The sequence below is a fragment of the Brachionichthys hirsutus genome, chromosome 8 (assembly GCF_040956055.1).
Source record: "Brachionichthys hirsutus isolate HB-005 chromosome 8, CSIRO-AGI_Bhir_v1, whole genome shotgun sequence".
Lineage (NCBI taxonomy): Eukaryota > Metazoa > Chordata > Actinopteri > Lophiiformes > Brachionichthyidae > Brachionichthys > Brachionichthys hirsutus.
The window spans coordinates 15,968,222-16,112,400 of record NC_090904.1 but is presented as its reverse complement, the minus strand read 5'-3'; the positions used below and the strand labels follow the sequence as shown (position 1 = coordinate 16,112,400).

Genomic DNA, 144,179 nt, shown 5'->3' with positions numbered 1-144,179 from the left:
CTGCTGCCTGGTTATAACAACCCTCTGCTGCCTGGTTATAACTCCCCTCTGCTGCCTGGTTATAACTCCTCTGCTGCCTGGTTATAACTCCTCTGCTGCCTGGTTATAACTCCTCTGCTGCCTGGTTATAACTCCTCGGCTGCCTGGTTATAACTCCCCTCTGCTGCCTGGTTATAACTCCTCTGCTGCCTGGTTATAACTCCTCTGCTGCCTGGTTATAACTCCTCGGCTGCCTGGTTATAACTCCCCTCTGCTGCCTGGTTATAACTCCTCTGCTGCCTGGTTATAACTCCTCTGCTGCCTGGTTATAACAACCCTCTGCTGCCTGGTTATAACTCCCCTCTGCTGCCTGGTTATAACTCCTCGGCTGCCTGGTTATGACTCCCCTCTGCTGCCTGGTTATAACTCCTCTGCTGCCTGGTTATAACTCTCCTCTGCTGCCTGGTTATAACTCCCCTCTGCTGCCTGTGATACGTACCGGTGCTGTCCTTCAACATAGTATTATAGTCAGGAGCCACGCGGAGTGATACGTACCGGTGCTGTCCTTCAACATAGTATTATAGTCAGGAGCCTCGCGGAGTGATACGTACCGGTGCTGTCCTTCACCATAGTATTATAGTCAGGAGCCTCACGGAGTGATACGTATCGGTGCTGTCCTTCACCATAGTATTATAGTCAGGAGCCTCGTGGAGTGATACGTACCGATGCTGTCCTTCAACATAGTATGAGAGTCAGGAGCCTCGCGGAGTGATACGTACCGGTGCTGTCCTTCAACATAGTATGAGAGTCAGGAGCCTCGCGGAGTGATACGTACCGGTGCTGTCCTTCACCATAGTATTATAGTCAGGAGCCTCGTGGAGTGATACGTACCGATGCTGTCCTTCAACATAGTATGAGAGTCAGGAGCCTCGCGGAGTGATACGTACCGGTGCTGTCCTTCAACATAGTATTATAGTCAGGAGCCTCGCGGAGTGATACGTACCGGTGCTGTCCTTCACCATAGTATTATAGTCAGGAGCCTCGCGGAGTGATACGTACCGGTGCTGTCCTTCACCATAGTATTATGGCGTGCTGACGAAGCGTAGTTTCAACTCGAGGCTGTCGGTCCCGCAGCAGAACACGAGAATAGAGCAGCAGCGAGAGAATCCAGCGTTAATGAATCAGTGGAGGAAGAGGAGGAAGCAAGAAGAAGACCTGCAGCAACTCGGCTCCTGCGATCGGCGACTCCGTGCGCGCCGATCTCACCGATACGGTCTAAACCGGAGTGAAGCTAGCTAATGCGCTAACGGGCTAACTAGCAAGCTAGTTTATCATCATCATCATCCCGGGTGGATTAACCAAAGAACTCCAACTATGCACCTCAAAACAAATTAAAGAAGGTCTATAATTGAGTTTGATTAATACTATTGGATAATGATTTCATGTTATCAGACTTGTCTCTGACATTTGAGCCATTTGTATTCCAAGAAGATAAAGATTCCAAACCGAAACTCTAATTAAGATTCGGGGGGAACGGAAGGTAACTGCATAAACTTTTTGATGAAGCTCTGATGATGATGATGAATATATTTATTAGATAGAATGTTAGAGTACAAGTACAGTCACACAGTAGCATGTATTACAGTACAAGTACAGTCAAACAGTAGCATGTACTACAGTACAAGTACAGTCACACAGTAGCATGTATTACAGTACAAGTACAGTCACACAGTAGCATGTATTACAGTACAAGTACAGTCAAACAGTAGCATGTATTACAGTACAAGTACAGTCACGCAGTAGCATGTATTACAGTACAAGTACAGTCACACAGTAGCATGTATTACAGTACAAATACAGTCACACAGTAGCATGTATTACAGTACAAGTACAGTCACACAGTAGCATGTATTACAGTACAAGTACAGTCAAACAGTAGCATGTATTACAGTACAAGTACAGTCACACAGTAGCATGTATTACAGTACAAGTACAGTCACACAGTAGCATGTATTACAGTACAAGTACAGTCACACAGTAGCATGTATTACAGTACAAGTACAGTCACACAGTAGCATGTATTACAGTACAAGTACAGTCACACAGTAGCATGTATTACAGTACAAGTACAGTCAAACATCCTGTCTAAGAGGAGCATTTCTAAAAAGCCCTTGCGGTCTTGTTTCCGTTGAAAGTCCTTCGTACATAAATCATCGACAATTAACAATACCAATAAAAATAAAACCAATATTCAATAACTCAATTGATGCAAAGTAACATTAGAAAAACAAAAATAAAATGATTTTACACCGCCGATGCAAAATGACAATGAATGACAATAAATAAATTACATAAATTACAATAAATTACTAAGGCAATTAATATGTGCAACGTAGGTGGACAAAAAGGGGGGGGGGGTTGATCTGGAGAGAGTCGTGATGACTATCTCCGTTTCTGTCCCCCTGAAAGGTGTATTTTTAGGGCCGTTTTGAAGGAGGCCAAAGAGGTGCATGTTTTGAGGGCAGGAGTCAAACAGTTCCACCCTTGGGGGGCAGTATTGTAAAAAGATGATTTACCCGTGTTAGTCCTGTAGGAGGGGGTAATCAGGTTGACGTTCATCTTGTCTCTCAGGTATTTGAAGTACCTCACCAAGAAGTACCTGAAGAAGAACAACCTCAGGGACTGGTTGCGGGTTGTGGCCAACACCAAGGAGAGCTACGAGCTGCGCTACTTCCAGATCAACCAGGATGAAGAGGAGGAGGAGGAAGATTAAGCATGACACCACTTCTAATAAAGTTTCAGAAGAGGGAACTGAAGCTTGTGTTTTAGTCCTTGACTTTTGTTCTCTGGACATCAAACACAAAGCCGGTAGTCATGTACATGCCGGAGCTAGCATACCTTTATATTGTTATCAAGAATGACTGAATGTCGAAGGTTGATCATGTGTAGAGGTGGGATGTGGTCCTGAAGGAAAGAAACCGATAACACCAGCGTGATTCCAGGTTCCAGGGGTGGATTTTATGGGATTAGTGGTAGCGCTGGTTCCTTCTGCGCCGTCTGTTTTCCTCCAGGTTCTCCCGTTTCCTTACACCTCCAAAAAATGCAATTTGTGCGTATTGATCACTCCAGGTGAGTGTCTGTCTGTCTGTAGCCCGACAATGCGCTGGCGACGTGTCCGGGGTGTGCCCCTCTTGTAGTCAGCTGGAATAGGCTCCAGCACAAATGTGACCCGCAAGGTGTATAAAGCTGCTGCTGACAGATGATTGAGGTCGTTTGTCTACGAGGAGGTGGACGGACGGCGTCACATGAGGGACATTATTAGGGACTGGACGGCGTCACACGAGGGACATTATTAGGGACTGGACGGCGTCACATGAGGGACATTATTAGGGACTGGACGGCGTCACATGAGGGACATTATTAGGGACTGGACGGCGTCACACGAGGGACATTATTAGGGACTGGACGGCGTCACACGAGGGACATTATTAGGGACTGGACGGCGTCACATGAGGGACATTATTAGGGACTGGACGGCGTCACACGAGGGACATTATTAGGGACTGGACGGCGTCACACGAGGGACATTAGTAGGGACTGGACGGCGTCACATGAGGGACATTATTAGGGACTGGACGGCATCACATGAGGGACATTATTAGGGACTGGACGGCGTCACATGAGGGACATTATTAGGGACTGGACGGCGTCACATGAGGGACATTATTAGGGACTGGACGGCGTCGCATGAGGGACATTATTAGGGGCTGGACGGCGTCGCATGAGGGACATTATTAGGGACTGGACGGCGTCGCATGAGGGACATTATTAGGGACTGGACGGCGTCGCATGAGGGACATTATTAGGGACTGGACGGCGTCACATGAGGGACATTATTAGGGACTGGACGGCGTCACATGAGGGACATTATTAGGGACTGGACGGCGTCACATGAGGGACATTATTAGGGGCTGGACGGCATCACATGAGGGACATTATTAGGGACTGGACGGCGTCACATGAGGGACATTATTAGGGGCTGGACGGCGTCACATGAGGGACATTATTAGGGACTGGACGGCGTCACATGAGGGACATTATTAGGGACTGGACGGCGTCACATGAGGGACATTATTAGGGACTGGACGGCGTCACATGAGGGACATTATTAGGGACTGGACGGCGTCACATGAGGGACATTATTAGGGACTGGACGGCGTCACATGAGGGACATTATTAGGGACTGGACGGCGTCACATGAGGGACATTATTAGGGGCTGGGCGGCGTCACATGAGGGACATTATTAGGGACTGGACGGCGTCACATGAGGGACATTATTAGGGGCTGGACGGCGTCACATGAGGGACATTATTAGGGACTGGACGGCGTCACATGAGGGACATTATTAGGGACTGGACGGCGTCACATGAGGGACATTATTAGGGACTGGACGGCGTCACATGAGGGACATTATTAGGGACTGGACGGCGTCACATGAGGGACATTATTAGGGATGGACGGCATCACATGAGGGACATTATTAGGGATGGACGGCATCACATGAGGGACATTATTAGGGATGGACGGCATCACATGAGGGACATTATTAGGGATGGACGGCATCACATGAGGGACATTATTAGGGATGGACGGCATCACATGAGGGACATTATTAGGGATGGACGGCGTCACATGAGGGACATTATTAGGGATGAACGGCATCACATGAGGGACATTATTAGGGATGGACGGCATCACATGAGGGACATTATTAGGGATGGACGGCATCACATGAGGGACATTATTAGGGATGGATGGCATCACATGAGGGACATTATTAGGGATGGACGGCATCACATGAGGGACATTATTAGGGATGGACGGCATCACATGAGGGACATTATTAGGGATGGACGGCATCACATGAGGGACATTATTAGGGATGGACGGCATCACATGAGGGACATTATTAGGGATGGACGGCATCACATGAGGGACATTATTAGGGATGGACGGCATCACATGAGGGACATTATTAGGGATGGACGGCATCACATGAGGGACATTATTAGGGATGGACGGCATCACATGAGGGACATTATTAGGGATGGACGGCGTCACATGAGGGACATTATTAGGGACTGGACGGCGTCACATGAGGGACATTATTAGGGACTGGACGGCATCACATGAGGGACATTATTAGGGACTGGACGGCGTCACATGAGGGACATTATTAGGGACTGGACGGCATCACATGAGGGACATTATTAGGGACTGGACGGCGTCACATGAGGGACATTATTAGGGACTGGACGGTCACACGAAGCTTCTTTAAAGGACTAAAGACGAGTGACGAGGTGATCCCTGACTTGATAAACCAGACAAATCTGAAAACACAAGGAAATTAATACAAATGAATAGAATGAATAACTTGTTATTCTTAACTTGTTATTCTTAACTTGCTATTCTTAACTTGTTCTTCATTCTCCAACGCTTCCTCGGTGAGGAATCGCTTTAAGGGCAGTGACAAAGGTTAAGAATTATAATCACATTTAAGAGTCCAGTTTGTACAATGTTTAGGGTGTGAAGTACTTATACCTTCATACCTTTGACTGAATTCGATTCGACAAATTTGTCTGCTTGAAATCACTGACGACTACTACTGTACACAAACCAGCGGTCTCCACTTCACCCTGTCCTTTGCATCGTCCTCCCCAACACCAGCCACTCTCATGTCCTCCCTCACTACGTCCATGTATCTTCTCCTGGGTCGTCCTCTAGTCCTGTTCCCTGCAGTTCCATCCTCAGCATCCTTCTACCGATATAGTCCCTGTCTCTCCTCTGGACATGTCCAAACCATCAAAGTCTGGTCTCTCTGACCTTGTCTCCAAAACGTCTAACCTTCACTGTCCCTCTTATTGTCTCATTACTAATCCTGTCCAACCTGGTCTCTACCAAGGAGAACCTCAGCATCTTCATCTCCTCCACTTCTAGCTCCGCCTCCTGTCTTTTCCTCAGAGACAGCCGTCCATCATGGCTGTCCTCACCACTGTCTCTAAGCCGTCCATCATGGCTGTCCTCACCACTGTCTCTAAGCCGTTCATCATGGCTGTCCTCACCACTGTCTCTGAGCCGTCCATCATGGCTGTCCTCACCACTGTCTCTAAGCCGTCCATCATGGCTGTCCTCACCACTGTCTCTGAGCCGTCCATCATGGCTGTCCTCACCACTGTCTCTAAGCCGTCCATCATGGCTGTCCTCACCACTGTCTCTGAGCCGTCCATCATGGCTGTCCTCACCACTGTCTCTGAGCCGTCCATCATGGCTGTCCTCACCACTGTCTCTCAGCCGTCCATCATGGCTGTCCTCACCACTGTCTCTCAGCCGTCCATCATGGCTGTCCTCACCACTGTCTCTAAGCCGTCCATCATGGCTGTCCTCACCACTGTCTCTAAGCCGTCCATCATGGCTGTCCTCACCACTGTCTTGTAGACCTGTCCCTTCGTCCTATCACAGAGCACACCTGATACTGTCCTCCCCCCGTTCCAGCCTGCCTGCACACGATTCTTCACCTCCTTTCCACATTCTCTCCATCACTCTGCTCTGTTGACCCGAGGTACCTGAAGTCCTCTCCCTTCTTTACGTCTCTTCCTTGTAGCTCTACTGTTCCTCCATTCATCTATCCATCCATCTTCAACCGCTTCATCCGGGGGGGTCGCTCCAGTCTGTTTGAAACTAAAGTTGAGTAAAAATAATAACTTTAAATATCGGAGAGCTAATGTATCTATATTAAATAATGAAAGCGTTCAACAAGAAATTAAAAGAGGTATAACAGAGTATATTGAATTTAATGATAATGACACAGTATCTCCATCCATATTATGGGAGGGAGCCAAGAGCGTCCTGAGGGGAAATATTCGAATATATTGGAAAACAAAATTAGAAAGTTGGAAAAAGAATACCAAAGACTACAAAATAATGTTATATTAAATGAGTTGAAAGTAAGTAGGCAAAAATTAAATGATTTATTAACCTATAAAGCAGAAAGGCAGCTTCGATTCACAAATCAAAAGTACTATGAACAGGGCAATGGAGCATTTCAACTGCGAAAACTACAATCAAGTAGAGTGGTTCACAAAATCAAGTGTCCAAGCACAGGGGACATTTTACTTCAACCCGAGAATATCGCAAAATCATTTGCTACTTACTACCAGGAATTATATACAGAAGAAAGCTGTCCAAATAAAAAAGAAAATACTGAGAAACGTCTCAACTCTATAGAGCTCACCAAACTGACTGAAGAGGAAGCTGATCTCTCAACGGGTCCAATCACTAGAGAAGAAATAAAAAATAGCATTTTAAAACTTAAAAATAATAAAGCTCCAGGAGTGGATGGTCTTCCAGGAGAATACTACAAAATGTTTGAGAAGGAATTTACGCCACTTTTGGATAAAGTTTATAATTATGCTTTGGCAGAGGGTGATCCTCCTCAGTCATGGTCTGAAGCTATTATTAGTGTTATTCACAAAGAAGGCAAGGACCCAACTCTATGTATGTCTTACCGCCCCATCAGCCTCCTCTGTGTTGATCTCAAAATACTTACTGCCATCATTGCAAACAGAATACAAAAAGTTATAAGAACGCTTGTTAAGCCTGATCAAACAGGTTTTATTACTAACAGACAGGGATCTGATAATGTTCGAAGGGCATTAAACCTTCAAACAGAGGCGCAGGGAAGGAGCCCCCCATCAATGCTTCTTAGTTTGGACGCTGAGAAGGCGTTTGATCGGGTGGACTGGGGATTCCTCCAACAGACACTGAGACATATGGGTTTCAACAATAATTTTATTAAGTGGGTTCAAACCTTTTATAAAAACCCAAAATCACGAGTGAGGGTAAATGGCTATTGCTCAAATTTCTTTCCACTGGGACGCGTACTAGACAGGGGGAAGTTCTGTCTCCCTCATTATTTGCTCTGAGTGTAGAACCAGAGCCGACTCTAGGCATAGGCGAACTAGGCGGTTGCCTAGGGCGCCACCAGCTGGAGGGGGCGATACTCCAAGTTTTTTAAGTTACTGGATAAATTGATGTTAAAATTTATTTGGCAGAACAAAAGACCAAGAATACGCCTGAAAGTTTTAATGTCTAGCAAGGAAAATGGGGGCCTAAGATTACCTAATCTTAAACTGTATTATTGGGCAGCCCAAATAAAAGCAATAGCATCATGGATTATTTGTGACCCAGAAACACGGTGGGTGTCTATGGAGAAGAATTCATTGTCGGGGATTCCCCTTTCCAGTCTTCCATTTCTGAGCCCGCAATCTCAGAAAAAAATAAACATATCAAATTTATGGGTTAAACAAACATTACAGATATGGAACAAGACTCAAAAACAGCTGAAGGGGAAGGCTGTCTTATCCCGAGCGATGGCTATAAATAGAAACATTGAGTTTCTCCCTTCTTTATCAGAGGGCGGATTTGGGAGACGGGCTGAGAGGGGGCTCATCACAGTGAATCAATTGTTTGAAGGAAATGTATTTAAAACTTTTGCCCAACTAGGAAGTAAATTTAATTTGCCATCAAGTGATTTGTACATGTACCTGCAGATAAGAAGCTATATCACAAAACATTCTGACTGGGAAGAGATTTTAAGAGAACCAACAAACATAGAGAAACATTTTATAAATCTGGTTGAAAAGGGTGGAGTAATGAAATAAAAGTGTCATTGATTTACCAACAGCTGCTGATTGATATCATGGACAATACTCAACATATTAAACAACAATGGGAATTGGAGTTAAATGTCACATTAGACGAGGTTTGGCAAAGTATTTGTTCTGGCTGTCACAGGGGGGTGGGTAGTCAGGTTTGGAAAGAATTTGATTGGAAGATGAAAATGAGATTCTTCACAACACCTTTAAAATCTTTCCTCATCAAATGTAGCACAAGCGACAAATGCTGGAGAAACTGGACCTGTGGGAGACAAACACACGTCTTTTGGGACTGTCCCATTATTCTTAACTTCTGGAAAAATGTTCAATTTACATTGAGAACAGTGTTTAAAATCAATCTTTCAATGGACCCTTTGGTTTCTTGCTGGACATTTTCCCAGACAGTTTCTCCCAGGATCAAACATTTACACTCCGTCTCTTGCTAATGACTGCAAGGAAAACTACAACAATCTGCTGGATGAAACCGGAACCACCTACAAAAGATAAGACAAGTTTACTCTATGGAACGATTGGCTGCACAATTACAGGTACAAACACCTGTCTGTGAAAGAAAATGGGATCTAATCAAGAACTTTCTCAATAATGTCACAAACCAGCCTTCACTTTGAGTTATTGCCATGGCAACTCATTGATGTTGTGTAGCCCGGTCTCAGAACACTGTTTGTAGTAGCTTTTTTTATTATTATTATTATTATTATTGTTATTATTTGTACTTGTTTCGTTGTGTTTGTTTTTTCTGTGAATAAAGTTCAAAAAAAAGAAAAAGAAAATGGACACCAGAACTCTTCTCCTCCGTTCCTCTTCATCTTCTTCCTCGAGGATTGTATTCAACAACCCGTTAAACTCTGCAGCTTCCTCTCCCGGACACTTCCACACCTGCACAGGTATGTCTCTGGTCCAGCTGCCTTCCCATTCTTCATCCTCTTCATCACCTTTCTAGCTTCACTCATGCTGATCTTCATCACTTCCTGGTCCACAACAGGTTCCTCGACTCCCCTTTGATCTCTCTCATCTTCCTCATTCATTTATTCCTCTAAATACTTCTTCCATCTTCATAAACACTACTGGCCTCTGTCAACACCTTCATCTCTACTCTTCATCACTCTGACACGCTGAACATCCTTCCTGTCTCTACTCTTCATCACTCTGACACGCTGAACATCCTTCCTGTCTCTACTCTTCATCACTAACATGCTGAACATCCTTCCTGTCTCTCCTCTTCATCACTCTAACACGCTGAACATCCTTCCTGTCTCTACTCTTCATCACTCTAACATGCTGAACATCCTTCCTGTCTCTACTCTTCATCACTCTAACATGCTGAACATCCTTCCTGTCTCTACTCTTCATCACTAACATGCTGAACATCCTTCCTGTCTCTACTCTTCATCACTCTAACATGCTGAACATCCTTCCTGTCTCTCCTCTTCATCACTCTAACATGCTGAACATCCTTCCTGTCTCTACTCTTCATCACTCTAACATGCTGAACATCCTTCCTGTCTCTACTCTTCATCACTCTAACATGCTGAACATCCTTCCTGTCTCTACTCTTCATCACTCTGACATGCTGGACATCCTTCCTGTCTCTACTCTTCATCACTAACATGCTGAACATCCTTCCTGTTTCTACTCTTCATCACTAACATGCTGAACATCCTTCCTGTCTCTACTCTTCATCACTAACATGCTGAACATCCTTCCTGTCTCTACTCTTCATCACTCTAACATGCTGAACATCCTTCCTGTCTCTACTCTTCATCACTCTAACATGCTGAACATCCTTCCTGTCTCTACTCTTCATCACTCTAACATGCTGAACATCCTTCCTGTCTCTACTCTTCATCACTCTGACATGCTGAACATCCTTCCTGTCTCTACTCTTCATCACTCTAACATGCTGAACATCCTTCCTGTCTCTACTCTTCATCACTCTAACATGCTGAACATCCTTCCTGTCTCTACTCTTCATCACTCTGACATGCTGGACATCCTTCCTGTCTCTACTCTTCATCACTAACATGCTGAACATCCTTCCTGTTTCTACTCTTCATCACTAACATGCTGAACATCCTTCCTGTTTCTACTCTTCATCACTAACATGCTGAACATCCTTCCTGTCTCTACTCTTCATCACTCTAACATGCTGAACATCCTTCCTGTCTCTACTCTTCATCACTAACATGCTGAACATCCTTCCTGTCTCTACTCTTCATCACTAACATGCTGAACATCCTTCCTGTCTCTACTCTTCATCACTCTAACATGCTGAACATCCTTCCTGTCTCTACTCTTCATCACTAACATGCTGAACATCCTTCCTGTCTCTACTCTTCATCACTAACATGCTGAACATCCTTCCTGTCTCTACTCTTCATCACTAACATGCTGAACATCCTTCCTGTCTCTCCTCTTCATCACTAACATGCTGAACATCCTTCCTGTCTCTACTCTTCATCACTAACATGCTGAACATCCTTCCTGTTTCTACTCTTCATCACTAACATGCTGAACATCCTTCCTGTTTCTACTCTTCATCACTAACATGCTGAACATCCTTCCTGTCTCTACTCTTCATCACTAACATGCTGAACATCCTTCCTGTCTCTACTCTTCATCACTCTAACATGCTGAACATCCTTCCTGTCTCTACTCTTCATCACTCTAACATGCTGAACATCCTTCCTGTCTCTACTCTTCATCACTCTAACATGCTGAACATCCTTCCTGTCTCTACTCTTCATCACTCTGACATGCTGAACATCCTTCCTGTCTCTACTCTTCATCACTCTAACATGCTGAACATCCTTCCTGTCTCTACTCTTCATCACTCTAACATGCTGAACATCCTTCCTGTCTCTACTCTTCATCACTAACATGCTGAACATCCTTCCTGTCTCTACTCTTCATCACTCTAACATGCTGAACATCCTTCCTGTCTCTACTCTTCATCACTAACATGCTGAACATCCTTCCTGTCTCTACTCTTCATCACTCTAACATGCTGAACATCCTTCCTGTCTCTACTCTTCATCACTCTAACATGCTGAACATCCTTCCTGTCTCTACTCTTCATCACTCTAACATGCTGAACATCCTTCCTGTCTCTACTCTTCATCACTCTAACATGCTGAACATCCTTCCTGTCTCTACTCTTCATCACTAACATGCTGAACATCCTTCCTGTCTCTACTCTTCATCACTCTAACATGCTGAACATCCTTCCTGTCTCTACTCTTCATCACTCTAACATGCTGAACATCCTTCCTGTCTCTACTCTTCATCACTCTAACATGCTGAACATCCTTCCTGTCTCTACTCTTCATCACTCTGACATGCTGAACATCCTTCCTGTCTCTACTCTTCATCACTCTAACATGCTGAACATCCTTCCTGTCTCTACTCTTCATCACTCTAACATGCTGAACATCCTTCCTGTCTCTACTCTTCATCACTAACATGCTGAACATCCTTCCTGTCTCTACTCTTCATCACTCTAACATGCTGAACATCCTTCCTGTCTCTACTCTTCATCACTCTAACATGCTGAACATCCTTCCTGTCTCTACTCTTCATCACTCTAACATGCTGAACATCCTTCCTGTCTCTACTCTTCATCACTCTGACATGCTGAACATCCTTCCTGTCTCTACTCTTCATCACTCTAACATGCTGAACATCCTTCCTGTCTCTACTCTTCATCACTCTAACATGCTGAACATCCTTCCTGTCTCTTCCTGTCTAGACCTTTGACCTCTACCTTTACCTTGTGTCTCGTCTCCCTGTTCTCTGTTTACTCTCTTCTGTCCCACTTCTTCTTATCTAACCTCTTTTCCTGTCTACAATTCTGCACTTTCTGGTTCCACCAGCAGGTCTCCTTATCTCCTTTCCTTTCAGAGGACACACCCAGTCCTCTCCTACCTGTCTCCCTGATCACCTGAGCTGTTGTAGTCCTGTCTTCTGGAAGCCTGTCTTGTCCACCCAGAGTCTGTCTCACCTCTTCATTCTTCAGCCTCCACCACTTTGTCCTCTGCTCTGCCTTCATCCTCTTCTTCTTCCTCACCACCAGCCTATGCTGGCTGGCTACACTCTCTCCTACCACGACCTTAAGGTCACCGACCTCCTTTAAACTGCTCCTCTAACTCACCTCCTACCTGTGGAGCGTAAGAACTTCTCCTTCTCCTCTAACTCACCTCCTACCTGTGGAGCGTAAGAACTTCTCCTTCTCCTCTAGAACACTCTTCACCAACTCCTCCTTCAGGATAACTCCTCCTCCATCCCTCTTTCCTCTCCTCCGTTATAAACAACTTGAATCCTGTTCCTCAGCTTCTAGCCTTGCCTCCTTTCCTCCTGGTCTCCTGGACACACATCAACCTTCCTCCTCCTCCTCATCATGTCCACCAGCTCTCTAGCGTTTCCCGTCATCGTCCCGACATTCAGAGTCCCTCCTCAGTCCTAAACTCTTCCATTCCCTTTTCTCTCGCTGCTGAGGCACTCGTCTTCCTCCTCTTCTCTGTCTCTGTCTTTGACCCACATGGATATTACTATTTTATGAACAGATCACGATTCAAACCCCGCTATGAAGTGCACTGAAGACACTTAATTCTCGATGTATTTTGGTCCATTAGGTGAACTCGAGTTCTCTGTGGTAAACTTGATGTTGCAGCCATGCAGGGCTAGTCTGTTAGCAGGCAGTCTTCACATTTACGTTTATTTTTTGTATGGAAAGTTGTTTAAATGTGGCAGATGAATTTAAAGCAAAGCTCTGAACTGACATTAACGTTCCATCTTCCTGCTTCTGCAGCGAGACTTTTTGTCTCTGTATCCTCTAATCTTCAAAAAGGGAAACTGCGTCTGGACGTTTTATTGTCTTCATTTATTATATTTGCTAAACTACTAGTTAAAATGGTAACTATGCCAGCGTGACTAACTACTTGTGGGTGAAATTATGGGATGTATTGTCATGGCAACAGACCCGACGTCACTATTTGGGCATGTGTGTTCCATTTTTGTCTTTCTTATTTTTCAGACTGGAAGACATGGCTAGTGATCAGAGAAATATATCTATCTATTTATTATCAGAAAGCCCCAGGTTACCTCCAAAAACATTTTAAAATGTAAAGCGCGCCGTTGCTTTTGGTGCAGAAAGCAAAGCGACCGGGTTCCGGTGTCTGGAGGGTTAACTTCAGCATCCTCGGTCCGGAAGGGCTCTGAGATGAAGATGCCGGGGTCGCTGAGTAATGAAGACGAGGGACAAGACGGCATGGATTTTGAAGACGATATGCCAGGTGAGGGGAACGGGGGGGGGGGGGGGGGGGTCTTTAAGATGATTTTTGCGCCGTTACGCGGGGAAAAGGGCTTGTCCTGCGTCCCAGCGAGCGGAGAGGAGGTGGGCTGGGGGGGGGGCGCAGCAAGCAGAGTCACGCTATTATACTGTCGACCTGCTCTATGAAGGCTCAGAGGGGCGTCGGGACGCGCGTAACATCCCGCTTGTGTCGGGGACACAATGGAAGCCCTGCTGCAGGCTGAATGCGTGCGGGTTCACATTGTGTCCAGGCACGCACGGTGCGCCTCCTGGAGCAGTTTAAGACCAAGACAGTTTATTGCGTGCTGTCCTGTCTGTGTGCGTCCTCCACCGGGCTGCACGCGCACCGCGCCGCGCGTTGGAGGGTGAGGACGCTGCTTTTCTAAGCCGGTGAAAGCCACGTGTCGGCTCCGGTAAACATGTCCGTTGTGGGCTCATCCTTTCAGCTCTGGGTCGAGCACTGGGTGAAACTGTAATTGTAATGGAGGCGAGCCGGACTCAGACCAGGATTACGCACCCTGCAGCCCGAGGCAGCTCACGGGGAGCCTGTCCATCTCACACACCCTAAAACAACTGATTTAGACCCGTCTTGTGATTGACTGCAGGTAAACTGGTCTCTAGTAGTACTACTAGTGCTGGGTGGGGGAATACCACCTACCTGTCTGCTAATTGGGAGGTTTGGGAGGCTTTTAGAAATCTCATGTTATTGACGTAGCATTGTTGGATCAGAGTACTAGCGGTACTCAGCATGATGCTTCATAGTTTCCTGTGTACGTCGGATATATTGCGTGTGTGTCCTGGGACGCAGTAGAGGCTTCAGCTGGATACGTGCACTGATACCTGTCCTTAATAACAGTCAATGTGTGCAAAGAGATGCGATTGATTATGGCAGAGTGAAAATGTGTGACTTGTAATCAAATCAAAACACATTCATATGGTGGCCAAAAGAAGGTCATGTCTGACTTGATTACATTTTTTGTTTTTATGTTGTTGGCAGTAATTATTGACAAGGGAGGGGGGGGGGGGGGGGGGGGGCTTAATGCTGACCGTTATATCACATGACCGGCCATCTTTAAGATGTGTGTTAGTGGATCTGTGATTTTCACAAACACTTCACTTCTTTATGTCTGTACTGTCTTTTACAAATTCTGCCATATTAGTGACAACTTCCTGTTCACATTATTGTGGGAATATATGGGATGAAAAAAATCTGCTAATAAAATTGTACAGCAGCTAAAATGCAGGAATGAAATATGTAAAATAGTGTATCATAAAATAAACTAATGTGAAAATGTGACATCTAAAATGTCCAATTGATGGAAATGTAGAAATATGTTATCCATGATGCGACCATAACCATAATGAGCTGCACAAAACCAGTTGTAATGCAACTAATGAGGAGAAAATGAAACGCCATTGTCAACAGGTTACAACCTCAATAATCAGGGTTCAAAGTGATGGGAAGGTCAGCAGAACGAATACTCAGATTCCTTCAGGGCACAAAGACTCTTCTATGCAACAACTAAGAAGCCAGTCCTGGGGGGCGTCATACCTTTAAATGCCATCCTGTCAGTCTTTTTTTGTTGTGGCACATAAAGTGTCCTAATTCCCTTTGTTCCACTGCAACTGATTACACTGCCACTTTACTCCATTGTGTTTTCTGTTTTAATTGTTTTCTTCCCTAAATTGAAAGATTATCATCAAATAGTCCTCTCCCAGTTGGAGAGGACTATTTCTGGATCCCTCACTGCAAAAGTTGACACCATTTTTCCTGCTGCACACGCACAAGGCTTGCTCTTGAAGCATTTTTTTTTCTGATGTGTGTTTTGCACAATAGGAGTTGGTTTTATATTAGCTTTATGTTGCACGCATTGTGTCACATATCATCCACTATTGATATCATCTTAATGATACTAGGCATTCACTTTGATGAATGTGTTGGCTAAGAGTGTATTAAGGTCTTTGTCTCAATGCATTTAAGGCCTTTCTTAATCAGTGAAGACAGGAAAACCTGTGACCATTTTCATCATTCAGGTCAAACAATGCAGGGCAACATTAGGTGGGCATTTTCACACAGGGGCAACACGGAAATAGCTAATGTGCTTTCCAGTAAAGTTCTTCCTTCCTCTCTCGGGAGTCACTCCTAAATCTCCCGTCTAATGGACCGGTTGGGGGCCGAGCCCTTTCGGGATTGTCAGTACAGCGTCTGCACCATCTGCACACAATTCAGCTGTAGCTTTGGTCCTCTGTCCATCAGAATGTGGTGCTAAACATTCCTGTCCAGCACCTGGGACAGCCTGGTACTCATCGGCTTACCTTTAGGGACTTCACAGGTCAGTTATCCCAGGTCAACCAAGAAAACAATTTTATTGTGATCACACTTTCTGTCCACCAATGAGACACATTACTGTGAGACATTTGTCTGGTAATTGTGCAGAGCGCCAGGCAGTAGTGGTAGTGCTTTGAGCAAAATACTAAAGAAGAGTGGAAGAGTTCACTCAGTACTACCAATAATTAAAGGAATAGTCAGGGCCCTCTCTCTTCCTGTAGTCTTGTGCTCTCTCTCCCTCTGTTTGTCCCTCTCTCTCTTTCAGGTCCTTCTGTCCGTGGTGCTGCAGAACATGGACCTGTGTCCCTCAACGCTGATGTCCATATCGCTAGCATTAGCAATTTTAGCTTTATATAGCAGCTCATTAGTCAGTATCTTGTTCAGCAGCCGAGATGTTATATTTTGTTTTTGTCTGCTCTCTGTCTCTCTATCACTCTCTCTCTCTCCCTCCCTCTGTTTGTTTTTCACTCTACTCCTACCTGTCTCTCTGTCTTTCTACCGCTATCTCTCTCTCTCTCTCTCTCTCTCTCTCTCTCTCAACCCAGCCAGTCAGACAGATGGCCGTCCACCATGAGCCTAGGTTCTGTCCAAGGTTTCTGCCTGTTAAAGTTCTTGCTCTTGTGGGACAAGTTCTGTCTTTCCCTGCTAATCCTGTAAAGTTCATTGAGATAACTTTCTGTAATGATCTGGCGCTATAGAAATAAAATTGCATTAAATGCAATAAAGATCCATCTTCAGGTAACTTTCAACGTTTTTATATACAAACAGTGGTATTTTCTGAACGAGAACAGGATTTTTGAAGAACGATTTTTGAAGAACGCTAAATCAGTGTATTCACGCAGACTCCAGCAGCAGTTCTCTGCCAACGACCCTGCAGCAGTTTGGAGGGGGGGGGGGCATTACCAACGACAAGCCCAAAGCCCCCCGAGCTCTGAACGACCTGCCGCTTGCTCAGCGTTTAAATATGCACTACTGCTGCTTCAAGTCCTCCACCATTGTTCCTGTCCCCAAGAAGCCAAGGATCACAGGACTTAATGACTACAGACCGATAGCGCTGACATCTGGAGTCAGGAAGTCTTTTGAGCGCCTGGTTCTCCACCAGCTGAAGACCCTCACCGCCCCCCTCCTGGACCCGCTGCAGTTCGCCTACCGAGCCAACAGGTCTGTAGACGACGCAGTCAATCTGGCCCTCCACTTCATCCTGCAGCATCTGGACTCCCCAGGAACCTACGCCAGGATCCTGTTTGTGGACTTCAGCTCAGCTTTCAACACCATCCTCCGGGGACTGCTCCAGGACAAACTGCTCCAGCTCGACGTGCCCGACTCCCTCTGCTGGTGGATCACCGACTTCCTGACGGAGCGGAGGCAGCATGTGCGGCTGGGGTCTACGGTCTCGGACACCCTGACTATCAGCACCGGATCCCCCCAGGGCTGTGTACTTTCCCCCTGGCTCTTCTCCCTGTACACCAACTGCTGCACCTCCAGCCTTCAGTCCGTCAAACTGATTAAGTTTGCAGACGACACCACCCTCATCGGGCTCATCTCTGACGGTGATGAGTCGGCCTACAGGAGGGAGGTGGACCGGCTGGTGTCCTGGTGTAGCAGCAACAACCTGGAGCTGAACAGCCAGAAAACAGTGGAGATGATTGTCGACTTCAGGAAAGTCACAGTCCCACCGTCCCCCCTCGCCCTCACAGACTCCCCTACCCCCATCTCCATCGTGGACTCTTTCCGCTTCCTGGGCACCACCATCACCCGGGACCTCAAGTGGGAGCCGACCATCAGCTCCCACATCAAGAAGGCTCAGCAGAGGATGTACTTCCTGCGGCAGCTGAGGAAACTCAAGCTGCTACCCAGATGTTGGTGCAGTTCTACACCTCCATCGTGGAGTCTGTCCTCACCTCCTCCATCACCGTGTGGTACGCTGGCGCCACCACCAGGGACAGACACAGACTGCAGCGCATTGTACGTGCTGTGGAGAAGGTGATCGGCTGCAAACTGCCATAGCTCCAGGACCTGTATGTCTCCAGGACTCGGAGGCGTGCAGGTCGGATCACAGCCGACCCTTCCCACCCTGGACATGGATTCTTTGACCCTCTCCCCTCAGGCAGGAGGCTACGGTCCATCCGGACCAGAACCTCCCGCCACAAGAACAGCTTCTTCCCCTCGGCTGTAAGACTCATGAACAATCAATAATTCTGTCTCTTGAACATTCATAACTTATAACTTGCACTGTTCTATTTGCACTGCGTGATTACACTAGTTTTCTGCTGCTAATACACATCTGTGTATCTACTCCTGCTGCTGCTGTTTTGTGATGTGTCTGTACTTGTATGTTTTTTGTATATTAGTCATTACTGTTACATGTAGCACGACTTCACCGAGAAACATTCCTAGTCTGTGAACCCTCACTGACAATAAACACCTTCTGATTCTGATTCTGATTCTGAAATGAGACAATAAGAGGGACAGTGGAGGTTAGACATTTTGGAGACAAGGTCAGAGAGGACATATTTTGATGGTTTGGACATGTCCAGAGGAGTGACAGGGACTATATCGGTAGAAGTATTGTTGAGGATGGAACTGCCAGGGAACAGGACTAGAGGTCGACCCAGGAGAAGAGACATGGACGTAGTGAGGGAGGACATGAGAGTGGCTGGTGTTGGGGAGGACGATGCAAAGGACAGGACTAGAGGACGACCCAGGAGAAGAGACATGGACGTAGTGAGGGAGGACATGAGAGTGGCTGGTGTTGGGGAGGACGATGCAAAGGACAGGTTGAAGTGGAGAACATTGATTTGCTGTGGCGACTCCTCACGGGACAAGAAGAAAGTACAGTAGAATTCCACTAAACATTGGTCAATAATCAATATATTGAGAGGAACACATTTTGACGCTCCATTGACTGCAATATATCAGTTTCAAACTGATCCAGAATCCAGGATCTCTTCTGGATCATCACCAAAATGGAATAATCTGTTTCTGGTAACATTTCCTGAATTTCTTTTACCAAGATCCATCCAGAAGTTTTTGAGTTATCTTTTCTAACAGATGGACGGTTGGACAGACAAACAAACGCCAGCGATCACATGACCGCCTCCTCGCCGGAGGTCATAACATCGAGTCAATCGACTTGTGACGAGTAGCTGATTCTGAATGAACTCGTTATCAAGATGAACATGTAGTCAATGAAATGTCAACGCAACAGCACAGACCTGATCGTTCGATTTGGAACATTTTAGTGGAACCTGAGCTTCCCTTGCAGTCCCAGAAAAATCTGCTTGTTTTGTAAACTGTACAATCATATAAACGCACCTCCCCATTTTAGATGGTAGAACCAGTCCAAGTTTCTCTGACGAATGCTCTGAAAAAAGTATTAATCGTCACAATTGTCCGTCCATCCATCCATCCATCCATGCATCTGTGCATCCATCCATCCATCTGTCCGTCCATCCATCCATCTGTCCATCCATACATCCATCCGTCCATCCATCCGTGCATCTGGGCATCCATCCATCCATCTGTCCGTCCATCCATCCATCCATCCATCCATGCATCCGTGCATCCATCCGCCCATCCATCCATCCATGCATCCGTGCATCCATCCAAGCATGCATCCGTCTGTCCGTGATGATGATGATGATGAATATATTTATTAGATAGAATGTTAGAGTACAAGTACAGTCACACTTCTTCATGTTTGTCTTGATGTTATCATTAAACCTCTTCTTTTGGCCTCCCGGGGCCCGTTTCCCTTCAACGAGCTGGGAATAGAGGACTTGTTTTGGGAGACGAGAGTCAGGCATGCGGATAACATGGCCAGTCCATCTGAGCTGGTGTTTGGCAACGATGGCAGTGATGGTGGGAATATCAGCCTCCTCCAGGACGCTGGTGTTGGTGCGCCGATCCTCCCAGCTAAGCCTGAGGATTTTTCGGAGGCATCTCTGATGGTACGTCTCAAGTGCCTTTAAGTGCCTGCTGTATGTAGTCCAGGTTTCTGATCCATACAGGAGGGTGGGAAGTACCACGGCTTTATAAACCGATATTTTGGTCTTTGCTTGGAGGTCGCGGTTCTCAAAGACTCTCTTTCTTAGCTTTGAGAAAGCTCCACTGGCACAACTGAGGCGATGGTGTACCTCGTCATCAATGACAGCCTTTGAAGATAAAAGGCTACCAAGGTATGGGAAGTGGTCCACATGCTCCAGTCTGATGTTGTCAATGGAGATGCTTGGGGGTAGGACAGGCATACTGCTGTCTGGTTGTGGTTGGTGGAGAATTTGTGTCTTTTTTATGTTGATGGCTAGACCAAGCTGTTTGTATGCCTTCGCAAAGGCAGATAGCATGCACTGTAGGTCCTCTTCTGAGAGGGCAACGAGGGCGTTGTCGTCCGCATACTGCAGCTCCATGATGAACGTGGTGGTGGTTGGACCTTTAGCCCTGAATCGGTTGATGTTGAGGAGTTGACCGTCGGTTCTATACATAATTTCGACTCCCCGTGGCAGATGCAGCTTATGAGATGGAGTATAGCAGCAACAAAGATGGAGAATAATGATGGAGCGATGACACAGCCCTGTTTGACTCCAGTGTCAACCCGGAAGGGTTCCGATTCGTCTCCACCGCCACTGAGTACCGTGGCTGACATATTGTCATGCAGCAGTCTCAGTACCCGGATGTATTTGTCAGGGCAGCCAATCTTTACCAGAACCAGCCAAAGGGCCTGACGGTTTACCGAGTCAAAGGCTTTGGTGAGGTCTATGAAGGCCATGTATAGTGGTTGATTTTGTTCCCGGCATTTTTCTTGCAGTTGTCGAGCGATGAAAATCATGTCTGTGGTTCCTCTGCTTGGGCGAAATCCACTTTGAGACTCAGGAAGGATGCTTTCTGACAGGGGGGTGAGTCTGTCGGCCAAGACCCGAGCAAGGGCTTTCCCTATGGTGGACAGGAGAGAAATGCCACGGTAATTCCCGCAGTCTGCCTTGTCTCCCGTCTTGAATATGGAGACAATTAAGGCATCCCTAAGCTGGGCAGGGATTTTCTCTTCTTGCCATGTGTTGAGAAGCAGGGCATGGATGTTTTTAAGAAGATCGGGCCCGCCTTTCTTCAGGACTTCTGCTGGGATGCCGTCTGGCCCAGCAGCCTTGTTGTTCCTCATCTTCCTAATAGCATCCTGCACCTCATCCAGGCTAGGTGGTTCTTCCATGCTTTCAACTATGGGCTGTTGAGGGAGTTTGTTAAGGGCCTCCATCTCAGGAATCGTGTCCCTGCTTAAGAGATCCTCATAATGCTCTCTCCACCTTTTAGAAATTGCCTCCTTGTCCTTCAGCAGCATAAGCCCATCTTTGGAGCGAAGGGGGGTCAGGCAGCGGTAGCTGGGGCCATATACCGCTCGCGTGGCATCGAAGAAACCTCTCGTATCTCCAGAGTCAGCAAGTTGCTGAATCTCCAGAGCCTTCGTTGTCCACCACTGGTTCTTCAGTTTCCTGACTAGCTTTTGGACAGATGCCTTCGCTTTAGCATGGGCTGCTCTTTTAACCTTGCAGTGGATGCTATTCTGCCAGGTTATGAACGTTTGCCGCTTGATGTCAATGAGCTGTTGAATTTGTGTGTCGTTCTCATCATACCAGTCTTGATGTCTCCGCTTTTTGTGACCGAGGATGTTTTTACAGGAGTTCGTGATGGCAGTGGAAAGCGTGCACCAGTGTGTTTCAGTATCCTCCGGATTCTGTTTGGGCAAGGCAGCGCCAAGAGCGTCCTGCAGCCGTTGTCGGTAGGCGGTGTCATCCAGCCGCTCAAGGTTAAGCTTCGGCCGGCTCTGCCTTTTCTGCACCCTCCTTTTCCGCATTAAGCGGATAGACATGATGGAGCGAATAAGGCGGTGGTCAGTCCAGCAGTCGTCTGCACCGGTCATTGCTCTGGTGTTGATGACATCACGGCGGTCTTTGGAGCGGACAATGACATCGTCGATCAGATGCCACAGTTTGGAGCGAGGATGCATCCATGATGTTTTGAACTTTGTTTTCTGACGGAAAAGTGTGTTGGTGATGGCCAGGTTGTGCTCTAAGCACTTGGTTAGCAGTAGTAAGCCGTTGGAGTTGGTGTTTCCAACCCCTTTTCTCCCCAGCGTACCCCTCCATAGATGGCGGTTTCGACCCACTCTGGCGTTAAAATATCCAAGCAGGATTAACTTGTCCTCCTTGGGCACTTCTGATAGGATTTTGTCCAGGTCAGCGTAGAAGGCCTCCTTTACTTCGTCCTGTGCATCAAGCGTTGGGGCGTAGGCACTAATAACAGTGGCCATCTGACTGCTTGCAAGCATCAGACGTCCGGTCATCAGGCGCTCGCTGATGCCCACAGGGAGTTCATGGAGGTGGTTGATGAGGCAGTTCTTGATAGCAAAACCCACACCATGGATTCATGGCTCATTAGCAGGCTTTCCTTTCCAAAAGAAAGTATATCCGCCTTTCTCCTCCTTCAGCTGCCCTTCATCAGCCAGTCGGGTCTCGGAGAGTGCTGCGATGTCGATCTGGAACTTCCTTAGCTCTCTGGAGATGATGGCAGTTCGCCTTTCAGGTCGATCACTGGCTTGGTTGTCCATGAGGGTCCGAACATTCCAGGTTCCAATATGTGATTTCTTTTCTTGTTTTCGACCGTGTGGTGGTGATCCCTCTGGATGCGGTATTCCAGACAGGACTTCGTGAGGCAGGCTATGTTTGGGGTACCTTTTCTAACCCCCTCCCCTACTGGGGTGAGCAGAGTGGATCCTGATTAGGGCTGCTCAGTCATGGGTGCAGCTGCCGAGAAGCTCTTCCTGCCTCAGTCCAAGAACTTAGCGACTGAATCTAACACCCACCGCCTGTGTGCCAGGTTGTGACTAGGAACTCCCAGACTTCACTCTCCTGTCCCCGTTACCACTTCCTGATCGCCACAGGACTTTGTTTTGTCCAGGATGTCAAATTGATGGGTTCCCTTTGGGAGGACACCTGCGCGTGAGGTTTTTTAGCATGGGGAGACTAATGTGCCTGCAGCCACCACATGGTCCTTGGCAGAAAGTGGCCTAGATCCAATGGCATGGAAACCATGACGACTGGAGACCACCCTCTGTTGCAGCTTTCATCCACCTTCGGTGCCGTTGTGATTCACAGTATCATCCTCCACCACTTCCGCCGTTGAGGTCTTTGGATCGCACTTTGTCTGGAACCTCCCCCTCGACCTTACCGCCTTGGGTGACCCTACCAGGAGCTGAAGCTCCCGACGGCATCGCTCTTAGGTTCATTGGAACGCGCAAGGTTCTCCACCACGACAAGGTGGCGATCATGGAGAACAGTCACACAGTAGCATGTATTACAGTACAAGTACAGTCACACAGTAGCATGTATTACAGTACAAGTACAGTCACACAGTAGCATGTATTACAGTACAAATAAAGTCAAACATCCTGTCTAAGAGGAGCATTTCAAAAAAGCCCTTGCGGTCTTGTTTCCGTTGAAAGTCCTTCGTACATAAATCATCCACAATTAACAATACCAATTTCACAATACAAATAAAAATAAAACCAATATTTAATTACTCAATTGATGCAAAATAACAATAGAAAAATAAATATAATTTTACACCACAGATGCAAGCTAACAATAAATTTAAAATAAATTACACCACAGATGCAAAATGACAATGAATGACAATAAATTGCATAAATTACAATAAATTATAAAGACACTTAATATGTGCAACATAGGTGGACAAAAGGGAGGGGGGGGGGGGGGTTGATCCGGAGAGAGTCGTGATGACTATCTCCGTTTCTGTCCCCCTGAAAGGTGAATTTTTAGGGCCGTTTTGAAGGAGGCCAAAGAGGTGCATGTTTTGAGGGCGGGAGTCAAACCGTTCCACCCTTAGGGGGCAGTATTGTAAAAAGATGATTTACCCATGTTAGTCCTATAGGAGGGGGTAATCAGGTTGTTGTTTGAGCTCCCTCTAGTGTTGTGGCTGTGGGTGTCACTAAATCTGGGGAGGTGTTCCGTCAGGTATGCAGGGATTGAGGGGACTGAGGGCAGAGCTGCATTGACTATTTCAAATGCCAATCCCATTTTGAGTTGTTTAACCCTGTCTTCTACCCTGAGCCATTTTAGGCTAGCAAAATGTCCAGGAAGAAGGTGGGTCATGGGCCCCAGATTGAGGAGTAGCCGAATCAGTTTGTTTTGGGAAGTTTGGAGCCTGGTTTTCAGGGACACTTTGATGTTTGAATACCAGGAGGTGCTAGCATAGTCAAAGAGGGGCTGAACGAGGCTCCAGCAAGAGTCCGGAGATCACTTTTGTTGACAAAAGTAGACATTCTGCCCAAAAATCTTGGTCAACAGCTGGGCTCCAAAACGTCAGAGACAACATCAGGGGGTATAGAAAGGGGTAAGGCAGAGGGGGGCACACCTGGGACGCCAGGTGTTGCTGCTGAACCCTCTTGAGGTGTCGTGGGCCTGTTCAGTGAAACACCTATGATGGAGGGTGCTCACCTGATGACCCCAATGAAACCCTTAGCCCCTTCTATCCAGCCCTGTGGTGACTATAATCCCTACCCATTTATCAAGGTAAAAAGGATTGTAACATCCAGTCCCATTCCGGTATGCAGTCAGACAAGTTTGGCTCAGGGATGAGGATGCCCCTGCCGTGCAGAGTCCAGTGCACTTTGGGTAATAACACCATATCCTGTGTTTGTAAAACTGACTTTTTTGATCACCTTAGTTGCCATACTATCACCAGACAGGTATTTGTCAAGAACACAGCCCAAATAGGTAATCTCTTCTTTGCTGGAGATTACTGTATTATCGACTGTGACCTTGAAATCATCAACATTTATCTCACGTAGAGAGTGTTTAGACCCAAAAAGAATCGATTCGGTTTTACCAAGATGTAGTGACAGTTTGTTATCCGTAAGCCAAGTACGGATTCTGGTGACCTCAGAGCTGAGAGCTTCCTCAACCTGCACTTTGTCCTCTCCCGAAATCAGGAGTGCTGAGTCATCAGCAAACAGGAACAATTTGCAGTTACAGGCAGCACTCATGTCGTTAATGTATAGGAGGAACAGTAACGGCCCTAGAATGCTTCCATCCAACCATCCATCCAACCATCCGTCCATCCATCCATCCATCTGTCCATCCATCATCCGTCCGTCCGTCCATCCATCATCCATGCATCCGTCTGTCCATACATGCATCCATCCATCATCCATCCGTCCATCCATCCATCCATACGTACATCCCTCCGTCTGTCCATCCGTCCGTCCGTCCATCCATCATCCATGCATCCATCTGTCCGTCCATCCATCCATCCATCCATCGTCATGATTCATTTCTGGTGGTCACAGATTCTCAATCTAGTGATTTCACGATCAATATAACGATTCAGACTCACTGCAAGCTGAACTCACATTGTACTTGATGTGGTCGACATGGCACACATGAACTCATGAATATGTATTTGTGTCCAGATGAAGATGACGAAGGTGAGAGCAACTCTCTTTCCCTCACGCCCCTTGACTGCTTCTTCCCTGACAACAAGCCCCTCAAACATCAAAAGAAAGAGGGCAAAATGGCCAAAGTTCAGAAGAGGAAAAAGGAGGTAAGGTCCTTCACTCAACACTTAGCTCAAGCATTATTGTAGTATTTCACAAACATCTGTGTTTGGATGCCAGGTGGCCCCTGTGATCTAAATGAGAGGTGGAGGTGTTAGCTAACAGTCCCACCGTGGAGACATCATCAGTTCTGCTGAGTCAGCAGCTGGCAGAGAACCCCGGGGGGGGGGGGGGTCCTGGGCTGACTACTTTTTTTAATGTTTTGGTTTAATCGTTTAATCACAGTAAAACGTGTGAACGGGGGAGCGATCAGGCCGCCCAAAGGGGCAACATGTCTGTGAGCTCCGGGTTCGAGCGGCTGACGCGCTAGCACGACATCAAGCTGGCACCGACTGTCAGCAGCTAAATGGAGTGCAGTCCGGCAGTGGGAGGAAATGGGTACAGCAGCATGAAGTCAGCCTCCCGTATGTTATGTCCTGATTTATCCCTGCAACATTTATGCTGGAGACTGCGTTCTAAAGAATTACCACACTGAGAAACACATCCTCCTAAATTATTTATTCTGGGTGAGTTAATATGCAACACTCACACAAAGGATTTCAGAGCTGGTTTCTCCTGACAGGGACTCTTAAGAGTATTCCTGTGAAGAACCCGGAACTAAGGGACCGCTCTCGTTTGATCTAACTTGCTACTTGCACTGGGGGGCATCCTATCAAGGATCAGCGTCTATGTGTGTGGCTTTGTATTGTAATCAGAGTTGTGTGATATGGTGTGATTATGGTGCGTTTTGGGTGTGTGCATGTTTGTTTAAGGTGAATGCTGTCATGGTTGCTTGCTCTTAATCATGTTTCCGTGCTCACCTATTTCCTGTTTCTGCCGAGATTATATGGACCAGTGTTTCCCAACCTTTTTTGAGCCGCGGCACATTTTTTTCATTTACAAAATCCTGCGTCACACCACCAACCAAAATGACACAAAATGACACTCTAACAGTACATATTAGATTAGATGACCTTTATTATAGTACATATAGTTAATAATATAGTTTTTTATGTATTTATACTCGGGGTGAAACCTGGGGCTGTTTGGATGAACACAAAATGGATATCCTGCAGTAATGGTAGAAAGACACACACGAAGCTCTTCCTCAGCAGCTCTCAGTCTCTCTGTTTTTAGTTTTTATTGCCGTCGAGCTTGAGAAGCTCAGCTCACACAGATATGTGGTTGAAAATGGGAGCAATGTCAGAATAGCTTTGTTGGCTAGAACGGGGAACTCCTTGGCAACAGATAACCAGAAACTGTCCAAAGGAAGATCAGCAAAGTTTAGCTTTAAACCACCATCTTGTTTCAGTTCAGAGTTCCTCTTGCTCCTTTGAAGTCAGGTCCTTTCCAGCACCGGATGCTGAGCTGTATGGTTTCCTAACCCAGTCAAGCATTCTGTGGAGGCTGAATAGAAATAAAATGACAACTTCTCCAAGAGTTTTCAAATGTGGGCCAATCACCTGGCACATTGCAGCAGCGTTCCCATCATGCATTTCCTCAGTGAGTGGGAACATCTCAAAGTTCCCACGCTGCACCTGTTGTTTCCAGAGCTGCACCTTTAAACGGAATCCGTTCATTTGATCAGTGTGTTCAGTTCAGTTCAGTTCAGTTCAGAGCTTTATTGTCCCTCAAGGGGAAATTTGTTTTGCAGCAGAGGACAACAACAACAACAACAACAGTAACACAATCACAATGCACAGGACGACATGGAACATGTAAAGTAAAACAGTAAAAACAACCTTAAAAAAGATAAATAAATCTGTCCTCTCTCTGGGATGGAGGCCCTAATGAATAAAGTGCTGCTGAGCAGAGCAGACCAGTGAAGGTTAGTGCAGGTTAAGAACATTTATTGCACTTGGGACAAATGAAAATTTAAATCTATTGCTCTTTATCCTGGGGAGCTTGTATCTCCGCCCAGAGCGTAGAAGAACAAACTCCTCCAAGAGAGGGTGATCCGAGCTGGACAGAATCGACCGTGCCTTCAGCGACACCTGCCGGTCAAAGATCTCAGCCAAGGAAAGCTGCTGTGAGCCGATGGCTTCACTCGCTACCTTCACAATGCTGGACAAACTGTTTTTGTTTTGCACTGAGAGATTTCCATACCAGGAAATTATACAGAAGGTTAAAATGGACTCGATAAAAGATTTATAAAATAAGACCATCAAAGTTTTGTCCACATTAAAAGTGTTCAGTCTGCGCAGAAAGTGGAGTCTCTGCAGACCCTTTTTGCAGATTGCAGCAGAGTTTTGGTCGTGCTTCAGCTCATAATCAATCACCGTTCCCGGTACTTGTATGACTCGACTGCCTCGACCAGAGAGCCCTCGATTGCAGTTGGTACAGTTGAGTTTGATGTTTTCCTGAAGTCGATAGCCATGTCTTTAGTTTTGTTCATGTTCAGCTTGAGGAGGTTGTCGCACCGCTCCACAAAGTCGTCCACGACCGGCCCATGCTCGACTTCACCATCCTGGAGCAGACTGTTAAAACAGTGTCGTCTGCAAACTTTAAAAGATGCCTATCTTTATGGTTGCTCCGGCAGTCATTTGTGTATAAAATAAATAATAATGGGGACAGGACACACCCCTGGGGCGAGCCTGTGGACGGCAGCCGCTTCTGGGATAGAGCACCATTAGCCTAACTGACTGGGGTCTACATGTTAAAGTCCAGTACCCATTTTACGAAACCTGCATCTAGATTAAAAATGAAAATCAACCGCGCCTCTTCGTCCTTGCGCCGTTTCAAGGTGCGTTCAAGTGCAAAAGAAAAATCTGAAAAATTGCATTCAAACTCCACGAAGCAGCAAAGTCGCGGAAGATGAACCGCATTATATCGAGGGACTACTGTACATATAAATAGAAATAAAAGCAAAAAATGTTAATAGAAATACAAATATATAAAACACGATTACAAAATTTTAAATACATGTGGAAATACAGTAAATACAATTAAAGCCACAAGCGGCGTCAAAGGCCCTCGTGGGCCGACGGGCCGATGAGCTGACGCGACGAGACACGCCGCTTTTGGCCTGAGTGCTTTATCAGTGTTTTTATTTGAGCTGCATTAGTTTCACTTTTAAAGCGTCCAGGTAGGAAAGGTCAATAAGTGTTTAAAATTTGGTTTTGATCGGAGTGTGTGTGTACAAACGGGATAAATTTTTGGTGTTCAAAAAATCTCAAAATTCTACCTCAAGTACCACACGCGGCACGGAAACCATAAAATGTATAAAAATAATTTGGATATCTTTTGATGCCCCAAGTCTCTAGATGGTGTACACTGAATTTCAGCTCATTTGGTGAAACCCCCTAGGAGGAGTTCTTTCAAATGCACCATCAGCGGCCATAATAATAATTTTTTTTTGGCCTGACTTGACGCATGTCTGTACCGAATTTCGTGGCTGTCCGATAAGGTTGGCGTCGGACCCCTCCCCATAGGCGCAATGCATTTTGATTTTTGTAGGTGGCGCTGTCGTGCCAGTTTTTCATGCCCAACTGTGAAACACATAAAAGTAATTTTTCACCAGATCTGAATTTGGTTCAAAATTCGGTGCGTTTTCGAGTATGTTCAGGGGTCAAATTGCTGTTAAAGTGCAGAACAAAGAAGAAAGAAAAAGAAAGAATTTATTTTTTTCAACTCAAAAACAATATAGTTTTTTTTCTGAGTACGCGATTACTATATAAAATACAGTCAGAATGCTCTCGACGAGCGCTATGCGTCTGTGGGTGGTGGGGGTTGCTGAGGAGAACTTTTTGCTCATCATTTTTAGCTAGCTAGAGCTCTGGACACCCAGGGGGCAGAGCAGGAGCAGCGGGACTCCCGTGGGCTAAGAGCTAACTCTTTGTGGAACACAGGAGCTCTTCGTGTTTTTGCAGTTGTGCATTTTTGTCCTGTTGAACACGGTTTTAAATCGTATGGAAATAAGATGTGTGAAGTTTGAACATTGACTGTGGCATTCTTTACAGAGCTATTGTGGGGAGCATCTAATTTGATTACTGATCACCCCCCAGAGGTAGAGGCACCCTCTTTTTTCTGATGGCAGTGCCCTCATTAGTGCTTAGTGATGTGCATGTAGCATCGAGGCTGTTGCACAGTACCAGCTTTCCTTTGCACTGGTTTCGCTTCTTTGCATTTCCCTCCTCCATGCCCATCCCCCACCCACAATCTTCAATTTACTCTCGCTCCCTACCACTCTTCCTTCTTTTTATGCATAAATGACATTTGTCTAGACGGGTGCACCAGCTCTGCAACCACAGGGCCCGTTATGCAAACGTGTCTGATTGGATGGCGTGATTCCATTGGCTGCAATTTGATAGAGTAAGTGTGGGAAGACAGATGGATCTATGGGTGAATAGATAGAAGGAAAGAATGAGATAGAGATGGAGGGAACTGTAGAGAGAAAGAACGAAAATGGGGGGTGAGATGTGAAAGAGAAAAAGTGAGCGAAAAGGGAGGCGTGTGGTGGGGGTGGGTGAGCTATGAGAGTGAAAACAAGCAGGAGAGAGAGCTGGAGCCAGACACTGCTCAAATCTGGTTGCCATGGCAACACAGCCAGGCTGCTGGTAGGGTTCGCCGGTGCTGCGGCAACGTGAGCCTTTCCACTGCGCTACCTCTTCATGGAGCCACACAGGCCTGCTGCGCAACAGGCAGCCAGCAGGGCGCAGAGCTGCGTGCACTAAATATCCGCTTAGCACACGCACGCACACACGCACACGCACACGCACACGCACACGCACACGCACACGCACACGCACACGCACCAGAAATCTTGAACATATGCACCGCTCCTGATCATAAAAATGACACCTGTTTACTTATTTTTGCATAATTCCTTCCACATGGTGTTAAACAGGCAGGATTCAGCACAGATCATCTTTGAATGCTGATTGGATGAGGTCCTCTGCTTCTAGATTTTCAATTGTTGTCAAAGCCTCTAGTAATGGGGAGCATGATTCTGCTGGGACTTTCTTATCAGCTCACCTCTCATCTCGTCATCACAGGCAGAGTTAAGTAAAGCAGTGACACTTTAGAATTACGTGATTAACTTTTTGCAAATTCCATCAAGAAGAAGCTTTCATCAAAAGCGCCTCACACACTGATGGCACATTTCGGGTAATCTCTGTGAAAACTCTTTCCCAGCTAAAATGAAAGCTCTGCTAATTTGCCCCCAGACAGACATGAGCTGCGGCTCAGTTCTGTAACTTGATGTCAGCTTTAGTTACTCCCAGCCATGTATCAAGTAGCTTCCTGCTGCTGATTATTAACAAAGCACCATTGTCCACTCCTTCATCCATAATCTTTCTGTGTTCTTGCCAAATGCTGCAGGGAGGACTCCAGGCAAGGATTGACAGTGACTTGGAGGAGACATCTGAGGTGGAGGAGGAACGAGGACGTCCAGAAATAGGCTTGGAGAGTGAAAATAGCACTTATAGCCCAATCAAGAAGAAGAAGAAACCCAAGGAGAAGAAAGAGAAGAAGCACAGAAGGAAGAAAAGAGATGAGGAGGAGGAGGATGACGATGATGATGGGAACATGAAAGTTAGTGTAGCTCCATTAGCCCGACACAGATCACGCCTTGAGCTCGATTCTGCATTTTCAATGTCCCATGGAGTCATATTAACGTGATCAGCTCTTGATATAATAATGTAATAATAACTCCTGCTACAATAAGCCAAACTACAAAGAGTAACCTTTTGGAAAGCTACCGAGGCAGGAAGGATATAGGAGCAACATAATGACCAAATTCATGACTTGTGATTACATTAATTGATTCTTTATTGCCCACATTGTGACAGGCTAGTACCGGCCGGTATTGTATCTTGTATGGACTACAAATACCATGAAAAGTTAAAGGAATGTGATAAAGACGGGTTTCATGGCTTGAGAGGAAAGTGCAGTATATCTAAAAATATTCTAAAGGTTTATAGATGGAATACATGATTAGTCCGACTTCCTTAAAATCATTCCTTATTGTACCCTTTAATTGTCCAAATGTCGAGGTAAGCTGAGCAGGTCACAGAGACATGTTCCCCCTCTGCAGGAGATGAATCGGAATCCCGTCTCACAGTTAAGGATTGAACTCTTCTCTGTTTCCCAGGAACCCAAGTCGTCCAGCCAGTTGATGCACGAGTGGGGTCTGGAGGATGTTCAGTATGGCTTCACTGAGGATGACTATAAAACCATCACTAACTACAAAGCTTTCAGCCAGTTCCTCAGGCAAGCTTCTAATTTCATTCCCTGTTCTGTTTGGGTGTGATGAGCAAAACGCTGTTCTTCTTTTAACGTTTGGAATGGAATGGAAAGCTTTTACTGTCAGTGTCATCACATTACAAGTACAGTGCAACAATGAAACGAGAGTCGCTGAGTGAGCATCGGCTGCAGCAAATAAAGAGTCAGCCTCACCTGGGCCCGTCTGGCTTGGCTAAGCCTGTGTTAGCATGAGCTCGCGCGGCATCCCCTGCGAGTCGTCATTGCTGACTGGATGACAGGAAGGATCTGAGACCCTCGAGCTTTCACAGGCGAGGGTGCCAGACCTCAAGCTGTCGTCTGACAAATCCCAAACATGACATGCACACAGCAAGGCAAGGAGAGGCCAGGGCGTTCCACCAGGTCTGAGAGAAGAAGAAAATATATCAACAAGAATGAAGTAGGGCTGAACAAAGCTGTTGTCTCCTCTCCCCTCGGTTTTTCTCAGGCCTCTCATTGCCAAGAAGAACCCCAAGATTCCCATGTCAAAGATGATGACAGTGTTAGGGGCCAAGTGGCGAGAGTTCAGCGCCAACAATCCATTCAAAGGCGCATCTGCCACCGCTGTGGCCGCCGCCGTGGCAGCCGCCGTGGAAACCGTTACTGTGGCTCAGCCAACATCTGTCAGCAGCAGCCAGCCGAACTCTCAGCTGCCAATCAAAAAAGCCAAAACCAAAGAGGGAAAGGGTAAGGCCCAGCGTTCAATGATGGAACATGTGCATGTACTTTGTGGTTGGTGCGTCTAATGACTCTCTGTGACTCAGGACAAGGCGTTAGAAAGAGAAGCAAGACTGGGAAAGAGGTAAAGAAGAAGCCCAAGCCGAAGAAAACCAAATCAAAGTCGGGCCAAAGTGGGAAGAAGAAGAAAGCGTCCTCGGTTAGTCCTGTTTGTCTCATTCAAGTTTATTCATCCTTTCACTGTCCACCGCTCTATGTTATGTTTGGTTGTGTTTCCAGAGTGAAGATGACTTCCTGGAGGAGTCAGACTTTGATGACATCAGCATCCACAGTGCCTCTGTGCTTTCAGATACAAGCAAGAAAAAATCCAGACGTGCGAGAAAAAAAAGGAAAAGTATGCCCGTACTTCTTAAATGTTCTCTGTCGTAAGAATCACGATGTTATTTACGTCTTGAATGTGGTTATATTGAGGAAATTCAAATCAATTTTGATTTGTAAATGTTTTTTATAGATGAAAATTCACTCTTTATTCCTTATAATTTATGACTCAGTCCTATGCTGATGCAAAGTCAAGTGAAGATTTGTCTGCCAAACTGGAGTCCAGAAAACCAGCCCACCAAAGTTATTTTAAGCAAAAACTGCAACTGAAAACAACCCAGAAATAAAGCAATAATCCACGTCTCCAGGAGACCAGCCTCAGATGGGTTGCACACTTTAATATCACTTTTAGCTAAATGTATTAATGATAATAATGGTGTGAATAAAATATTGTATTTTAAATTTGCAAATGTAAATTTGCAGTCCTTCATTGATTTGCTGCAATATATTTAAGGTATAGATATGCTTTAAGTACGTTATACCATTAATAGCTGTGTATATGTGAATTAATGCATGTCTGCCTCTTTACGATCTCCAGAGGAAGATGGGGACGGTTATGAGACAGACCACCAGGATTATTGTGAGGTTTGCCAGCAGGGTGGAGAGATCATCCTGTGTGACACCTGTCCAAGAGCGTACCACCTTGTCTGTCTGGAACCAGAGCTGGAGAAGGCCCCTGAGGGCAAATGGAGCTGTCCACACTGTGTAAGTAGACATATAGTATACATATACATTGTTGTCTCGCCGCCCCCCCCCCCCCCCCCGTGCAGTATGGTGTTTCCTTCAAGCTCGGGTCCTCTACCAGAGACCTTGGAGCTTGAGGGTTCTCTACAGGATCTTAGCTGTCCCTAGGACTGCGCTCTTCTGGACGGAGATGTCGGATGTTGTTCCTGGCATCTGTTGGAGCCATGCGCCCAGCTTGGGGGTTACTGCCTCTAGTGCCCGGATCAATACTGACACCACTGTTGCCTTCACTCCCCACATTTTCTCCAGCTCTTCCATCAGCCCTTGGTATTTCTCGAGCTTTTTGTGTTCTTTCTTCCTGATGTTGGGTCTTGCGACCCCACTCGGAGATGCTGGGCCGCCCAGACGTTGTCCTCCTCTGGAGTTGACCTTGGGGTTTACTCCTGAAGCCTTTCCATCCCATACATCCGACTGAGAAGGAGCGCCAGGAGTCTTGTCCATTGGTGTGAGAAGTCATTGCACTGGGCAGCTACCACCTACTTCAAACTGGGCTGCCCCCAGCCAGTGAGGTGCTGTGCCATCATTGTTCACCTACTCGACTGGGTGCATAGTGCTTAGGGGACCCTCCTGACAAGTGAACAAGAAATTGCACCATGTGCCCTGGACTCTGCTGATCTTCAGCCATCATCCACGAGGAGCTAGCTCAGCTTAACATCGACGTCGCCTATCTCCAGGAAACTCGGCTGGGCGAGAAAATCAGACTAAAAAAATCAGACTAAGAAAAAAAAAAGAAAACCAGATTACACTTAATTTGGCAAAGTTTGTCTCAGGATGAGCCCAGACAGCACATTGTAGGTTTTGCAGTGAGGAACTCACTCTCCGCATGAAGATGTCAGCAGACTTCATCTCTGCTTGGACTCTTACCTCCACCCCAGAAGCCAAGGATCAATTCTACGACACTCTGGATGCAGCAGTGTCCAGAATTCCAAGATCTGTGTGCCTATCCTTGCTCGGCAACTTCAATGGCCGCATTGGGAATGTCTGGCAAGCATGGCCTATCTGCCTCGACCACTTTGGCATTGGTAGGATGACTGAGAACGGGCAAAGATTGCTTGTACTTTGTTGTCACCCCACCCTGTGCACCACCAACAGCTACTTCAAGTGTAAGGAGCTGCAGAGAGTGTCTTGGAGAAACCAGAGCTCTCACTCCTGTCACCAGTAAGACCTCATCATCACCAGGAGAGTGGTCCTCAGTAGCGTCCTTCACACAAGAAGCTACCACAGTGCCGATTGTGATACGGAGCACTCGCTAGTTGCCAGCAAGGTCAGGCTGAAGTCCAGAAAGAACCACCACTCCAAAATGTAGGGCAACCAGCAACCCCAGCGACGTGGATGCAAAGTGGTCTCACCTCCGTGATGCTATCTACAACTCAGGCATCGCCGCATTCGGGAAGAAAGAACAAAATAATCCTGACTGGTTTGAGGCACACTGGGACAAAATTCAGCCAGCCACAGAGGCCGAGAGGAAAGCGCTGCTGGCTCACAAGCAGAACTCTTGCACGAAAACACACAACCCGCCCGCCGGTGGGCCAAGGAGTACTGGCAGAACCTGTGTGCCAACATCCAGCTAGCTGTCGACTGCGGTCACGCAAAGTGGATGTGTGAGGAGATTAAAATAGCTCTTCTCAAAGCAAAGAATGGGGAGGACATTACTGACCAAAGCAAGCAGCTGCAGCATTGGGTCGAGCACTACCCCAAGCTGTACTCGACCTGGAACATCATCACAGACGCTGCCCTCGACGCCTTGCCTGGTCAACCAGTCATGGAGGAGTTTGAGCACGGGAAGCAAACCATTCTTTACCAACTCCATGAACTCCTATGCCACAGTGGACATTATCCTCTCCCTCCATCAGCTGTAGGAGAAGGGTTGAGAGCAGCAGCAGCCATTGTTCCTCACTTTTGTGGCCTTTGACTTGGTGGGCCAAAGCTGGCACTTCCACATTGGTTGCTGCCCAAATTCCTCGCGATCATCGTTGCTTTCCACCAGGACATGCAGAGCAAGGTCTGCTTCAATGGGGCCACCTTTGATGCCTTCCCAGTCAGCAGTGGAATCAGGCTTTTCCGAAGTCGAGCCCTTCGAGGAAACAAATTAGAACCTGGCAACTACCGCCCTGTTTCCATCCTTTGTTCCATCTCAAAGGTTATGGAGAGAATAATCCAGGAGCAAATCAACCGCTACCTCGCCGAGCATAGCCTGCTCTTTGAATTCCAATCGGGCTTCAGAACATCCCACTCCACTGACACGTGCCTCATATATCTGACCGACTACGTCAAGCGTGAAGTAGACTCGGGCAAATACTGCGGCATGGTTATGCTGGACCTCCAGAAGGCCTTTGACACCGTTAACCATTCAATCCTATTGAATAAACTAGGGGCGATTGGTTTTGATAGCACATCAGTAAACTGGATGAAATCAAGATTCAAGATTCAAGAGTTTTATTATCACTATGCTAACATAACAAAATCGTGTGAAGGCCCACGGCTTCAGGCACACATAGGGACATAAAACAAAAACCAAAATCTCTCCGAAAACAACGATATATATACACAGAGAGAATGCGACTGAGAATCCAGCAAATAGTGCAAAACAGCAACAGCAGCACAGCGGGACAGGCACAGAGCACAGAGCATTCCGAGTCCCAGATCGCTACAAGGGAACGACTGCTTTCACAGCCCGGGGGAAGAAGCTGTTCCTGAGCCTCGTAGTGCTGCTTCTTATTGTCCTGAACCGCTTCCCTGATGGGAGCGGGACAAACAGTTTGTGGCCCGGGTGGGTGGGGTCTGTGGCGATGCGTCTGGCCCTCCTCTGGACTCTGGAGGTGTAAACAGAGTCCAAATCAGGCAGACGGTGACCCACAATCCCCTGAGCTGTCCTCACCACCCGGGATAGGTCCTTCCTGTCCTGCGCCGTGCAGCTGCCGTACCACACAGTCGTACTGAGACACAGGATGCTCTCTATCGTGGCCCGGTAGAAGTCTTCAAGCAGAACAGAGGAGAGTCCAGCCCGCTTCAGCTTCCTGAGGAAGAAGAGCCGTTGCTGGGCCTTCTTCACCAGGTGTCTGGTGTTGAGTGTCCAGGAGAGGTCAGAGGAAATGTGGATGCCCAGGAATTTAATGTTCTCTACACGCTCCACTGCTTCCCCTCGTATGCACAGGGGGGCGTGTTCAGTCTTCCTGGACCTCCTGTAGTCCACTATGACCTCCTTGGTCTTGCTGGTGTTCAGAACAAGGCTGTTGCTCGAGCACCACAGCATCAGGTTCTGGACCTCCTCTCTGTAGTGGGTCTCATCGTTGTTGGAGATGTGACCAACCACAGTGGTGTCGTCAGCAAACTTCACAACCATGTTTGTGGAGTGGACGGCAGAGCAGTCGTGGGTGAGTCGTACCTCCTCCTCATACCTTGAGGGACGAGAGCAAATGGTGGACATAAACGGAACCTTGTCCTCGTCCCTCCTGGTGAGCTGTGGGGTTCCTCAAGGCAGCATTCTAGGGCCGTTACTGTTCCTCCTATACATTAACGACATGAATGCTGCCTGTAACTGCAAATTGTTCCTGTTTGCTGATGACTCAGCACTCCTGATTTTGGGAGAGGACAAAGTGCAGGTTGAGGAAGCTCTCAGCTCTGAGGTCACCAGAATCCGTACTTGGCTTACGGATAACAAACTGTCACTACATCTTGGAAAAACAGAATCTGTCCTTTTTGGGTCAAGACACTCTCTAAGTGAGATAAATGTTAATGATTTCAAGGTCACAGTCGATAATACAGTAATCTCCAGCAAAGAAGAGATTACCTATTTGGGCTGTGTTCTTGACAAATACCTGTCTGGCGATAGTATGGCAACTAAGGTGATCAAAAAAGTCAATCAAAGAACAAGATTTTTGGGCAGAATGTCTGCTTTTGTCAACAAAAGTGCTCTCCGGACTCTTGCTGGAGCCTCGTTCAGCCCCTCTTTGACTATGCTAGCACCTCCTGGTATTCCAACATCAAATTGTTCCTGAAAACCAGGCTCCAAACTTCCCAAAATAAACTCATTTGGCTACTCCTCAATCTGGGGCCCATGACCCACCTTCTTCCGAGCCATTTTGCGAGCCTAAAATGACAGGGTTAAACAAATCAAAATGGGATTGGCTTTTAAAATAGTCAATGCAGCTCTGCCCTCAGGCCCCTCAATCCCTGCATACCTGACTAAACACCGTCAAAGATTTAGTGACACCCACAGCCACAAGGGCTTTTTTGAAACGCTCCTCTTAGACAGGATGTTTGACTGTATTTGTACTGTAATACATGCTACTGTTTGACTGTACCTGTACTCTAACATTCTATCTAATAAATATATTCTTCATCATCATCACAGGGGATGTGGTTGTACCTACCCTTCCTGCTTGCAGTCTGTCGGTGAGGAAGTTGTGGATGAAGTGGATCAGATGGGGAGAGGTCTTGAGTTGGTGTAGTTTCTGGATCAGCAAGTGTTTCTGTAGGGTGTTGAAGGCGGAACTAAAGTCCACAAAGAGGATCCTGGCAGAGTTACCTGGGGAATCCAGGTGTTGTAGGAGAAGGTGTAGCAGGCAGGCCACAGCATCCTCTGTGCCCCTCTTTGCCCTGTAGGCAAATTGAAGGGGGTCCAGGTGTGGGGTGACAAATGGAAGTATGATGTTCACCAGCAGTTTCTCCAGGCACTTCATTATTATGGATGTTAGGGCTATGGGGCGGTAGTGATTTAATTCTGTGGGTCTGGGTTGTTTTGGTACCGGGATTATGATAGCAGTTTTCCATAGTGTGGGTATTGTAGCAGTCCAGTAAGATTGGCAGAAGAGGGAGTGCAGTATTGGAGAGAGCTCCATAGCACAGATCTTGAGCACCCTGCCTGGGATGCCATCAGGTCCTGAAGCTTTGCAGGGCTTGCAGCAGCTCAGTTGGTGTCGTACCTCCTCCTCTGTAAAGGGGACTGGTTCTTCAGGGTCTGGTGGTGGGAGGGCTCTCAGCAAACGCTGACACTCGAATGAGAAGTTATGATTATCAAAACGGGTGTAAAATGTGTTCAGATCTATGAAGAAATTTTCCGGATCGCTAAATGTGCATGTAGATTTGGGTTTCCATCCTGTCAGAGTTTTCACCTTCTTGAAGGCTTCCTTGGTGTTCATACTGCTAAATTCTGTTTCAAGTTTGTTTTTGTAGTCCAGTTTTGTTCTAAAGACCTGATTTTTTATGTTCCTATTTGTTGCCTTAAGGCTGGTCCAGTCCTTGTGCATGAAGGATTTGTGTTTTTCTTTTAAGCTTTAAGCTAGGCGTTAATGGAGTGCAGTTAGCTTCTTAAGCCAGTAGGGGTGAATCATGTCATGTCCTGGAGCTGTCCTATGTTGGACACTTGTCTGGATATCTGCTGTTGTGATGACTACTGGGTCTTGTTCTGGGTTGTTGCTGTGCTCTGACTAAGTATCCCAGCCATTGGCCATTAGTGCTGTGCGATCCTTCTTTTTACCAGATACTCTTCCAGTACTGTTCAGTCTCAGCCCTGGGTGGGTCTGCTGTGATCTTGCTACCCTGCCACTGAGAGTAGACCTTAGCTGGATTTGTTGGAGAACATCATGCTGATTCTCCTGGCATCTGCTTCTCTTGTGTACCTCTTTAGGCGGGTAGCTAGGGCTGTGGACAGCTTGCTGTATTTCTTGGGCAGTTCTTTCCTTAGATTCACATCTCTGCTCAGTTCTGTAAGGAGGCTAACTTTGCTCTGTGCTGCCATGATTTTTGCCTTGAGCCTCCTTTTTCATGGAGGTCCCTGTTCCTTCCGGCTGCTCATCTTGTAGCCAAACGTCTCTAGAATTACTGATGCTACTGCTAATCAGCTGATTGGTCTCTTTGTTACTTAGCCTTGGCAAGCAGGAGGTAGCTGAGTTCCCCAGGACTTCATGATCTTCTCTCTCTCCCTATCTGTTCTGTTCTTTGGTCACACACATATGTGTACAGTATATATGTGTGTGTGTGTGTGTGTTTATATATAAATATATATAAATACTATATTTATATATATAATACCAAATTATTATGATTTTGATTTTTTGCATTTCCATTGCAACAACTTGGTGCAGGATTTGGCACCAAATGAAAGAATCTTCCCTGTCACACCTCGAGGCGGGGCGGGATCACCACCTCACAGTCCTCCTGCAATTAGCTTCATTCCCATCACCTGTGCTCCTGCCACCACCTGCACCTCATCAGTCTGGACACTATTTCTACCCAGCTCAGTCCTCTGCTCCCCGCCAGATTGTCAGTGATGCATCCTACTTTCCAGCACTTGAACCAGACCTCCCGTGCACCGACCCTGCCTGTTTCCCGGACCCTGCCTCTTCGCCTGCCCCTTGTGTTCCGTCTGCCTGGCCTGCCTTACCACCCGGTGTCTGACCCTCGCTTGTCCCTTGGACCTGTCTCTACGCCTGCCCCCCCCCCCTGTCTGCCTGACCTGCCTTACCACCCGGTGTCTGACCCTCGCCTGTCCCTTGGACCTGTCTCTACGCCTGCCCCCCCCCCCCCCCCCCTGTCTGCCTGACCTGCATTACCACCAAAAATAAACATTGTCCACTCCGTTCTTCTGCGAATCATGCAGGAGCCACAGGTAGAGCTTGGACGTGCAGAGTGCACGCAGTATCTTGTGAACGCCCCCCCACTGTGACATCACAGGCGAAAAGAGGCGCTACCAGACATGTTTCAATACTCGATTACAGACTACACAGACTACGCAGGATTGACTGATGGTTTATTTAGCAGTTTTTGGGTTGGTAATGACCCGAAACCACCAAATACGAGTGTAGAAACATGGGAAAAGTGATTTCTTTCATAATATGTTTCCTTTAAGAAGAAGAGTCTCTGTTGTAGCTTCTTGGTGATGTGCTGAGTGTTCAGGCGAGATCCTCACTGTTTGAAGGTCTTCACCCTCTCCACCTGATGTGTCTCTCCTTCTCAGCTCGAGAATCATCTAACTCGTACTAACTAGCTAACATGCTAGTTAGCACTTTAAGCATATTTAAGTCTATCTTTCCTATATTTGTTGATGTCTACCTGAGTCAAATAATCATCATCTTTTCTTCTACAATGAAAAATATGAGATGTCTAAAGAGTATTTAACTCTGCGAAACCGTGTGTCCCCAGGAAAAAGACGGTATCCAGTGGGAGGCCAAAGATGATGAGGAGGAGGAAGACGCAGTAGGCGAGGAAGAGGATGACCACATGGAGTTCTGCAGAGTGTGTAAAGATGGAGGAGAACTGCTGTGCTGTGACACTTGCCCGTCCTCCTACCACATCCACTGCCTCAATCCTCCTCTCCCAGAGATCCCTAACGGGGAATGGCTGTGTCCTCGCTGCATGGTGAGTGAGATCACTGGTTGTTTACGGGAACAAGTTTACCATCACAACAGCTGGTAGCCTGAGATGTTTATGTATACAGTACATTCTCCACTTCCTGCCCAACGTTAGTAGCAGGACAACTTATCAATTTGTTGTAGAGCCACATGACAGCCAAACGACCAATCACAATCACACCAATCACCAATTCACCTGTATTTTGCATGTTTTAGGGGGTTCCTCCAAAAACATGCAATTTAGGTGAATTGATCAATTCAAATTGTCCGTAGGTATGAGTGTGTGCGTGAGTGGCCGTCCATCTCTGTGTGGCCCCGTGATGCGGTGGCGACATGTCCGAGGTGTACCCCGCTTCTCACCCATTGCAAGCTGGGATGAGCTCCAGCAACTCCTGGAAAAGCGGCTGCGGGGCAAGGTCTACATATATGGGCTGCTATGCGCACCCCTTTATAGAATAGAAGAGAATAGAAGAGCACTTTATTGTCATTTCACATGGTGATGCAATGAAATCAAGCAGTAAAGGTGCAAAAGTACAATAAAAAGGACAGATCAGGTACGAAGTTATTGCGGTAAACACCCAGCGTTTATGATAATTTTAATTGTTCAATGTCCGTATGGCCTATGGGAAGAAGCTGTGAGACAGTCTGGTGGTGTCCTGTAGCGCCGTCCAGAGGACAACAGGTCAAAGAGATGATGGGCGGGGTGTGACGGGTCTCCTGTGGTGGCCTTGGATCTGTTGAGGCAGTGGGTTTTTGCGATGTCCTCCACGGAGGGCAAAGGACGGCCAATGATTTTTTGGGCCGTGTTGAATACCCTCTGCACCGACTTCCGGTTCTCCACAGTGGAGCCAGTGAACTGTGTACAGTGTACTGTGTGTGTGTACCATGCCCCCAGGCAGTACGTCAGTATACTCTCCACTGAACAGTGATAGAAGGCCAGCATCAGCTTCTGGTCCAAGTTGTTCCTCCTGAGGACACAGCAGAAGAGAAGCTTCTGCTGGGCCTTCTTCACCAAGGTCTTGGTGTTAGGAGGCCAGGATAAGGAGCTGGAGATGTGGGTGCCCAGAAACCTGAAGGAGGATACATGTCCACACGTACTCCATCACTGAAGAGGGGGGAATAGTCTGTCTTCTTTGGCCAAGATATGTCCATTGTTCAACATCTTGGATTTAAAGATCAATTACTTTTCATGTTTACCAACCAGATGTCATTCGGGGAAGCCTGGACTATTCTAGCCGTGAATGCCTCTTCCTTTTATGACTTTTGGGTTTGGATGCCTTGCCAGCTTTATGTGTGAATCATCACTAGTCGAGTGTAACCTTCCTGCTCTTTAAATATTTAAGTCATCATTTTTTGCCTGTATTGTCACGAGGTATTTATGTCCATATCAAAACACTTCTCCTTTCATTTCTTAGTGCCCTCCCCTCAAAGGTAAGGTCCAAAAGATTCTGCACTGGACATGGGGGGAACCTCCAGTACCAGCTGAACTGCCTCCTGGCCCTGATGGTAAGCCAAGTGATCCGCTAGCCAAGCCACCACTCAAGGGCCACCCAGAGAGGGAGTTCTTTGTGAAGTGGGCCGGACTTTCGTACTGGCACTGCTCTTGGGTCAGTGAGCTGCAGGTGAGGAGCCGGAAGGTGGTTCAGTCTCAAATTACTCTCTGCCTGCAGGAACCGTTACCCTCTTTGTGAAAAGTGAGCCAAGAGAGTTTCCACCTTCTGCATTTTAATTCTGCATGGTCCTGTAGCTTCGAATCCGACCTGCAGCCTTTCTGTGAGGAGTTTGCATGTTCTCCCCGTGTCTGCGTGGGTTCTCTCCGGGTTCTCCCCGTGTCTGCGTGGGTTCTCTCCGGGTTCTCCCCGTGTCTGCGTGGGTTCTCTCCGTGTCTGCGTGGGTTCTCTCCGGGTTCTCCCCGTGTCTGTGTGGGTTCTCTCCGGGTTCTCCCTGTGTCTGCGTGGGTTCTCTCCGGGTTCTCCCCGTGTCTGCGTGGGTTCTCTCCAGGTTCTCCCCGTGTCTGCGTGGGTTCTCTCCGGGTTCTCCCCGTGTCTGCGTGGGTTCTCTCTAGGTTCTCTCCGTGTCTGCGTGGGTTCTCTCCGGGTTCTCCCCGTGTCTGCGTGGGTTCTCTCCGGGTTCTCCCTGTGTCTGCGTGGGTTCTCCCCGTGTCTGCGTGGGTTCTCTCCAGGTTCTCTCCGTGTCTGCGTGGGTTCTCTCCGGGTTCTCCCCGTGTCTGCGTGGGTTCTCTCCGGGTTCTCCCTGTGTCTGCGTGGGTTCTCTCCGTGTCTGCGTGGGTTCTCTCCGGGTTCTCCCCGTGTCTGCGTGGGTTCTCTCCAGGTTCTCCCCGTGTCTGCGTGGGTTCTCCACTTGTCTGCGTGGGCTTTCTCTGGGTTCTCCCCGTGTCTGCGTGGGTTCTCTCCGGGTTCTCCGGCTTCCTCCTCCCACCAAAAACATGCAAATTAGGCGAATTGGTTACACTAAATTGTGAGTGTGTGTGTGGCTGATTGTCTGTCTGTGTTTGGACCTGCGATGAACTGGCGGCTTGTCCAGGGTGTGCCCCGCCTCTCGCCCGTTGACTGCTGGGATAGGTTCCAGCACAACCCGCAACCCGATAGCGAACAAAGCGGATAAGAAGATGAATGAATGAATGGTCCTGTAGCCAATTAGCAGTCAGTCTTTAAATATGTGTATAAAAAAAATCATATTTTTACAGGTGCCATAAAATCTCTTCTTCTTCCTCTTCCTTTTGCTCTTTCGGCTCATCCCGTCAGGGGTCGCCACAGTAAATCCACCTTCTAGTCGATTGCATGCTTAATTCTGGCCCTCTGCTTTGATCCGGGCGTGGGACCGGCCCGACGGAGACGCTACCCATCCTGCCTCTGAGGCTGCATTTTCATCCATGCAATTCACTCTGGAACTGAAAGTAATGGTTCTAATGAATTCCCTTTGCCAGAGGTGATGTTGAGTAACTCGAGTTCTCTGTCATGCATACAGTTGGAGCTGTACCACGCTGTTATGTATCGGAACTATCAGCGTAAGAATGACATGGATCAGCCTCCTCCATATGATTATGGTTCCGGAGAGGAGGAGCTCAACAGCGAGAAGAGGAAGAGCAAGGACCCACATCATGCTGTGATGGAGGAGCGCTTCTACCGGTACGGCATCAAACCAGAGTGGATGGTCATGCACCGGATACTCAACCACAGGTGGGTGTTCATCACTCAGACACCGTCTTTCATCTCCAACGGGGTGTGGTCGGTAGGATTACCTTCATTGTATGTCCATCCAGTGGGTTGTGTTGTTGTCCCTGGGTTCTAATCCACCTCGGACCTTCCTGTCTGGATTTTGCATGCTCTACTAATGCCTGTGTGAGTTCTGTAGGGTTTTACCAAACCCTCTTCCGGTTCTTGTTCTCCGTTGTGGGTGCGTATTCAATGAGGAGAATGTGGGTTTAGATTAAGACATTTATATAATGAACAGATCAGTACAATTAGTTCGGATATCAGCGCTGAGGTTCGATCCTGTTTCGTGTGTGAGTCTCAGGTCCGAACAAAGGGCCGCTCTCCTTGTCCGTATCTTTCTATGTCCATGAGTCCGTCCCCCTCAATCCAATCTAAGCCCATGTTTATCTGTGTTGTGTGACGTCACTGTTGTGATGCGTTCAATTGAAATCAGTCATTACAATAACAAACTAAATGTGGTGCGTTCCTAGTGGTGTCGGCATGTAATTACGTTGTGGAATCCCACCTAAATACGGAAATTCCCTACAACTCTCACACTTCCTACCACCAAAACATGCAACATGGGTGAATTGGTTTCTCTAAATGAACTGTAGGCATGAATGTGACATCTACGGATGTGTTCTTCACAGCATAGCATGCTGGGGACAAGTTGGGTGTTTAAAGTCCCACCAAAATCTATGTACATCATACAAATGATTTCCTTCCATCTTTACAGACAGTCTGCTCTGGAATAGAATTATGCATTTAAACAAGTTTCTCCTTGAGTATCAGTCCCTCCCGTTTGCAGCTAAATGGACAATAAGTAAATTGCGTGTGTCTTATATCCAGACAAATGTCAATAAATCCAATTTGGGTATGTCTAAGAAAGACCTTTATTATCAATATACAATCAATTCCTCCGATTGGTCTTAGCTTTTGGTTTTGTTTATTTCCCAACAGCTTTGATAAGGATGGCGATGTGCATTACCTGATCAAGTGGAGAGACATACCCTACGATCAATGTACCTGGGAGGGGGAGGACTTTGATGTACCAGAGTATGACAGTCATAAAGCATCTTACTGGGACCACAGGTACATAACAGTACCTTGAATGTGCCTTACATGTGTGAGCTCCCTGTTTGAGCTCTGTGCTTCATCACGGCTAGGGAACGAATACTTGGGGAGGACCATCGCCCCCTGGTGGTGAGGAAAGGAAAGAGACTCAAAGACGACCATCCGAAGAGGGAGGTCGCCCCCGATGCCCCTATCATAGACGTAGGTTGGGATATGTAGATGGCTCTTTGTAACGTGTCCTTGGACACTGAACCCTAATCCTCCCAGTGAACGTGAGGCTTTGTAAAGTGCTTTGGGCACCATGGGGGTGTAGAAAGTGCAATATAAGTGCAGTCCACTGTTCAATGACCAATGTGGTGCTAGTTAATCCCCAAAATTCTCCTGTATTCTGAAAATGAAATGAAATACTTTTTTTATTAATCATTATCTGTCCGACACACAATGAAATTGCGTTTTCACCAGCCAACCATCAAGTTTGAGCACCAACCGTGGTACATTAACGCCACTGGAGGAACGCTGCACCCCTACCAGCTGGAAGGCCTGAACTGGCTGCGGTTCTCCTGGGCACAAGGCACAGACACCATCCTGGCTGATGAGATGGGCCTCGGAAAGACGGTGCAGACCATCGTGTTTCTTTACTCGCTCTACAAGGAGGTGAGGCTCAAAGAAAAAAACGTTGTTAAGACGAAGGCATGGAATAATGGTCATCTGAACGCAACAAGGGAATTCAGTTTAATCAGTGATGGTCACACGGGATCAAGGTCATCTCGCTTCACAGCATAAACGGGCTCGATGGAAAGAGGTCGATGACGGCTCGGCCATTCTCCCTTTTCCTTTCTCAGGGTCACTCTAAGGGGCCTTTCCTGGTAAGCGCCCCCCTTTCCACCATCATCAACTGGGAGAGGGAGTTCGAGATGTGGGCTCCGGATTTCTACGTGGTGACATACGCCGGAGACAAAGATAGCCGGGCCATTATCAGAGAGAACGAGTTCACGTTTGAAGACAGCGCAGTGAAATCAGGACGCAAGGTGCTTCGTATGAAGGCACGTTTCAGGGTTGCTTTGTTTTAACCTTATTAATTGATGCAAAGGCTGGTTTTGGTCATTGTTGTTCTACATGACTCTTTATTTTAAGGAACACGAAGCGTTCAGTAACCCCAAAGATTCCCTTATTTCCATCAGTCATCATTAGACATGTTTTGCTGCCCAACAGAAAGACACCCCTATTAAGTTCCACGTGCTGCTGACATCCTACGAGCTGATCACCATAGATCAAGCTGTTCTGGGCTCCATTACATGGGCCTGCCTGGTGGTAGACGAGGCCCACAGACTGAAGAACAACCAATCAAAGGTGAAACGCCATTTCTGGCACGGAAAACAGGCGCATGGCACAGAGGAAATGTAGCTTAAACAGGATGTTAGGATGATCTAAATGTTCTTTTCTTTTCCCAATCAACATGTCTTGTGCAGTTTTTCAGAATTCTCAATGGCTATAAGATCTACTACAAGCTGCTGCTCACTGGAACGCCCCTTCAGAACAACCTGGAGGAGCTGTTCCACCTGCTTAACTTCCTCACGCCAGCCCGCTTTAAGTAAGTTCTTCCGCTGTTATATTTCATTGCCATTCTCACACATGTCAATTGTAGCAGCTGGTGCATCAATCACCGGTTGGTAGCGTGAACGCGCCTTTGCCTGACCTCTGATCTATGCAGTAACCTTGAAGGATTCCTGGAGGAGTTTGCTGATATCTCCAAAGAGGACCAGATCAAGAAGCTGCACGACCTGCTCGGCCCTCACATGCTCAGGAGGTTGAAAGCCGATGTCTTCAAGAACATGCCTGCAAAAACAGAGTTGATTGTGAGAGTGGAGCTCAGCCCCATGCAGAAGTGAGCCGAGGAGCCGGTGCCGCCGTGTGTTTCCCCTTTAGACGGTTTAAGCGAAGGAAATGTCGTCGCCTAGTTAAAGGACATTAGCACGTTAGCGAAATGTCAAAGTCCAAAAGTGAAAGCTCTTGAAGTTGTGATTTTTTTTCCTGTTAGCTGTTCCTGTTTCGTCATGCAGCAGCTAAATGGGGAAACGTTCATTCATTCATTCATTCATTCATTCATTCATTGTCCCAACCGCTTTGTCCGTTATCGGGTCGCAGGCCAAGCTGGAGCCCGTCTCAGCAGTCAACGGGCGAGAGGCGGGGTACACCCTGGACAAGCCGCCAGTTCACACGCACACACACACACCTACGGGAGAACCCGGAGAGAACCCACGCAGACACGGAGAACGTGCAAACTCCTCACAGAAAGGCCACAAGTCAGATTCGAACCCGCGACCTCCTTGCTGTGAGGCAACAGCGCTAACCACTGCACCACCGGACAGCACTGCCGCCTGCAGCCTTTCTGTGAGGAGTTTGCATGTTCTCCGTGTCTGTGGGTTCTCCGGTTTCCTCCGCCCATTGGAGACACTAGATTGGTTACAAGATGCCGGCGACGCATTCGGGGTGTATTACAGTACAAGTACAGTCACACAGTAGCATGTATTACAGTACAAGTACAGTCACACAGTAGCATGATTACAGTACACGTACAGTCAAACAGCAGCATGTATTACACTACAAGTACAGTCACACAGTAGCATGTATTACAGTACAAATAAAGTCAAACAGTAGCATGTATTACAGTACAAGTACAGTCAAACAGTAGCATGTATTACAGTACAAGTACAGTCAACAGTAGCATGTATTACAGTACAAGTACAGTCACACAGTAGCATGTATTACAGTACAAGTACAGTCAAACAGTAGCATGTATTACAGTACAAGTACAGTCACACAGTAGCATGTATTACAGTACAAGTACAGACAAACAGTAGCATGTATTACAGTACAAGTACAGTCACACAGTAGCATGTATTACAGTACAAGTACAGTCAAACAGTAGCATGTATTACAGTACAAGTACAGTCACACAGTAGCATGTATTACAGTACAAATAAAGTCAAACAGTAGCATGTATTACAGTACAAGTACAGTCAAACAGTAGCATGTATTACAGTACAAGTACAGTCAACAGTAGCATGTATTACAGTACAAGTACAGTCACACAGTAGCATGTATTACAGTACAAGTACAGTCAAACAGTAGCATGTATTACAGTACAAGTACAGTCACACAGTAGCATGTATTACAGTACAAGTACAGACAAACAGTAGCATGTATTACAGTACAAGTACAGTCACACAGTAGCATGTATTACAGTACAAGTACAGTCAAACAGTAGCATGTATTACAGTACAAGTACAGTCACACAGTAGCATGTATTACAGTACAAATAAAGTCAAACAGTAGCATGTATTACAGTACAAGTACAGTCAAACAGTAGCATGTATTACAGTACAAGTACAGTCAACAGTAGCATGTATTACAGTACAAGTACAGTCACACAGTAGCATGTATTACAGTACAAGTACAGTCAAACAGTAGCATGTATTACAGTACAAGTACAGTCACACAGTAGCATGTATTACAGTACAAGTACAGACAAACAGTAGCATGTATTACAGTACAAGTACAGTCACACAGTAGCGTGTATTACAGTACAAATAAAGTCACACAGTAGCATGTATTACAGTACAAGTACAGTCAAACAGTAGCATGTATTACAGTACAAGTACAGTCACACAGTAGCATGTATTACAGTACAAATAAAGTCACACAGTAGCATGTATTACAGTACAAGTACAGTCAAACAGTAGCATGTATTACAGTACAAGTACAGTCACACAGTAGCATGTATTACAGTACAAATAAAGTCAAACAGTAGCGTGTATTACAGTACAAGTACAGTCAAACAATAGAATGTATTACAGTACAAGTACAGTCAAACAGTAGCATGTATTACAGTACAAGTACAGTCAACAGTAGTATGTATTACAGTACAAGTACAGTCAAACAGTAGCATGTATTACAGTACAAGTACAGTCAACAGTAGTATGTATTACAGTACAAGTACAGTCAAACAGTAGCATGTATGAGAGTACAAGTACAGTCACACAGTAGCATGTATTACAGTACAAGTACAGTCAAACAGTAGCGTGTATTACAGTACAAGTACAGTCAACAGTAGTATGTATTACAGTACAAGTACAGTCAACAGTAGTATGTATTACAGTACAAGTACAGTCAAACAGTAGCGTGTATTACAGTACAAGTACAGTCACACAGTAGCATGTATTACAGTACAAGTACAGTCAAACAGTAGCGTGTATTACAGTACAAGTACAGTCAACAGTAGTATGTATTACAGTACAAGTACAGTCAACAGTAGTATGTATTACAGTACAAGTACAGTCAAACAGTAGCGTGTATTACAGTACAAGTACAGTCAACAGTAGCATGTATTACAGTACAAATCAGTCAAACAGTAGCGTGTATTACAGTACAAGTACAGTCAACAGTAGTATGTATTACAGTACAAGTACAGTCACACAGTAGCATGTATTACAGTACAAGTACAGTCAACAGTAATATGTATTACAGTACAAGTACAGTCAAACAGTAGCATGTATTACAGTACAAGTACAGTCACACAGTAGCATGTATTACAGTACAAGTACAGACAAACAGTAGCATGTATTACAGTACAAGTACAGTCACACAGTAGCGTGTATTACAGTACAAATAAAGTCAAACAATAGAATGTATTACAGTACAAGTACAGTCAAACAGTAGCGTGTATTACAGTACAAGTACAGTCAATAGTAGCATGTATTACAGTACAAGTACAGTCAACAGTAGTATGTATTACAGTACAAGTACAGTCACACAGTAGCATGTATTACAGTACAAGTACAGTCAAACAGTAGCGTGTATTACAGTACAAGTACAGTCACACAGTAGCATGTATTTCAGTACAAGTACAGTCAAACAGCAGCATGTATTACAGTACAAGTACAGTCACACAGTAGCATGTATTACAGTACAAGTACAGTCAAACAGTAGCATGTATTACAGTACAAGTACAGTCACACAGTAGCATGTATTACAGTACAAATAAAGTCAAACAGTAGCATGTATTACAGTACAAGTACAGTCAAACAATAGAATGTATTACAGTACAAGTACAGTCAAACAGTAGCATGTATTACAGTACAAGTACAGTCACACAGTAGCATGTATTTCAGTACAAGTACAGTCAGACCTTGAAATCATCAACATTTATCTCACGTAGAGAGTGTTTAGACCCAAAAAGAATAGATTCTGTTTTACCAAGATGTAGTGACAGTTTGTTATCCGTAAGCCAAGTACGGATTCTGGTGACCTCAGAGCTGAGAGCCTCCTCAACCTGCACTTTGTCCTCTCCCGAAATCAGGAGTGCTGAGTCATCAGCAAACAGGAACAATTTGCAGTTACAGGCAGCACTCATGTCGTTAATGTATAGGAGGAACAGTAACGGCCCTAGAATGCTGCCTTGAGGAACCCCACAGCTCACCGGGAGGGACGAGGACAAGGTTCCGTTTATGTCCACCATTTGTTCTCGTCCCTGAAGGTACGATTTCATCCAGTTTGTTGATGTGCTATCAAAACCAATCGCCCCTAGTTTATTCAATAGGATTGAATGGTTAACGGGGTCAAAGGCCTTCTGGAGGTCCAGCATAACCATGCCGCAATATTTGCCCGAGTCTACTTCACGCTTGACGTAGTCGGTCAGATATATGAGGCATGTGTCAGTGGAGTGGGATGTTCTGAAGCCCGATTGGAATTCAAACAGCAGGTTATGCTCGGCGAGGTAGCGGTTGATTTGCTCCTGGATTATTCTCTCCATGACCTTTGAGATGGAACAAAGGATGGAAACAGGCCGGTAGTTGCCAGGTTCTAATTTGTTTCTTTTTTATACAGAGGGATAACCCGCGCCGTCTTGAATTCCTGTGGGACGCGGCACTGATTGATGGATTCATTTATCAGATGTGTGTGTGTGGCTCTGTGAAGAGCTGGCGGCTTGTCCGGGGTGCGCCCCGCCTCTGGCCCGTTGACTGCTAGGATAGGCCCTGGGTTGAACCTTCCTAATCTCTACTTCACAGTTAAAACGCTGCATGGACTCACATAATAAATAAGACACGAGGCTTTTAGTTTAAAATGTATTTATCGTGATGGGGATTATTTATAAAGTGCAAAAGTAACTGACTGTGACTTTCAATCTCAACTTGTCTCCGACATGCAGAAAATACTACAAATTTATTTTGACACGAAACTTTGAGGCGCTCAACTCCAAAGGGGGGGGCAACCAGGTGTCACTGCTCAACATTATGATGGACCTGAAGAAGTGCTGCAACCACCCCTACCTGTTCCCCGTCGCTGCCGTTGTGAGAACACACACAAGTTGTCGCCCTGATCGCTGTTTCCTGGGGAGACACGCAGTATTCTAATACACAGGTGTTCATTGATTTGTCACAAGATGTCTTATTTGCCCTTTCAGGAAGCGCCTGTGTTACCAAACGGCTCGTATGATGGAAACCTGCTGGTAAAGTCCTCAGGAAAACTGACGCTGCTTCAGAAGATGCTGAAGAAACTCAAAGATGAAGGACACAGAGTTCTGATTTTCTCTCAGGTAACAGTTGAATAAATGTTGCGTCTGGACAGTCAGAAAAACAGAAACCCGACAATCCTTGTGGCGAAGCTGATTTATTATAAGGTCAGGACATCTAATCGAACATATTGTATTCTGAGCTCCATTGTGGTGAATCATAGATGTTTGAATTGGCCTCAGTAGAGCTGCTCCCTTTCAGACGTCCCTCTCTTGACTGCTTGGACTGTCTTGTGAGGTCGAACTATAGTTCGAATGAAACTGGGGTTTGACTCACTTTTCACAGATGACAAAAATGCTGGACCTGCTTGAGGACTTTCTGGAGTTTGAGGGTTATAAATATGAACGTATCGATGGAGGCATCACTGGAGGCCTGAGGCAGGAGGCCATCGACCGCTTCAATGGTAAATTTGCTCATCTGGATCTCTGTGATTTCACACTGATGTGGTTTTTTGCTCATTTTCATGCACAAACAGACTTGCCTTTGTTTCGTTCACAGCGCCAGGTGCTCAGCAATTCTGCTTCTTGCTTTCAACGCGAGCTGGAGGTCTGGGGATCAACCTTGCGAGCGCAGACACCGTCATCATATACGACTCGGACTGGAACCCCCACAATGACATCCAAGTAACGCTCTTTACTTTCTGTATGCCTTCGCTGGGCCGTTTAAGCCGCAGATCTGTGATGGCGCCTTCTTAACTTTTCATATGTCAGGCTTTCAGCAGGGCTCACCGTATAGGCCAAAACAGAAAGGTGATGATCTATCGTTTTGTAACACGTGGCTCAGTGGAGGAGCGAATCACTCAAGTGGCAAAGAGGAAGATGATGCTGACCCATCTGGTGGTGCGGCCTGGCCTGGGCTCCAAAACTGGCTCCATGTCCAAACAAGAACTGGACGACATCCTCAAGTTTGGCACAGAGGAGCTATTCAAGGATGAAATGGAGGCAGCACGAACGACGGGTACGTGACTGCTGGTGACAATGAACGTTCCTCAGTGAAGCCATAGATCTGTGGCTTGTGGGCCAGATCAAATGTTTGAACATGGTTTGGATCTATTTGTGTTATTAACAGGTGACAACAAAGATGGCGAGGAGGGCAATGTGATCCACTATGATGACGATGCCATTTCGAAGCTCCTGGACCGTAGCCGGGATGCCACTGAAGATACAGAGATTCAGAACATGAACGAGTACCTGAGCTCCTTCAAGGTTGCTCAGTATGTGGTGAAAGAGGAGGACGGAGAGGTGAGATCACAACTCATGATCGAGGATGAGTGAAGCCGCCAGCCGAGGGTTGTAGTGACTGAAGATCGGCTCCTTCCAGAGAACTCGTTTGGCTCGACTCCCGAACGGCTCTTAATTTAGGCTCTTTTTACAGCCCTTTATTTTACAGCCTTTATTTGAAAACCCTTTTGTGCTCAGTGTTTTTATAATTGGCTAATTTTATAAAACCATTCTTACTTCTGTTTGATATTTTAATCAAACTTTTTTTATTGCAAAAATTAACAAAAAACTGCAAACAAATCCACAGAATAGCACCAGAACCAAACTCAGCATTCGTGTCCTCAGAAACTGATTTCTTCTCTCCGTGAGTATCTGCCCTGCTTGTGAGAAGATTCTCCCGGAAGGAACCGATGTTGCCACAATACACAGTCTCTCTTCTTTTGTTTGCTCGACCTGGCAGAAACACTGTTCAGATTTTAGGACAACTATGACATCATAGTTGACATTGTCCCTCCTCCTCTAAGGTATTTTCAAACATGTGTTTTGGGGACTTGAATGAATTATATCCAAGTTGTAATATTTCACGAGCGTGGCTTTTAAAGGGCCGGGATATTGTAGAAGGTTTCAGTCAACACTCTCTTAAAAAAGTGTAAGATTTTTTTTTTATTAAGCTTCAGAAATCCCACAGGACACCCATGGCCTGTCCAATTGTTTGTTTCACCAGAAATTAGTAATTAAAAACTCTGCATGCCGATGTTTTCACTATTTTGCGTGGTTCTTGTGACCCTGTAAAACACTGGCTCTTACATTTACCGTTGCCCGCAGGAGGAAGTGGAGCGGGAGATCATCAAGCAGGAGGAGAACGTGGATCCGGACTACTGGGAGAAGCTTCTCCGACACCACTACGAGCAGCAGCAGGAGGATCTGGCCAGAAACCTCGGCAAAGGCAAACGCATCCGAAAGCAGGTCAACTACAACGACACGACTCAGGAGGACCAAGGTAGCCATCGTTCAGGACTCGGGTCGCCGATTGTTCAGGACTCGGGTCGGCCATCGTTCAGGACTCGGGTCGCCGATCGTTCAGGACTCGGGTCGCCCATCGTTCAGGACTCGGGTCGGCCATCGTTCAGGACTCGGGTCGGCCATCGTTCAGGACTCGGGTCGGCCATCGTTCAGGACTCGGGTCGGCCATCGTTCAGGACTCGGGTCGCCGATCGTTCAGGACTCGGGTCGCCGATCGTTCAGGACTCGGGTCGGCCATCGTTCAGGACTCGGGTCGGCCATCGTTCAGGACTCGGGTCGCCGATCGTTCAGGACTCGGGTCGGCCATCGTTCAGGACTCGGGTCGGCCATCGTTCAGGACTCGGGTCGCCGATCGTTCAGGACTCGGGTCGCCGATCGTTCAGGACTCGGGTCGCCGATCGTTCAGGACTCGGGTCGGCCATCGTTCAGGACTCGGGTCGCCGATCGTTCAGGGCTCGGGTCGGCCATCGTTCAGGACTCGGGTCGCCGATCGTTCAGGACTCGGGTCGGCCATCGTTCAGGACTCGGGTCGGCCATCGTTCAGGACTCGGGTCGCCGATCGTTCAGGGCTCGGGTCGGCCATCGTTCAGGACTCGGGTCGCCGATCGTTCAGGACTCGGGTCGGCCATCGTTCAGGACTCGGGTCGGCCATCGTTCAGGACTCGGGTCGGCCATCGTTCAGGACTCGGGTCGGCCATCGTTCAGGACTCGGGTCGCCGATCGTTCAGGACTCGGGTCGGCCATCGTTCAGGACTCGGGTCGCCGATCGTTCAGGACTCGGGTCGCCCATCGTTCAGGACTCGGGTCGGCCATCGTTCAGGACTCGGGTCGGCCATCGTTCAGGACTCGGGTTGCCGATCGTTCAGGACTCGGGTCGCCGATCGTTCAGGACTCGGGTCGGCCATCGTTCAGGACTCGGGTCGCCGATCGTTCAGGACTCGGGTCGCCGATCGTTCAGGACTCGGGTCGGCCATCGTTCAGGACTCGGGTCGCCGATCGTTCAGGACTCGGGTCGCCGATCGTTCAGGACTCGGGTTGGCCATCGTCAGGACTCGGGTCGCCAATCGTTCAGGACTCGGGTCGGCCATCGTTCAGGACTCGGGTCGCCGATTGTTCAGGACTCGGGTCGCCGATCGTTCAGGACTTTGGTCGGCCATCGTTCAGTCGGGTCGGCCATCGTTCAGGACTCGGGTCGGCCATCGTTCAGGACTCGGGTCGCCGATCGTTCAGGACTCGGGTCGCCGATCTTTCAGGACTCGGGTCGGCCATCGTTCAGGACTCGGGTCGCCGATCGTTCAGGGCTCGGGTCGCCGATCGTTCAGGACTCGGGTCGGCCATCGTTCAGGACTCGGGTCGCCGATCGTTCAGGGCTCGGGTCGGCCATCGTTCAGGACTCGGGTCGGCCATCGTTCAGGACTCGGGTCGGCCATCGTTCAGGACTCGGGTCGCCGATCGTTCAGGACTCGGGTCGGCCATCGTTCAGTCGGGTCGGCCATCGTTCAGGACTCGGGTCGCCGATCGTTCAGGACTCGGGTCGGCCATCGTTCAGGACTCGGGTCGGCCATCGTTCAGGACTCGGGTCGGCCATCGTTCAGGAGTCGGGTCGCCGATCGTTCAGGACTCGGGTCGGCCATCGTTCAGGACTCGGGTCGGCCATCGTTCAGGACTCGGGTCGGCCATCGTTCAGGACTCGGGTCGCCGATCGTTCAGGACTTTGGTCGGCCATCGTTCAGTCGGGTCGGCCATCGTTCAGGACTCGGGTCGGCCATCGTTCAGGGCTCGGGTCGCCGATCGTTCAGGGCTCGGGTCGCCGATCTTTCAGGACTCGGGTCGGCCATCGTTCAGGACTCGGGTCGCCGATCGTTCAGGGCTCGGGTCGCCGATTGTTCAGGACTCGGGTCGGCCATCGTTCAGGACTCGGGTCGGCCATCGTTCAGGGCTCGGGTCGCCGATCGTTCAGGACTCGTGTCGGCCATCGTTCAGGACTCGGGTCGGCCATCGTTCAGGACTCGGGTCGGCCATCGTTGAGGAGTCGGGTCGCCGATCGTTCAGGGCTCGGGTCGGCCATCGTTCAGGACTCGGGTCGGCCATCGTTCAGGACTCGGGTCGGCCATCGTTCAGGACTCGGGTCGCCGATCGTTCAGGACTTTGGTCGGCCATCGTTCAGTCGGGTCGGCCATCGTTCAGGACTCGGGTCGGCCATCGTTCAGGGCTCGGGTCGCCGATCGTTCAGGGCTCGGGTCGCCGATCTTTCAGGACTCGGGTCGGCCATCGTTCAGGACTCGGGTCGCCGATCGTTCAGGGCTCGGGTCGCCGATTGTTCAGGACTCGGGTCGGCCATCGTTCAGGACTCGGGTCGGCCATCGTTCAGGGCTCGGGTCGCCGATCGTTCAGGACTCGGGTCGGCCATCGTTCAGGACTCGGGTCGGCCATCGTTCAGGACTCGGGTCGGCCATCGTTCAGGACTCGGGTCGGCCATCGTTCAGGACTCGGGTCGCCGATCGTTCAGGACTCGGGTCGGCCATCGTTCAGGACTCGGGTCGACCATCGTTCAGGACTCGGGTCGGCCATCGTTCAGGGCTCGGGTTGGCCATCGTTCAGGACTCGGGTCGGCCATCGTTCAGGACTCGGGTCGGCCATCGTTCAGGACTCGGGTCGCCGATCGTTCAGGGCTCGGGTTGGCCATCGTTCAGGACTCGGGTCGGCCATCGTTCAGGACTCGGGTCGGCCATCGTTCAGGACTCGGGTCGCCGATCGTTCAGGGCTCGGGTCGGCCATCGTTCAGGACTCGGGTCGGCCATCGTTCAGGACTCGGGTCGGCCATCGTTCAGGACTCGGGTCGCCGATCGTTCAGGACTCGGGTCGGCCATCGTTCAGTCGGGTCGGCCATCGTTCAGGACTCGGGTCGGCCATCGTTCAGGACTCGGGTCGCCGATCGTTCAGGACTCGGGTCGGCCATCGTTCAGGACTCGGGTCGCCGATCGTTCAGGACTCGGGTCGCCGATCGTTCAGGACTCGGGTCGGCCATCGTTCAGGACTCGGGTCGCCGATCGTTCAGGACTCGGGTCGGCCATCGTTCAGGACTCGGGTCGCCGATCGTTCAGGACTCGGGTTGCCGATCGTTCAGGACTCGGGTCGCCGATCGTTCAGAGAAACATACAAAGAAATATGAAAAAGAAAGAAATATAGATCAACTTACAACAAAGAATAACTTTATTACCTTTTTTTTTTTAATATTTGAAGTGCATGAGTTTGCCTGACATTTTAATCCTTAAACTACAATTTATGCAATTAAATAATAAATTAAATAAAATAACATCAATAAATAATAATGCATTAAAATTGATCAGCAACATTAACTCAGGAGCACAAAATATAAAACACTTTAACCTACAAAACCAAAATGAAAAAAGAATTGTGCTTTTAGCAAAATGAGGAAGCCATGTCTTCCCTCGTCTCCCACCGGAGTCACGGTGAAGCCAAGCGCTACGTACGCTACGTACGCTACGTACGCTACGTACGCTACGTACGCTACGTACGCTACGTACGCTACGTCATATTTCCTCGTCTTTGCTTTCGACTGAACTTCCTTTGTCTTATCATCTCCGTCTCTCTCCGTCTCTCTTTTACTCTGTTAAATATTTCTCTATGCTGTCTCTTGAGGGTTTGTTTACAACTGCTCTTCTGCTAATCCTCCCTGTCCGCACTCTGACAATCAGGGCACCACTGCCAACTACTGGAGTGGATGTGCAATTACACTTTCATCTCGTAAGGCAAAAAAAGCATTTTCTCCGCGGTCACAGGCGCCCCCCCTGACATCGCACCGCGCCCCCCTTGGGGGTTGCGCCCCACCATTTGAGAACCACTGCATTAACCCAAGAGAATAATTTGCTTTTCTAAGCCTCCATTTATTTCACACTGGAACTGGGATCTCGTGGCTTCAAAGAGGCCTTTAAACGCTCCGATATCGTACTTTATCTTGGAGTTTGCCTTTTATCAGGGATGCTCAACGCCAGAGTTTAACAGAAGAGCGAGAAACAGGTTCAACGCCATTTGGAGTACTCTCGCTCTCAGGTTCAAAGGGCAGCAGAGTTCAGCGCAGTAATCTGCAGAGCCACGGCGCCCCCAGCTGGCCTCAAACGGAAGCGAATGCAATGTGCTGTTTCTCTGAAGTGTGGCTCAGAATGGCAGGGTGATCTTTCAGACAATCAGTCGGAGTATTCCGTGGGGTCCGAGGACGAGGATGAAGACTTCGAGGAGAGGCCTGAAGGTAAAACATCAACGCAACCCTTTTTCTGTCGGCTATTGCAGTGCAGCTCTCTAATATGTTGCCCCAATTATCTTGGTGGTTTTGTGTTGGAGAAAATGTGGCAATGATTTAGTTTTATTTCCTCTAGGTGGACGCAGACATTCCCGCCGGCAGCTTAGGAGTGAGAAAGACAAACCCCTGCCGCCCTTACTGGCCCGAGTTGGAGGCAGCATAGAGGTGTGGAATCACCGGGTGTAGAATAGATCCTCTACATGTTTAGACCAGGGGGGTCCAGGCCTTCGGGAAGCAAGGCCAGGTTGGATTATGTGAACGTGTCCGAGGTCCAGCATTCCCTGAAAATATTTCAAGCAATCAAAGATTATTATTTAACATACAATTAAGTTACCAAATGTCAGCGCATTCCGATGCGTTACTATGACAACCAGAAATGCATTCTAGCATCCATTTGGTGTTCGAAGGTTCTTGTTTCGGTTGTCGGCAGTGTCATCCTCCTGCTGACCCGCCTCACGTTGCTGTGACGTCATTTAAAAAAGGCCTTTCTGATAATTGATTTAGACGACTCGCTCTCAATTAACCTGCTGTTGCCAAGGTAAACAGGAATCTGCCCCCCCCCCCCACCCCCATGCAGGACCTCGGCGTTGTCCGATAGCCCGCTCTCCATCGCCGGACGCCATTCCTGCTGCAAACCTCTGCAGTTTTCTACGGTGTAGATCGATAAGGGAATAAGAGTGCAACAACCTCACGTCCCAGTCTGAAACCAGAGGATTTAACATGATGTGCCCCCCCCCCCCCCCCCCGCCTTTTGCAGCTAGAACAGCTTCAACTCTTCTAGGAAGGCGTTCCACAGAGTTTTTGATCGTTCTTCCAGCAGTACACTGATGCTGATGCTGCCCCCCCCTCTCTGCAGCCCAGTCAGGTTCCTCCACACCAGACTGTCCCATCTTTATGGGCCGTGCTTTGTGCACTGGTGAAGGGATGGTAAAACAGGAAGGGGCCGTCTCCAAACAGGAAGGGGCCGTCTCCAAATGGGAGCATGAAATTGTCCAAAATGTCTTGGTCTGCTGCAACATTAAGAGTTGCTCTCACTGGAACTAAGGGGTCGAGCCCAACTCAATGCAGTCAGACAAGTACCGTTCCCCTGGCAACCGCCAAACCCAGACTCGTCCATCGGATTGACAGACGGAGAAGCGTGATTCCTCACCGTAGACTAGAATACACGCCGCCACCGCTCTAGCGTCCGGTGGCGGCGTGCTTTAGGCCACCGCTCTAGCGTCCGGTGGCGGCGTGCTTTAGGCCACCGCTCTAGCGTCCGGTGGCGGCGTGCTTTAGGCCACCGCTCTAGCGTCCGGTGGCGGCGTGCTTTAGGCCACCGCTCTAGCGTCCGGTGGCGGCGTGCTTTAGGCCACCGCTCTAGCGTCCGGTGGCGGCGTGCTTTAGACCACCGCTCTAGCGTCCGGTGGCGGCGTGCTTTAGACCACCGCTCTAGCGTCCGGTGGCGGCGTGCTTTAGACCACCGCTCTAGCGTCCGGTGGCGGCGTGCTTTAGACCACCGCTCTAGCGTCCGGTGGCGGCGTGCTTTAGACCACCGCTCTAGCGTCTGGTGGCGGCGTGCTTTAGACCACCGCTCTAGCGTCCGGTGGCGGCGTGCTTTAGACCACCGCTCTAGCGGCCGGTGGCGGCGTGCTTTAGGCCACCGCTCTAGCGGCCGGTGGCGGCGTGCTTTAGGCCACCGCTCTAGCGTCCGGTGGCGGCGTGCTTTAGGCCACCGCTCTAGCGTCCGGTGGCGGCGTGCTTTAGACCACCGCTCTAGCGTCCGGTGGCGGCGTGCTTTAGACCACCGCTCTAGCGGCCGGTGGCGGCGTGCTTTAGACCACCGCTCTAGCGTCCGGTGGCGGCGTGCTTTAGACCACCGCTCTAGCGTCCGGTGGCGGCGTGCTTTAGGCCACCGCTCTAGCGTCCGGTGGCGGCGTGCTTTAGGCCACCGCTCTAGCGTCCGGTGGCGGCGTGCTTTAGGCCACCGCTCTAGCGGCCGGTGGCGGCGTGCTTTAGACCACCGCTCTAGCGTCCGGTGGCGGCGTGCTTTAGACCACCGCTCTAGCGTCCGGTGGCGGCGTGCTTTAGGCCACCGCTCTAGCGTCCGGTGGCGGCGTGCTTTAGACCACCGCTCTAGCGTCCGGTGGCGGCGTGCTTTAGGCCACCGCTCTAGCGTCCGGTGGCGGCGTGCTTTAGACCACCGCTCTAGCGTCCGGTGGCGGCGTGCTTTAGACCACCGCTCTAGCGTCCGGTGGCGGCGTGCTTTAGACCACCGCTCTAGCGTCCGGTGGCGGCGTGCTTTAGGCCACCGCTCTAGCGTCCGGTGGCGGCGTGCTTTAGACCACCGCTCTAGCGTCCGGTGGCGGCGTGCTTTAGACCACCGCTCTAGCGTCTGGTGGCGGCGTGCTTTAGACCACCGCTCTAGCGTCCGGTGGCGGCGTGCTTTAGACCACCGCTCTAGCGGCCGGTGGCGGCGTGCTTTAGGCCACCGCTCTAGCGGCCGGTGGCGGCGTGCTTTAGGCCACCGCTCTAGCGTCCGGTGGCGGCGTGCTTTAGACCACCGCTCTAGCGTCCGGTGGCGGCGTGCTTTAGACCACCGCTCTAGCGTCCGGTGGCGGCGTGCTTTAGGCCACCGCTCTAGCGTCCGGTGGCGGCGTGCTTTAGGCCACCGCTCTAGCGTCCGGTGGCGGCGTGCTTTAGGCCACCGCTCTAGCGTCCGGTGGCGGCGTGCTTTAGGCCACCGCTCTAGCGTCTGGTGGCGGCGTGCTTTAGACCACCGCTCTAGCGTCCGGTGGCGGCGTGCTTTAGGCCACCGCTCTAGCGTCCGGTGGCGGCGTGCTTTAGACCACCGCTCTAGCGGCCGGTGGCGGCGTGCTTTAGGCCACCGCTCTAGCGGCCGGTGGCGGCGTGCTTTAGACCACCGCTCTAGCGGCCGGTGGCGGCGTGCTTTAGGCCACCGCTCTAGCGTCCGGTGGCGGCGTGCTTTAGGCCACCGCTCTAGCGTCCGGTGGCGGCGTGCTTTAGGCCACCGCTCTAGCGTCCGGTGGCGGCGTGCTTTAGGCCACCGCTCTAGCGTCCGGTGGCGGCGTGCTTTAGGCCACCGCTCTAGCGTCCGGTGGCGGCGTGCTTTAGACCACCGCTCTAGCGTCCGGTGGCGGCGTGCTTTAGACCACCGCTCTAGCGGCCGGTGGCGGCGTGCTTTAGGCCACCGCTCTAGCGTCCGGTGGCGGCGTGCTTTAGACCACCGCTCTAGCGGCCGGTGGCGGCGTGCTTTAGACCACCGCTCTAGCGGCCGTTGACGGCGTGCTTTAGGCCACCGCTCTAGCGGCCGTTGACGGTGTGCACGTCAACGGTTTAGTGCAGGGGTTGGGAACCTTTTTGACTAAGAGAGCCATGAAAGCAAAATATTTGGACATTTATTTCAGTGAGAGCCATATAATATATCTTAAACGCGGATTCAGCTAAATGTCAGTATAAGCGGTAAGCAGGTAATAAAACTAGTATAATAAGCCTCTGAACGTTACGGACTAACGTGAGCGGACCCCAGAAAGCAGAGAACAGAGACGGTGCGATGGTTGAATTGATCATTTACACCTGGAGCTGCACACAGGACGAGGGGGGGCTGGAGCCCAACGTAATAAAAATAACAATAATACTAATTTAGGAGGGATTCTCACTCCTGAATTCAAACGGTGTGCGTGTCCCCACTCCAGGGACGCGGGTTCGATTCATTCCACAATGGCAGAGAGCAGGTCCGGTTCAAACAGTTTATTCTCATGAACAATGACTGTCATACATTTGTGCATATAAAACTGGTATCTGTTTAACAGCAATTATAAACAGAGTCATTAAATATAACAGGCAGCAAAAACACTTAGAAACCTAAAGCAGCAGCCAATGAGGGGAGAGCAGTGGCTGTGATTGGCCCACACGCCTCTTCAACCTTTGGAAAAATAAGAAAATAATATATCTAAATTATATTGCAGTCACAAGCTCGACGTGAAACTAAGCTGTAAAATAAAAGTCCTACCTTACAGGAACACATCCGCAGCTCAACCTGACCCGGGATCAGACGAGCAGCCCAGCAGGATCCAAACGGGCCCGCTGCAGATCCAATCACATGCTGACGTCACCGGGGCGTGCCTCGCGCTAATTATATGCAAGAGTGGGGCGTGAATGTTTTAGAAAGTTCCCTGTTCGGATAATAAATCGCGCGCGCAGATAGCCATTCGCGTCAGTCGCACCACGACAGCCACACGAGTAACCCGGAAGAGGTGTGGGCGCGCGCCCGGCTACAAGGGGGGGGCCTACACATTGGCATAGCGCCCCACAGTGGCACGGAGGGAGACTACGTATGGCTACATTTTGTTTTATCGGCACGCGCGCCAAATGCAATCAAAAGAGCCATATATGGCTCGAGAGCCATAGGTTCCCGACCCCTGGTTTAGTGGAACCTCGGTTGTCGAACATAATTCATTCCGTAATACTGCTCGATAAACGCCCATTCACACGCCTACAGTTATATTAATATGTAACTATGTGTATCTAAACAACAGATAAAAGTGTAAATAATATGAAAAACAAAAGCATGATAAAAGTAACTGTCCTCCTGGGGTTTTTTTATTCCTTCTCTTTAGCTCAGTTTTCTTGAGAAAAGTTGAAATTGTCGATTTCGCCACGCTACAGCTACATCTGAGACACAGACGGCATTTTCATATCTGGAGATTATTTCCTTCTTTAGTTCAACACTTGTTCTCTCTACTTTCCTCTTTTCTTTTCCTGTAGTTTTAATGCTGCCTTTCTTTGGATCCATGACTAAGAGCTCAGAAGAATAAATTTGAAAAAGCATGCACACGAAGCTAAAAATCTGCACCGTCTTTCTCCTACGGCAGGTCGACTCAAGCTGGACCTACTCGATAGACTCCGCCTTTGTTCGCGTGTTTTCGGCTCAATCCTCTCGTGTGTTCGAACGCCAAAAATCTGTTCAACTTCCGAAACATTTTAAACTCCATTATTCTGGTTGAAAACCGAGTCGTTGGAGGAACGAGGTTCCACTGTATTAGTATTAACAAGGAAACACTTATCAGACAGTTATTTCAGCAAAAGAATATTGTAATTTCCACCTTTCCAGGAAACGTTCCCTTTTCTACTTGCATGACAGCTGAAGGGTCAGATCAAATCTCCATTCAGGCAGCATCTCACAGCGTCATTCAGGATTCTTTTAAGGTGTGTGGGAGTGGACAGACATCCGTTAAGCAACGCTCCCACCTTGAGTTAAGAAAAGGAACTGCATGCTCAATTTGTGTGCCGTGTGGCAGGCCAAATCTAACGTTTCTCGACAAACGCAGGGGCCATGTAACATCTGACCACGGACACAATCAGGATTATTAATCACATTTAGAAACATGACATGACATGAAGCAACATTTATTGTATTTTGTGACTTTTTTAAATGTAATCACATTGTGTTTAAAAATAGGTCTTGGGCTTCAATGCTCGCCAGAGGAAAGCATTCCTCAATGCCATCATGCGCTGGGGGATGCCTCCCCAGGATGCCTTCAACTCCCATTGGCTGGTTAGAGACCTGAGAGGGAAGAGTGAGCGTGAGTTCAGGTAATGCACTGGTGTTATTGTTTCAGGTTAATCCACGATGACCGACGTCTCCACAGAACGGAGTATACGTTCTATAAATAGATTTCAACATTTGAAATAGTCCAGAGCTATTGTTATTTTAAGTATAGCTCTGGCACATAGTTACTGCTCTTACTACGGATAAACTAATGAGTACTGTTAGTACTACTTACTGGTACTTACTGGTACTGCTGTCATAGGGCCAGCCTCTCCTCCAACATCATGAACTCTTGGACAATAACCTCAACTATGATCACCGTATTGATTATTTCCAGCACATGGAGACAGTAATACCTTCATTTATTAGATGCTTTATATATGACTGAAGTATTTGTTTACGCCTCACCTTTACAGTCCTGTGCAGACCGTTACTAGTTATTTACTTACTGCTTACAAGCTATTATTAATGCTACTTAAATTAAATCTATTACTACTTGATTGTTCTTTTTTGTCTTACTTTTCCTATTATCATCCTCCATTATTCGTGGTTTGTAATTGGTTGTAATATTGTGTTTGCACCTGGGTTGGTTATATATTAGATCAGGGGTCACCAACCTTTTTGAAGCCGAGGGCTACTTTCTGGGTACCGATTCATGCAAAGGGCTACCAGTTTGACACACTTCTGAAATAAAACACGGGCTTTCTCCGCTTGCGGGGCGCTGCCCCGGGGGGGTAGTTAGCGGGGTAAAATGTTTCGACCCAGTCGGAAATTTCTCTCCACATTGAGCCGCTTTGTCATCGGCACAGTCGCCCCCAAGTGAAGCACACAGGATGTAAAAAACAGTGATAAATTCCAGATTCACAGTGGTAAAAAAAAAAAGGACTCCTCCTCCCGTTCACTGTTAAAGTGACGTGTTTTTTGGATTTTTTTCAGCAACGTTTTCGGGGTTCTCTCCTTCACTGCGCCCGCAAACTGATCTTTACGCAACAAATATCAGCAGGGATTTATGTCAGCTGCCGCTGATCTCATACAAGACATGTTTAGAACCTTTTTTCAATATTAATTTACATTTAACACCAATGAAAAAGTCAAATTGTCCGTAGCGTGTGCGACGCCTCTCACCCGTACTCCACTGGGATTGGCTCCAGTAACTCCCGTGACCCCGCCTCTCACCCGTACTCCACTGGGATTGGCTCCAGTAACTCCCGTGACCCGCAGAGCGGATGAAGCAGGTGTGGAAGAGACGATCGTCTCATCGACAAGAAAATGGATTGATGGATAGAAACAAAAACTTTAGACGCAGCTCCCTGGTAAGGGGCTATGGAAAGCTATTTTTAGAAGGGCTCACAGGCGACTCACAAGGTCCTTGCGGGACTAGGATGGAAGTAGTCAAAAATAGCAAAATATGATATAAATGTACACTCAATGATATTGTACACTTAGCAAATCTATAGGCCATGTGTTCTGCTTAAATCAATTTAATGCTATTCATACCCATCTGTTTCCATGGAGACGAGATGACCTCAGTCCTCGTCTCCAGCCCTTTTATCTTCCTTGTAGGTCTCGCGTGTTGCTGGAGCCTAGCACTGCTGACTACAGGCAAGGGGCAGGGAGGCAGGGAGGCAGGGTACACCCCGAACGCATTTCCAGCACATCTCGGGGCCACCCGAAAGACAAACAAACACTCAACAACACACACACCTAGAATTTATTTTTGACGTGATCAATTTACCTAAGCTGCATATTTTTGAAGGTGGGAGGAAGCCTTACACGCAGACACAGGGAGAACTTTCGGGTGTCTCTGGATGTTTTGTCTTCTGGGTGGCCCAGCATGTGTGCGTGTGTGTGTGTGCTGGTTGGTGTGTGTGTGTGTGTGGGGGGGGGGGGGTGTTCTCTACACCCCCATGTTGAGGTTTCCATCCAGTTCCAGGTGTCCAACACTTTCCAAGAAAGGCAGGACGCCTGAACATCTCCACAGTGAACTTGATGTTCTGATCCACCGTATTGATGTGGTCTGTAAAGGCCCCCACTTCTTGGGTCCGGATTTTTACCCAGTGTGTCATCCACAATCCTGAACCAATGGCTGGGGGTCGTCCACATACCTGAACCAATGGCTGGAGCTATCCACAATCCTGAACCAATGGCTGGGGGTCATCCCTGTAAACGAGGTCAGGGCCTTGCTTTCCACCTGTTCCATGTACATGTTGGCTACTATTGGAGGTACCGGTGAACCAGTGGTAACACCATGTTTCTGTCTGTAGTATTTATCTCTGTACTGGAAATAGGGGGGAGTCAGACAGAGATCCAGCAGCAGATGTGGTCTGCGGTGTTCTGTCTGGTAGAGTTTGGGCTTACAGACGTGCAGCGTGGCCAACAAGAGGCGCTAGGATGGTGGCTCTGTTGTAGGTGGCTAATACTCCTGGGGAGTCTGATTGCCTTGGTGGTTTCGGTCCCTTCTTTGTTTATCTAGTATCTCTCTCTACCCGTCTCTCAGAACTCAAGAAGCCTCTTTGATAAGGGTGAAACGTCTTTGATCTAAACCAGTGGTTCTTAACCTTGTTGGAGGAACCGAACCCCACCAGTCTCATATGCACATTCACCGAACCCTTCTTTGATTTTTTTCAAATTCCAGACATAGGTATATGATTTTTTAATGGTGCACAAAATGAACCGTGCATGAACTCACCAGAAATTACAAACCGGCAAATCAGTGTGATTCTGCTGTTGCCTTTGAGAGACCAGTTCAGGTGCGTGGCTTCACCTTCACCTTGGTGCCGCTCTCATGTCATGTTCACAGCAAAGTCTGTTCCTTTTCTTCGTTTTTATGTCCAGCATCCTCAAAGGATTGCTCACAAAGATATGTTGTAACAAATGTTATAAAACATTCCTGCGTTTCTTAGCAATAACAATTCCCCATCTCCATGTCGCTTCAAAAAGTGTTCCTTAATTTTTGCCGGTGCGAGACTAGAGCTGCTCAACTTGGCATTGAAACTCATGCAGATTCTCCCCCTGGAAAGCTTATTGTATTTATTGTTTTTTTTGTTTAATGTTTTGTATTTAAAAAAAAAATATTAATAAAATAAAAAAATCATGCCGATAGGATGCTGACTCCCATCACGTTCCGTTATGCATGTGAATCCATGTTGGACATATTCGTCCGACCACTTTATTTTTTTGCTCGACATAGTTAGTCTGGTGTTGTGAGATGTGTCTCGCTCCTGTGTTGGGATGGGTCGCTCATTGTGTGAATGCGAGTGCATGTGTGCGTGCAGCTGAGGTGTGCGCTCTTCCCGTGACAGAGAGAGCAAGAGAGAGAGAAAAGCATAGAGCGAAGGAAGCGCAGAGATAGATGTATGCGAGAATAAAACAGCTTCATCTATTCAGCAGGTCTGGCGTGTCCCTAGCATTACTGCACTTTAGCTTCGTTCACCAGCGTGAAGTTGGCTAGCTAACCCCGGCGGAAGAAGCAGCCTTCGGCCCTGGAGAGGAGTGATCTCCCCAGTGTCACCCAACTACGGTTCGGAGACCAGAACCGGAAAGGTTTAACAATGGATTAAAATATTAAGAAGTCACACGACGTACGACCACGACAGTCACACGTTGAATACAGAGCGCACTAAATTCCCCTCAGCACTGATTGGCCAAGCAATGTAATGTGGTCATCAGCAGCCAGTGATGGCTAAGTGGGGCGTGTCATCACGAATTGACACGATGAGTCGGGTGTGTCTTGACCTCCACGGCGGAGGCTCCGCCGAACCCCTGAGACCGACTCACCGAAACCCTAGGGTTCGACCGAACCCCGGTTAAGAACCAGTGATCTTGTCACGGACCAAGGCAGGTAAGAATCCAAATTCAAGACAGTAGATGGGGAATCCAAAAACTGAGATTTATTGTTTGTTACCGGGTAGTCAGTCCGAAACAGCAGACAAATCCTGATAGGGGCAGGCAATGAGGCAGTTCCAGAAATCAGCAGCAGCAGGGGTCACAAACGGGGTAATCCGAATGGACAGGCAGACAGATCCCAAGGGGCAGGCAAAGAGACGAAATCCAGGAATCAGGCAGGGTCGAAACATGGGGGATCAGTCTGGAATGCTGGAGAGTAGGAATCATCACTGACAATCTGGCAGGGGTGTGGTGTCTGAGTAGAGTATATGTAGAGTCAGGGCGGATGAGAGATGTGTTGCAGGTGATGACAGGAGCACAGGAGAGGGGAAGACAGGGGGAGTTAGTGGGGAAAGGACACCGGCCCGCCCCAAGGTGTGAAAGATCTAGCTTGAAAAAGTCCAGTCGATTCTTGGTTTTTGCTATTCGTGGCCGTTAATCAGAGGTTAACAGGTCGTTTAACACATGACTGTGGTTACAAGACAAACACAAACTAGTGTTCCATATTTATATTGCTTGATGTGGGTTGAGTTTTTGTTTGCCAGGGTGGCGCTGTGTACTCAAGCATATCTGATACTATTTGGAGTAGAAACATATTATTGGTGATATTATGGGTCTAAATCAGCCTATGGTTTACACTATATTGTTCTTATTATCATAAATTAATAAGCATAAATTTCCACATTTCTTTATTGATAATGATTTTAAAGATTGATAATATGAAGGAGGTGGTTAACAAGTTTAATCAGTTCTTTGTAAGTGTTGGCACACAATTGGCAGAAAAAATACCCAATACAATATTGACTCTTCTCTGATTGGAGAAGGCATTCGACCGTGTCCCTCGGGGAGTCCTGTGGGGGGTGCTCCGGGAGTATGGGGTGTCGGACCCCCTGATACGGGGTGTCCGCTCCCTATATGACCGGTGCCAGAGCTTGGTCCGCATTGCCGGCAGTAAGTCGGACCTATTTCCAGTGCGGGTTGGACTCCGTCAGGGCTGCCCTTTGTCACCGATTCTGTTTGTAACTTTTATGGACAGAATTTCTAGGTGCAGCCAGGGCGTTGAGGGGGTTCGGTTTGGTGACCTCAGGATTGGGTCACTGCTTTTTGTAGACGATGTGATCTTGTTGGCTTCATCAGGCCGTGCCCTCCAGCTCTCACTGGATTGGTTTGCAGCCGCATGTGAAGCGGCCGGGATGAGAATCAGCACCTCCAAATCCGAGGCCATGCTTCTCAGCCGGAAAAGGGTGGAGTGCACCCTCCAGGTCGGGGAGGAGATCCTGCCCCAAGTGGAGGAATTCAAGTACCTCGGGGTCTTGTTCACGAGTGAGGGAAGGATGGAGCGAGAGATCGACAGACGGATCGGTGCAGCGTCTGCAGTGATGCAGACCCTGCATAGATCCGTCATGGTGAAGAGAGAGCTGAGCCGAAAGGCGAAGCTCTCGATTTACCGGTCGATCTCCGTTCCTACCCTCACCTATGGTCACGAGCTTTGGGTAGTGACCGAAAGAACAAGATCCCGTGTACAAGCGGCTGAAATGAGCTTCCTCCGTAGGGGGGCTGGGCTCTCCCTTAGAGATAGGGTGAGAAGCTCAGTCATCCGGGAGGAGCTCGGAGTAGAGCCGCTGCTCCTCCGCGTTGAGAGGAGCCAGATGAGGTGGCACGGACACCTATTTAGGATGCCTCCTGGTGAGGTGTTCAGGGTACGTCCCACCAGGAGGAGACCACGGGGAAGACCCAGGACACGCTGGAGAGACTATGTCTCTCGGCTGGCCTGGGAACGCCTCGGGATCCCCCCGGAAGAGCTAGAGGAAGTGGCCGGGGAGAGGGAAGTCTGGGCTTCCCTGCTTAGGCTGCTGCCCCCGCGACCCGGCCCTGGATAGGCGGAAGAAGATGGATGGATGGATGGATGGACTATTGACTGGAACTTTCGAGGAAGTTATGGAAAGGAATTCCTCTTCAATGTTTGCAATACAGGAAAATGAAATTATAAATACTGATGATTATGATATAGACATTCATTCATTGTCCCAACCGCTTAATCCGTTATCGGGTCGCGGGCCAAGCTGGAGCCAATCCCAGCAGTCAATGGGCGAGAGGCAGGGGACACCCTGGACAAGCCGCCAGTTCATCGCAGCCACACACAATTTAGCGTAACCAATGAGCCTAGGCTGCAGGTCTTTGGTGGTGGGAGGAAGCCGGAGAACCCAGAGAGAACCCACGCAGACACGGGGAGAACCCGGAGAGAACCCATGCAGACACGGGGAGAACCCGGAGAGAACCCATGCAGACACGGGGAGAACATGCAAACTCCTCACAGAATGGCCACAAGTCAGAGACGAACCCGCGACCATCTCGCTGTGAGGCAACAGTGCTAACCACTGCGCCACCGAGCCGCCCATGATATGGACATGAAGATGCTAAAAAAAAGTCATCATGGGGATCTCTAAACCACTTACTCACATCTTCAATCTTTCATTTCAAACTGGGCAATTTCCACAACATATGAAGATAGCAAACGTTATACCGATATACACAACTGCGGATTGACACTTTTTCACTAATTACAGGCCAGTCTCTCCTCTTCCTCAATTTTCAAAAATCCTAGAAAAACTTTTTTCTTACAGATTAGACCAGGGGTGTCAAACTCATTTCACATCGCGGGCCTCATTGAAAAATATAGTAATGCACTTTAAGATTAAATGAGACTCATAAAGGGCTTTTTAAACCATTTACACATGGCAGATGTCACAGGGCGCTTCCTAGAGTGCGACCCGAAGCAGCTCTACCTGCCTTGTCTTTTACTTGTTTTTTAAACCTTTTTAGTTTTGGTTTTAGGCGTTTTAATTCGTCCCTTGTGTGTTGAAAGTTGTGTTGTCTCAGTATATGGATTTTTGGCTCATTTGCACAGTTATATGCGCTTTTGCTCCTCCTGACGCTACTATGGACGCTTCCGTGTCGGGAGTTGCTGGACACCATGGTGGCTCTGCGAGGCGCATCACTTTCACCCGCGAACAGAGATGTCCCGGTGGGAATCCCCCCGAGCTGTTCAGACCGTTCAGCCCGTTCAGCCCAGAGACGGCGCCATCTCTGCGGCCCACCCGATCCAGGAAGAGAGGACGGAGGGGAGGCGTACGTCGAAGACTGAAGCGCCTGAGCCCGAACGACCGCCGCCACCTTCGGTGCTGCTCTCTAACGCCCAGTCCATTAGGAACAAGGTGGATGAGCTGGAGGCATGGGCCAAATTCAAGCAGGAAATAAAAGAATCCTGCCTTTTAGCGTTCACTGAGACTTGGCTCAGTGAAACGGACCGGGATGACGCCCTACTTATAAGCGGGTTCCGTGGCCCATTTCGGATGGATCGATCTCCAGAGATCACGAGGAAGAGCCGTGGAGGAGGAGTATGCTTTAGTTGTAAGTCGAAAGACGCATCATAAACATCATTACTGAGCATTTGTCCATATACTGAGTGTCTTTTTTAATATATATATATTTTTTTATTTTTTTATTATGTTTGTATTGTATGTTCTGGTAGACTGCTTAAACTGAATTGCCCCTTGGGATAAATAAAGTTGTCTGAATCTGAATCTGAAAATCTAAATGGAATCCCTGCCTGCAGCTTTAAACTAAAGAGAGTACTATTAAATGTGTAAGGAAGGAAGTATTCACCTGTCCTGTAAACTTCAACTTGTGTAACCTTCATGCATGAAACACACACACAATGCATGCTGAACATGCATGGAGCTGCATGAACAGCAGCATCCCAGCATGCTCTCTGCTCCTGAAGCTGCTCACTAACATTAAATCAGCACAGGAAGGACTCTTCTTCACAGAGCTGCATGAACAGCAGCATCCCAGCATGCTCTCTGCTCCTGAAGCTCACTAACATTAAATCAGCACAGGAAGGACTCTTCTTCACAGAGCTGCATGAACAGCAGCATCCCAGCATGCTCTCTGCTCCTGAAGCTCACTAACATTAAATCAGCACAGGAAGGACTCTTCTTCACAGAGCTGCATGAACAGCAGCATCCCAGCATGCTCTCTGCTCCTGAAGCTGCTCACTAACATTAAATCAGCACAGGAAGGACTCATCTTCACAGAGCTGCATGAACAGCAGCATCCCAGCATGCTCTCTGCTCCTGAAGCTGCTCACTAACATTAAATCAGCACAGGAAGGACTCATCTTCACAGAGCTGCATGAACAGCAGCATCCCAGCATGCTCTCTGCTCCTGAAGCTGTTCACTAACATTAAATCAGCACAGGAAGGACTCTTCTTCACAGAGCTGCATGAACAGCAGCATCCCAGCATGCTCTCTGCTCCTGAAGCTGTTCACTAACATTAAATCAGCACAGGAAGGACTCTTCTTCACAGAGCTGCATGAACAGCAGCATCCCAGCATGCTCTCTGCTCCTGAAGCTCACTAACATTAAATCAGCACAGGAAGGACTCTTCTTCACAGAGCTGCATGAACAGCAGCATCCCAGCATGCTCTCTGCTCCTGAAGCTGCTCACTAACATTAAATCAGCACAGGAAGGACTCTTCTTCACAGAGCTGCATGAACAGCAGCATCCCAGCATGCTCTCTGCTCCTGAAGCTCACTAACATTAGATCAGCACAGGAAGGACTCATCTTCACAGAGCTGCATTCTTTCAGTGCAAACAGCGTCTCAGGCAGCATCTAAAGGCGTTAGTCTCGTCTGCACTGCTTTGGTTTTGGGCCTGAAACTTGGCATCTTTTTACCTGCACAGGTGCATCAGCATCAGGTGTCACTCTCAGAATGTCATTGAAGTGCTTGTGTGTGAGCCTTGAACGCATTTTAGTTTTATTGATCATTACTGACTGAACGTGTTCTCAAAGGTAGGTCGTCCCAAACGTGCACAGTTCTGTGCAGCAGGGCTGCTCATTTGGGGTTCCTGCAATAGATACTGATCAAATGGGTCCAGACCTACGGAGGCTAATCTGCCCTTCAGATCTGCGTCACATTGCAGATCAATTATTTCTAGCTGGATGTCGACACATCAGAAGCTTTACCTGTGAAAGGTGTCCTGGTGTAGCAGCAACAACCTGGAGCTGAACAGCCAGAAAACAGTGGAGATGATCGTGGACTTCAGGAAAGTCACAGCCCCACCGCCCCCCCTCCCCCTCACAGACTCCCCTACCCCCATCTCCATCGTGGACTCTTTCTGCTTCCTGGGCACCACCATCACCCGGGACCTCAAGTGGGAGCCGACCATCAGCTCCCTCATCAAGAAGGCTCAGCAGAGGATGTACTTCCTGCGGCAGCTGAGGAAACTCAAGCTGCCAACCCAGATGTTGGTGCAGTTCTACACCTCCATCGTGGAGTCTGTCCTCACCTCCTCCATCACCGTGTGGTACGCTGGCGCCACCACCAGGGACAGACACAGACTGCAGCGCATTGTACGTGCTGCAGAGAAGGTGATCGGCTGCAAGCTGCCATCGCTCCAGGACCTGCAGGTCTCCAGGACTCGGAGGCGTGCAGGTCGGATCACAGCCGACCCTTCCCACCCTGGACATGGACTCTTTGACCCTCTCCCCTCAGGCAGGAGGCTACGGTCCATCCGGACCAGAACCTCCCGCCACAAGAACAGCTTCTTTCCCTCGGCTGTAAGACTCATGAACAATCAATAACTCTGTCTCTTGAACATTCATAACTGAAAATACATTTCTGGGAGTGATAATCGACAACAACATTTGCTGGAAACCTCACATTAAGTATGTTAAATCAAAAGTGTCTCGCAGTATTTTAGTCCTTGTCAAAGCAAAGCATGTCTGAGATCAAAAAGCTTTATTCATTCTATACAACTCTAATCATCCCATATCTAGATTGTTTGGAGATATGGGGAAACTACATCCACTTCATTTTGCAAAAAAGAGCAATACGTATCATTCATAAAGTAGATTATAAAGCACACACTAATGATTTATTCTGCCAATCTCAAAGTCTGAATTTTTTGATTTGGTACAGTATAAAACAGTTCAAGTTTTATACAAGCAAATAATTATTTATTACCACATAACATACAAAAAATGTTTCAGGGCTACAATTTCAGAAATATGTCGAATCTAAAGGTCCATAGAATACACACAACAAAGAAAGGTTTTTGTGTTACTGTCTGTGGAATAGACTCATGAAATGAATGAAATAGACTAATGAAATGAAAAATATGTTGAGTTTGACTTTATTTAAAAGAAGGCACAAAGAAAAGATCTTACAAACATACAACACCTAACACAATCGCTCGTGGGTCAAAACATGGGGGGAATTACTATCTTCATTAGCAAAAAATGTTGACTATACAAAGGTAGCGGATGCTATGTACATTAGCTAGAAAAGGAAAAAATAGAGATAATGTTTAAATTTAGAAGGGGGTAGGATTAAATAAGTACATACTTCTTCCTACTCCTTTTCGCTCATGTAAACTGCATAGTTAGTGCATTATGGATTATGCATTATGGCTATTATTATTATTTGATTATTATTTATTATTATTTAATTACTATTACATGTGATGCGTGTGTGTGGACATGTCTTTATATATGTATGTATGTATATGTGTGCATGTATTCGGCGTTGTTTTATCATTTTTATTCTTTGTTGTTTACATGATCGAAATAAATAAAAAAATAAAATAAATACTACTATGTAATTATCACCATATTCATTTCTACCATGTTTTCCTGCTGCATTTACTTCTGTATTTTTCTTTCTCCAAAACCTCTTCTGCTCTGAGTTTATTCGTTTTTATTTCAGTGTATGAGAATAATAAAAACATTGTCTATTAAATATTCAAGATATACTCACAAGATGCTTCCCGAACATAAATACTGCACATACTTGTCCACGCTGCTTTTGACAGTGACATTGTACATTTTAAATTGGTCTTTTTCTCCATCAGGGCCTACGTGTCTCTATTCATGAGGCATCTGTGTGAGCCGGGGGCCGACGGCGCAGAGACCTTCGCTGACGGCGTCCCACGTGAGGGACTGTCTCGGCAGCACGTCCTCACCAGGATTGGAGTCATGTCACTTGTCAGGAAAAAGGTAGTGGTAATTATACCAAAATATAAAGACTGAAATCTGCTAGAGAACTATGGGAATAGAACATGTAGGTAAAGCTACGCAAATAGACACAAGAAGGAAAAAAGTACTCGTTGACTATGTTGTTGTTGTCATACCAACCACAATTTATTTGCTTTTTGTTTGCAGCGAAACAAAAAGATACAGAAGAAAGCGAGCAAGAAGTTTCTGGGATTTCAGTCTCTTTTTATGGCTCTCGAAGTCTGAGTGTAAATTCTCCAGAAAGTTTCTGTTGCTTTTAGCCGCTCTACAAAACGTCTTAAGAATCTGAGCTTCAACACTGATCAGCATTTTATAGTTTTCATTTTGAAGTATTTATTTTGAACATGGTGGAAATTGCATAATTACCTTATTTTGTTGTTCCTGTAGCAGCTTGGAATCTGACCCAGAATCAGGTCATAATGTACATGACTGGTACATGCAGCATAATGTTTGCTGCATTTAAATCTTTATTCATATTCACTGCTTTGTGTGTTGCAAACATTATGAATTACATTTAACATTTAATAGAAATACTCAAGCTTGTTTTTTATATGCACCTGTTACTGGTTTGGCTAAATCTGCTACATGATTGCTATTTTTGTTATTCGTTTTTTGTACATAATAAAACTTATGAAACACTAAACTAAATAGATGTTTTACCAGAATTAAAGAAGAGTTGGAGCTATGAACAAACGAGAATGAACCATTTAGCACCTTTACTTTACAAATGTGCATTTTATTTACTTGGTGACGAAAGATTTAACGGTTGATTTTATTACAGCTGAACAATTATCTGTTTTGAGGTGCAAGAGTTTGAGCATGTCAACGGGAAGCTGAGCTCTCCTGACCTCGTTCCCATCGGCATGGAGCTGAAGAAGCTGACTGAGAGTTTATCCTCCGATCCCAACACCCCGGTGCCGGCCAGCCCAGTAGCCACGCAGCCCGGCACTCCTATCCCAACGGGTCAGAGCCAAAGAGCCTCGCTGGTCGCCTCGCTGGTCGCCTCCATCCGGCTGCGACTGTAAAGTAAAGCTCATATTTCAGTGTGGATATTAAAGCTGAGTTGCTGTTTTCCGAGTTACAGAGAGAAGCGAATGTCTCCTGGGTATCGCTGAGGACAAGGAGACAGCGCAAGATTGTAAGAAACTGTCAGAGAAAGAAGTGAGTCCTTTTGTCTTCTGCTGTACTTCACCTCCATTTCTGTCTTTCATTTCCACACTCCACTATACGCATTCCTAAGGGACACTTTCATTTTGTCCTTGTGTTGCTTCGTTTGTTTGCCCCCTCAGTTGACCTCCAATGCAGAGCCACCATCTGTCTCTGGGAAAGGGGCTGACCTTGAGCAGAGCAAGGCCAGCTCAGAGGACAAAACAGGAGATGAGTCTGCCAACCCCAAAGAGTCCACTTTGAGACAGAAAGAAACCTCACCCAACGGTTAGCAGCACAGGACAATCTCGTTTCATTTCTTTCTTTCCGTCACTTTGACTTTTGATCAAGTCTTTTTTTTCTTGTACGTAGTAGAAACCGACAAAGAAACAGGACAAGGAGGTAGCGTGTCTCCTCTGGCAAAAGCTGAAGACAAGGAAAATGAGTCAGGTACACATGGCAGGACATCTCACGTTCAGCAACGACACACAAGTCATCTGTCCCATCCGTCCCATCTGTCCATTGCTGTTTCAGTGGACGTGAAGACTGAGGACGCGCTAGACGCTCGACTGAATGGAGACAAAGATGCTTTGGATGAGATGGATGAGACCAGGAAAGAGGATAAAAATGGATTTCAATCAAAGTTCATGTTTAACATAGCTGATGGAGGTTTTACAGGTGAGAATACTTCAATCCTAGTGAGCCAGCAGTGATACTGCATGTTTAAAACATGTACTCAAACATGATTCCAGAATGAGAGAGCTTTCATATGAATGTACGTTTTACTATATTAACTGGCAAACATGTCATTCAAAGTTCAAATGAAAGTGTCGTCGTTGTTTTTTCCAGCCATGAGTAGTTCTGCGTCTCAACGGAGAAAAGCATTTTCATGTTTTGACACATTTAGCCAGATCCGGGTCGCGGGTTTACGCTGGAGCCTGTCCCAGCTGACTATGGGTGGAGGCTGGGGACACCCTGGATAAGTCGCCAGTTTATCGCAGCACTATTGCACAAGATGTACGTGCACATTCATTGTGTTTTCAGAGGCTTTTCTGGCAGAGCTGTTTGAGACAGGAATGAGGGACACTGTCCTGCAGCATCTGTTTGAGACAGGAATGAGGGACGCTGTCCTGCAGCATCTGTCAGAGACAGAAAAGAGGGACGCTGTCCTGCAGCATCTGTTTGAGACAGGAATGAGGGACGCTGTCCTGCAGCATCTGTTTGAGACAGAAATGAGGGACGCTGTCCTGCAGCATCTGTTAGAGACAGAAATGAGGGACGCTGTCCTGCAGCATCTGTTTGAGACAGAAATGAGGGACGCTGTCGTGCAGCATCTGCTTGAGACAGAAATGAGGGACGCTGTCCTGCAGCATCTGTTTGGGACAGAAATGAGGGACGCTGTCGTGCAGCATCTGCTTGAGACAGAAATGAGGGACGCTGTCCTGCAGCATCTGTTAGAGACAGAAATGAGGGACGCTGTCCTGCAGGATCTGTTTGAGACAGAAAAGAGGGACGCTGTCCTGCAGCATCTGTTTGAGACAGAAATGAGGGACGCTGTCCTGCAGCATCTGTTTGAGACAGAAATGAGGGACGCTGTCCTGCAGCATCTGTTAGAGACAGAAATGAGGGACGCTGTCCTGCAGGATCTGTTTGAGACAGAAAAGAGGGACGCTGTCCTGCAGCATCTGTTTGAGACAGAAATGAGGGACGCTGTCCTGCAGCATCTGTTTGAGACAGAAATGAGGGACGCTGTCCTGCAGCATCTGTTAGAGACAGAAATGAGGGACGCTGTCCTGCAGCATCTGTTAGAGACAGAAATGAGGGACGCTGTCCTGCAGCATCTGTTTGAGACAGAAATGAGGGACGCTGTCCTGCAGCATCTGCTTGAGACAGAAATGAGGGACGCTGTCCTGCAGCATCTGTTAGAGACAGAAAAGAGGGACGCTGTCCTGCAGCATCTGTTTGAGACAGGAATGAGGGACGCTGTCCTGCAGCATCTGTCTGAGACAGAAATGAGGGACGCTGTCCTGCAGCATCTGTCTGAGACAGAAATGAGGGACGCTGTCCTGCAGCATCTGTTTGAGAAGAAATGAGGGACGCTGTCCTGCAGCATCTGTTTGAGAAGAAATGAGGGACGCTGTCCTGCAGCATCTGTATGAGACAGAAATGAGGGACGCTGTCCTGCAGCATCTGTTAGAGACAGAAAAGAGGGACGCTGTCCTGCAGCATCTGTTTGAGACAGAAATGAGGGACGCTGTCCTGCAGCATCTGTTAGAGACAGAAATGAGGGACGCTGTCCTGCAGCATCTGTTAGAGACAGAAATGAGGGACACTGTCCTGCAGCATCTGTTTGAGACAGAAATGAGGGATGCTGTCCTGCAGCATCTGTTTGAGACAGAAATGAGGGACGCTGTCCTGCAGCATCTGTTTGAGACAGAAAAGAGGGACGCTGTCCTACAGCATCTGTTTGAGACAGAAATGAGGGACGCTGTCCTGCAGCATCTGTTTGAGACAGAAAAGAGGGACGCTGTCCTGCAGCATCTGTTTGAGACAGGAATGAGGGACGCTGTCCTGCAGCATCTGTTTGAGACAGAAATGAGGGACGCTGTCCTGCAGCATCGGTTTGAGACAGGAATGAGGGACGCTGTCCTGCAGCATCTGTTTGAGACAGAAAAAAGGGACGCTGTCCTGCAGCATCTGTTTGAGACAGAAATGAGGGACGCTGTCCTGCAGGATCTGTTTGAGACAGAAAAGAGGGACGCTGTCCTGCAGCATCTGTTTGAGACAGAAATGAGGGACGCTGTCCTGCAGCATCTGTTTGAGACAGAAATGAGGGACGCTGTCCTGCAGCATCTGTTAGAGACAGAAATGAGGGACGCTGTCCTGCAGCATCTGTTTGAGATAGAAATGAGGGACGCTGTCGTGCAGCATCTGCTTGAGACAGAAATGAGGGACGCTGTCCTGCAGCATCTGTTAGAGACAGAAATGAGGGACGCTGTCCTGCAGCATCTGTTAGAGACAGAAATGAGGGACGCTGTCCTGCAGCATCTGTTTGAGACAGAAATGAGGGACGCTGTCGTGCAGCATCTGCTTGAGACAGAAATGAGGGACGCTGTCCTGCAGCATCTGTTAGAGACAGAAATGAGGGACGCTGTCCTGCAGCATCTGTCAGAGACAGAAAAGAGGGACGCTGTCCTGCAGCATCTGTTTGAGACAGAAATGAGGGACGCTGTCCTGCAGCATCTGTTTGAGACAGAAATGAGGGACGCTGTCCTGCAGCATCTGTTAGAGACAGAAATGAGGGACGCTGTCCTGCAGCATCTGTTTGAGACAGAAATGAGGGACGCTGTCGTGCAGCATCTGCTTGAGACAGAAATGAGGGACGCTGTCCTGCAGCATCTGTTAGAGACAGAAATGAGGGACGCTGTCCTGCAGCATCTGTCAGCGACAGAAAAGAGGGACGCTGTCCTGCAGCATCTGTTAGAGACAGAAATGGGGGACGCTGTCCTGCAGCATCTGTTAGAGACAGAAATGAGGGACGCTGTCCTGCAGCATCTGTTTGAGACAGAAATGAGGGACGCTGTCGTGCAGCATCTGCTTGAGACAGAAATGAGGGACGCTGTCCTGCAGCATCTGTTAGAGACAGAAATGAGGGACGCTGTCCTGCAGCATCTGTCAGAGACAGAAAAGAGGGTCGCTGTCCTGCAGCATCTGTTTGAGACAGAAATGAGGGACGCTGTCCTGCAGCATCTGTTTGAGACAGAAATGAGGGACGCTGTCCTGCAGCATCTGTTTGAGACAGAAATGAGGGACGCTGTCCTGCAGCATCTGTCTGAGACAGAAAAGAGGGACGCTGTCCTGCAGCATCTGTTTGAGACAGGAATGAGGGACGCTGTCCTGCAGCATCTGTTTGAGACAGAAATGAGGGACGCTGTCCTGCAGCATCGGTTTGAGACAGAAATGAGGGACGCTGTCCTGCAGCATCGGTTTGAGACAGGAATGAGGGACGCTGTCCTGCAGGATCTGTTTGAGACAGAAAAGAGGGACGCTGTCCTGCAGCATCTGTTTGAGACAGAAATGAGGGACGCTGTCCTGCAGGATCTGTTTGAGACAGAAATGAGGGACGCTGTCCTGCAGCATCTGTTAGAGACAGAAATGAGGGACGCTGTCCTGCAGCATCTGTTAGAGACAGAAATGAGGGACGCTGTCCTGCAGAATCTGTTTGAGACAGAAAAGAGGGACGCTGTCCTGCAGCATCTGTTTGAGACAGAAATGAGGGACGCTGTCCTGCAGCATCTGTTTGAGACAGAAATGAGGGACGCTGTCCTGCAGCATCTGTTAGAGACAGAAATGAGGGACGCTGTCCTGCAGCATCTGTTAGAGACAGAAATGAGGGACGCTGTCCTGCAGCATCTGTTTGAGACAGAAATGAGGGACGCTGTCGTGCAGCATCTGCTTGAGACAGAAATGAGGGACGCTGTCCTGCAGCATCTGTTAGAGACAGAAAAGAGGGACGCTGTCCTGCAGCATCTGTTTGAGACAGGAATGAGGGACGCTGTCCTGCAGCATCTGTCTGAGACAGAAATGAGGGACGCTGTCCTGCAGCATCTGTCTGAGACAGAAATGAGGGACGCTGTCCTGCAGCATCTGTTTGAGAAGAAATGAGGGACGCTGTCCTGCAGCATCTGTTTGAGAAGAAATGAGGGACGCTGTCCTGCAACATCTGTATGAGACAGAAATGAGGGACGCTGTCCTGCAGCATCTGTTTGAGACAGAAATGAGGGACGCTGTCGTGCAGCATCTGCTTGAGACAGAAATGAGGGACGCTGTCCTGCAGCATCTGTTAGAGACAGAAATGAGGGACGCTGTCCTGCAGCATCTGTCAGAGACAGAAAAGAGGGACGCTGTCCTGCAGCATCTGTTTGAGACAGAAATGAGGGACGCTGTCCTGCAGCATCTGTTTGAGACAGAAATGAGGGACGCTGTCCTGCAGCATCTGTTTGAGACAGAAATGAGGGACGCTGTCCTGCAGCATCTGTCTGAGACAGAAAAGAGGGACGCTGTCCTGCAGCATCTGTTTGAGACAGGAATGAGGGACGCTGTCCTGCAGCATCTGTTTGAGACAGAAATGAGGGACGCTGTCCTGCAGCATCTGTTTGAGACAGAAAAGAGGGATGCTGTCCTACAGCATCTGTTTGAGACAGAAATTAGGGACGCTGTCCTGCAGCATCTGTTTGAGACAGGAATGAGGGACGCTGTCCTGCAGCATCTGTTTGAGACAGAAATGAGGGACGCTGTCCTGCAGCATCTGTTTGAGACAGGAATGAGGGACGCTGTCCTGCAGCATCTGTTTGGGACAGAAATGAGGGACGCTGTCCTGCAGCATCTGTTTGAGACAGAAATGAGGGACGCTGTCCTGCAGCATCTGTTTGAGACAGAAATGAGGGACGCTGTCCTGCAGCATCTGTTTGGGACAGAAATGAGGGACGCTGTCCTGCAGCATCTGTTTGAGACAGAAATGATGGACGCTGTCCTGCAGCATCTGTTTGAGACAGAAAAGAGGGACGCTGTCCTGCAGCATCTGTTTGAGACAGAAATGAGGGACGCTGTCCTGCAGCATCTGTCTGAGACAGAAAAGAGGGACGCTGTCCTGCAGCATCTGTTAGAGACAGAAATGAGGGACGCTGTCCTGCAGCATCTGTTTGAGACAGGAATGAGGGACGCTGTCCTGCAGCATCTGTTTGAGACAGGAATGAGGGACGCTGTCCTGCAGCATCTGTTTGAGACAGAAATGAGGGACGCTGTCCTGCAGCATCTGTTTGAGACAGAAATGAGGGACGCTGTCCTGCAGCATCTGTGTGAGACAGGAATGAGGGACGCTGTCCTGCAGCATCTGTTTGAGACAGAAATGAGGGACGCTGTCCTGCAGCATGTTTGAGACAGAAATGAGGGACGCTGTCCTGCAGCATCTGTTTGAGACAGAAATGAGGGATGCTGTCCTGCAGCATCTGTTAGAGACAGAAAAGAGGGACGCTGTCCTGCAGCATCTGTTTGAGACAGAAATGAGGGACGCTGTCCTGCAGCATCTGTCTGAGACAGAAAAGAGGGACGCTGTCCTGCAGCATCTGTTTGAGACAGAAATGAGGGACGCTGTCCTGCAGCATCTGTTTGAGACAGAAATGAGGGACGCTGTCCTGCAGCATCTGTCTGAGACAGAAAAGAGGGACGCTGTCCTGCAGCATCTGTTTGAGACAGAAATGAGGGACGCTGTCCTGCAGCATCTGTTTGAGACAGGAATGAGGGACGCTGTCCTGCAGCATCTGTTTGAGACAGAAATGAGGGACGCTGTCCTGCAGCATCTGTTTGAGACAGAAATGAGGGACGCTGTCCTGCAGCATCTGTTTGAGACAGAAATGAGGGACGCTGTCCTGCATCATCTGTTTGAGACAGAAATGAGGGACGCTGTCCTGCAGCATCTGAGACAGAAATGAGGGACGCTGTCCTGCAGTATCTGTTTGAGACAGAAATGAGGGACGCTGTCCTGCAGCATCTGTTTGAGACAGAAATGAGGGACGCTGTCCTGCAGCATCTGAGACAGAAATGAGGGACGCTGTCCTGCAGTATCTGTTTGAGACAGAAATGAGGGACGCTGTCCTGCAGCATCTGTTTGAGACAGAAATGAGGGACGCTGTCCTGCAGCATCTGTCTGAGACAGAAAAGAGGGACGCTGTCCTGCAGCATCTGTTTGAGACAGAAATGAGGGACGCTGTCCTGCAGCATCTGTCTGAGACAGAAAAGAGGGACGCTGTCCTGCAGCATCTGTTTGAGACAGGAATGAGGGACGCTGTCCTGCAGCATCTGTTTGAGACAGAAATGAGGGACGCTGTCCTGCAGCATCGGTTTGAGACAGAAATGAGGGACGCTGTCCTGCAGCATCGGTTTGAGACAGGAATGAGGGACGCTGTCCTGCAGCATCTGTTTGAGACAGAAATGAGGGACGCTGTCGTGCAGCATCTGCTTGAGACAGAAATGAGGGACGCTGTCCTGCAGCATCTGTTAGAGACAGAAATGAGGGACGCTGTCCTGCAGCATCTGTCAGAGACAGAAAAGAGGGTCGCTGTCCTGCAGCATCTGTTTGAGACAGAAATGAGGGACGCTGTCCTGCAGCATCTGTTTGAGACAGAAATGAGGGACGCTGTCCTGCAGCATCTGTTTGAGACAGAAATGAGGGACGCTGTCCTGCAGCATCTGTCTGAGACAGAAAAGAGGGACGCTGTCCTGCAGCATCTGTTTGAGACAGGAATGAGGGACGCTGTCCTGCAGCATCTGTTTGAGACAGAAATGAGGGACGCTGTCCTGCAGCATCGGTTTGAGACAGAAATGAGGGACGCTGTCCTGCAGCATCGGTTTGAGACAGGAATGAGGGACGCTGTCCTGCAGCATCTGTTAGAGACAGAAATGAGGGACGCTGTCCTGCAGCATCTGTTTGAGACAGAAATGAGGGACGCTGTCGTGCAGCATCTGCTTGAGACAGAAATGAGGGACGCTGTCCTGCAGCATCTGTTAGAGACAGAAATGAGGGACGCTGTCCTGCAGCATCTGTCAGAGACAGAAAAGAGGGACGCTGTCCTGCAGCATCTGTTTGAGACAGAAATGAGGGACGCTGTCCTGCAGCATCTGTTTGAGACAGAAATGAGGGACGCTGTCCTGCAGCATCTGTTTGAGACAGAAATGAGGGACGCTGTCCTGCAGCATCTGTCTGAGACAGAAAAGAGGGACGCTGTCCTGCAGCATCTGTTTGAGACAGGAATGAGGGACGCTGTCCTGCAGCATCTGTTTGAGACAGAAATGAGGGACGCTGTCCTGCAGCATCGGTTTGAGACAGGAATGAGGGACGCTGTCCTGCAGGATCTGTTTGAGACAGAAAAGAGGGACGCTGTCCTGCAGCATCTGTTTGAGACAGAAATGAGGGACGCTGTCCTGCAGGAGCTGTTTGAGACAGAAATGAGGGACGCTGTCCTGCAGGAGCTGTTTGAGACAGAAATGAGGGACGCTGTCCTGCAGCATCTGTTAGAGACAGAAATGAGGGACGCTGTCCTGCAGCATCTGTTTGAGACAGAAATGAGGGACGCTGTCCTGCAGCATCTGTGTGAGACAGGAATGAGGGACGCTGTCCTGCAGCATCTGTTTGAGACAGAAATGAGGGACGCTGTCCTGCAGCATGTTTGAGACAGAAATGAGGGACGCTGTCCTGCAGCATCTGTTTGAGACAGAAATGAGGGATGCTGTCCTGCAGCATCTGTTAGAGACAGAAAAGAGGGACGCTGTCCTGCAGCATCTGTTTGAGACAGAAATGAGGGACGCTGTCCTGCAGCATCTGTCTGAGACAGAAAAGAGGGACGCTGTCCTGCAGCATCTGTTTGAGACAGAAATGAGGGACGCTGTCCTGCAGCATCTGTTTGAGACAGAAATGAGGGACGCTGTCCTGCAGCATCTGTCTGAGACAGAAAAGAGGGACGCTGTCCTGCAGCATCTGTTTGAGACAGAAATGAGGGACGCTGTCCTGCAGCATCTGTTTGAGACAGGAATGAGGGACGCTGTCCTGCAGCATCTGTTTGAGACAGAAATGAGGGACGCTGTCCTGCAGCATCTGTTTGAGACAGAAATGAGGGACGCTGTCCTGCAGCATCTGTTTGAGACAGAAATGAGGGACGCTGTCCTGCATCATCTGTTTGAGACAGAAATGAGGGACGCTGTCCTGCAGCATCTGAGACAGAAATGAGGGACGCTGTCCTGCAGTATCTGTTTGAGACAGAAATGAGGGACGCTGTCCTGCAGCATCTGTTTGAGACAGAAATGAGGGACGCTGTCCTGCAGCATCTGAGACAGAAATGAGGGACGCTGTCCTGCAGTATCTGTTTGAGACAGAAATGAGGGACGCTGTCCTGCAGCATCTGTTTGAGACAGAAATGAGGGACGCTGTCCTGCAGCATCTGTCTGAGACAGAAAAGAGGGACGCTGTCCTGCAGCATCTGTTTGAGACAGGAATGAGGGACGCTGTCCTGCAGCATCTGTTTGAGACAGAAATGAGGGACGCTGTCCTGCAGCATCGGTTTGAGACAGAAATGAGGGACGCTGTCCTGCAGCATCGGTTTGAGACAGGAATGAGGGACGCTGTCCTGCAGCATCTGTTTGAGACAGAAATGAGGGACGCTGTCGTGCAGCATCTGCTTGAGACAGAAATGAGGGACGCTGTCCTGCAGCATCTGTTAGAGACAGAAATGAGGGACGCTGTCCTGCAGCATCTGTCAGAGACAGAAAAGAGGGTCGCTGTCCTGCAGCATCTGTTTGAGACAGAAATGAGGGACGCTGTCCTGCAGCATCTGTTTGAGACAGAAATGAGGGACGCTGTCCTGCAGCATCTGTTTGAGACAGAAATGAGGGACGCTGTCCTGCAGCATCTGTCTGAGACAGAAAAGAGGGACGCTGTCCTGCAGCATCTGTTTGAGACAGGAATGAGGGACGCTGTCCTGCAGCATCTGTTTGAGACAGAAATGAGGGACGCTGTCCTGCAGCATCGGTTTGAGACAGAAATGAGGGACGCTGTCCTGCAGCATCGGTTTGAGACAGGAATGAGGGACGCTGTCCTGCAGCATCTGTTAGAGACAGAAATGAGGGACGCTGTCCTGCAGCATCTGTTTGAGACAGAAATGAGGGACGCTGTCGTGCAGCATCTGCTTGAGACAGAAATGAGGGACGCTGTCCTGCAGCATCTGTTAGAGACAGAAATGAGGGACGCTGTCCTGCAGCATCTGTCAGAGACAGAAAAGAGGGACGCTGTCCTGCAGCATCTGTTTGAGACAGAAATGAGGGACGCTGTCCTGCAGCATCTGTTTGAGACAGAAATGAGGGACGCTGTCCTGCAGCATCTGTTTGAGACAGAAATGAGGGACGCTGTCCTGCAGCATCTGTCTGAGACAGAAAAGAGGGACGCTGTCCTGCAGCATCTGTTTGAGACAGGAATGAGGGACGCTGTCCTGCAGCATCTGTTTGAGACAGAAATGAGGGACGCTGTCCTGCAGCATCGGTTTGAGACAGGAATGAGGGACGCTGTCCTGCAGGATCTGTTTGAGACAGAAAAGAGGGACGCTGTCCTGCAGCATCTGTTTGAGACAGAAATGAGGGACGCTGTCCTGCAGGAGCTGTTTGAGACAGAAATGAGGGACGCTGTCCTGCAGCATCTGTTAGAGACAGAAATGAGGGACGCTGTCCTGCAGCATCTGTTAGAGACAGAAATGAGGGACGCTGTCCTGCAGTATCTGTTTGAGACAGAAATGAGGGACGCTGTCCTGCAGCATCTGTTTGAGACAGAAATGAGGGACGCTGTCCTGCAGCATCTGTTTGAGACAGAAATGAGGGACGCTGTCCTGCAGCATCTGTTTGAGACAGGAACGAGGGACGCTGTCCTGCAGCATCTGTTTGAGACAGAAATGAGGGACGCTGTCCTGCAGCATCGGTTTGAGACAGGAATGAGGGACGCTGTCCTGCAGCATCTGTTTGAGACAGAAAAAAGGGACGCTGTCCTGCAGTATCTGTTTGAGACAGAAATGAGGGACGCTGTCCTGCAGCATCTGTTTGAGACAGAAATGAGGGACGCTGTCCTGCAGCATCTGTTTGAGACAGAAATGAGGGACGCTGTCCTGCAGCATCTGTTTGAGACAGGAACGAGGGACGCTGTCCTGCAGCATCTGTTTGAGACAGAAATGAGGGACGCTGTCCTGCAGCATCGGTTTGAGACAGGAATGAGGGACGCTGTCCTGCAGCATCTGTTTGAGACAGAAAAAAGGGACGCTGTCCTGCAGCATCTGTTTGAGACAGAAAGGAGGGACGCTGTCCTGCAGGATCTGTTTGAGACAGAAAAGAGGGACGCTGTCCTGCAGCATCTGTTTGAGACAGAAATGAGGGACGCTGTCCTGCAGCATCTGTTTGAGACAGAAATGAGGGACGCTGTCCTGCAGCATCTGTTAGAGACAGAAATGAGGGACGCTGTCCTGCAGCATCTGTTAGAGACAGAAATGAGGGACGCTGTTCTGCAGCATCTGTTTGAGACAGAAATGAGCGACGCTGTCGTGCAGCATCTGCTTGAGACAGAAATGAGGGACGCTGTCCTGCAGCATCTGTTAGAGACAGAAATGAGGGACGCTGTCCTGCAGCATCTGTCAGAGACAGAAAAGAGGGACGCTGTCCTGCAGCATCTGTTAGAGACAGAAATGAGGGACGCTGTCCTGCAGCATCTGTTAGAGACAGAAATGAGGGACGCTGTCCTGCAGCATCTGTTTGAGACAGAAAAGAGGGACGCTGTCCTGCAGCATCTGTTTGAGACAGGAATGAGGGACGCTGTCCTGCAGCATCTGTTTGAGACAGAAATGAGGGACGCTGTCCTGCAGCATCGGTTTGAGACAGGAATGAGGGACGCTGTCCTGCAGGATCTGTTTGAGACAGAAAAGAGGGACGCTGTCCTGCAGCATCTGTTTGAGACAGAAATGAGGGACGCTGTCCTGCAGCATCGGTTTGAGACAGGAATGAGGGACGCTGTCCTGCAGCATCTGTTTGAGACAGAAAAAAGGGACGCTGTCCTGCAGTATCTGTTTGAGACAGAAATGAGGGACGCTGTCCTGCAGCATCTGTTTGAGACAGAAATGAGGGACGCTGTCCTGCAGCATCTGTTTGAGACAGAAATGAGGGACGCTGTCCTGCAGCATCTGTTTGAGACAGGAACGAGGGACGCTGTCCTGCAGCATCTGTTTGAGACAGAAATGAGGGACGCTGTCCTGCAGCATCGGTTTGAGACAGGAATGAGGGACGCTGTCCTGCAGCATCTGTTTGAGACAGAAAAAAGGGACGCTGTCCTGCAGCATCTGTTTGAGACAGAAAGGAGGGACGCTGTCCTGCAGGATCTGTTTGAGACAGAAAAGAGGGACGCTGTCCTGCAGCATCTGTTTGAGACAGAAATGAGGGACGCTGTCCTGCAGCATCTGTTTGAGACAGAAATGAGGGACGCTGTCCTGCAGCATCTGTTAGAGACAGAAATGAGGGACGCTGTCCTGCAGCATCTGTTAGAGACAGAAATGAGGGACGCTGTTCTGCAGCATCTGTTTGAGACAGAAATGAGCGACGCTGTCGTGCAGCATCTGCTTGAGACAGAAATGAGGGACGCTGTCCTGCAGCATCTGTTAGAGACAGAAATGAGGGACGCTGTCCTGCAGCATCTGTCAGAGACAGAAAAGAGGGACGCTGTCCTGCAGCATCTGTTAGAGACAGAAATGAGGGACGCTGTCCTGCAGCATCTGTTAGAGACAGAAATGAGGGACGCTGTCCTGCAGCATCTGTTTGAGACAGAAATGAGGGACGCTGTCGTGCAGCATCTGCTTGAGACAGAAATGAGGGACGCTGTCCTGCAGCATCTGTTAGAGACAGAAATGAGGGACGCTGTCCTGCAGCATCTGTCAGAGACAGAAAAGAGGGACGCTGTCCTGCAGCATCTGTTTGAGACAGGAATGAGGGACGCTGTCCTGCAGCATCTGTTTGAGACAGAAATGAGGGACGCTGTCCTGCAGCATCGGTTTGAGACAGGAATGAGGGACGCTGTCCTGCAGGATCTGTTTGAGACAGAAAAGAGGGACGCTGTCCTGCAGCATCTGTTTGAGACAGAAATGAGGGACGCTGTCCTGCAGGAGCTGTTTGAGACAGAAATGAGGGACGCTGTCCTGCAGCATCTGTTAGAGACAGAAATGAGGGACGCTGTCCTGCAGCATCTGTTAGAGACAGAAATGAGGGACGCTGTCCTGCAGTATCTGTTTGAGACAGAAATGAGGGACGCTGTCCTGCAGCATCTGTTTGAGACAGAAATGAGGGACGCTGTCCTGCAGCATCTGTTTGAGACAGAAATGAGGGACGCTGTCCTGCAGCATCTGTTTGAGACAGGAACGAGGGACGCTGTCCTGCAGCATCTGTTTGAGACAGAAATGAGGGACGCTGTCCTGCAGCATCGGTTTGAGACAGGAATGAGGGACGCTGTCCTGCAGCATCTGTTTGAGACAGAAAAAAGGGACGCTGTCCTGCAGTATCTGTTTGAGACAGAAATGAGGGACGCTGTCCTGCAGCATCTGTTTGAGACAGAAATGAGGGACGCTGTCCTGCAGCATCTGTTTGAGACAGAAATGAGGGACGCTGTCCTGCAGCATCTGTTTGAGACAGGAACGAGGGACGCTGTCCTGCAGCATCTGTTTGAGACAGAAATGAGGGACGCTGTCCTGCAGCATCGGTTTGAGACAGGAATGAGGGACGCTGTCCTGCAGCATCTGTTTGAGACAGAAAAAAGGGACGCTGTCCTGCAGCATCTGTTTGAGACAGAAAGGAGGGACGCTGTCCTGCAGGATCTGTTTGAGACAGAAAAGAGGGACGCTGTCCTGCAGCATCTGTTTGAGACAGAAATGAGGGACGCTGTCCTGCAGCATCTGTTTGAGACAGAAATGAGGGACGCTGTCCTGCAGCATCTGTTAGAGACAGAAATGAGGGACGCTGTCCTGCAGCATCTGTTAGAGACAGAAATGAGGGACGCTGTTCTGCAGCATCTGTTTGAGACAGAAATGAGCGACGCTGTCGTGCAGCATCTGCTTGAGACAGAAATGAGGGACGCTGTCCTGCAGCATCTGTTAGAGACAGAAATGAGGGACGCTGTCCTGCAGCATCTGTCAGAGACAGAAAAGAGGGACGCTGTCCTGCAGCATCTGTTAGAGACAGAAATGAGGGACGCTGTCCTGCAGCATCTGTTAGAGACAGAAATGAGGGACGCTGTCCTGCAGCATCTGTTTGAGACAGAAAAGAGGGACGCTGTCCTGCAGCATCTGTTTGAGACAGGAATGAGGGACGCTGTCCTGCAGCATCTGTTTGAGACAGAAATGAGGGACGCTGTCCTGCAGCATCGGTTTGAGACAGGAATGAGGGACGCTGTCCTGCAGGATCTGTTTGAGACAGAAAAGAGGGACGCTGTCCTGCAGCATCTGTTTGAGACAGAAATGAGGGACGCTGTCCTGCAGCATCGGTTTGAGACAGGAATGAGGGACGCTGTCCTGCAGCATCTGTTTGAGACAGAAAAAAGGGACGCTGTCCTGCAGTATCTGTTTGAGACAGAAATGAGGGACGCTGTCCTGCAGCATCTGTTTGAGACAGAAATGAGGGACGCTGTCCTGCAGCATCTGTTTGAGACAGAAATGAGGGACGCTGTCCTGCAGCATCTGTTTGAGACAGGAACGAGGGACGCTGTCCTGCAGCATCTGTTTGAGACAGAAATGAGGGACGCTGTCCTGCAGCATCGGTTTGAGACAGGAATGAGGGACGCTGTCCTGCAGCATCTGTTTGAGACAGAAAAAAGGGACGCTGTCCTGCAGCATCTGTTTGAGACAGAAAGGAGGGACGCTGTCCTGCAGGATCTGTTTGAGACAGAAAAGAGGGACGCTGTCCTGCAGCATCTGTTTGAGACAGAAATGAGGGACGCTGTCCTGCAGCATCTGTTTGAGACAGAAATGAGGGACGCTGTCCTGCAGCATCTGTTAGAGACAGAAATGAGGGACGCTGTCCTGCAGCATCTGTTAGAGACAGAAATGAGGGACGCTGTTCTGCAGCATCTGTTTGAGACAGAAATGAGCGACGCTGTCGTGCAGCATCTGCTTGAGACAGAAATGAGGGACGCTGTCCTGCAGCATCTGTTAGAGACAGAAATGAGGGACGCTGTCCTGCAGCATCTGTCAGAGACAGAAAAGAGGGACGCTGTCCTGCAGCATCTGTTAGAGACAGAAATGAGGGACGCTGTCCTGCAGCATCTGTTAGAGACAGAAATGAGGGACGCTGTCCTGCAGCATCTGTTTGAGACAGAAATGAGGGACGCTGTCGTGCAGCATCTGCTTGAGACAGAAATGAGGGACGCTGTCCTGCAGCATCTGTTAGAGACAGAAATGAGGGACGCTGTCCTGCAGCATCTGTCAGAGACAGAAAAGAGGGACGCTGTCCTGCAGCATCTGTTTGAGACAGAAATGAGGGACGCTGTCCTGCAGCATCTGTTTGAGACAGAAATGAGGGACGCTGTCCTGCAGCATCTGTTTGAGACAGAAATGAGGGACGCTGTCCTGCAGCATCTGTCTGAGACAGAAAAGAGGGACGCTGTCCTGCAGCATCTGTTTGAGACAGGAATGAGGGACGCTGTCCTGCAGCATCTGTTTGAGACAGAAATGAGGGACGCTGTCCTGCAGCATCGGTTTGAGACAGGAATGAGGGACGCTGTCCTGCAGGATCTGTTTGAGACAGAAAAGAGGGACGCTGTCCTGCAGCATCTGTTTGAGACAGAAATGAGGGACGCTGTCCTGCAGGATCTGTTTGAGACAGAAATGAGGGACGCTGTCCTGCAGCATCTGTTAGAGACAGAAATGAGGGACGCTGTCCTGCAGCATCTGTTAGAGACAGAAATGAGGGACGCTGTCCTGCAGCATCTGTTAGAGACAGAAATGAGGGACGCTGTCCTGCAGGATCTGTTTGAGACAGAAATGAGGGACGCTGTCCTGCAGCATCTGTTTGAGACAGAAATGAGGGACGCTGTCCTGCAGCATCTGTTAGAGACAGAAATGAGGGACGCTGTCCTGCAGCATCTGTTAGAGACAGAAATGAGGGACGCTGTCCTGCAGCATCTGTTAGAGACAGAAATGAGGGACGCTGTCCTGCAGCATCTGTTTGAGACAGAAATGAGGGACGCTGTCGTGCAGCATCTGCTTGAGACAGAAATGAGGGACGCTGTCCTGCAGCATCTGTTAGAGACAGAAAAGAAGGACGCTGTCCTGCAGCATCTGTTTGAGACAGGAATGAGGGACGCTGTCCTGCAGCATCTGTCTGAGACAGAAATGAGGGACGCTGTCCTGCAGCATCTGTTTGAGACAGAAATGAGGGACGCTGTCCTGCAGCATCTGTTTGAGACAGAAATGAGGGACGCTGTCCTGCAGCATCTGTCTGAGACAGAAAAGAGGGACGCTGTCCTGCAGCATCTGTTTGAGACAGGAACGAGGGACGCTGTCCTGCAGCATCTGTTTGAGACAGAAATGAGGGACGCTGTCCTGCAGCATCGGTTTGAGACAGGAATGAGGGACACTGTCCTGCAGCATCTGTTTGAGACAGAAAAAAGGGACGCTGTCCTGCAGCATCTGTTTGAGACAGAAATGAGGGACGCTGTCCTGCAGGATCTGTTTGAGACAGAAAAGAGGGACGCTGTCCTGCAGCATCTGTTTGAGACAGAAATGAGGGACGCTGTCCTGCAGCATCTGTTTGAGACAGAAATGAGGGACGCTGTCCTGCAGCATCTGTTAGAGACAGAAATGAGGGACGCTGTCCTGCAGCATCTGTTAGAGACAGAAATGAGGGACGCTGTTCTGCAGCATCTGTTTGAGACAGAAATGAGGGACGCTGTCGTGCAGCATCTGCTTGAGACAGAAATGAGGGACGCTGTCCTGCAGCATCTGTTAGAGACAGAAATGAGGGACGCTGTCCTGCAGCATCTGTCAGAGACAGAAAAGAGGGACGCTGTCCTGCAGCATCTGTTAGAGACAGAAATGAGGGACGCTGTCCTGCAGCATCTGTTAGAGACAGAAATGAGGGATGCTGTCCTGCAGCATCTGTTTGAGACAGAAATGAGGGACGCTGTCGTGCAGCATCTGCTTGAGACAGAAATGAGGGACGCTGTCCTGCAGCATCTGTTAGAGACAGAAATGAGGGACGCTGTCCTGCAGCATCTGTCAGAGACAGAAAAGAGGGACGCTGTCCTGCAGCATCTGTTTGAGACAGAAATGAGGGACGCTGTCCTGCAGCATCTGTTAGAGACAGAAATGAGGGACGCTGTCCTGCAGCATCTGTTTGAGACAGAAATGAGGGACGCTGTCCTGCAGCATCTGTCTGAGACAGAAAAGAGGGACGCTGTCCTGCAGCATCTGTTTGAGACAGGAATGAGGGACGCTGTCCTGCAGCATCTGTTTGAGACAGAAATGAGGGACGCTGTCCTGCAGCATCGGTTTGAGACAGGAATGAGGGACGCTGTCCTGCAGGATCTGTTTGAGACAGAAAAGAGGGACGCTGTCCTGCAGCATCTGTTTGAGACAGAAATGAGGGACGCTGTCCTGCAGGATCTGTTTGAGACAGAAATGAGGGACGCTGTCCTGCAGCATCTGTTAGAGACAGAAATGAGGGACGCTGTCCTGCAGCATCTGTTAGAGACAGAAATGAGGGACGCTGTCCTGCAGGATCTGTTTGAGACAGAAATGAGGGACGCTGTCCTGCAGCATCTGTTAGAGACAGAAATGAGGGACGCTGTCCTGCAGCATCTGTTAGAGACAGAAATGAGGGACGCTGTCTTGCAGCATCTGTTTGGGACAGAAATGAGGGACGCTGTCCTGCAGCATCTGTTTGAGACAGAAATGCGGGACGCTGTCCTGCAGCATCTGTTTGAGACAGGAATGAGGGACGCTGTCCTGCAGCATCTGTTAGAGACAGAAAAGAGGGACGCTGTCCTGCAGCATCTGTTTGAGACAGAAATGAGGGACGCTGTCCTGCAGCATCTGTTTGAGACAGGAATGAGGCACGCTGTCCTGCAGCATCTGTTTGAGACAGAAAAAAGGCACGCTGTCCTGCAGCATCTGTTTGAGACAGAAAAGAGGGACGCTGTCCTGCAGCATCTGTTAGAGACAGAAATGAGGGATGCTGTCCTGCAGCGTCTGTCTGAGACAGAAAAGAGGGACGCTGTCCTGCAGCATCTGTTAGAGACAGAAATGAGGGACGCTGTCCTGCAGCATCTGTTAGAGACAGAAATGAGGGACGCTGTCTTGCAGCATCTGTTTGGGACAGGAATGAGGGACGCTGTCCTGCAGCATCTGTCTGAGACAGAAATGAGGGATGCTGTCCTGCAGCATCTGTCTGAGACAGAAATGAGGGACGCTGTCCTGCAGCATCTGTTTGAGAAGAAATGAGGGACGCTGTCCTGCAGCATCTGTTTGAGAAGAAATGAGGGACGCTGTCCTGCAGCATCTGTATGAGACAGAAATGAGGGACGCTGTCCTGCAGCATCTGTTTGAGACAGAAATGAGGGACGCTGTCCTGCAGCATCTGTTTGAGACAGAAATGAGGGACGCTGTCCTGCAGCATCTGTTAGAGACAGAAATGAGGGACGCTGTCCTGCAGCATCTGTTAGAGACAGAAATGAGGGACGCTGTCCTGCAGCATCTGTTTGAGACAGAAAAGAGGGACGCTGTCCTGCAGCATCTGTTTGAGACAGAAATGAGGGACGCTGTCCTGCAGCATCTGTTTGAGACAGGAATGAGGCACGCTGTCCTGCAGCATCTGTTTGAGACAGAAAAAAGGCACGCTGTCCTGCAGCATCTGTTTGAGACAGAAAAGAGGGACGCTGTCCTGCAGCATCTGTTAGAGACAGAAATGAGGGATGCTGTCCTGCAGCATCTGTTTGAGACAGAAATGAGGGACGCTGTCCTGCAGCGTCTGTCTGAGACAGAAAAGAGGGACGCTGTCCTGCAGCATCTGTTAGAGACAGAAATGAGGGACGCTGTCCTGCAGCATCTGTTTGAGACAGAAATGAGGGACGCTGTCGTGCAGCATCTGCTTGAGACAGAAATGAGGGACGCTGTCCTGCAGCATCTGTTAGAGACAGAAAAGAGGGACGCTGTCCTGCAGCATCTGTTTGAGACAGGAATGAGGGACGCTGTCCTGCAGCATCTGTCTGAGACAGAAATGAGGGACGCTGTCCTGCAGCATCTGTTTGAGACAGAAATGAGGGACGCTGTCCTGCAGCATCTGTTTGAGACAGAAATGAGGGACGCTGTCGTGCAGCATCTGCTTGAGACAGAAATGAGGGACGCTGTCCTGCAGCATCTGTTAGAGACAGAAAAGAGGGACGCTGTCCTGCAGCATCTGTTTGAGACAGGAATGAGGGACGCTGTCCTGCAGCATCTGTCTGAGACAGAAATGAGGGACGCTGTCCTGCAGCATCTGTTTGAGACAGAAATGAGGGACGCTGTCCTGCAGCATCTGTTTGAGACAGAAATGAGGGACGCTGTCCTGCAGCATCTGTCTGAGACAGAAAAGAGGGACGCTGTCCTGCAGCATCTGTTTGAGACAGGAACGAGGGACGCTGTCCTGCAGCATCTGTTTGAGACAGAAATGAGGGACGCTGTCCTGCAGCATCGGTTTGAGACAGGAATGAGGGACACTGTCCTGCAGCATCTGTTTGAGACAGAAAAAAGGGACGCTGTCCTGCAGCATCTGTTTGAGACAGAAATGAGGGACGCTGTCCTGCAGGATCTGTTTGAGACAGAAAAGAGGGACGCTGTCCTGCAGCATCTGTTTGAGACAGAAATGAGGGACGCTGTCCTGCAGCATCTGTTTGAGACAGAAATGAGGGACGCTGTCCTGCAGCATCTGTTAGAGACAGAAATGAGGGACGCTGTCCTGCAGCATCTGTTAGAGACAGAAATGAGGGACGCTGTTCTGCAGCATCTGTTTGAGACAGAAATGAGGGACGCTGTCGTGCAGCATCTGCTTGAGACAGAAATGAGGGACGCTGTCCTGCAGCATCTGTTAGAGACAGAAATGAGGGACGCTGTCCTGCAGCATCTGTCAGAGACAGAAAAGAGGGACGCTGTCCTGCAGCATCTGTTAGAGACAGAAATGAGGGACGCTGTCCTGCAGCATCTGTTAGAGACAGAAATGAGGGATGCTGTCCTGCAGCATCTGTTTGAGACAGAAATGAGGGACGCTGTCGTGCAGCATCTGCTTGAGACAGAAATGAGGGACGCTGTCCTGCAGCATCTGTTAGAGACAGAAATGAGGGACGCTGTCCTGCAGCATCTGTCAGAGACAGAAAAGAGGGACGCTGTCCTGCAGCATCTGTTTGAGACAGAAATGAGGGACGCTGTCCTGCAGCATCTGTTTGAGACAGAAATGAGGGACGCTGTCCTGCAGCATCTGTTTGAGACAGAAATGAGGGACGCTGTCCTGCAGCATCTGTCTGAGACAGAAAAGAGGGACGCTGTCCTGCAGCATCTGTTTGAGACAGGAATGAGGGACGCTGTCCTGCAGCATCTGTTTGAGAAAGAAATGAGGGACGCTGTCCTGCAGCATCGGTTTGAGACAGGAATGAGGGACGCTGTCCTGCAGGATCTGTTTGAGACAGAAAAGAGGGACGCTGTCCTGCAGCATCTGTTTGAGACAGAAATGAGGGACGCTGTCCTGCAGGATCTGTTTGAGACAGAAATGAGGGACGCTGTCCTGCAGCATCTGTTAGAGACAGAAATGAGGGACGCTGTCCTGCAGCATCTGTTAGAGACAGAAATGAGGGACGCTGTCCTGCAGCATCTGTTAGAGACAGAAATGAGGGACGCTGTCCTGCAGGATCTGTTTGAGACAGAAATGAGGGACGCTGTCCTGCAGCATCTGTTAGAGACAGAAATGAGGGACGCTGTCCTGCAGCATCTGTTAGAGACAGAAATGAGGGACGCTGTCTTGCAGCATCTGTTTGGGACAGAAATGAGGGACGCTGTCCTGCAGCATCTGTTTGAGACAGAAATGCGGGACGCTGTCCTGCAGCATCTGTTTGAGACAGGAATGAGGGACGCTGTCCTGCAGCATCTGTTAGAGACAGAAAAGAGGGACGCTGTCCTGCAGCATCTGTTTGAGACAGAAATGAGGGACGCTGTCCTGCAGCATCTGTTTGAGACAGGAATGAGGCACGCTGTCCTGCAGCATCTGTTTGAGACAGAAAAAAGGCACGCTGTCCTGCAGCATCTGTTTGAGACAGAAAAGAGGGACGCTGTCCTGCAGCATCTGTTAGAGACAGAAATGAGGGATGCTGTCCTGCAGCATCTGTTTGAGACAGAAAAGAGGGACGCTGTCCTGCAGCATCTGTTAGAGACAGAAATGAGGGATGCTGTCCTGCAGCATCTGTTTGAGACAGAAATGAGGGACGCTGTCCTGCAGCGTCTGTCTGAGACAGAAAAGAGGGACGCTGTCCTGCAGCATCTGTTAGAGACAGAAATGAGGGACGCTGTCCTGCAGCATCTGTTAGAGACAGAAATGAGGGACGCTGTCTTGCAGCATCTGTTTGGGACAGGAATGAGGGACGCTGTCCTGCAGCATCTGTCTGAGACAGAAATGAGGGATGCTGTCCTGCAGCATCTGTCTGAGACAGAAATGAGGGACGCTGTCCTGCAGCATCTGTTTGAGAAGAAATGAGGGACGCTGTCCTGCAGCATCTGTTTGAGAAGAAATGAGGGACGCTGTCCTGCAGCATCTGTATGAGACAGAAATGAGGGACGCTGTCCTGCAGCATCTGTTTGAGACAGAAATGAGGGACGCTGTCCTGCAGCATCTGTTTGAGACAGAAATGAGGGACGCTGTCCTGCAGCATCTGTTAGAGACAGAAATGAGGGACGCTGTCCTGCAGCATCTGTTAGAGACAGAAATGAGGGACGCTGTCCTGCAGCATCTGTTTGAGACAGAAAAGAGGGACGCTGTCCTGCAGCATCTGTTTGAGACAGAAATGAGGGACGCTGTCCTGCAGCATCTGTTTGAGACAGGAATGAGGCACGCTGTCCTGCAGCATCTGTTTGAGACAGAAAAAAGGCACGCTGTCCTGCAGCATCTGTTTGAGACAGAAAAGAGGGACGCTGTCCTGCAGCATCTGTTAGAGACAGAAATGAGGGATGCTGTCCTGCAGCATCTGTTTGAGACAGAAATGAGGGACGCTGTCCTGCAGCGTCTGTCTGAGACAGAAAAGAGGGACGCTGTCCTGCAGCATCTGTTAGAGACAGAAATGAGGGACGCTGTCCTGCAGCATCTGTTAGAGACAGAAATGAGGGACGCTGTCTTGCAGCATCTGTTTGGGACAGAAATGAGGGACGCTGTCCTGCAGCATCTGTTTGAGACAGAAATGCGGGACGCTGTCCTGCAGCATCTGTTTGAGACAGGAATGAGGGACGCTGTCCTGCAGCATCTGTTTGAGAAGAAATGAGGGACGCTGTCCTGCAGCATCTGTTTGAGAAGAAATGAGGGACGCTGTCCTGCAGCATCTGTATGAGACAGAAATGAGGGACGCTGTCCTGCAGCATCTGTTTGAGACAGAAATGAGGGACGCTGTCCTGCAGCATCTGTTTGAGACAGAAATGAGGGACGCTGTCCTGCAGCATCTGTTAGAGACAGAAATGAGGGACGCTGTCCTGCAGCATCTGTTAGAGACAGAAATGAGGGACGCTGTCCTGCAGCATCTGTTTGAGACAGAAAAGAGGGACGCTGTCCTGCAGCATCTGTTTGAGACAGAAATGAGGGACGCTGTCCTGCAGCATCTGTTTGAGACAGGAATGAGGCACGCTGTCCTGCAGCATCTGTTTGAGACAGAAAAAAGGCACGCTGTCCTGCAGCATCTGTTTGAGACAGAAAAGAGGGACGCTGTCCTGCAGCATCTGTTAGAGACAGAAATGAGGGATGCTGTCCTGCAGCATCTGTTTGAGACAGAAATGAGGGACGCTGTCCTGCAGCGTCTGTCTGAGACAGAAAAGAGGGACGCTGTCCTGCAGCATCTGTTAGAGACAGAAATGAGGGACGCTGTCCTGCAGCATCTGTTAGAGACAGAAATGAGGGACGCTGTCTTGCAGCATCTGTTTGGGACAGAAATGAGGGACGCTGTCCTGCAGCATCTGTTTGAGACAGAAATGCGGGACGCTGTCCTGCAGCATCTGTTTGAGACAGGAATGAGGGACGCTGTCCTGCAGCATCTGTTTGAGACAGAAATGAGGGACGCTGTCCTGCAGCATCTGTTTGAGACAGAAATGAGGGACGCTGTCCTGCAGCATCTGTTAGAGACAGAAATGAGGGACGCTGTCCTGCAGCATCTGTTTGAGACAGAAATGAGGGACGCTGTCCTGCAGCATCTGTTTGAGACAGAAATGAGGGACGCTGTCCTGCAGCATCTGTTTGAGACAGAAATGAGGGATGCTGTCCTGCAGCATCTGTTTGAGACAGGAATGAGGGACGCTGTCCTGCAGCATCTGTTTGAGACAGAAATGAGGGACGCTGTCCTGCAACATCTGTTTGAGACAGAAATGAGGGACGCTGTCCTGCAGCATCTGTTTGAGACAGGAATGAGGGACGCTGTCCTGCAGCATCTGTTTGAGACAGAAATGAGGGACGCTGTCCTGCAGCATGTTTGAGACAGAAATGAGGGACGCTGTCCTGCAGCATCTGTTTGAGAAGAAATGAGGGACGCTGTCCTGCAGCATCTGTATGAGACAGAAATGAGGGACGCTGTCCTGCAGCATCTGTTTGAGACAGAAATGAGGGACGCTGTCCTGCAGCATCTGTTTGAGACAGAAATGAGGGACGCTGTCCTGCAGCATCTGTTAGAGACAGAAATGAGGGACGCTGTCCTGCAGCATCTGTTAGAGACAGAAATGAGGGACGCTGTCCTGCAGCATCTGTTTGAGACAGAAAAGAGGGACGCTGTCCTGCAGCATCTGTTTGAGACAGAAATGAGGGACGCTGTCCTGCAGCATCTGTTTGAGACAGGAATGAGGCACGCTGTCCTGCAGCATCTGTTTGAGACAGAAAAAAGGCACGCTGTCCTGCAGCATCTGTTTGAGACAGAAAAGAGGGACGCTGTCCTGCAGCATCTGTTAGAGACAGAAATGAGGGATGCTGTCCTGCAGCATCTGTTTGAGACAGAAATGAGGGACGCTGTCCTGCAGCGTCTGTCTGAGACAGAAAAGAGGGACGCTGTCCTGCAGCATCTGTTAGAGACAGAAATGAGGGACGCTGTCCTGCAGCATCTGTTAGAGACAGAAATGAGGGACGCTGTCTTGCAGCATCTGTTTGGGACAGAAATGAGGGACGCTGTCCTGCAGCATCTGTTTGAGACAGAAATGCGGGACGCTGTCCTGCAGCATCTGTTTGAGACAGGAATGAGGGACGCTGTCCTGCAGCATCTGTTTGAGACAGAAATGAGGGACGCTGTCCTGCAGCATCTGTTTGAGACAGAAATGAGGGACGCTGTCCTGCAGCATCTGTTAGAGACAGAAATGAGGGACGCTGTCCTGCAGCATCTGTTTGAGACAGAAATGAGGGACGCTGTCCTGCAGCATCTGTTTGAGACAGAAATGAGGGACGCTGTCCTGCAGCATCTGTTTGAGACAGAAATGAGGGATGCTGTCCTGCAGCATCTGTTTGAGACAGGAATGAGGGACGCTGTCCTGCAGCATCTGTTTGAGACAGAAATGAGGGACGCTGTCCTGCAACATCTGTTTGAGACAGAAATGAGGGACGCTGTCCTGCAGCATCTGTTTGAGACAGGAATGAGGGACGCTGTCCTGCAGCATCTGTTTGAGACAGAAATGAGGGACGCTGTCCTGCAGCATGTTTGAGACAGAAATGAGGGACGCTGTCCTGCAGCATCTGTTTGAGACAGAAATGAGGGATGCTGTCCTGCAGCATCTGTTAGAGACAGAAAAGAGGGACGCTGTCCTGCAGCATCTGTTTGAGACAGAAATGAGGGACGCTGTCCTGCAGCATCTGTCTGAGACAGAAAAGAGGGACGCTGTCCTGCAGCATCTGTTTGAGACAGGAATGAGGGACGCTGTCCTGCAGCATCTGTTTGAGACAGAAATGAGGGACGCTGTCCTGCAGCATCTGTTTGAGACAGAAATGAGGGACGCTGTCCTGCAGCATCTGTTTGAGACAGAAATGAGGGACGCTGTCCTGCAGCATCTGTCTGAGACAGAAAAGAGGGACGCTGTCCTGCAGCATCTGTTTGAGTCAGAAATGAGGGACGCTGTCCTGCAGCATCTGTTTGAGACAGGAATGAGGGACGCTGTCCTGCAGCATCTGTTTGAGACAGAAATGAGGGACGCTGTCCTGCAGCATCTGTTTGAGACAGAAATGAGGGACGCTGTCCTGCATCATCTGTTTGAGACAGAAATGAGGGACGCTGTCCTGCAGCATCTGAGACAGAAATGAGGGACGCTGTCCTGCAGTATCTGTTTGAGACAGAAATGAGGGACGCTGTCTTGCAGCATCTGTTTGAGACAGAAATGAGGGACGCTGTCCTGCAGCATCTGTTAGAGACAGAAAAGAGGGACGCTGTCCTGCAGCATCTGTTTGAGACAGAAATGAGGGACGCTGTCCTGCAGCATCTGTTTGAGACAGAAATGAGGGACGCTGTCCTGCAGCATCTGAGACAGAAATGAGGGACGCTGTCCTGCAGTATCTGTTTGAGACAGAAATGAGGGACGCTGTCCTGCAGCATCTGTTTGAGACAGAAATGAGGGACGCTGTCCTGCAGCATCTGAGACAGAAATGAGGGACGCTGTCCTGCAGTATCTGTTTGAGACAGAAATGAGGGACGCTGTCCTGCAGCATCTGTTTGTTATTTTGACCAAAGACTGGCTCAGATATTTCATACAAGTCTCTAAGAACTGCCTTAACTTGTGGACAAAGGTTAGAATATGGGTCCTTTAATCAATATTAAAAATTGATTTTCTTTCTCAACTATGCAATTTAAAAGAACCCGGGGACAATTGAAGTCTTTTTTTCACCCAAATGCGCTGAACGGATCCTGCTTGTTTCTCGGGTCGCACCAGCTCCAGCATCGCTTGCTTTCCAGAACCATTTAGCGCATCAGAATGCGCATAAGTCTGAACTGAACCGTCTTCTGCAAACATTTGATGCCATGGCTTGGCTTGATTAAATTAATTTAATTTATTCCGTTTAAAACTATTAAACAATTATCACATTCATATCTATAACGCACACATTTGTGTACTTGCTTCTGTCCTTCATGTTAATGTTTTGGTCCGTTTCCCAGGGCTGCTCTTTTAATGCAGGGGGCTTGTTCTCTGTGGTTCGAAGGCTTCATCGCCTCATTTGCTAGCTTGTCACCACATATCATACATGCTCCACCTCGCCGACGGAGCGGGCGAGATGGGCAGGTTGTGCGCCCGGGGCCCGCGCTTCCCCCCCCCCCCCCCCCCTATGAGTAGAGGGGAGAGCCACGAGCACCTTTCCAGCATGGCGGCGGCCCTCACTTTCATTGCGCCACGGGGTTTCGCGGGCACCCTCTGACTCGCGCGCGTTAGACTCCTTGGTCCGTTTTTCTAGACGGGTCTGGTGGGTTGCCGACATTGCCGCAGACCCCTGGCGCCTTTTATTTCGGGTCGTGGGCCGGTCCCCTCGCTGGCGACGTGGCGCGGTCGGGAGCGCACTGAGGACAGTCCGCCCCGGTTGGTGCAGTCGGGAAGTGGCGAGGTCGTGAAGATGGGGCGCTGTAAAGCTCGCGGTTCACAGACTAGGAATGTTTCTCGGTGAAGTCGTGCTACATGTAACTGTAATGACTAAATACAAAAAACATACAAGTACACACATCACACACAAAACAGCAACATCAGGAGTGGATACACAGATGTATATTAGCAGCAGTAAAACTAGCTGGATGATTACTGCCCCCTCTACAATGGTACAGGTAACCTTTGGACTGTCAGAGAATACACTGAACTCGTTCCTGGCATGGAAGCAGATCACTCTTCGGAGACATTGCTGGTGGACATGACTGGTTCTCATGTTGTCAGAACTCATCGATGTTTCCGATCTCTATCTCTGCTCTGGTCTGTTTGTCAGAGACCAGTTTCTGTTTCTGTTTTGATACTCTTCTCACGGTTGAAGTACCAAACGCCAGCAGCTTATTTCTTGGTATGGTGTCGTCCACTGTCTCTGGTGTCGTCCACTGTCTCTGGTGTCATTCACTGTCTCTGGTGTCGTCCACTGTCTCTGGTGTCGTCCACTGTCTCTGGTGTCGTCCACTGTCTCTCTCTGGTGTCGTCCACTGTCTCTCTCTGGTGTCGTCCACTGTCTCTGGTGTCGTCCACTGTCTCTGGTGTTGTCCACTGTCTCTGTTCTCTGGTGTCGTCCACTGTCTCTGGTGTCGTCCACTGTCTCTGTTCTCTGGTGTCGTCCACTGTCTCTGGTGTCGTCCACTGTCTCTGGTGTCATCCACTGTCTCTGGTGTCGTCCACTGTCTCTGTTCTCTGGTGTCGTCCACTGTCTCTGGTGTCGTCCACTGTCTCTGGGTGCTATGAGATAACTTTCTGTCATGATCTGCCGCTATAGAACTCAACTTGAATAGAATGAAATGGAATGCTCTGATCACCATGGGGTGCTGTAAATCCAGCTGCTTGGCAGAGGTTAAATCAGAGAGTACAGAACAGACAAAAACATTTACTGCCAGAACAAGCAGCACAAATATTTACTGTCACTGCTCACGAGGGCCCAATTCAACAATAGTGAAAGAAGTTGTGGCACAGTAGAACTCACTGGTGTTGCTATTTACCCCCGTTCTCTAAGTGTGATCCAGCAGTTCATGAACCGCTTTGTTTCGTCTTCATGTGTTTGTGTTGATGCGCTGGTAATAACCCCAACCTAAATCCCAACCTTCCTGCTGTCAGAGTTGCACACCCTCTGGCAAACCGAGGAGCGAGCCGCTCTGTCATCTGGAAAGATGCATGACATCTGGCACCGTCGCCATGACTACTGGCTGCTGGCTGGCATTGTAACGTATCCTTCCTCAGGTGTAGCTGTGACAAGCTTGAAGGTGTGATGTTTAGAGGAGTATTCCTTGACTGACGAGCTATCTCAGACACGGCTACGCTCGCTGGCAGGACATTCAGAATGACCCACGCTATGCTACTTTAAATGAGCCCTTCAAGACTGAGATACATAAGGGCAACTACCTAGAGATGAAGAACAAGTTCCTGGCTCGCCGCTTCAAGGTAAGCAACCTTTGTCATAATCCCATAAAATGTGAATGCAAATTAACAGAGCATCTCAAACTGTATACCCCTCTTAGCTGTTGGAACAGGCTCTGGTGATCGAGGAGCAGCTGAGGCGGGCAGCTTACCTGAACATGACCCAGGACCCCAGTCATCCGGCCATGGCGCTCAACAGTCGCTTCACTGAGGTGGAATGTCTGGCTGAGTCCCACCAGCACCTGTCTAAAGAGTCTCTGGCCGGTAACAAGCCTGCCAATGCTGTGTTGCACAAAGGTCTGTGCTACCATTCCAAAAATAGCCCCAGCCGTGTTTGTCAAAATTTCTTGCATCACTGATCAAAAGCTGCAAAACTAGGAAAATAATTGTGAGGGACTAACGTGATTGGACCCCAGAAGAGAACAGAGTTACTGCAGTTAAATATTTTTACTGATGCAAATAAAAAACAACCTGGAGCTGCAAACATGGTACTGGTCGCCCAGATCCCAACGTAGTCCATGTAACACAAACATCTTCTTCCGCTTATCCGGGGCCGGGTCGCGGGGGCAGCAGCCTAAGCAGGGAAGCCCAGACTTCCCTCTCCCCGGCCACTTCCTCTAGCTCTTCCGGGGGGATCCCGAGGCGTTCCCAGGCCAGCCGAGAGACATAGTCTCTCCAGCGTGTCCTGGGTCTTCCCCGTGGTCTCCTCCCGGTGGGACGTGCCCTGAACACCTCACCAGGGAGGCGTTCAGGAGGCATCCTGAATAGATGCCCGAGCCTCCTCATCTGGCTCCTCTCAACGCGGAGGAGCAGCGGCTCTACTCCGAGCTCCTCCCGGATGAAGGAGCTTCTCACCCTATCTCTAAGGGAGAGCCCAGCCCCCCTACGGAGGAAGCTCATTTCAGCCGCTTGTACACGGGATCTTGTTCTTTCGGTCACTACCCAAAGCTCGTGACCATAGGTGAGGGTAGGAACGAAGATCGACCGACAGGTGAGGGTGGGAACGGAGATCGTCCGGCAGGTGAGGGGAGGAACGAAGATCGACCGACAGGTGAGGGTGGGAACGGAGATCGTCCGGCAGGTGAGGGGAGGAACGGAGATCGACCGACAGGTGAGGGTGGGAACGGAGATCGTCCGGCAGGTGAGGGGAGGAACGGAGATCGACCGACAGGTGAGGGTGGGAACGGAGATCGTCCGGCAGGTGAGGGGAGGAACGGAGATCGACCGACAGGTGAGGGTAGGAACGGAGATCGACCGGCAGGTGAGGGTGGGAACGGAGATCGAGCGGCAGGTGAGGGTAGGAACGGAGATCGACCGGCAGGTGAGGGCGGGAACGGAGATCGACCGACAGGTGAGGGTGGGAACGGAGATCGTCCGGCAGGTGAGGGGAGGAACGGAGATCGACCGACAGGTGAGGGTAGGAACGGAGATCGACCGGCAGGTGAGGGTGGGAACGGAGATCGAGCGGCAGGTGAGGGTAGGAACGGAGATCGACCGGCAGGTGAGGGCGGGAACGGAGATCGACCGACAGGTGAGGGTGGGAACGGAGATCGTCCGGCAGGTGAGGGGAGGAACGGAGATCGACCGACAGGTGAGGGTAGGAACGGAGATCGACCGGCAGGTGAGGGTGGGAACGGAGATCGACCGGCAGGTGAGGGCAGGAACGGAGATCGACCGGCAGGTGAGGGTAGGAACGGAGATCGATCCCCAGGTGAGGGTAGGAACGGAGATCGACCGGCAGGTGAGGGTAGGAACGGAGATCGACCGGCAGGTGAGGGTAGGAACGGAGATCGACCGACAGGTGAGGGTAGGAACGGAGATTGACCGGCAGGTGAGGGTAGGAACGGAGATCGACCGGCAGGTGAGGGTAGGAACGGAGATCGACCGACAGGTGAGAGTAGGAACGGAGATCGACCGGCAGGTGAGGGTAGGAACGGAGATCGACCGGCAGGTGAGGGTAGGAACGGAGATCGACCGGCAGGTGAGGGTAGGAACGGAGATCGACCGGCAGGTGAGGGTAGGAACGGAGATCGACCGGCAGGTGAGGGTAGGAACGGAGATCGACCGGCAGGTGAGGGTAGGAACGGAGATCGACCGGCAGGTGAGGGTAGGAACGGAGATCGACCGGCAGGTGAGAGTAGGAACGGAGATCGACCGGCAGGTGAGGGCAGGAACGGAGATCGACCGACAGGTGAGGGTAGGAACGGAGATCGACCGGCAGGTGAGAGTAGGAACGGAGATCGACCGGCAGGTGAGGGCAGGAACGGAGATCGACCGGCAGGTGAGGGTAGGAACGGAGATCGACCGGCAGGTGAGAGTAGGAACGGAGATCGACCGGTAAATGGAGAGCTTCGCCTTTTGGCTCAGCTCTCTCTTCACCATGACGGATCTGTGCCGAGTCAGCATTACTGCAGACGCTGCACCGATCCGTCCGTCTCCAGCTCCATCCTTCCCTCACTCGTGAACAAGACCCCGAGGTACTTGAACTCCTCCACCAAAAGAGTTCCACCCATTAGGTTTATGGGCGGCGCCATATAGCAAGATGGTGGTGCCCGTGCGTGCAGCGGCTCCATGCTCTCCAGTCTGGTGCTTAGTTTTTCCTTACTTTTTATTACTTTTTACTGATTTCTGCGAGATGACTCTCTCATACAGTCGCCAAGATTTCCTGGGCATCGGCCTGAGGCTCAACATTCCCGTTAACTCGGAATATCAACGTAGCGAGGCTACCGGGATCTCCGTGGATGTTGAGCATGCCCAGTAAGCGACGGAGACGGCGGAGGCACAGGAAGCAGAAGCGAGGATGCCGGTCGGGCCTCGCGGTTAGGCTGCGAAAACAACCATTCTCACCAGCGCTCGCGAGCCTCTTCCTCACCAACGCCAGATCCATCACTCACAAAATGGACGAACTGGATTTACAACTCGCGACAAACAGCTTCGTCTGGGACTGCAACGTTATGTTTATCACGGAGACGTGGCTACAACCGCTGATCCCCGACGCTGCAGTCCAGCTAGCGGACCGGACGCTACACTGGCACGACAGAACGGGAGACTCGGGTAAGAGCAGAGGGGGGGGGGGGGCTGTGTGTTTACGTGCACAACGGGTGGTGTTGTAACAGCAGGACCGTTGAGACCCACTGCTGCCCTGATATCGAGGTTCTGGCAGTCTCGTTTTTATCTACCAAGGGAGCTAACGGTGGTCATCGTGATAGCTGTTTACATCCCGCCCGATGCTAACGTTAGCATAGCCCTCGGCCTGCTGCGTGCGAGTGTAAACAAGCACCAGCTCGCTCACCCCGACGGAGTCCTGATCGTTGCCGGTGACTTCAATCAAGCGTGTTTAAAGACTGTTCTGCCAAAGTTTGTCCAGAACGTGAAGTGTCCCACCAGAGTGACAAAATCCTGGATCGTGTTTATTGCAACATTAAACACGCGTACAAGGCCGCCCCCCTCCCCCACCTGGCTGGATCGGACCATCTCTGCCTGCGCCTCACCCCCGCATACACCCCGCTCCGGAGGAGAACAAAGCCACAAATACAAATAAAGACAATAACAACGTGGCCTGAGGACGCTCTCCCTCAGCTACAGGACTGTTTCTCCAACACTCACTGGGACATTTTTGACGGCAACAACCTGCAGGAATACACAGACACTGTACTTTCCTACATCAAGAACTGTGTAGACACTGTTACAGTCAGTAAACGGATCCGGGTTTTCCCCAACCAGAAACCTTGGATGACCAGTGAAGTGCAGGAACTCCTCAGACTCCGCAACACCGCCTTCAGGTCTGGCAACAAGACCCTCTACAGCGAGGCCAGAGCAGACCTGAGGAGAGGCATCAAGGAGGCCAAGGGGGCCTACAAACGGAGGATTGAGGAGCACTTCGCCGGGAACAATCCAAGGAGGATGTGGCAGGGAATTCAACACACAACCCACTACAAGAACAGCAACCAGGCGACTGAACGGGGACGCCTCGCTGGCAGAGGAAGTAAATCATTTCTTTGCCCGCTTTGAGGCCGACAGACCGGGCACGGTCACCCCCCCCCCTCCTGCAGCAGCACACTGATACTTCAGGAACAGGAAGTGAGACGTGTGCTGAGGACAGTAAACCCCAGGAAGGCTGCAGGGCCGGACGGAGTACCTGGGAAGGTACTCAGAGCCTGTGCTGATCAGCTGACCGGAGTCTTCACCACCATCTTCAACCGCTCCCTGTCACAGTCCATTGCCCCCCCCCCCCCCCCCCCTGCCTGAAGTCTGCCACCATCATCCCGGTCCCCAAGAAGTCGCCATCGACAGCCTGAATGATCACAGGCCTGTTGCTCTCACGCCTGTGATCATGAAGTGCTTTGAGAGGCTGTTCCCCCCATACCCTGTTTACTTAGTTCCCCAGATCCCAGACTGGGGAACCCTCCCAACACCGTGAATGTGTGAACACCCAGGTGCTATATACACATGTATGTGGTGCATTAAATTGGGGGCAGGTGGGGCCGGACGGGGGATGCGGAGGAGGGCAACGGCACACTCCTGCCCAGCGCCCTATCCCTTATCGCCCCGTCTAGTACCCACTCGAACCCCTGTGGTGCATTAAAATGGGGGGGGGGGGGTTGCAGACGGACGCTCGGTGAACGCCCCCCAGCAGAGGGCCCAACCATGCACAGGGCCAGGGTCGATCACCGCCCCCGACGCCTCCCACCCATCCCCCATAATCCAGCCCCCAGGAAGGAGGGAGCCGCGAGGCCCCGGCGGGAGGCAGGATGCCGGAAGAGGAGAGGCGGGAAGAAGGGGGAAAGGGGGAGACCACGAGGGGAGAGAAGGGGAGGCGAAGGAGAAGGGAGCGGGGCGAGGGGGAGGCAGAACAGGAGACGAGACCAAGGAGCAGAGGGCGAGCGGGGGACGGGGAGGGTGGAGGAGAGAGGTCAGGGAGGAGGGAGGGGAGGTGAGGGGGCCATGGCCACGCCAGGTCACCAGCCGGACCCGGGCCGCTACTACCAGCAGAGGAGTGACAGACTGCGCCAGCTCAGTGCCATCCCGAACGCATAGGCCAGCACCCCCGCATGGCAGCCTAGCGGAACACCGGGGGCCGCCCGAGAAGCATGCGCCACCCAGCAGACACCAGAGGAGCCGGGCCGCACATATCAAGCCACGGGGACAGCCCCTGAAGAGTTAGCCCAGCATGCCAACAGTCCCGGAGATCAACCATCCTTGTGTGAAGAACATTGAGCTGGAGACTGGAGCTGAAACATAGAAAGTTAGAATGGCTGGGAGGTGATGTATTTCTGAGGTCCACTCGGTCCTGGAGACAGAAACCGGGTTCCTAAATAAAAACAGAAACAAGATGAGTCATGAAAAAAAATGTAAGCAGCATCACCATTTACATCGTTGTGGTGGCTTTCGCTAGCAGGCAGAATCAGGTTGCAATATTTATATTTAATGATTTAATAAAAGGAGACCAACTTTCTGTAAAATATTTCAAATATTTTTTATTTATTTTTTTGGAAGCAGAGATTTTCTCCATTGATATGTGTTCTATGAGGAGATTCAACCAATGGTTGATGTTTAAAGACTGTTTATTTTTCCAGTTAACGAGGATTGTTTTCTTGGCGATGGCGAGGGCTGCGAGTGTGGGGTGCGTTTATTTCTTAGAAATAACGATTTCTGTCAAGTCACCGAGTAGACACGTGATCGGAGATAAAGGGAACGTACAATCTAAGATGGACGACAGTTTATGTGATACTGCGACCCAGAGATCCTGGACGGGTGAGCACAACCATAGAGCATGGAAATAAGTGTCAGCAGTATTTTGGGAGCATTGAGAACAGATGTCAGATTCGGAGAAGCCCATTTTCTTCATCATATACTGAGTAATGTGTGTTCTATGAAGGATCTTATACTGGATGAGTTGAAGATTTCTGTGTTTTGTCATTTTAAATACATTTTCACAGATTTGTGTCCAAAAGTCATGATCTAAGGTTAGTGACAGATCCGTCTCCCATTTTGAGATGGGAAGAAATATCGTATCTGTGCTTGAGAGGAGTTTATAAATCTTAGAAAGGGTCTTTTTAACTGTCGGGGAAATCTTTGTGACTTACATAACAAATACAGGCCCCGGAGCATTGGAATTCTTTTCTTAATTGTATTCTTTACCTGAAGATAGTAAAGGAAATTTCCGCTTCCGAGTTCATATTTTTGGAACAATTTTGTAGATGACATAAACGTATTGTCATGAAAGAGATGATGGAGTTGAGAGATTCCCTTCTGTTCCCACATACCTACATGGAAAGGTTGATTGCTAGCCTGAAAGTCAGGGTTATTCCAGATTGGAGAGAACATGCAGGGTTCCAGTTTGGAGTTTGTAATTTCTAACGCTTTCCACCAGGCGGACAAGGTGGAAGAAATCATCGGGTTTTTAAAACAGTTATGACGTTTGATGGTTGTTGTGATAAAGGGGAGATCTGCGAGTCTAATATCCTTGCAGTCCTTCTGTTCCAATTCTAACCAGTAATTAGAGTCTCTATTCGGGTGCATCCATAGTACAAGATATTTTAGCTGGTTAGCCAAGTAATAATTCATAAAATTTGGGGCTTCCAGGCCTCCTTTAGATTTACTCCTCTGAAGGGTAGATAGACTAATTCTTACTTTTTTATTTTTCCAGTAGAATTTGGTGATGGCTGAATCCAACGACTGGAAGCAGTTGGAAGTTGGTTTAAACGGAATCATTGAAAATAAATAATTGATTTGTGGTAAAATTTTCATTTTGATGGTGGCTATTCTTCCCAAAAGGGATATCGGGAGGTTATTCCAACGCTTCAGATCACTGCTGATTTTATCCAGAAGTGGGGTGAAGTTTAATCGGGTTAACTCAGACAGTTTAGGTGAAATATTAATGCCCAAGTACTTTAAATTGCCCGTAGGAAAGGAGTAGTTTGGGTCCTGGTCTGCAGGGTTCCATGACTTTTCTGTAATGGGAAGTAATGTTGATTTTGTCCAATTGATGGAATAGTCTGAAAGTTGTGAAAATTTAGCGATCAACTTGAATACTTCCTGCAGCGAATCCGAGGGTTCTTGTAAATAAAGCAAGATGTCATCAGCATATAAATTGATTTTGTGTTCTGACACCGCAGTGTTGATTCCCTTAATCCTGGTATTTTGCCGCACTGCTGCTGCTAGGGGTTCAATAAATATTGCAAATAATAAAGGAGAGAGTGGGCAGCCCTGCCTGGTACCTCTCTGCAAGGTGAAGCTCTGTGAGGTAATCCCGTTGGTGGTTACGGTCGCTTTGGGAGAGTTATATAATACTGACACCCAGTGAATAAATGACTCTCCAAACCCAAGCTTGTGTAGGACGGCAAAGAGGAAGGACCAGGTAACTTTATCAAAGGCTTTTTCTGCGTCCAGCGATACGACCACTGCCTTTTTGCCAAGTCGCTGCGACATACTGATCAGATTCAGCAGTCTTCTGATATTGTTGGTGGAATGTCGACCTTTAATGAATCCTGTTTGGTCGCTGTGAATTACAGTCGGGATCACTGTCTCCAGCCTGGATGCGAGTGCCTTTGCTATCATTTTGATGTCGGCGTTGATTAATGATAGAGGTCGGTAGCTTGAAGGGAGGGTGGGGTCTTTGTCTGGCTTCAGTAGAAGTTTAATTGCTGCTGTATTCATGTGGGGTCGTATATGACCATTGTTTTTCATTTCTGTCACTGATCTGAAGAATAACGGCGCTAACATGGTCCAGAAATGCTTCATAAATTCAGCCGGGAAGCCGTCCGGGCCTGGTGCTTTGCCGTTAGGCATACTATCTAGGGGGCGCTATGGAGTTCATTTATAGGCAGCGGAGCTTCCAGAATGTTCTTATACTCTGTTGATAGTTGAGGAGAAATGCCTCAATATCCTCCGGGTTGGGTTTATTAGCTGCTGAATACAAGTTGTGGTAGAACGTGTAAAATATCTGATTGATTTCTTCTGGTGATTGCGTGCACTCACCATTTAACCCTTTAATTGCTGTTATGAGAGATCTTTCTCTGTTACGTTGGAGTTGATTCGCCAGAAACTTGCCTGATTTGTTATTATATTCAAAGTCGTTGTATCTCAGTTGTTGTAATATGAACTCTGTTTTCTTTGATAGTATATCATCTAGTTTTAGTTTTGTGTTTTGTAGTTCAGTCCACGTTTGATTGCTTGAGTTCGCTGCGTACGCATCGGTTAATAGTTTAATTTTCTCCTCTATTTCCTTTTCCATTTTCTGTTCCTGTTTTTTTTTGTAAGAGGCATATGATATAATTTTACCTCTGATTACAGCTTTCCCTGCTTCCCAGAGTAAAGACGGAGAAGAGTTTGGAGAGTCATTCATTTCCAGATAGTCTGCCCACTCTCTTCTTATGACCCTATCAAATTCTGCATCTTTAAGCAAAGAGGTGTTAAAGCGCCACGTCGACGGGGGTTCAAAGGTCGCTGTGATTTGTAAGGTGAGCGTGACCGGAGCATGATCGCTGATAATTATTGGATTAATTTTAATAGAAATATTCTCAATCACAGAATTATTTGTGAGAAAATAATCAATTCTTGAGAATGAACGGTGCACAGAAGAAAAGAACGTGTATTCCCTCTTCATTGGATTCTTTCATCTCCAGCCGTCGCCAAGGCCAAAGTCATCCATATATTCCAGTAGTACTTTGGCTGATTGTGTACTGTAGTACTGGAGCGATATACTGATGGATGTAGAACTGTGTTGAAGTCTCCGCCGATGATGATAGTTGAGTCTGCTGTTAGCTCGAGTAGCTGAGAGAACAATGTGTGGAAGAAGGCCGGATCATCACTATTAGGAGCGTACAGATTCACTATTGAGTATAATTTACTGAATAATAATGTATCGGCCCTCTGGATCCGTGACAGTGTTGTTTAACGTGAAGAGTAGTCTCTTGTGTATTAATATAGAGACTCCTCTTTGTCTGCTGTTATAGCAGGCAGAAAAAACTTGACTGAAATTTGTGTCTGTGTAATTTCTCTTCTGATTTTTGTAAATGGGTTTCTTGTAGGAGACAAATGTCTCTTTTAATTTTGAGAGATGGTCTAAGATGTTGATTCTTTTTGCCTGAGAGCGAGCGCCACACACATTCCAGATAGCAAAATGAACTTAGACATACCGATGGTGAGCAGTCAGGTCTAAATGTGTGTATCTCTGTAAGCTGCTTACTATTCTCTGCATATGATGAGTTAAAGTCGAGGTGTTGGATGGTTGGATAGCTGAGAGGGATATAAAGAGTCTTAAATGTGTGCACAGTAGAATCAGAAAGGGTCAGACTCGGCTCCCCACAAGGATGTGTACTGAGTCCGCTCCAGTACTGTGTACTGAGTCCGCTCCAGTACTGTGTACTGAGTCTGCTCCTGTACTGTGTACTGAGTCCGCTCCAGTACTGTGTACTGAGTCCGCTCCTGTACTGTGTACTGAGTCCGCTCCAGTACTGTGTACTGAGTCCGCTCCTGCACTGTGTACTGAGTCCGCTCCAGTACTGTGTACTGAGTCCGCTCCTGTACTGTGTACTGAGTCCGCTCCAGTACTGTGTACTGAGTCCGCTCCTGCACTGTGTACTGAGTCCGCTCCTGTACTGTGTACTGAGTCCGCTCCTGTACTGTGTACTGAGTCCGCTCCTGCACTGTGTACTGAGTCCGCTCCTGTACTGTGTACTGAGTCCGCTCCTGTACTGTGTACTGAGTCCGCTCCTGTACTGTGTACTGAGTCCGCTCCAGCACTGTGTACTGAGTCCGCTCCTGTACTGTGTACTGAGTCCGCTCCTGTACTGTGTACTGAGTCTGCTCCAGCACTGTGTACTGAGTCCGCTCCTGTACTGTGTACTGAGTCCGCTCCTGTACTGTGTACTGAGTCCGCTCCTGTACTGTGTACTGAGTCCGCTCCTGTACTGTGTACTGAGTCCGCTCCTGTACTGTGTACTGAGTCCGCTCCTGTACTGTGTACTGAGTCCGCTCCAGCACTGTGTACTGAGTCCGCTCCTGTACTGTGTACTGAGTCCGCTCCTGTACTGTGTACTGAGTCCGCTCCTGTACTGTGTACTGAGTCCGCTCCTGTACTGTGTACTGAGTCCGCTCCTGTACTGTGTACTGAGTCCGCTCCTGTACTGTGTACTGAGTCCGCTCCTGTACTGTGTACTGAGTCCGCTCCAGCACTGTGTACTGAGTCCGCTCCTGTACTGTGTACTGAGTCTGCTCCAGGTGGCGTGGTGTTCGGTGAATAACCTTTCATTGAACGCCACAAAAACTAAAGAACTCATCATGGACTTCTGGAAGCGCAGCCCAGACCCGGCTCCACTGACCATCATGGGGGGCTGCATGGAGAGGGTCCACTGACCACCATGGGGGGCTGCATGGAGAGGGTCCACTGACCACCATGGGGGGCTGCATGGAGAGGGTCCACTGACCGTCATGGGGGGCTGCGTGGAGAGGGTCCACTGACCATCATGGGGGGCTGCGTGGAGGGGGTCCCCTCATTCAGGTTCCTGGGGTCCACATCACCGACGACCTGTCCTGGTCTGCTAACACCACGGCGGTGGTGAAGAAGGCCCAGCAGCGACTCCACTTCCTGAGGGTGCTCAGGAGGAACCACCTGGAGGAGAAGCTGCTGGTGACCTTCTACAGAGCCCCCTGGAGAGCATCCTGGGTACTGCATCACGGTGTGGTACGCCGCGCGCACAGCAGCGGAGAGGAAAACCCTGCAGAGAGTATCAACACAGCCCAGAAGATCACCGGCTGCTCTCTGCCCCCCCTGGACTGTATCACCGGCTGCTCTCTGCCCCCCCCCTGGACTGTATCACCGGCTGCTCTCTGCCCCCCCCCTGGACTGTATCGCCGGCTGCTCTCTGCCCCCCCCCCCCCCCCGGACTGTATCACCGGCTGCTCTCTGCCCCCCCCCTGGACTGTATCTCCGGCTCTCGCTACCTCAGCAGAGCTACAAACATCGTCAGAGACTCCTCCCACCCTGGACACACCTTGTTCAACCTGTTGCCCTCCGGATGGCGCTACAGGTTGAACAAGAGCAGGACCAACAGACTCAGAGACAGTTTTATACCGAGAGCCATCAGAGCTCTGAACAGCAATCAGGATTAAACACACAACTACTCACTATGTGCAATAACTAATGTATACTATTAACATGCTAAATACTGGTCGATCTTCTGCATGCACTGTTTATCACTTTAAATCTACTACTTGAATTTTATGTCATTACTTTAATTTTATGCTGTTACTAAACACCAGACGGAGCAGCGAACCTAATCTCATTGTGTAGCCACTATGCAAGAACAATAAAGGCGTTCTATTCTATTCTATTCTATACATCTATATTAGGACACCCCTGCAACATGTGCCGGTGTAAAATCACAGGGATTATTCACATATGTAAAGCCTTTTCTCTTTTGTCGTGCTCTTGTAGTGCTGAACCAGCTGGAGGAACTTCTGAGTGATATGAAAGCAGATGTGACTCGACTGCCTAACATGTTGTCAAGGATCCCGCCCGTATCGGCGCGTCTGCAGATGTCTGAGAGGACCATCCTGAGCCGCCTCACCAGCCGAGGGAGTGAGCCTCCCACCCAGCAGGTGAGATGGGTCACGGTGGGTGAGGAGATCAAATGCTCTTTAATCCATTAGTATGGAAAATAAGGTGCCATGACTTCTACCTTGTTTAATTTATTTATAGTGCGGTGGCTGAGGACCAGATTTGAGTAAAATGGGGACACGAAGGATAAAAGCACCAAAAATATTTTATGTGCTCTACATCACCATAGCTTTCAATTTTTGGTGGGAGCCGCCTCATCAAGATGGCGGATGGTGGCCATATTGGATTTCCGCCATGTAAAATCTATAATGCCAATATCTCGGCTTCCAAGCCACTTAGAAGGTCAATCTTGGTGTCAAAGTATACATTTTCTGAGTCAGAGAATGCATTAAAGCTATTGAGAATACCACTAGATGATTATTTCTACAGAGAACAAAAAAATAATGTTCATTCTGGCAATGTATGCATCGTTTTCAACTCGATTCCTAAGCAGCTGGACATAAAATTATAACATACATGAATTGAACTTGATTTGCTTCACTTTTTAACATAAGTATTATTACATGTATAATCAAATTATCTGTTAGACCGTGCTTGTTTTCAGACCCAAATGCACGACACAGGAGGCAAGATTCAAGATACTTTATTGTCATTATGCGAACATAATAAAATCGTGAGAAGGCCCACGGCTTAAGGCACACATCATAACATAATCAAATCAAAAACTAAATTCTCTCTCTTAAAGAAACAATATATATGTATACACAGAGAGAGTGTGAATCAGGCAGTAGTGCAAAATAGCAACAGCAGCAACAGGGCCGGCATAAAGTGTCCCAGATCACTACGAGGGAACGACTGCTTTCACAGCTCGGGGGAAGAAGCTGTTCCTGAGCCTCGCTGTGCTGCTTCTTATTGTCCTGAACCGCCTCCCTGATGGGGGCGGGACAAACAGTCTGTGGCCCGGGTGGGTGGGGTCTGTGGGTGGGACAAACAGTCTGTGGCCCGGGTGGGTGGGGTCTGTGGCGATGCGTCTGGCCCTCCTCTGGACTCTGGAGGTGTAAACAGAGTCCAAGTCAGGCAGACGGTGACCCACAATCCCCTGAGCTGTCCTCACCACCCGGGATAGGTCCTTCCTGTCCTGCGCCGTGCAGCTGCCGTCCCACACGGTCGCACTGAGACACAGGATGCTCTCTATCGTGGCCCGGTAGAAGTCTTCAAGCAGCACAGAGGAGAGTCCAGCCCGCTTCAGCTTCCTGAGGAAGAAGAGCCGTTGCTGGGCCTTCTTCACCAGGTGTCTGGTGTTGAGTGTCCAGGAGAGGTCAGAGGAGATGTGGATGCCCAGGAATTTAATGTTCTCCACACGCTCCACTGCTTCCCCTCGTATGCACAGGGGGGCGTGTTCAGTCTTCCTGGACCTCCTGTAGTCCACTATGACCTCCTTGGTCTTGCTGGTGTTCAGAACAAGGCTGTTCCTCGAGCACCACAGCATCAGGTTCTGGACCTCCTCTCTGTAGTGGGTCTCATCGTTGTTGGAGATGTGACCCACCACGGTGGTGTCGTCAGCAAACTTCACAACCATGTTTGTGGAGTGGATGCAGAGCAGGGCTGAGAACACAACCCTGGGGGGTCCCAGTGTTCAGGATCAGAGGGGAGGATGTGGTGTCTCCTATCCTCACCACCTGGGGCCGGTTGCTGAGGAAGTCCCTGACCCAGGAGCAGAGCGGTGGAGACAGTCCCAGGCTGTGGAGCTTCAGAGCCAGCATGTCCGGTGGGACGGTGTTAAAAGCTGAACTGAAGTCCACAAACAGCATCCTGACGTAGGTGTTAGGCTGCTCCAGGTGAGTCAGGGCCGAGTGAAGTGTCAGCGAGACGGCGTCCTCCGTGGAGCGGTTCCCCCTGTAGGTGAACTGCAGACTGTCCAAACCAGCAGGGACGGCGTCCTTGATGTGTTTAAGGAGGATCCTCTCGAAGCACTTCATCACCACCGGAGTCAGAGCAACAGGGCGGTAATCGTTGAGGCAGGAGATGGATGATTTATTGGGTACCGGCACAATGATGGAGGACTTAAGGCAGGCAGGGACGGTGGACAGCTGCAGGGACAGGTTGAAGATGTCCAGGAAAACCCCTGCCAGTTGGTCAGCACACGTGTTCAGTGTCCGGCCTGACATGCCATCTGGTCCCGCAGCCTTGTTGGTGTTGATCCTCCTCAGGCTGAGGAGACCTGGTGCAGCTGCAGGACGAGCGGCTGATGCTGCACCTCAGGCTGGGGCAGATCCACAGACCTTCTGCTGCTCGGAGAGTTGAAGCGTGAGAAGAATCTGTTCAGGGTGTCAGGCAGGGTGGAGTCGTGGCTGGCGTGCTGCTCCCTGCGTTTGTAGTCCGTCACAGCCCTGATGCCTTTCCACATGTCACGTGGGTTATTGTTCTCAAAGTGCTCCTCAATGCGCTGCTTGTATCTGTGCTTTGCCCCTCCAGTTCAAAATCTGAAGGGGATTTAATTAGAAAAGGTACAGAAGGGGCAGAGCAGAGATCTGATTCGTGAGACAGGCAAGGGTCAGGAGCCGTAACATTATCTGTCACATTTGCAACTGCAAAGCTCTGTTCATTTCCAGTGTGCCTTCTTACATGCTGCTCCTCTACCAGTACCTCTACCAGTGGCTCAGTGGGTTGGGCCCCGGGCTGGGAAGCGGAGAAGTCCACCGCTTCCTCGGGCCCCAGGGTGTGATGCCAACCTATCGGTTAACTTCTCAATGCAAGAAATCGAACTAGCCATAAAACATCTTAAGGTTAGTAAGGCACCGGGGATAGATGACATCTATCAAGGCAAGAAGGTAACTGACAGGCTCCGTTCCTCCAACACCTAAAGCTGCAGAAAATCTGGTGCCGTGCCAAGGTGATCGCTCTGCCGAAGCCCAACAAGCCAAGTGATGACCCAAAGGGATACCGGCCAATCTCCCTGCTGTGTGTACCCTTTAACCTGCTGGAACGCCTCACCCTGGCTCGCCTCACCCCAGTCGACCCCCAGCTCCCCAAAGAACAAGCTGGATTTTGAAGTGGTATGTCGACAACGAATCAGGTGACCCTTTTGTGTCATGACATAGAGGACAGTTTCCAGGCAGGAAAGAAAGCTGCCGCCGTCTTCTTGGACCTCACAGCTGCCAACGACGCTGTCTGGCTGCACGGGCTACATATTACGCTTCTGAAGACCATCCCGGATGGGTGAGAAGGCTCAGGAGAGGTGTCCCACAGGGCTCTGTGCTGGCACTGATGTTATTTAACATCTACATCTACCTACCACGAACAACATCAAGGAAGTACAGCTATGCAGACGACCTGGCAATGCTGCTCAGCAAACCCTCGTAGGAAGCAGTAGAGGAAGGCCTTACAGAGGATACGGACATTCTATCCTCTTACCTGAAGGACTGGCGACTCAAGCTCAGTGTCGAGAAGACTGTTGCAATAATGTTCCATGTCTACAAGCAACACGTGAAATCAACATCATCGTTGACGATGCACAGCTACACTCCCAGTCCTGCCCGACATACCTTGGCGTGAAGCTCGACAGAACACTGTCCTTTAAACAACATCTGGTGAGAGTGAAAGGAAAGACCACCAGCTGTGCAGCACTGATACGGCGTTTAGCCGGAACCACGTGGGGAGCCTCCTCAAAGACGCTGCGTATCTCCACCGAGGCCCTGGTCCTGCCTGCTGCTGAGTACTGTGCCCCAGTCTGGAGCCGCATTCAGGGTCCTCACCGCCATCGGATGGAAGCTGTTTTAAATCGGCAAACAGGCAGCCGTGCAGTTCCTCCAGTGAGGGGAGGGTGCAGCCAATGATTCTTTGGGCCCTCTGGAGCGACCTTTTCTGTGCTGCTAAACCAGATTCTAATGCAGAACGTTAAAATGCTCTCAATAGAGCAGCGGTAAAAGGAGACCAGCAGTCTCTGTGATGTTGTTCTTGCTGAGCACTCTCAGGAAGTAGAGTCTCTGCTGGGCCGTTCTCAGTGGGGGTTTCCCCCCAGGTCATGCCCTCCTCCATGCGGACCCCCAGGAAGCGGAAGTCTGCCCCCCTCTCCACACACTCCCCGTTAATGGAAAGTGCAGCATGTCCGTTGTGTTCTTCCTATAGTCAATGATAAGCTCCTTGATCTTACAAGTGTTTAGGAGCAGGTTGTTCTCCTTGCACCTCACCGTCAGCTGCTCCACCTCCTTCCTGTAGGCAGATTTGTCCCCCCCCCCAGAATGAGCCCCACCACCGTGGTGTCATCGGAGTGGAAGCCAGAGGTCCTCCAGCTTGGTCATCGGTCTGTGAGGGAGAATCGTGTTGAACGCCGAGCCACAGTCCACAAAGAGCCGCCTAGCGTAGCTCCCCTGCTGCTCCAGGTAGGACAGTGCAGCATGGAGTGGAGTGGCCACAGCGTCCTCTGTGGACGGTAGGCAGACTGGTGTGGGTCTAGGAGCGGTGAAAGGAGTCCAGTGATCTCGGACCAGTTTTTAAAACACTACCGGCCGATAGTCATTAAGGCCAGTGATCCGGTGTTTTTTGGGCAGGGGGACTATGGTGGAGGATTTAAGACAGGTAGGGACAGTAGACTGGGACAGGGACAGGGACAGGTTGAAAATCCTGGTTAGGAGTCCTGCCAGCTGGAACGCACCCGACCAGAGACACCATCGGGTCCAGCAGCCTGTACCCGATGGTGCACATCCCTTGCTATGATGTGCACAGCGTCAGGATAACCTTTCTCCTGGCTGCCAATGCTGCCATGCAAAAGTCTGAGGGCTACGTTAGCATTAGCGTCTGGTGGGATATAAACAGCAGTTACTATAACTGCAGTAAACTCTCTGGGGAGATAGATCGGTCTACATTTAACAGACGCGTACTCCAGGTCCGAAGTCACTGTATTGATACACCAGTTGTTGATATACAGGCAGAGTCCTCTGCTCTTGCCGGAGTCACGTGTCCTGTCGCACAGCTGCGCCGTATAGCTGCTTAGCTCCATAGCCACATCTGGGATGGATGAATTTAGCCACGTCTGCGTGGTCAGTAGAATACAACGTTCTTTCACGGTGTTGTCGGTGGCAGCCTGTAGCCTCAATTCATCCATCTTGTTTGTGAGGGATCTAGCATTGGTCACGAAAAGGCTGGGAAGCGGTGGTTCGAATGGCTGTTTCCGTAGCCTCGCTTCCTCTTCCTGCTCGTGGGGATCGTGAACCACGGAGCGCCGGGGCTTCTTGCTATGTCCGCTGGGATGGTGTGTGAGCAGACAAACTCTGCCGTAACATCCCGCTCCAGTTCCGGCTATAAAAGTTGTTCGCCCAGCAGAATGTAAACCCATTAAAAGAAAAAAGATACACAAAAAGCCACGAATACACGCTACCAAGGGAAGGACACCGAGGCGCAGCAACTCCGCGCGCAGCCATCGCTCCTTAATTATTAATGTTAACGATAAAGAAAGCCATACAACTTACTAATAAAAAATATTATCAAGAACCGACAAACACATTGTTCATCCAATTTCACATCCTCAAGTTTAACGACATTGTAGATTACAACACAATACAAATAATGTACAAAGCAAAAGAATGACCAGTTACAACAAAGTATTCTAAATCTGTTCAAAGGTCAAACAGAGGGCATATGATGACCTGTATGCCAGGTTAGATAGTAAAGAGGGAGAGAAGGATCTGGACAGACTGGACAGACAGAGAGACAGAGACAGGAAGGATGTTCAGCACGTCAGAGTGATGAAGAGTAGAGACAGGAAGGATGTTCAGCATGTTAGAGTGATGAAGAGTAGAGACAGGAAGGATGTTCAGCATGTTAGAGTGATGAAGAGTAGAGATGAAGGTGTTGACAGAGGCCAGTAGTGTGTAGGAAGATGGAAGAAGTATTTAGAGGAATAAATGAATGAGGAAGATGAGAGAGATCAAAGGGGAGTAGAGGAACCTGTTGTGGACCAGGAAGATTGGTTTTGATAGAGTACAGTTATGGCTTCATGCCAATAAACTTCTTCTCAATAAATCAAAATCTCATTCTATGTTATTCAATAAAAACGTCAATAGTACAACACTTAATCTTATGTTTATAGATAAAACTGCTGTAGTATCAGTTGAGTAGTTTAAATATCTAGGTCTGTGGTTGGACCCCACACATTCTTTTAACTCTCACTTGCTTTCTGTTACTAATAAAATCGCCTATCGTTTGAAAATGCTCTATCAGTCAATTGATTGTTTTAGTTTTTCTGTTAGGAAGAAAATTGTTACACAACTGCTACTTCCTACATTAGATTACTGTGATATAATTTATCAAAACACTACAGCTACAATTCTTAAGTCACTTAATGTTACGTATAATATCTGTGTAGATTCATTCTCCGCTGCCCTTTAGAACCCACCACTGTTTGCTTTACCAACGACTGTCCTGCTTACTCCTCCCTGCAGACGACAGTTTCACTGGTTATTGTTTATTTTTAAATGCATTAACCTCAGTTATCCGGATTATTTGAAACAATATTTCATTTATTTTCACTCTTCCTATAGTTTACGTCATGCTGACCAAACCTTTTTTGTTGTTCGGAGGATAAAAAAGGAAATAGGGAAATTTGCATTCCATTTCAAAGCTCCTGCGGATTGGAACAGTCTTCCATCCTCCATCCGCTCTATAAGATCTTATAATATGTTTAAAAATGCCCTATTGTTACATTTCCAAAATGTTTGTAACTGCTTTTAACTTTGTGTTGCTATCTTATTTTCTCATGTTATAACTGCAATTTTAGTTTATTATTACTATTTTGACAGAGCTACGTGTGCATGTTTGTACGTGTGCAGTTTGAGTGTGGATGTGTGTTTGTGTGTAAAAAGAGAGTATTTTTTATTTTTTGTTGTTGTTGTTGCTGCTGTTATTTTTGTTTATGTTTTGTTTTGATTAAGGACCCTCTTGAAAACGAGATGGTTTCATCTCAAGGGGTTTTATCCTTTCAAATAAATAAATAAATAAGTGACAAAGATTAGCATGAGTGAAGCTAGAAAGGGAATGAAGAGGATGAAGAATGGGAAGACCCAGGGGGGACAGTAGAGTTACAAGGAAGAGACGTAAAGAAGGGAGAGGACTTCAGGTACCTCGGGTCAACAGAGCAGAGTGATGGAGAGAATGTGGAAAGGAGGTGAAGAATCGTGTGCAGGCAGGCTGGAACGGGGGGAGGAGAGTATCAGGTGTGCTCTGTGATAGGACGAAGGGACAGGTCTACAAGACAGTGGTGAGGACAGCCATGATGGACGGCTCAGAGACAGTGGTGAGGACAGCCATGATGGACGCTTAGAGACAGTGGTGAGGACAGCCATGATGGACGGCTTAGAGACAGTGGTGAGGACAGCCATGATGGACGGCTCAGAGACAGTGGTGAGGACAGCCATGATGGACGGCTTAGAGACAGTGGTGAGGACAGCCATGATGGACGGCTTAGAGACAGTGGTGAGGACAGCCATGATGGATGGCTTAGAGACAGTGGTGAGGACAGCCATGATGGACGGCTTAGAGACAGTGGTGAGGACAGCCATGATGGACGGCTTAGAGACAGTGGTGAGGACAGCCATGATGGACGGCTTAGAGACAGTGTCTCTGAGGAAAAGACAGGAGGCGGAGCTAGAAGTGGAGGAGATGAAGATGCTGAGGTTCTCCTTGGTAGAGACCAGGTTGGACAGGATTAGTAATGAGACAATAAGAGGGACAGTGAAGGTTAGACGTTTTGGAGACAAGGTCAGAGAGACCAGACTTTGATGGTTTGGACATGTCCAGAGGAGAGACAGGGACTATATCGGTAGAAGGATGCTGAGGATGGGACTGCCAGAGAACAGGACTAGAGGACGACCCAGGAGAAGATACATGGACGTAGTGAGGGAGGACATGAGAGTGGCTGGTGTTGGGGAGGACGATGCAAAGGACAGGGTGAAGTGGAGAACATTGATTTGCTGTGGCGACCCCTCACGGGACAAGCCGGAAGTACAGTAGTAGTCGTAGTATTGACCGGAAAGTCGATAAAGGGACACATTCTGATAGTCTTTGGCTGGTCTAATCCGTGATGTGCAATCAAGAGATGTAAGATTTATTTATCACATTGCCATTGTGACTTGCCTGAGATAACTCCCAGTCTGATATCCTGCAAACATACTCTCGAGGCTTTTTTAGAAAGAAGAAAATGGATCTGTGTGCCAGGTTTAAATAAAGAAAAAGAGACAAGGCAAAAACACAAAGAGGACCAACTCTAAGAGTGAGAGTGGTCGGTGAGGTTGATGTGTCGACCACACAGGAATCCCTCCTTCCCAATCTTCTGCTCTAGCTACCCAGGGTCGTGGTAGACTCTGGGTAGCTAGTGTTGGTTGATTGACTGGAATACATGTGTTGCATATTTCATGCCCTCTCCAGTCTACCTGCATGGGATGCAAGGAATGAGAATGAAAGGTAGAGAAATGAGGCTGACGATGGGATTGGTGGGCTCTGTATGTATCTTTATAGTCATGGATTGTTTGGACTGTTGCTCTTCCTTACTAACTCTTGGTTGACTCACGATGGGAGCTGTAAAGTCTACTGCTCTCAGCAGTTAGTGTATTTGTACATAGCAGTTTTGAGAAAGTACAGATGACAACCTGCAACAAAGGCAAGATAAATGCTCAGTATAGCTCAGCGGTCCTCCTGGGAGCTTAACACGAGGGCACACATTCCATCTACGGTATTTGTACAGTGGATACCAGTACCCCTACAGCCCCTGGCTGCGACTCTCTCAATAAGGATTTGGACGTGGTTGGTGATTGCCAGGCAGTGGATAGTCAATAAATGAAGCTCACAATGAGAAGCATTTGTGAAAAAAGACTGTGGTTCAAAACCTTTTAAGTGTTCTATATTCATGGCCCAGCAACAATATTATTTCTTCAAAAATGTGTGTATATTCAAACTCTTTACCTCCCATGGAATCGTTTCCCCAATGGAACAAAGAAGACTCTCCCTTGCGTTGTTTGCTTTCACTGCTAAACTCCATGTTCCCGTCCTAACATGGATGTAACAAAGGATGTTTCTTCTCTTCTGCACCTGAGATATGAGACCATTTTAGCCAAGCACTGTCATGTCAGCGCTTGTCATGTTATTCACATTGTGCTTCTCCTCTGAATGAGCTACTAAAACCTGCTAAAAGTTCAAACTCTTCTGTCCATTTGTCAGCCTTTCAGTCAAGGTGGGTTTGGCTCTTCCCAGATGTTCAACAGTTTTGTTGGCGGATTCAGAGGACCAGGTGGACAGCCCATAGTCAACTACAGTCAGATGCCTCTTGGACCCTACGTGAGCGGTAAGGACCTTCATTTAGGGAGATTGTATCACAGGTGACATGAAACAGGTTGGACCAGTGGTGTGTCATGCATACCTGTCAACCAGTACGTTTTTGCCGTACAAAGTACGGTTTTTATGCATTTTAAGACGTGTACGGCGTAGAAGGAAATCTGTACGGAAAAACGCAAATTTGAAAATTACGGGTACCATCCGGTATGCACCGAATATCAAGAAACGGCAAATCAAACGAGTTCACCGCGGTAGCCTCCATTCCGTACTGTGCGCATGCATGTGCCGCCTCGGTATTTCCCATTGCATCATTCTGATCACTGAACAGAGCGAAAGCACAGTACAACGTAGTTTTAAACTTTTTTTTGGATACAATCACCAAGTCGCGATGTCCGAACCTGAATTAAAACGCCGTAAGTTAAATGGAAGAGGCAAACATCACAAAGAGTGGGAGCAAATGTCAGGACGATACGAAGGATTGATACAAGCTTCGAAGAAAGGTGTGGAATATTCAGATTGTGTTGCTGCAAAAAAGACGTGAAAATAGCTGCCTCCGGTTTCTATGATTTAAAGATGCATTTTGATACAAAGAGCCACGCCAAAAACGTAGACGTCTCAAAAACCTATCGATCAATGGATGCTCATTTTGCTCCTTTACATAATTTATTAAGCATGTACTTCATGTGTATAGAATAATATAAAGAAACAAGTGTAAATTAAAGCCGCAAGCGGCGTTGTAGGCCCTCGCCGGCCGACAGGCCGTTGAGCTGACCCGCCGACGCACGCCGCTTTTGTCCTGAGTGTTTAGATTTGAGCTGCATTAGTAGCTCACAGTTTAGTCAAATCGTTATTTGGATTATATGGCCATCTGCCGTCAGGAGTTTTTAAGTTTCAATCCAATATGGCCGCCTTCCTGTGTGTCTGGGGGCGTGGCGATAATATATTTTTTTTTGCCCTGACATGACGCATGTCTGTACCGAATTTCGTGGCTGTCCGACAAAGTTGGCGTCGGACCCCTCCCCATAGGAGGGGTTGCCATCGCCATGGCAACAGCGTAAAAACAACAACATGGTTACGATTGCGTTTTTTGATCGGGACCACATGAGGGACTTTTCTGGTAAGTTTCAATCATTTCTGGCAAAGTATTTTTTTAATTCCCATTCAATTTTTGTTATCGTTCTCTAGGGGGCGCTGTAAGGCTGATTGTCAAAGTTTCACTTTTAAAATGTCCAGGTAGGAAGGGTCAATAAGTGTTTAAAATTTGGTTTGGATTGGAGTGTGTGTGTGTGCAAACGCTGACTCAGCAGTTTTTAAAATTCAATCCAATATGGCCGCCTTCCTGTGTGTTTGGGGGCGTGGCCATAATATTTTATTTTTTTTGCCCTGACTTGACGCATGTGTGTACCAAATTTCGTGGCTGTCCGACAAAGTTGGCGTCGGACCCCCCATAGGCACAATGCATTGTGATTTTTGTAGGTGGCGCTAGCGCGCCACTTTTTCATGCCCAATTTCGAAACACATAAAATAATTAATTTTTCGCCGGTTCTGAGCTTGGTTCAAAGTTTGGTGAGTTTTCGAGCACGTTCAATTTGCCGTTTAAACAGCAGAATAAAGAAGAATAAAGAAAAAAGAAGAATAAAGAATTTTTGCAAAAACAATATAACCTTTTTTCGCTGCGCTCGTCAACCATCGGAAGACAGTTACAAACACAGTTGACTCGCTGCGCTCGTCAACTGTGTTTGTCGATGTCTGTGTGTGTGCGTGTGTGTTGTTGAGTGTCGGTGTGTGTGTGCGTGGGTGTGTTGGTCGTCCTCAACAGCATGGCAAAGTTGGATGCCGAGGGTTGACGAGCTGCGCTCGTCAACTTGTCGTCTTCTGCGTTGCAAAAGCAATAGCCCCTTACGCCTAGGATAGGCGCTCGGGCCTAATAAAGAATTTTTGCAAAAACAATATAACTTTTTTTCTGAGTGTGCGATTTCTACACAAAATACATTTTCGGAATGGTCTCGACGAGGGCTACGCGTCTGTGGGGGCACACAGACACACACAAACACGAGTTGACTCGCTGCGCTCGTCAACTCGTGTTTGTGTGTGTTGTTTAGTGTCGGGGTGTGTGTGTGTGCTGTTGAGTGTCGTGGGTGTGGGCGTGGGTGTGTTGGTCGCCCGATGGTTGACTCGCTGCGCTCGTCAACCCTCGTCAACTTGTCGTCTTCTGCGTTGCAAAAGCAATAGCCCCTTACGCCTAGGATAGGCGCTCGGGCCTAAATATCAAATGATAAACTGTATCCTAATTAATAATGTCCAACTATGTACGTAAATAAACGCATTTTAAAAAAAATATATGGTGTACGATTATTTTGTATTTTGTAAGGAAAAATACAACGGTTTGTAAGGCCATGGAGCCTTGGAGGTTGATAGGTATGGTCATGCAAGCATGGATGATAGCAATTAAATACTTTAACTAGAAAAGTACTCGGAGAGCGCATACCTCCACTGAGCACCTCAGTCTACCTATATTGTGATGCAGTTCAATTAGTGTGCACGAGACGCCCCCTCTAATCATGCTGGTAGAGAGCATTTTGGTCATGTTCTACATTGCTCCTTTTCTATTTTCATAGCGACAACCATCATTGTGCGTGTAGGACATTAAGCTGGAGCTGAAAAAAAGATTGAAAGACTTAGAATGGCTGCAAGGTATCATAATGATGAGGTCCACTCAGTCCTGGTGACAGGAACCGGGTTCCTAAATGAGAACAGAAATAAGGTGAGCAATACAGTAGAAATTACCGTGATGCGGTGGCTTTTGCTGGCAGGCAGAATATTTATCGTTAATGATTTAATGCAGTGCTTCTCAATTATCTTCTGTTACGCCCCCCTAGGAAGAAAAAAACTTTTCGCGCCCCCCCTGTTATGGACCGATGCGAGGGGACCCCAAGGAACAGAGGACAGAGACGGTGCAAACGTGACTTGATGTTTTACTGATAAATGTTCATCAGAAGAGTCACGGGTTACGGGGTGGCCGGAGCCCAACGAAAATATCTAGTTAACAAAAAGACAAAGCCAAAAGAACAAACCAAAAAGCAAGCTCAAATACAAATCTTTAACAAACGGAAAACGCGACGCACGACCTGGGCGCACAGATCAGCTGCGGTCGGCGAGGGCGAGGCGGATCCCAGGGACGGGGAGCGGCAGAAGGACGTTCTGCACACAGAGACGTGATCTATGCAAAATAGCCCGACTGGGAACGGCGGGCGGAGCAGGGCTTATGAAGGCCGGTGGTAATCTGCCTCAGGTGTGTCCGGGGTGACCGCAGCCAATCCGTACGCCGCAGGTCCTGGAGTGAGAGGCAGAAACAGGTGTGCGTCATAAGGCACATTAACCAGTGCAGCCACATGACCCTCACAGTACCCCCCCCCCCCTCAACGGACGCCACCCGGCGGCCTACCAGGCTTGTCTGGGAAGTCCCGATAAAAGTCACCCAACAGTCCGGGGTTGAGAATCAAGGACGGGGCGACCCATGAACGCTCCTCAGGGCCATACCCTTCCCAGTCCACGAGGTACTGGAAACCCCGACCCCGCCGGCGAACGTCCAGCAACCGCCGGACGGTATAAGCCGGATGGCCGTCGACGAGACGTGGGAGCGGAGGGGGTCAGCCGGGGGGGCATAAATCGCTGGAGGCAACCGGCTTCAGCAAGGAGACATGGAAAACAGGATGCACATTCAGCGCGGGCGGCAGCTTGAGGCGGACGGCGCTGGGGTTGATGACGCGCTCCACCTCGTAGGGGCCGATGTAGCGTGGGGTTAGCTTCCTGCTGACCGCCTGCAGCGGGAGATCCTTGGAGGAGAGCCAGACCTTCTGGCCCGGTTGATACTGGGGAGCCGGAGCGCGACGACGATCCGCCAACCGCCGGTTCCGGGCCGCGGTGCGGGTCAGGGCCTCCCTGGTGTCCCGCCAGACCCGGTGGGCCCGCTGCAAGTGGTCCTGGACGGAAGGACCCGCCACCTCACCCTCCTGGGCCGGGAACAGGGGCGGTTGGAACCCCAACGACGCCTCGAACGGCGACACCCCCGTAGCAGAGCTCACCAGCGAATTGTGAGCGTACTCCACCCAGGGCAGCTGGGCGGCCCAGGACGAAGGTTGTTGGTAGCAGACGCAGCGGAGAACCGCCTCAAGGTCCTGGTTCGCCCTCTCCGTCTGGCCATTAGACTGGGGATGGTACCCCGACGTCAGGCTGACCACAGCACCCAGCTCACGGCAGAACGCCTTCCAGACCTAGGAGATGAACTGGGGGCCCCGGTCTGACACAATGTCCAGGGGGATACCATGGATCCGGAATATGTTCTGCGTGATGAGCTGCGCAGTCTCCAAGGCAGACGGAAGCTTGGGCAGGGGAACAAAGTGGACTGCCTTGGAGAACCGGTCCACAACAGTCAAAATGACAGTGTTACCCCCGGAGGGGGGAAGGCCGGTGACAAAATCTAAGGCTATGTGGGACCAGGGGCGTCCGGGTACGGGCAGCGGTCGGAGAAGTCCAGAAGGCAACCGATGAGATGCCTTGCTGCGGGCACAAACCGTGCATGCGGAGACGAAGGCCCAGGTGTCAGTGACGATGGATGGCCACCAAAAGCTCCGGCGTAGCAGCGCCAGCATGCGGTTGACTCCCGGATGGCAGGCTACCCTGGAAGCATGTCCCCACTGTAGCACCTCCGGACGAGCTGCTGGTGGGACGAACGTCCGATCGGGGGGGCAGTTGTCTGGCACCGGTCGATCACCCTGGGCCTCCTGGATGGTCCGCTCCACCTCCCAGCGAGCGGCGCCCACCACACAAGACGGGGGAACGATGGCTTCCTCCACCCCTTCCTCCGTCGTGGGGGCGAATTGCCGGGAAAGCGCATCCGGCTTGGTATTTGTGGAACCAGGGCGGTAGGTGAGTGTGTACTGGAACCGTCCCAGGAACAATGCCCACTGAGCCTGGCGGGAGTTGTGGCGGCGCGCCGAGCGGAGGTAGGACAGGTTCTTGTGGTCCGTCCACACCACAAAAGGTTGTGCCGCGCCCTCCAACCAGTGCCTCCATTCCTGGAGCGCCAGAACCACAGCCAGCAGCTCCCGGTTGCCCACGTCATAGTTCCGTTCTGCAGGCAATAGGCGTCGGGAGAAAAACGCACAGGGATGCACTTTGGAATCCTTCGGGTTCCATTGTGAGAGCACGGCCCCCACCCCGGTGTCAGAAGCATCCACCTCTACGATAAACTGAAGGGCCGGGTCAGGGTGAATAAGCACGGGGGCTGATGTGAACAGGGCCTTCAAACGGCTAAACGCGGCGGCGGCTGCAGTGGACCACTCAAACGGTGTCTTAACGGATGTGAGCCAAGTCAACGGGGAGGCGACCTTACTGTAGTCCCTGATGAAATGGCGATAGAAATTTGCGAAACCAAGGAACCATTGCAGCTGCTTGTGGGAGTCAGGGACCGGCCACTCTGCCACAGCTCGGATCTGCCTTGATCTGTCCCTGTTCCACCACAAAACCCAAAAACTGTACGGAAGCAGTGTGGAACTCACACTTCTCGGCCTTGATAAAAAGCTTATCTTCTAGCAGCCGTTGGATGACTAACTTCACCTGCTGGACGTGTTCGTCCAGGTTGCGGGAGAAGACCAGAATGTCGTCGACGTACACAAAAACAAACCGATTTAGCATATCCCTCAACACGTCGTTCACTAAGGCTTGAAAAACCGCCGGTGCGTTGTTGAGCCCGAACGGCATAACCAAATACTCGAAGTGACCGAGAGGTGTGTTAAAAGCTGTCTTCCACTCGTCCCCCTCGCGGACACGGACGAGGTGGTAAGCATTTCGGAGGTCTAGCTTGGTGAAAATGGTGGCCTGACTAAGTGACCCGAACACTGAGTCTATGAGAGGAAGGGGGTATTTTGTTGCGCACGGTGTTAGCGTTGAGGCCACGGTAATCAATACAGGGGCGCAAGCTCTTGTCCTTTTTCTCGACGAAGAAAACCCCCACCCCGACCGGAGAGGAGGACGGGCGGATGATGCCTGCTGCCATGGAGTCGGTTATGTATGTCTCCATGGCCTCCCTCTCTGGCTTGGAGATATTAAACAGCCTCTGTGAAGGGAGAGGTGAGCCCGGGAGCAGATTGATAGCACAATCATAGGGTCGGTGAGGCGGCAGTTCCAGAGCGCGGGTCTTGCTAAAGGCCTCACGGAGGACATGATACACCGTCGGAACATTGGATAGATCGGACGGTGGCGGAGTGGACGGAGGGGTGCAACCGGAGTGAGGGATAGCTGACCGGAGACAGTGCGAGTGGCAATAAACGCTCCAATTGGCTACCGACCTGGTGGACCAGTCTATGTGGGGATTGCGCAATTGTAACCAGGGGAGTCCGAGCACCAACGGAGCAGAGGGTGACGAGAAAACATAAAAAGAACGGACCTCAATGTGGTTTCCTGACAACTGGAGGGTGACAGGGGCCGTGCGGTGTGTGACCTTGGACAGGCGCTTCCCATCCAACGCCAAGACGTCCATGGAACTAGCAAGTGTCACTAGAGGGATCCCGGCTTGGGTACAGAGTTCAGAGTCAATAAAGTTATCGTCTGACCCGCTGTCGACCAGAACGTGCACCGGAACAGAATCCTGCAGAAAACGGATCGTACCTCGAATCGTAACTCCGCTGACTGTGTGGAGGGAGGACGCTGCCCGGTTCAGAAGGGCTCGTCCCACAGCTGGTGGAGTGGCGCTTCTGGGCCGTATGGGGCAGGAGGCGAGGTAGTGACCCTGTTCACCACAGTAGAGGCACAGGTGCTGCTGAAGGCGACGCTGACGCTCCACCCTGGAGAGGCTGGTTCTCCCCAGCTGCATTGGCTCCTCACCAACGCCGGGAGAAGGAGTGGCAGCAGCCGGTTCCGGGGGGAATGAAGGCACCCAAGTCGGGCCTCCGTAATGGCCGGGGGCCCATGGATCCACGGACTGCCCGGGTCTCAGCGCGCTTGCGGCGTCTCTTTCTGAGGCGGTCATCGAGACGGATAGCGAATGCCACCAGTTCCTCCAGTGACCTGGTCTCGTCCCGTGCCGCCAACTCGTCTCTGACATCTTCATTTTGGCACCTTAAAAAAACCGACTGGAGTGCAGTCTGTCCCCACCCGCTCTCCGCCGCTGTAATACGGAAGTCTACCGAAAAATGGGCGACGGAGGCGGAGCCCTGTCGAAGGGAAAGGAGGCGGCTGCCGGCTTCCCTGCTACAGATGCGGTGGTCAAATACCCTCCGCATTTCAGCCACAAATAACGGGTATGAGTCAAGGGTGGCTGCACCGCTGGAATGGGCGGCGAGCGCCCAGGCGGCGGCCAGCCCAGAGAGGAGACTAATTACAAATGCTATCTTGGCGCTATGGGCGCGGTAAGTCGCTGGCTGGTGGTCAAAAACTAAGGAGCACTGCAGCAGGAACGGCGCGCACTTCCCCGGTTCCCCTGCGTACCTCTCCGGCGTGGGGATATGCGGCTCGCGAGGGAACACGGGAGGAGGCATCCCCACTGCGGCCCCGGCAACGCGTTTGACTCGGCCGTCTATTTGCGCTACGGTGGAGTTGAGCTGGTCTAGGGCGTCAGCGAGGCTCCTGAGGGAGACCCTGGCTAGAAAGGGCCTGACGTATCCGTTCTGTCTCTGCGGGGTCCATGTTACTGTGGTCGGACTATTACTGTTATGGACCGATGCGAGGGGACCCCAAGGAACAGAGGACAGAGACGGTGCAAACGTGACTTGATGTTTTACTGATAAATGTTCATCAGAAGAGTCACTATCCCGGAGCTGCGCACGGGTTACGGGGTGGCTGGAGCCCAACGAAAATATCTAGTTTCACAAAAAGACACAGCCAAAAGAACAAACCAAAAAGCAAGCTCAAATACAAATCGTTAACAAACGGAAAACGCGACGCACGACCTGGGCGCACAGATCAGCTGCGGTCGGCGAGGGCGAGGCGGATCCCAGGGACGGGGAGCGGCAGAAGGACGTTCTGTACGCAGAGACGTGATCTATGCAAAATAGTCCCACTGGGAACAACGGGCGAAGCAGGCCTTATGAAGGCTGGTGGTAATCTGCCTCAGGTGTGTCATCAATAAACATCAACATCAATAAATAATAATGCATTAAAATTGATCAGCAACATTAACTCAGGAGCACAAAATATAAAACACTTTAACCTACAAAACCAAAATGAAAAAAGAATTGTGCTGATTTTCTTTTAGCAAAATGAGGAAGCTAGGTCTTTCTTCTTCTCCCACCGTTGTCACGGTGAAGCCAAGCGCTACGTACGCTACGTACGCTACGTCATATTTCCTCGTCTTGGCTTTCGACTGACCTTCCTTTGTTTTATCATCTCCGCCTCTGTTAAATATTTCTCCGCGCTGTCTCTTGAGGGTTTGTTTACAACCGATCTTCTTCTGCTAATACTCCCTGTGCGCACTCTGACAATCAGGGCGCCACTGCCAACTACTGGAGTGGATGTGCAATTACACTTTAATCTCGCAAGGGAAGAAAAGCATTTTCTCCGCGGTCACAGGCGCCCCCCCTGACATCGCACCGCGCCCCCCTAGGGGGTTGCGCCCCACCATTTGAGAACCACTGATTTAATGAAAGGAGACCATGTTTCTATACAATATGTCAATAGATTTTTTGGAAGCAGAGATTTTCTCCATTGATATGTGTTCTATGAGGAGGTTCAACCAATGGTTGATGTTTAAAGACCGTTTATTCTTCCAGTTAACGAGGATTGTTTCCTTGGCCATTTTAAATGCATTTTCACAGATTTGTGTCCAAAAGTCATGATCTAAGGTTAGTGACAGATCCGTCTCCCATTTTGAGATGGGAAGAAATATCGTATCTGTGCTTGAGAGGAGTTTATAAATCTTAGAGTGATTATTTTTATCTGCCGGGGAAACTGTGCGTCTCTGTGTCTGCGCTCTCTTCACCGTCAGGGTGACGAGGAAGCTGAGCCGAAAGGAGAAGCTCTCCATTTACCGGTCCGTTCCTACCCTCACCTGCCGGTCGATCTCCGTTCCTACCCTCACCTGCCGGTCGATCTCCGTTCCTACCCTCACCTGTCGGTCGATCTCCGTTCCTACCCTCACCTGCCGGTCGATCTCCGTTCCTACCCTCACCTGCCGGTCGATCTCCGTTCCTACCCTCACCTGTCGGTCGATCTCCGTTCCTACCCTCACCTGCCGGTCGATCTCCGTTCCTACCCTCACCTGCCGGTCGATCTCCGTTCCTACCCTCACCTGCCGGTCGATCTCCGTTCCTACCCTCACCTGTGGTAACGAGCTTTGGGTAGTGACCGAAAGAACAAGATGGCGGGTACAAGCGGCTGAAATGAGCTTCCTCCGTGGGGGGGCTGGGCTCTTCCTTAGAAACAGGGTGAGCTCTGTCATCCGCGAGGAGCGCGGTGTCGAGCCTCTGCTGAGAGCATTGAGCTGAGGTGGGTTGTCATCTTATTTAGGCGTCTGGGGGGGGCGCCCCCATGGATGGATGGAGGATTCTTTCAATGAACGTGTGTGTGCGTGGGTTCATTGGCAGCTCGGCAGTTCGAGCTGAAACCACACGCCGTATTAGTTCAGATCTATTTGTCTCCGCACGTTCAGCTCTCCCTCTGTCTCCTGCAGGAGTCGGCGTGTGTGGTGACACATGGCGGGATTTAGGCCGACCCCCGGGTTGATCGGCGGTTGTTGACCCGCTTCGGTAGCGCTAGACTCTTCAGCTCCAGCTCCGTGATTTCACCGTGGTCGTTGATGATGATCATTTTGAATAACAGAAACAGAAACAGCTGCAGAAAAAAAACTTCTTCTGTTTTTTTTCTGCTCCTGTTAGCTCTATTCCTCGATCACTCTCTTTCCCTCCCTTTGTTTCGCTCTCGCTCTCTCTCTCTCTCCCTCTCTCTCTATCAACCCAGCCAGTCAGACAGATGGCCGTCCACCATGAGCCTAGGTTCTGTCCAAGGTTTCTGCCCGTTAAAGGGAAGTTTTTTCTTGCCTCCGTCTCCAAAGTTCTTGCTCTTGTGGGTCAAGTTGGGTTCTGTCTTTCCCTGCTAATCCTGTAAAGTGCCTTGAGATGACTTCCTGTTCTGATCTGGTGCTACAGAAATAAAACTGAATTGAATTGAATATATTATGTTGACTCGCTTTGCAAAACTGAACAACTGAATAGGACTTATCTCTCCTCCGTAGTGTCTACAAATGGGCCTCCGCCACCTACAAGCCATTTGGACAAGAAGTCACTCGACTCCTTGAGAGACATGGCCACACCTGACCTCAAATCAGGCAAACCCGGTGATGTCATCTGTATTGAGGACTAGACTATCTCTGACCTGACCTGAGGACAGAAACTCCCCTGTATGGATGACAACTGCCCCATTTCTTCTCCCACATCCTCCTCCTGCTCCTGCTCATACCTGATTACAGTCAGTTCTCTGACTCCTGATAAGGCCATTCAACTTTTGATTATTGCAGTATCTATTTTAACATTTGCACTTTTAGCTCTCAAGTATTCCATAGGAGTATTTTAGCAAACATTTGCTTCTGTTAAGTTGTCCTGGAGAGCTGAGTACAAGGAGGGACGATAAATCAGCCTTTCTGAAAGCCGCATTAAAAGTGAAACCGAAGCGAGTTGGTGTGACGGAGTTTGTGATGCTCTCAGCAGGGCATTTGCAAATGTGCATTGTTTTTACTAGCAGCCACAACGGTTTCATTCTGTTGTTTTTCCCCCATCTGCCTAGTCACTGTGACTGTGTTCCCTGTGAAGAGGAATTAAAGATGTCTTTAGTCATATTTTGACTTTAAATGATGTTTGGTCATTCATATGGTAACCAGCGGATCAGTTATTTATTTAAAAGCATCGAAACTATTATCGTGTATGCAGTAGCTGGACTAAGTCTGCCTGAACCCCTTAAGACTGCCACCTGCTGGCAACTTGGAGAAAATACTCTTATTTTACCTCACATAGGTCGAACTGTACTGAAAATATGTAGTGGAATCAGGAGCCTGTCTCGGATGAAGATCAAGCAGAGAAGAACAAGATGCAGGCAGGATTTTTAACACATTTCAGAGAACTATTTCTGTGTATGGTAGAATATTTGTGATTCTTATGATATTTGAATGTTGGTAGCGGCTTTAGAGTTTAACCCTGGGGCCATAAGCAGTGACACTGCACTATAAATAGGGACTTGTCAGGTCGAAATCCACACCGAGGCCTGTGATGTTCAGGCCTAACCGTCAGTGACTTTCTTTTTTCAACTTCCATACACCCAAGGGACGTTCCCTGTTCCTTTTCAATGTTAGAACTGAGAAAGAACAAATGTACTTATGGCACAATGTTACCATAAGTCTACTATTGTTCCATTTTTTTAGCCTGTCAATTTCCTTCAGAATTGAAAACGGGAACCAATTGAATTAAATTTGAATGTATTTCTCTGGTTATTCAGTTCAGTTCTGAGCTTTATTGTTCCTCGAGGGGAAATGTTATTTGCAGCAGAGGTCAATACCAACACTAATAATTGATCAGCTCATTAATGTATTCTAAAGATGTTGCACAGCGCTGCTCTTCAGATAGTTTCCACAGTTATCACTGAGGCTGTCTCGCTGACAGTTTACTGACCTGCTGTGAGAACTTTAGCATGGATTAGCTCAATATCTTGTCCACTGAATGAAACAGGCATCGCTTGAATGTTTGGACTCAAAATGTAGATTGTTATTGACATTACTGTAACAGCAACTCTTATTTGACAGCGATGGGATGATGATTGGTTGGACTGACCTCAGTTAAAGAGGCAGTGTGTGTATTTTCTTATCCTACTTTTGCCATTTGGGATGGTTCTTCTGTGGTGCTCTTTTCCAAATCTTGCTTGTGTCTCCTTACCCCTTCATTTATCATTTAGCAGATGTCTGCTTTAACCGACATTTTCATCAAACAAATCTTGAACTGCATCTGCTGTGTTATTCAGGGCTGTTTTGTTGTGTCTCTGTTGATGCCATCGCTTGACCATGACTTGTATTAGGTTGTCTGACAGATAAGAACCTTATAAACTTGTAAATACTTGAAGGACTATTCAGAGAATCCATCATCTCATGCAGATTTATGTATCTGGATGATGTTGCCATAGAACTGCAGTTTTTTCTTTCTCCCTCTGGAGTGATGAAAACAAGATGACGTCAAAAACACAATACTGAAATGAAATGCAATCAAACTGAAGTCAGTATGAATGTAATATCTGTTGGTTAAAAAGGCTTCAGTCTAATAGTATTCATATTTTAACAATGTATGTACATGCTTATTAATATGGCTTCAAAAGCTGTCAAAAGAGCCGGATTAAAGGCACCATCGTTGCAGCATGTGAAGCGTGTTACATGACGGTTCACTTTTTGGAGGTGAATGATCCAAGCAGTGTTATGGTTCAGATATTTGTGTTGTATAGCAACTGAATGAACAAGTGAATTGACATTTTTTATTTGTATTTTGTGTATTTGTTCAATGTATTTTAATAAATCTTCTGTACAACAGTGATATTCTGTTATTCTTATTTCGGAACCAGCCGTGAAGTTGAAAGCAAGTTGAGGAGGACCTCAGTTTTAATTGACATTACTCTTTCTTGACTTGAGTTCACATTACTTTATGTTCATAGTGCTGAAAATATGATCCAAGGTAAAGAAAAAATGCAAACTCAGGTAATTCATGGCGTCGCTGCAGTGACGTGCAGTCAGGGGAGGCAAGTGAGGCACAGCCTCGCCTGTCTTCATATAACAATCATGTATTTGTATTATTAAAAATAATATAATATATAATATAACATCAGTGATATATATTTTATATATTTTATGATTTTTTTATATTTAATAATACAATTAGTGCATCACGTATTCTTGTGCTCAGCGGCATTAAAATACTGCAGAATGAGGCCATGTGTAATACCGCCTCCAGCCCATAGGAGACCAGTGAGTGATTCAGCGCACTCATCAGCTGATCCGCTCGTTCGAGATGGGCTTGTAAACACGGAAGCGCTGGCTGTCTGGATGTCTGGACGTGAAGCAAGAACCCGTGTTTTCTGCTTTTCCTGCCTTATTTTCTCAACTTTCTTGGGATCAGTAGCCACACCGTGCTCGGACACAATGTGTCCCAGATAGGAAACTTGGCGGCGAAACAGGCAGCATTTGGCTGGTTTAAGTTTGAGGTTTGCCTGTTTAAGCCTCTGGAAAACTTGGCCCAGTTGTTGCAGCATCTCAAGCCCATCCTTGGCCAGCACGATGATGTCGTCCAAGTAGACGAGGCAGGTCTCCCACTGCATGCCAGTCAGAATGCAGTCCATAAGACGTTGGAACGTCGCCGGCGCATTGCATAAGCCGAACGGCATGACATAAACCGAACGGCATGACATTCCATTCAAATAGTCCACTTTGCGTGCAAAAGGCAGCTGCACGACGAGCTCGTGGCATCAGCTCTACTTGCCAACCACCGGAGGCCAGGTCCAAGGTGCTGGACCATTTGGCGTTGGCGAGAGTGTCCAGTGTGTCTTGGATACGGGGCAGCGGGTACGCGTCGGTGATGGTGCGTTTGTTGAGTGCCCTGTAATCAACACAAAGGCGGTAAGTTCCATCTTTCTTACGCACCATCACGATCGGCGAGGCCCAGCTGCTGTGGCTGCGGGTGGCGATGTCGTTCTGCAGGCCCTCACAGATCTGCTGGTCGGCGTGCTGCTGCTTTTCTCCAGCCATCCGACGCGGGGGCTGCTTCACTGGAGGTCCAGGCCGGGTGATAATGTCGTGCTGCACAAGACTGGTCTGGCCCAGATCACCAGCTCCCTTAGAAAAGACACTTTCATAGGCACATAGCAGGTTAGACAGTTCCAGTTTTTCATGGGTATCAAGTTCTGCGGAACTCTGAGCATAGAGCTCCTGGAGGTGCTGGGGAACTGCAGGGGAACCAGCTGTAAAGTCCGCTGCAGCAGGTTCACTGGATGGGAGCAGAACTTCGGCTGGCTGAAGGAGGCCTGCAATGGCGCCTTCTCTTATAGTGACAGCTTTGTTACCAGGGTTGAAAAGGCGTAGCGGGACAATGCTGGAGTGCTGAGCGTTGACCAGAACTCTTGCAATGAGGACTTTGTGCTTCTCCACAAAGCCTTTTGTGGGGCTGAGCATCATATCTCCGTGCGATGTTTAGGTTTGCACAGTTCCTTTGACTAAGTACTCTTGTCCAGGTTCAACTGTGACCGTTCTGGCTAGTCTCACAGCTCGCGACTTTGGGGCAGTCTCTGGGTGAAAGTAAGGCACTTCTTCCCCAAACAGAACGATACGATCCCTGCCAAAATCAAGGCGGGCCTCAGCTTGGGTCAGGAATGGGTGGCCAAGAAGTACTTCATTGCTCGCTATGTCTGCAACAAGGAAGTCCACTTCAAATTGACGGTTGTGAATATTGACAGGTATTTTGGCCTCGCCAAGCACCGGCACGTCTCCAGGGCCCACCCCAAGCAAAGTCTCAACCCTGGATGACAGAAGCGGGGGTCTCATGTCCTGATGAACGGCATTATAATAGTGAAGGGGCAGTACACTCCTCCGCGCTCCACTGTCCAAGACTGCGCACACCTCTAGCCCACATATGCTCAGGTGGATGCTCATTTCACGGTTCTGGCCTTTAAGGTGGAGCACAGTGGAGCCTCCTGGGGGGGTGCTCGGCACAAAAGTCTTTGCATTTCTCAGAGGGGACAAGCACTGGCTTTGCTTATGACCCCAACGATTACAGTTATGGCAGCGGATATCATCCCTTTTAAAGTTCTTTTGATGCTTTGGCGTCTTTGTAAACGTGGACGGAACGAAGCTGCTGGGTAAGTGGCGGGCTGCAGGTGTAGCACTGGTTACTGTCTCTTTCTCATCACTTTCTCTGACAACAGCTGTGCGGGACCTCTGAGCAGTGAGGTTGCGGGCGGGCTGCATGGCGCTAGTGACGTAGAATGCAGCTCTCTTTGTGGTTTCATGACGGTGGGCTATCTCATAAGCTCTGGCTAGCGTAGCTGGACGTTTTTCCAACAGTCTTTGGACAAGCTCTGCATCGCCCAGGCCATTCGTGAATACTTCAACAGCTATAGCATCTTGTTCGGCCTCAGACCAATCACCATAAGCCACAGCTACTTTCCCATAAATATCGTCTCTGAACACATGAAGGGCATCACCCGATTTACTTAGGCGTCACCTAAATTTCAGCTGAATGGCCATTGTCTTTATTGACCAGTGATTCGTCTCGGCGCAGCCCTCAAACCTGTGCAGAAACTCTCTCCATGGCGTGCTGCCGTCATACTGGCCAGGATGGAGAGTGGGAACTCTCTCTCTGGGGTCGTAGTCCTCATCACTGTCTGATGGAGGAGACTGATGGGGTACGTAGCAACTTTTATGTGGGGATAAATCATGGGACTGGCTCGATGGGGAATGTCCATGTTTAACCCTCTCTTCTGGGTATATCAGGGGGAGCGTGCTAGCATCTGGCTTGGAGGTAGCTGGTGTGCTATGCACAAAACTTCCCATGTGGGCACTGGCAAAGGGGTTTGTGTCGACATAAGGCACGTTTAATGACACATTTGGAGCAGGATATTGACGCAGACACATCTCACAACAATGGGGAAAAAGAGTTTTTCAGAATATGGGGTCTGCGTTCTGCCGGTCCGCGCTCTACGCCATTTTCCCTGCATAAAGTTTATTTTTGGTGGTAATGTTCTGGTGTAAATGGGCAAAAACGTTTTAGTGTGTGGTAAACACTTTGAACAAGACGCTTTATGGAGCGGGAGATTGAGATGTGCGCTGATTGTACTTAAAGTATTTATGGCAGATTTAAACTTTTCAATCAACAGATGAGTAATAGTATTGATTCATGAATTGATAAAACCTTTCCTCGGGCATGCTTACAGACACACGCAGGGCCGTGTTGATCGTCTGCCCCTGCAGCTTGCTCTGACAGAGAAGCTGCATCAACTAAAACCAGTTGCAACGAGAGCAAATTGCAGAAACTCCGTTTGTGATGATGTCTCTCTTGTCTCTGATCTGATTGCTGTGTCTCTTTTAGCAACTGAACTTGGAGCAGGGGTCAGTGGTCCTTTGTGAGACCCTTATTGAAACTGTGTATGGTGAGCGGGGACAAGTCCTGAAGTCGAAGGAGACAAAGGTGATGATGTACTCATCTGTGCCAACAAAAATGTCAAGTAAGCTTCTCCTGGGCGTGCACATCGCTAGCGACCTGGCGTGGAGGACCAACTCAGCCGCCTTAGTGAAGAAGGCCCGGACTATTTTCCCCCCTCCCATCTGGGAGGAGGCTGCGCAGCATCAGGGCCAGAACCACCAGGTTCAAAAACAGTTTCTTCCCTGATGCTGTGAGAGTTATAAACAGTGGATAACTCGGAGGCCAAATTCAGTTCTTCCTTGTTGGACTAATTCTGTTACATTGGATGCTGCTACTGGGGATCGTGCAATCACTTTTGTCACTTTTGCGTATATATTTAGTTTTACGTTGAATGTGTGTCTGTTTTTTGGTGACTGTTTGTTGTGCGCCTCGAGCTGGGACCTGAGTGCTGTTTTTCGTTCTGCATGAGAGTGTCTGAATGACAATAAACATTTCTTGATTCTTGATTCTTGATTCTTCTCACAAGTAAAGCTTAAGGAATTTGCATTCAGAAATGATAAATTCTTTGACAATGCTTTCCTAAATTAGTTATAGCTGCCACAGGGCTTGACTGTGGTGCCCCAGGTTTTGTAAGAATATTTTGGCAAACTCCATAGGAACGAGAAACAAATGCTAGGGGTCTTGAAAACTATCTGGAATTGCAGGAGCCTTATCGCCTTTAAACAAATGGTAAAATGCCTAACCACGGCTGCAGAAGCTCTAAATGTCTGACATAAACACTATTCTTGGGTTCTCTCCCATTTTTATTATGTGACAGCGCCATTGATCATATCTCCCTCTCACTTGCTTTCTTCCTTTTTCTCTGGTCGTAAATGGGAAAGGGATTTTGTATATTTTGCAAAGCTGCTGTCAGAGTTATCACTGAAAACTCTCTTCTGCAGCATTCAAAGTAATTATCACCCTCATTCAACTCAAGTGTCCCGAAGTTGACTTTGTCTGCCCTCCAAGATCTTCACAAATGGATCACAATGTTGATTGCCTGCATGATTACAGGAATACATGAATACCAATGAACTCGTCCTCACAGCCAGGGATAGAGTGATCATCCTGGTTTTTATTTCCAGATCAAGTCCAAGTCTTCTGTGTGACATTTCAAAGGGTCTTCTCTTAAGGAGTGCTGTTAGTGGGACGTTTATCTTTGCTAATTTATTTTCTCCCTATATTTTCTTTAGGGTGGGGGGGGCAGTTATTAGCACCTGGTCCCTGTCGGCCCCAAGTACATCATGAAGTGGAGCACCCCGCTTCTGCGGGTGCAAGTAGTAGAGTTGGGGCAGGGGGGTTTTCTCACCATTTGAATCAAATTTTAATATCAGCCTTATACGAGCGGCGTTAGGTTCATCATCATCATCATACTTTGATTTAGCGAAGCTAATCTGTTTCTATTCACAATGTCCCGCAGAGGGCTGGAGATGCATCTGTGCCGCTTGTCACTCTGATTGAGGATGTTTTTCTAAGGAGGGGAGTCATTGTTTTATCTCTCTAAGATAAAACAACCCCCCCAACAATCTCATTTCATTCTCTGATAGACCATCTAGAGGGGAGCTATCAATCTGAAGAGATTCTTCCTACTCTTTTTACATTGTATTAAGATTTTTGACAGCAACAGAGCATTTGGTACCAATATTATAATCCACATAATACAGTCATACAAGTAAGACATAATAAAAATACATTAACATTTTTAGATGCAGTTTTCCTATATGATGAGAGAAAAGCTAATCAAAATGATTTACATTAGTGACACAACCATAAGTACAAGAACACAATATCCTTTTTGTTAGCTTTTACATTAAAAGAAAATTGATACAAATATTTTATCTAATTTTCTAATGACTGTTTTTGATCTACTACAGGCTACTATAACATGAATCACCAGATGGAGAGGGAGGTGTGAGGATCAAGTCATTTTGTTGTGCTTTGTTAATTTCCTACTCACTCACACCTGTTCTGTTTATCGATCCAGGACCTACGGCGTACGGATTGGCTGCGGTCACCCCGGACGCACCTGAGACTGATTCTCACAACCACCACCAGCCCTCTAACCTCTACTCCGCCCGCTGTTCCCCGTCGGATTATTGTGTGGTTTTTCATCTGGTTATGCTGACCGGCTCTAGGCCACTTCCCATCTCTGACTCTTGTCTCGCCCGTGTCGACCGCAGCCAGTCCGTTCGTCAGGTTGTGTGTAGTATTTTTTTGGTTGTGAGTAAATTGTTCACTTGTGGCTGGGTCTTATGTTTCTGTTTTTTTTGGCGGCACCAGCCAGTCGCCACTTGTTAGTAGAGTTTGCTTTTTAGTTTTTCTCTCGGCTGTGTATTTTTGTTATATATATTACGTTGGGCTCCAGCCGACCCTCATCCTGTGTGCAGCTCCAGGTTGTTTTTTGTGTCTGTTGAATTTATCAGTAAAAGATAATTCAACTGTTGCTACCGTCTCTATTCTCTGCTTTCTGGGGTCCGCTCACGTTAGGCCGTAACAGGAGGAGCTCAGTGGCATAGGTCAACACAGGTTATGCCACCAGCGTTGACCTATAAAAAATGAGAGAGGAAATCAATGGCCTTTGTCAGAGCCCTGTCTCCATGATACCAAAAGGCTCATCACAATATCATCATCGTCATTATTTACGGTAGGGCGACAAGCGCCATTGCTGCCTCCACTGCTATTAGCGGTGTATTTCCTCCCGCGGTCTCTACCGCTATTAGCGGTGTATTTCCTCGCACTGTCTCTACCGCTATTAGCGGTGTATTTCCTCCCGCGGTCTCTACCGC

At 49.0% G+C, this 144,179-nt stretch overlaps 2 protein-coding genes across 3 annotated transcripts in view; both read left to right on the top strand.

Moving 5' to 3' along the window:
* The window catches only part of rpl22 (ribosomal protein L22), a 4,947-nt gene extending 2,138 nt beyond the window's left edge, over positions 1 to 2,809 (top strand). For both annotated transcript variants that reach the window (XM_068742436.1, XM_068742435.1), the window contains exon 4: positions 2,611 to 2,809. In XM_068742436.1, coding sequence (XP_068598537.1) covers positions 2,611 to 2,752 — 142 coding nt within the window. In that variant the 3' untranslated portion in view covers positions 2,753 to 2,809. The remainder of the gene's footprint in view (positions 1 to 2,610) is intronic.
* Positions 2,810 to 25,811: 23,002 nt separating this feature from the next.
* Positions 25,812 to 135,556, top strand: chd5 (chromodomain helicase DNA binding protein 5). Its single transcript, XM_068742181.1, has 38 exons — positions 25,812 to 25,958; positions 31,270 to 31,482; positions 32,042 to 32,160; positions 32,639 to 32,877; positions 32,955 to 33,067; positions 33,148 to 33,262; positions 33,785 to 33,951; positions 41,134 to 41,349; positions 42,758 to 42,964; positions 44,331 to 44,542; positions 45,518 to 45,649; positions 45,724 to 45,832; positions 46,094 to 46,285; positions 46,474 to 46,674; positions 46,844 to 46,981; positions 47,101 to 47,222; positions 47,343 to 47,516; positions 51,840 to 51,981; positions 52,095 to 52,226; positions 52,489 to 52,606; positions 52,702 to 52,826; positions 52,914 to 53,160; positions 53,272 to 53,444; positions 54,249 to 54,423; positions 58,630 to 58,716; positions 58,844 to 58,932; positions 64,229 to 64,362; positions 75,121 to 75,265; positions 76,087 to 76,246; positions 76,368 to 76,444; positions 76,573 to 76,717; positions 76,802 to 76,879; positions 76,964 to 77,107; positions 104,014 to 104,138; positions 104,415 to 104,610; positions 115,754 to 115,917; positions 125,087 to 125,210; positions 135,429 to 135,556. Exons 1-38 carry the CDS (start codon positions 25,812 to 25,814, stop codon positions 135,554 to 135,556), a joined length of 5,724 nt encoding a protein of 1,907 aa, XP_068598282.1.
* The last annotated feature ends 8,623 nt before the right edge of the window (positions 135,557 to 144,179 follow it).

Excerpts from the sequence above, each read along its gene's own strand:
- chd5 (XM_068742181.1), top strand. The coding sequence starts at position 25,812 with ATGTATTTGTGTCCAGATGAAGATGACGAAGGTGAGAGCAACTCTCTT. Across the intron at positions 45,650-45,723 it reads GCATCTTACTGGGACCACAG|GGAACGAATACTTGGGGAGG; the intron begins GTACATAACAGT and ends CATCACGGCTAG. Across the intron at positions 52,227-52,488 it reads GAGTTCTGATTTTCTCTCAG|ATGACAAAAATGCTGGACCT; the intron begins GTAACAGTTGAA and ends CACTTTTCACAG.